General features: G+C 41.8%; 10 protein-coding genes and 1 pseudogene across 10 annotated transcripts; all 11 read right to left on the bottom strand.

The window, feature by feature from the left end:
• Positions 1-24596: 24596 nt before the first annotated feature.
• LOC140280367 (serine/threonine-protein kinase pim-1-like) lies at positions 24597-26230 on the bottom strand. Its single transcript, XM_072375663.1, has 5 exons — positions 26219-26230; positions 25439-25657; positions 25076-25256; positions 24807-24977; positions 24597-24688 (listed from the first exon to the last, which is right to left on the bottom strand). Exons 1-5 carry the CDS (start codon positions 26228-26230, stop codon positions 24597-24599), a joined length of 675 nt encoding a protein of 224 aa, XP_072231764.1.
• Positions 26231-26685: 455 nt separating this feature from the next.
• On the bottom strand, positions 26686-28543 carry LOC140280365 (serine/threonine-protein kinase pim-1-like). Its single transcript, XM_072375662.1, has 8 exons — positions 28504-28543; positions 28171-28323; positions 27880-27974; positions 27751-27798; positions 27423-27641; positions 27059-27239; positions 26790-26960; positions 26686-26690 (listed from the first exon to the last, which is right to left on the bottom strand). Exons 1-8 carry the CDS (start codon positions 28541-28543, stop codon positions 26686-26688), a joined length of 912 nt encoding a protein of 303 aa, XP_072231763.1.
• Positions 28544-37899: 9356 nt separating this feature from the next.
• On the bottom strand, positions 37900-39537 carry LOC140280364 (serine/threonine-protein kinase pim-1-like). The gene is made up of 7 exons (XM_072375661.1): positions 39526-39537; positions 39198-39278; positions 39069-39116; positions 38741-38959; positions 38379-38559; positions 38110-38280; positions 37900-37991 (listed from the first exon to the last, which is right to left on the bottom strand). Exons 1-7 carry the CDS (start codon positions 39535-39537, stop codon positions 37900-37902), a joined length of 804 nt encoding a protein of 267 aa, XP_072231762.1.
• A 354-nt stretch (positions 39538-39891) lies between these two features.
• Positions 39892-47281, bottom strand: LOC140280363 (serine/threonine-protein kinase pim-1-like). The gene is made up of 8 exons (XM_072375660.1): positions 47232-47281; positions 46814-46935; positions 44375-44469; positions 44246-44293; positions 43918-44136; positions 40366-40546; positions 40097-40267; positions 39892-40001 (listed from the first exon to the last, which is right to left on the bottom strand). The coding sequence occupies exons 1-8, from the start codon at positions 47279-47281 to the stop codon at positions 39892-39894; spliced, it is 996 nt and encodes a 331-aa protein (XP_072231761.1).
• An 8352-nt stretch (positions 47282-55633) lies between these two features.
• Positions 55634-58374, bottom strand: LOC140280362 (serine/threonine-protein kinase pim-1-like). Its single transcript, XM_072375659.1, has 9 exons — positions 58323-58374; positions 57572-57847; positions 57239-57391; positions 56933-57027; positions 56804-56851; positions 56476-56694; positions 56113-56293; positions 55844-56014; positions 55634-55725 (listed from the first exon to the last, which is right to left on the bottom strand). The coding sequence occupies exons 1-9, from the start codon at positions 58372-58374 to the stop codon at positions 55634-55636; spliced, it is 1287 nt and encodes a 428-aa protein (XP_072231760.1).
• Positions 58375-60897: 2523 nt separating this feature from the next.
• On the bottom strand, positions 60898-63638 carry LOC140280361 (serine/threonine-protein kinase pim-1-like). Its single transcript, XM_072375658.1, has 9 exons — positions 63587-63638; positions 62836-63111; positions 62503-62655; positions 62197-62291; positions 62068-62115; positions 61740-61958; positions 61377-61557; positions 61108-61278; positions 60898-60989 (listed from the first exon to the last, which is right to left on the bottom strand). The coding sequence occupies exons 1-9, from the start codon at positions 63636-63638 to the stop codon at positions 60898-60900; spliced, it is 1287 nt and encodes a 428-aa protein (XP_072231759.1).
• Positions 63639-66895: 3257 nt separating this feature from the next.
• On the bottom strand, positions 66896-74043 carry LOC140280360 (serine/threonine-protein kinase pim-1-like). Its single transcript, XM_072375657.1, has 9 exons — positions 74000-74043; positions 73741-73862; positions 71711-71863; positions 71423-71517; positions 71294-71341; positions 70966-71184; positions 67375-67555; positions 67106-67276; positions 66896-66987 (listed from the first exon to the last, which is right to left on the bottom strand). Exons 1-9 carry the CDS (start codon positions 74041-74043, stop codon positions 66896-66898), a joined length of 1125 nt encoding a protein of 374 aa, XP_072231758.1.
• Positions 74044-80892: 6849 nt separating this feature from the next.
• Positions 80893-83641, bottom strand: LOC140280358 (serine/threonine-protein kinase pim-1-like). Its single transcript, XM_072375656.1, has 7 exons — positions 83590-83641; positions 82840-83115; positions 82190-82284; positions 81733-81951; positions 81372-81552; positions 81103-81273; positions 80893-80984 (listed from the first exon to the last, which is right to left on the bottom strand). Exons 1-7 carry the CDS (start codon positions 83639-83641, stop codon positions 80893-80895), a joined length of 1086 nt encoding a protein of 361 aa, XP_072231757.1.
• A 7940-nt stretch (positions 83642-91581) lies between these two features.
• On the bottom strand, positions 91582-120688 carry LOC140280357 (uncharacterized; annotated as a pseudogene).
• A 9914-nt stretch (positions 120689-130602) lies between these two features.
• On the bottom strand, positions 130603-131999 carry LOC140280356 (serine/threonine-protein kinase pim-1-like; the record flags this gene model as incomplete). Its single annotated transcript, XM_072375655.1, has 6 exons — positions 130603-130694; positions 130813-130983; positions 131082-131262; positions 131444-131662; positions 131772-131819; positions 131901-131999. Coding segments are annotated over 6 exons (810 nt in total), but the record flags the coding sequence as incomplete, so codon positions are not given.
• Positions 132000-132143: 144 nt separating this feature from the next.
• On the bottom strand, positions 132144-136891 carry LOC140280355 (serine/threonine-protein kinase pim-1-like). Its single transcript, XM_072375654.1, has 8 exons — positions 136848-136891; positions 136368-136489; positions 133884-133978; positions 133755-133806; positions 133431-133648; positions 133067-133247; positions 132798-132968; positions 132144-132154 (listed from the first exon to the last, which is right to left on the bottom strand). The coding sequence occupies exons 1-8, from the start codon at positions 136889-136891 to the stop codon at positions 132144-132146; spliced, it is 894 nt and encodes a 297-aa protein (XP_072231755.1).
• Between the last annotated feature and the right edge of the window lie 5940 nt (positions 136892-142831).

Raw genomic sequence — 142831 nt, 5'->3', positions numbered from 1 at the left:
ATGTGTTTGATGGCTCTAAGAATTTCAATGATAATTTAGACAGGTTACCTCTAACAATTCTCCATATATATATATTTAAAAAAAAACATATATATATATATATATATATCACCTAGGTAATAGGTAATACCTAATATAAATACTTAGATTAAATATAACGCACTTGAAGCTAAATGTTACATTTTTTTATTAATGACTGACCTCGTTGGGCATCTATTTGGTCCTTTATGGTCTCTGTTTTCTTCGTTCTCTTCCTGCTTGGTGTTTCCTCAGCAGGTAAGGCCTTCCTCTTTCTATTACCCCTCCTTATGTCCCCATCAGATGTACAACCATCTACATTGTTGCTACTGGATTCTATAAATGACAATAACACATTGAAACATTAGCATGTTGACACTCACATGTTTGTAATTTGATTGAAAATGTGTGTTTAGATCAGTGTGACAAAGTTAAAGGACATTATAATATTCAACCACTACAGCTAAAATGTAAGTTAATTATGCAGCTGTAATTTCACAAAATGCAACAGCCTACCACTTTCCACTGAGGAGGAGGCTGACTCTTGATTTAATACGACGTCCAGGAGTCCCCTCCTTCTCTTTGCCTTTCTTGAGGGTCACTCTCCATCTTCTGTAACCTTCCTCTTTCTTCTTTTCACTGTCCTGACCTCGTCCTGCCACCTCAGAGACCCTTGTTCTTTTATTGGTCAACTGCTGGTCAGGACGGGCTTTTCTTTTGGTTGCCAAAAGGGCAAGGCCAGTGCTAATTGAATTTCAGATCTTCCAATACGCCTCCTGTCAAAACAGAGCCACAAATACACCAAAGACCAGAGGGAGTTTGCCATCACTCTCCACTTACATGGTCCGAAGGCATACAGCTATCTGAGAGAGACTCTTCATATCAACCTCCCACATCCACATACATTGCAAAGGTATTGTTCGTATTATTTGAAACCTTATTTTCCATGTTAGCTGTGCATATTATTTTATCCTGTTATGAGTGAAAAGGCGGACATACCTACACCTAGCATTATTAACATCTGCCAATACTGCTTTCAGTGATTATTGATCCTGAAAAAATCCTGATCACGGCAGCCATATTAAATGGCTGCTTTTCTTTCTTACCAAAGTGGATGAGCTCCTGGATGCCAAGCCTGGCCTTAACATGATGATGCTGGACATGTTGAAGGAAAGACAAGAGGAAGACCCAGCTAAATATGGTTGAGTGTGTCTCATGATGGATGCCATGGCCATTAAAAAACATATCCAGTACAACTCCCATACCCATGTTAGCCCGATTTTTTCTTTGGAAGCCCAAGAACAAGCTGGAGAAATCGTTTATTAAAAAAGTATTTATTAGTGGTCACAAGTAAAGTATATTGCAGCGCTGGACTCGGAGTGCCAGAGCTCCCGCAGGAAATCCGTCAGGCCGAGCCCCGTTATCCGGAAACATGTCATATTTATATTCAGCTTTATCTCACAGAAGTTGTATTCACACTTGTCAGAGTATAATTGGCCAGTTTTGAGTGGCATGATCAGGCCAGCTGGTATCCTTGTTGTGTTCTTTGGATGTGATAAACAATGTGTGTATGTGTGAGTGCTGTTTTAGGCTCGGATCTAATGTACCAGACCTATCTGCCCTAATAGAGATGTTTTGTCTGACCCAGTTGTTTATGTCATTCTAAGGTCTTGGACCATTTAAGGTCATCTGTTGTGCAGTATGGGCAGAGTGGAAAAGTACCAGCTAGGAACATAGGTTATTTAGGAAAATACAGAATATGAATTCATAATGTCTAAGATCAAAGCCAATTATAACAACTCCCCCTTTTGACATGATTTAATCATGTCAACTAAATGAGGTAGGACTGTTATATTCTGTATTGTGTCACACCTGTTAGCGGCAGCCAACTTAGCAGGTCCCCAAACTGCAAGTGGCCAACTACCTTGAGGTGCAGCACAACCAGACAGGAGATTCTTGTTATCCCCCTTTTGATAAAATTTCATTATGTGAGCTGTTATGTGTAAGCTGTTCTTCTTTGCGATTATCAGCAGCAAGCAAGTTTTCATTGCATATGCATGTGTAAAATAATTGTAATGCGTTAGCTAAACCTTTCTGTATCAGGAGTGTTTATCATGATGCTGGGAACAGAACCTCTTTCCCAGAATAGTTCAACCTTCATTACTCAACTGATCATAACTCTGCAATGAGCACTTAAAAGCTATAAGTATCACGCCTGTACGTGTATGCAAGGAATAAATCAATAAATGTTTCAATATGTCTTAAAATTAGTGTGTGTATGTGGCCCCTAACCCAATCTCTGTGTAGAATCTTAGTTAATTTTGGCCCAAAACTATATGTGGTTTAAGCAGTGGCAAGACCCTGCTCACCCATAAGTACCATTACAACACAACAATAATTAATTAAGCTACAATTCATAAAATATTGAAACTCAAAAAGTGCTTAAGGCAATTAACATTACCATCAGGATCGTCCACTGTTTGCAGCGAGTAGGAGCGAAAAACCTGATGGCTGATATCCGGGAAAATTCTCCTATGGCCCCATGGCGACCGACCACTTAATTACCTTTCAGTGCCTACGGTCCCGCTCCGAACAGCCGATTCACACCAATGGCAATGGACGTATGTATGAATTCCTATGATTAATAATTGGTCTACTTAAAATCATTAAACTAAAGAGGAACATCACAAAACACAAAACAATACAGACATTTAAACATGACGTGAATATGAAGATATGACCCTGTTGAGAACAGATGAGTAATGATAATGTAAAAACTGACAATTTCTTTTGAGTGAAAATTTTATGATAACATTGTGCAGAGTGGTGCAGTGCAGCTCAGTCTCTTCTGGTCCAATCCTGTCACTGCTTGGTGTTTGGTTGTCCTTCTGGCTGAACCTCAGTTCAGCAGTCTGAGCTAACTAGGAAGGAGAGGTTACCAGCACTTCACTTCCACAAAGGGGTCTTTACCACCCGTTTTCCCTAACTAATCTTTTTCTTTGGGACAATTCAGGAGATAATTCAGATTATTTTGTTGACAGTGGTTGAAGGTTGTGTGGTTGTTCAACCATTATCTTGGCATGATGATCGTGCCTCCCAGAATTTCAGACCGACGTCTTGTCAGTCACTTGGCTGTGAGTCCTGTAGAGGTTCTGCTGCCGATGCAGTTAATTTAAGCTGTGGATGAATGTTAGCAGGAGAGAGAACCGAGCAGCACAACATGTCATTTTCACAATGTTCTATATTCAGGAATTCCCTTTTAACAGGTTCAATCCCAGTATTCATTGGTCGACCAATTAAGTTTTCATATGAACCCCAAACAAAAACAAATATATAAACCGAAAAAATAAAAATAAAATAAAAATAAATGAAATAAAAACAAAACAACTGGCCAGTTGATAGACACCATGTTTTAGGACAATACCAAAATACTCACCAACCTGCTGTACAGCATTAATGAGAAATCCAGTACCATCCAGCACCTTTTTCTGTGGAAAAAACTTCAAACCATTTAGAGAACACAGCAACACAAAGACAAAACACAAGACAACATAGAACAAAAGACAAAAGAAAGACAAAGACTCACAGAATTTTGGGAAAAACTTGAGAAGTGTTAGTAAACTATGATCTCCACCCCCCCGATGAGGCTTAGTCTCATCCGTATGTTAGTTCTGCTGAACTCTTCCACTGCAGTTTCTGCTCCTGTGTTGCTGCTGCAGGATAGAAATGTTTGTGGTTAGATTTCATTTTGGGAGCAGCACAGCACCAAGAAAGCAGCCATTTCTTCTCAATGAGTAACTGATTAACCTTTTTGGGATAAATATTGTCTGTCCTCTTAATTCAGCTCAGAGTGTTTTTGATAAAATTTCAGCATGATCTGCTTAATTCTCACTTGTTACTTAATACTAAATTCTATTTAATTCTTACCAGTGGCTGTGTTTCGTGATGCTGAGCCATCCACAGCCATCAGGATCAGCATTAATTTTTAATTTGAATTTTTTTTCCATTTGAATTAGAAACCCTTCATGTGGTACCAACAGTGTGACATCAGAGTTTCTTAAAACATCACATGATACAATAACATATTTCCATACAAATTAAAAAAGACAAAGGTTTATTCTATTTTTCTATTTGTCTTAATTCCTCATTTATTTATTTTTTAGATGAGCCATGTGGCCTTGTGCTGCTAACTTTTTCCTTAGCAGTGCCACAGCATCGCGCTTGTGTTGTCAGACATCAGATCTTTGGTTGGTTATTGATCACTGTTACCTTGCATGCATGCTTTGACCTAAGGGCCCAGATTCTTGATATTATTTTGTAATATTTTTCTTTGCTCGTAGCAGTTTTGGAATGTTAGCTAAATTGTTCAGGATCCTTCTTGTTTTTCCTTGACATGAATTAGACCTTTAATCGTGCAGTTCAAAGCTCTGTGCTTTACCTTACTTAGAGCAGCTCTGCCTCAGTTTATTCTGTTTTACTTAATCTTTACTTCTTTCTTCCAGTATGTGTGGATGTGTGTGTGTGTGTGTGTTTATGTGTGTCTGTATGTGGCCTTGGGTTTCACTGCTTTGTTTTATTTTCTTCTATCTTGTGAAGCACTTTGTGCTACATTTTCTTGTATGTAAAGTGTTATAAAAATAAAGTTTGATTGATTGATTAAGTGCACCAGATTAAACAATTTGGGTCATCTCCCGTGTAATTTCTCGAATGAACCAGAACACATGATTAAAACGTTCTCATAGAACATTTTATTCATCCCATTCATATCTTTTTCGTTCGACCAACATGTCATGACTGAGCACAGATTGGATTGTACCATACCATTTTGTTTCTCAATAAATTGCAATTGAAGTGGGTTGTTACCATTTTCCAGAGATCTTTTAGTCACCTGGTGTGGAGTGGTGGGAAGAGAGGGTGTGTCCAGATTATTGTTGTAGTTCTTTGTCACTTGAGCTTTTAATGTCTGACTTGCACACTGGAGAGGTGTGAAAATTAGTTATTGTAACCATTATTGTTTCTGCTACTGCGGTTCTACAGTCTAGTCTCCACAGTAGTGTTTTCCTTTGGTTTCATAGTCAGTGGTCTGTTCAGTCTCTGATAGAGTTTTAGTCCCCGTGGTCTAGTCTTTGTTAGTAGGTGAGGTTCCTAAGTCAGTCCGGACCTCAGTTAATGTTCTTTCGGCAGGATCTTGAGCCTGAGTACAGTGATCCTTGTGGATCCAGTTACTCAGTCTATTCTCGGTCAACCGTACCTTTACACAATGTGTTGTAGCTTCTGCGTCCTGTCCATATAGGAGAGGACCAGTTAAGTTTGTTCACTTTCCTGGTCCTGTTCCTTGGTGAGTATTTATGTAACCTGTTAAGATATCCTCATCACCGTGTTATTCAGTTGTTTCACATTCACACAAGTTTCCATACTGTAGTACAACAAGGGGTGAGCCTGTTGGTGCAGTTGTAAATGGACAGGGTGTTTCCTCCCTGTCATGACCTCATGTGGGACAACATGACAACATTCATGGTGGCATTTGGAGTAAATCTTAGGCTAACACAATACGTAGAGCTTCAGCCCAGGTTAACTGTGTGTCTGCACAGACTTCTGTTCGGCCTTTTTGATGGTTTTATTTGCTCTTTTCACTAGTCCTTGTAAAGCTGGGTGAGAGACTGCACTGAGCTTATGTGTAATTCCAAACAATTTTTCCACTTCTCCTAGTTCTTCATTGGAGAAGTGAGTGAGTACCATTATCTGATCTTATCACTTCTGGTACCCCAAATCTTGGAATAATTTCTCTTGTAAGCCTTCTTTTCCTTTTTCGGTTTTAGTAGGTGTGGCTTCTACCCATCTAGAAAAGGGAGCTACACACCCTAGAAGATATAGTTTACCTTCAGTCCTGTTCGCTGCTCCCATGTCAGTAAACTCAATTACTATCTGTTTCCCAGGGGCATCGGGTACTGGGAAACTACCTAGTCCTGCTTTGAGATTGAACAGCTTGCAAATTTCACAAGATTGCACAAAATATTTCATTGTGTCTTTTAGGTGGGGGTGCCACCAGTGTTGTGAAATGAGCGCTGTTACTTTTGAGCTAGCACAGTGAGCTCTACTGTGTGCTTCTTGACATAGCAAATTTAGTAGTCCAGTTGGAGCTACTATTTTGCCTTCATGATTCCTCCAGAGTCCTGTGGAATCTTTTTTTTTTTTTTTTCTCATTCCATGCTTGCTTTTCAGATGGTGCCGCTGCTTCATGAAGTTCTTTAATGTTTTCTAAACATAATTCTCATTGTGATTTTTCCTCCAATGTTTTCTGAGACATCTGGTTAAATGCAGTATACCTTGCTTTTGTTTTTGCTGCCTTATCTGCTGCATTGTTGCCTCTCGCTACTCTCCCATCTCCCTTTTGATGTCCTCTGCACTTGACTGTTTTGGTTCAAGTATGGCATAATAATTGATTTAAGTGTTTAACCGGGGTGCCTGCTGAGGTCACAAAGCCTTTCCTTTTCCAGTGACACATGTCTGGTATAGAGGCATGTCTTTAACTGTAAACACTGTTTGTGTTTTAATTTCACTAATTTATTCAATGTTTATTGTTAGATTAATTAATAGTTATCTGCAGGGTTAGAATTTGCTAATAGTATTAATATATTGTTCAGCTGTACAGCTCTCTGGTTGCTGTGGCTGTTTTTAAATGTGCCATGAAAACAAACCTTGACCTGACTTGTTATGAGTCAGACTTACTGCAGCGCAGCTGTCTTTAAATTTCTTTTAGAGTTTTCTTCTTTAAGAAACTCATTGGTGATATCTGACTCTCGTTGTGCCTTTTATTGCCGTGTTTTTGTTAATTTCCTAATAATCTAACTCACTTTAAACCTTTATATAAAACATTTTGCTGCTCTGTTAAGATAACAGATCAATTGATTAATAGATCTGCTGCAGTTAAATAGTTAAATGGTTTAATGAGATCAAATATAAATACTGATGATGAATATTAACTCAGAATTGGTGAAAATAAGCAGAGGAGAAGTATTTAGATCAGCTAAATTTTAAGTCATGTTACTGTGATCTCTAACACAATAAAGGCTAACCTTTAATGCTTTAAGATGGTAAGAAACTGTCTGACACCTATCTGTCTGACCTTGCTGTTAAATCCTGATATTTTCTAATATGTCATATGGTCTGACTGTCCGGTCTCAGACCTGCTTCAGGTGGAAATCATAAAGTCTCAATTTGTAGAACATCTTTTGTTCAGGAAGTTTTTCAATTAAAGGATCAAAGATTTAAATGCTGTGTTTGTTTGTCTGACTTTAACTTTTTAAGAGAGCTGTTAAATCTTAATTCAACAACAAACTGGTTCTAATGTTTAGTTTTAAACAGTCTGTTCTTCCTGGATTCATTTTGGACCTTGTATTGCTTCTTATCTCTTCACTGTGATACTTGCATTGAAAAGCGGTTTTCCGATTGTCCATTCAATGTGGTATTTCTCCCATTCAAATTTATTTAAACATAAATTATTGAATTGATGATAAATGCTCTAGTAAAAACTTCCATTATCATTGTAAATTTTTCGACTAAATAACTATATGTAACTCTGGTACTCTTTAAGTACAGGCCAATGATCAATCAGAATCTGTCCTCACTCTCAGGGCTGAATGGGGGAAGAAGGAAGCAGGGTTGGGATGAGATAATCTTAGGGTGAGAGCATTTATGACAAAGCTAAGGATATCTAACCTTTGTCTTTTTCTTGTCTGTATAACTGGTCAGTTTTTTCTTTTGCTAAATGGCATGCTTCTGTTATTGAGCATGCGTGATGTTGGGAAGAGGTGTCTTATCTTCTGGTGTAGTAGGATGTGTCCCTGGAAAAGATGACGTTGTGTCTGGCACATGCTGTGTTAGTTGTCCAGAGAATTGCGTCTGAATAGAGAATTTAACACAGTTAAAATATATATTTTTCTGCCCTTGCTCTCTGCAATAAACCTGCCTCCTTTAGCTTTGCTGTAGTTTGATTCCTACTGCCTGTTGCTTGTTTTGAAAACATAGAGAAATCACTCAGTTGCGGTGGAGCACTTTCACACCCTCCAAACATTCCTTTCCCTTGCATTTCTCTCGTCCAATTTACAAATCTATCTGTCCCTCTTTTTTCGTCTTCTCTTGGAACTTTTTTCTGCCTTCTAGTCAACGTGTCAAATAATACCGACCCCAATGAGCCGGGTTTATATGTTTTCCACTTATCAACAAAGGTTTGTGACATATTCAGGTATTTCACGTGTTAATCAGAATGGGTAAATGGCACAATACCTGAGTGTTGGACCCCACCAAGAAGCTTCTACACAGAATCTTTTACTCTGTGCGCTTGATCGCTGGGGGTTCACCCAGTCTCTTCACTCGTTTTAATTCACCAATCTCTGTAACACCCTAACTAAATTCCCCTTTAATTTGTAGTCCAATGCCCCCCTTTTACAGAACCACTTGAGATCTGTCAGTGTAGGAATTCTCGATCAGTCTCGACTGCTCGATACACTTCCACCAACACAGTAAAATATCAACCAAGTAGCAAACCACCCCACATTTTCATGAAAAATAACAAAACTTAGCCCTGTGTCCTTATGCAGAGATAAACCCTTAGTGTATCGTCTGTTTACAACAACTACAGAACCACCGCCGATTGCGGAGAGAAAACAAAAACAAAAAACAGACACACCGCCGATCACGGATTTTACAGTCCAACCACCAAACGTGAAGTAATACAGACCCACCGCCGATTGCAGATAAAGGTCCAAGGGCATCTTGCACAGAAATTACTCACTCAGTCTATTGTGACATAATACAGACCCACCGCCGATTGCAGATAAAGGTCCAAGCGCCTCTTGCACAGAAATTACTCACTCAGTCTATTGTGACATAATACAGACCCACCGCCGATTGCAGATACAGGTCCAAGCGCCTCTTGCACAGAAATTACTCACGCCGCCTATAGTGCAGTAATACAGACCCACCACCGATTGCAGATAAAGGTCCAAGCGCCACTTGCACAGAAATTACTCACATTGCCGGTCATGCAGTAATACCGAGATTACTCACACCGCAATAGCGGACTAATAGACCCCGCCCATTGGTATCTAATTCCTATTCAGTTTAGAAGACAGGATGAATTTATGGTATATTAATTTATGTCTTTTATTTGGCCAAATTGTACTAAACTAGGACACATATGACTCTCCCTATATGAGACTATGTGTTTATACTTTACGTGTGACCACCTAGTAAACCTGTAGACACAAATTTTGTGCTTTTGATTTAGTGATCGGAGGACATCCTAATTCAGACAATTTAGTTGAGAATGACCAATGTGCAGAAATTTCACATATCCTGATACAAGAGGTTTTCTGCTCACCTTGTGTTTTAGGCGCCTTGAATTGTCTGAAGAAGAGTCCCCTCCAACCAGCTCCGGAAGTCCTCGATCGGACACGGTCTCAGAGTCAGCCAATCCGGGTCACGGCACCAATTGTTAGCCCGATTTTTTCATTGGAAGCCCAAGAACAAGCTGGAGAAATCGTTTATTAAAAAAGTATTTATTAGTGGTCACAAGTAAAGTATATTGCAGCGCTGGACTCCGAGTGCCAGAGCTCCCGCAGGAAATCCGTCAGGCCGAGCCCCGTTATCCGGAACCATGTCATATTTATATTCAGCTTTATCTCACAGAAGTTGTATTCACACTTGTCAGAGTATAATTGGCCAGTTTTGAGTGGCATGATCAGGCCAGCTGCTGTCCTTGTTGTGTTCTTTGGATGTGATAAACAATGTGTGTATGTGTGAGTGCTGTTTTAGGCTCGGATATAATGTACCAGACCTATCTGCCCTAATAGAGATGTTTTGTCTGACCCAGTTGTTTATGTCATTCTAAGGTCTTGGACCATTTAAGGTCATCTGTTGTGCAGTATGAGCAGAGTGGAAAAGTACCAGCTAGGAACATTTATTTAGGAAAATACAGAATATGAATTTATAATGTCTAAGATCAAAGCCAATTATAACAACTCCCCCTTTTGACATGATTTAATCATGTCAACTAAATGAGGTAGGACTGTTATATTCTGTATTGTGTCACACCTGTTAGCGGCAGCCAACTTAGCAGGTCCCCAAACTGCAAGTGGCCAACTACCTTGAGGTGCAGCACAACCAGACAGGAGATTCTTGTTATCCCCCTTTTGATATAGTACAGCATTGACAAACCCATCTTTTTCATCAACATCCAAATGAAACGGTTCAGAGTAGTTTGGAGCATGCAGGGAACAGGCAGCAGACAACGCAGTTTTTACTTCAACAAAAGCTTTGTCTGCTTCTATCGTCCACTGTAGTGGAGATTTGTAGTTTTTGTATCCTGCTTGCGTTATTAGTGCTCGCAAGGGTGCTACTAAGGCAGAAAAGTTTGGGACAAAATTTTTGCTGTATGTTACTAGTCCTAAAAATTGCATCATTGATTTCACCGTGGTTGGTTTGGAGTAACTCAGGATATCGGTTTTCTGTTCATTAGTCATATGCACGCTGGACGACCAAATGATACGGCCCAAGAAAGTCACCTTAGGCCTCCCAATCTGGAGCTTAGATTTTGTGACTTTATACCAACACTTTGCGAGATGACGTAAAACTATATCAGTGGCTGTCATGATAGAGTCTGAGTCTGGAGCTGCCACAAGAATATCATCAACATACTGTAGAAGGGAGACACCTTTTGGTAGTGTCAACGTTTGTAGTTGTTGTTTTAGAACATGATTAAAAATAGAAGGTGAGTCGATAAAGCCCTGTGGTAGACTAGTGTAAGTGTATTGCGTACCCTCGTATGAAAAGGCAAAAATCTGTTGAGAGTCCTTATGTAGTGGCACACTGAAGAATGCATTAGCCAAATCAATGCATGTGAAGAAGTTTTGTTCGGGTGCAATGCCATTTAACATAGTGTATGGATTTGGCGTGTCATAGTTAGTAGGGATGACGACCTTATTAATGGGTCTGAAATCCTGTATCATGCGATAGTCAGGTTTTCCAAGTTTTGGAACGGGAGTTATGGGAGTATTCCATAAAGAAGTGGTGGGTATAAGAACCCCAGTGTGTACCAGTCCCTTAATTGTGTTTCTAATACCCGTGATTTGATTCAACTTAAGTGGGTATTGTGCCCTATAAATAGGAACAATGTTGTGTTTCAACGGGATTGATACAGTTGTGACATCAAGAAGTCCCACATCCGTGGGTCCCTTAGACCACAACGTGTCAGGCAGATTGTCTAGCAATGCCTTTGTGTGTGGGTGATCAGTGTTTTCTCTGCCATGTGTTCGAGACACATAACGTTTTTCCGGGTGCAATATGGCGTGTGAGACATGACAAATCATATAGGTCTGTGTGGAAGGCGAGTCGCGAAGATTTTTGTTCTGAGTAGGGCGCCAATCGCATGCCAGTAAACACCGTTTTACCATTGGCCCCAAGTTTTTTGCCTCTCTCCCATTAGCTACCTGCAAAGTGATATGAGGCGCAGATGTGTCTGACAAAGCATATAACATTTCCATCGAAGATGGCAAAGAAACTGCAGCAGCAACACCCTCCGGGCCTACATAGATGTCACGTATTTCTACACAAGGTTCTTCTCCAGTCTCATCATATTGTTGTACAAATCCGTCCCACAGGGCATCATAGTTTTCATCACCAAATAGTTCATAATTATATGTACAATGTGGTGGATCAATGGGATCGGTTTGGAGACGCATGATAGAAATCCAGGGGAGCCATAAGGAAAAAGTGGCATGGAGTGGGGTGGAGAGAAAATCAGGGATAAGTCCCCACCAAATCTCAGCTCTTTTTTCACTCCCTGGGTCAGGGGAATCAGCAATTGTTTGTATCATTTGCTGTATTGCTCGCTTTGGCGTGGCACAGCGTTGCGCATTTCCATTAGGGAAAGTGATGTCCACATACTCTGGAGTCATAAGTACAGATATGTTTTGTGAACACAAGATGTCCCTGGCTAAAAGATTCACAGGGCAAGAGGGAGAAAGGAGAAAAGAATGTTCAAAGTTAAGTGAATTCCACACGCATGAGACAGGTGTTGACAGAGGCCAACAGGTACAGTATTCTGTGATAGAGGAAGTGGCATGTTTAATGTTGAATACCTGGCTCCTGTGTCGATCATACACGTATAGTCTTGGCCGTTAATTGTTAATTTAACCAAAGGCTCAAGAAACAAGTCATTAGAACACAGTGAGTCACCTGCTGCTAGTCCTGGGCATCCCTATTGAGGCATTTGATAACCACCAGGGGCCTGATGCCAGGAATTCTGGCGTGAGTCCGAATGTGTAGAGGCTTGACAGGGGCCCGGCTGTGGAGGAGGGTAAGTATTATACTCGTATTGTGGAGATCCCCCTTGTAGTTGTGAGTACTGTTTAGTACGACATTGCTTAGCCCAGTGGCCATGGTTACCACATATATAACACTGATCATTTTATTTTTGGCCATTTTTCCCCATGGTAAAGTTTCTGTGTTTTCCTTTCTTGCTGAATGGACCTCTGCTCGTTATGGCAGCAGGTCGGTGCTGATATGGAGGTTGGTGTGGGTATGGCCCATAATAAGGAGGTGGAGGCAGTGATTGCATAGCAAAAGGAGGAGGAGCCTGCTGCGACATTTGTTTAGCTTGAGCTTTGTTCTGATTTACTTTGTCTCTCATGTCTTTCAGTTGTGTTTTTGCCACTTGTGCCTGAAGGGAAATTAATTCCTTTTTTTCTTGTTCTCTTTCTTCAATTTCATTATCAATGTATTGAGTGACATGGGCAGCCCATACTGTACATGTCAAGTTTGTTAATCCCACTACCTGTTTTAGTGTAGTTTGCACAGAAGGAGACAGTGATGCTTCCACTGCTCCTCTAAACAGCAACTCAATGGTGTCACTCAGAGCTGGATCTTCACCCGTTCTATCCTGCCATAGCTCTCTCACTCTTAGTAAATAGGCTGCCCCTCTCTCATCTGCATTTGGTAGTATTCGACACAATTCAGCTGACCTCATGTGTATGGGGAACTTTTCTCGTATGAGAGGCCATAACAAATAGTCCAGGGCCGTATCAGTTTGGCAACGTTGTTCAATTTCTGCCAGCATGCTCAATGATGTGCATGATGCGAACACTCGTCTGAAATCACCTAGAGCAGGGAGTATTCCAGCACATGCTTCTAAAAATGCTTTAATCCATGGTGCCCCCCCCCCCCCTTATTTATATCTGGTAACTGAGATTTAATCATTACAGTGTCTTGCAAGGAGAATGGATTGTACGTGGTGGTAGTACGACCATCACCGGTAATTGCTGTTACCAATGGCATCTGATGCTGACTCCTATGCGTATCTGTGCAATAGTGAATATTACCACTTTCTGGTGTCTTAATAGAGACCTTTGACATATTTGGATTTTGTGTCTGGTAAGTTCGATTTATCCACTCATGTGGTTTGTGCTGCTCCAATACAGAATTTAGGCCACGTACTAAGGGTCCACCACATGCAGCCCCTGATTTATTCATATAGACAGGTTCAGATGGTGTCGCCCGGGACCGGGTTTCTAGTGACTGTAGGTCAAATGTGTCAGTTGAGCCTTCAGAGGTTGGTGGTTCAACTAAAGTACTAGTGATTAATGGATTAGTACTATGTTGTGTCATGTCATTGAGGTACTCTTCTGCCTGTGTTAGTGCATGATTATCTCCTGGGAATTAAACTGTTTGCAATATGCCATTTTTGACAACCACTAATTTACTCATCGTGGGAGGTGTATTCTGGGTGTTAGTTTTTACTCCTGAAGTAGTAGGTTTAGATTGGGGCATCTGTTTTTGGAGAGCATCCAATAATCTGCGTGCCTCAGCATAAGGAGGAGGCAGCGTTGTCTGTTCCTCCTTATGTGCAGTTATGTTGGGCAGAGGTGTCTGTGTCTTATCTTCCAATGTAGTAGGATGTGTCCTTGGAGAAGATGACGTTGTGTCTGGCACATGCTGTGGTAGTTGTGCAGAGGACTGCGTCTGAATAGAGAATTTAACTTCTCCTAAAAAACACTGACAGTCTGCAAGAAATGTCACTGCTTTGTTCTCATCTTTTCCTGCTCTTGCTCTCTGCAATAAACCTGCCTCCTTTAGCTTTGCTGTTGCTTGATTCTTACTGCCTGTTGCTTGTTTTGAAAACATGGAGAAATCACTCAGTAGCGGTGGAGCACTTTCACACCCCCCAAACATTCCTCTCTCTTGCATTTCTCTCATCCAGTTCACAAATCTCTCAGTCCATCCTTTTTCATCTTCTCTTGGAACCTTTTTTATCCATCTAGTCAAGGTGTTAAACAATACCGACCCCAATGAGCCGGGTTTACCTGTTTTCCACTTCTCAACTATGATTTGTGACATGTTTAAATATTTTACACGTGTTAATCAGAATGGGTGAATGGCGCAATGCCCGAGTGTTGGACCCCACCAAGAAGCTTCTACACAGAATCTTTTACTCTGTGCGCTTGATCGCTGGGGGTTCTCCCAGTCCCTTCACTCGTTTTAATTCACCAATCTCTGTAACACCCTAACTAAATTCCCCTTTATTTTCTAGTCCAATGCCCCCCTTTTACAGAACCACTTGAGATCTGTGTCATTGTAGGAATTCTCGATCAGTCTTGACTGCTCGATACACTTCCACCAACACAGTAAAATATCAACCTCAAATATCAAAATCAAAAATCTTCATGAAAAATAATAAAACTTAGCCCTGTGTCCTTATGCAGAGACAAACCCCTAGTGTATCGTCTATGCACAACAACTGCAGAACCACCGCCGATTGCGGAGAGAGAAAAAAAAAAGAGAGAAGAAAAAAACAGACACACCGCCGATTTTACAGTCCAACCACCAAACGTGAAGTAATACAGACCCACCGCCGATTGCAGATAGAGGTCCAAGCGCCCTTGTGCGCAGAAATCACCCACACAGTCTATTGTGAAGTAATACAGACCCACCGCCGATGGCAGATAAAGGTCCAAGTGTCTCTTGCACAGAAATTACTCAAATCCGGTCGTACAGTAATACCGAGATTACTCACACCGCGATAGCGAACTAATAGACCCCCGCCCATTGGTATCTAATTCCTATTCAGTTTAGAAGTCAGAGATGAATTTATGTTATCTTAATTTATGTCTTTTATTTGGCCAAATTGTACTAAACTAGGACACATATGACTCTCCCTATATGAGACTATGTGTTTATACTTTACATGTGACCACCTAGTAAACCTGTAGACACAAATTTTGTGCTTTTGATTTAGTGATCGGAGGACATCCTAATTCAGACAATTTAGTTTAGAATGACCAATGTGCAGAAATTTCACATATCCTGATACAAGAGGTTTTCTGCTCACCTTGTGTTTTAGGCGCCTTGAATTGTCTGAAGAAGAGTCCCCTCCAACCAGCTCCGGAAGTCCTCGATCGGACACGGTCTCAGAGTCAGCCAATCCGGGTCACGGCACCAATTGTTAGCCCGATTTTTTCATTGGAAGCCCAAGAACAAGCTGGAGAAATCGTTTATTAAAAAAGTATTTATTAGTGGTCACAAGTAAAGTATATTGCAGCGCTGGACTCGGAGTGCCAGAGCTCCCGCAGGAAATCCGTCAGGCCGAGCCCCGTTATCCGGAAACATGTCATATTTATATTCAGCTTTATCTCACAGAAGTTGTTTTCACACTTGTCAGAGTATAATTGGCCAGTTTTGAGTGGCATGATCAGGCCAGCTGCTGTCCTTGTTGTGTTCTTTGGATGTGATAAACAATGTGTGTATGTGTGAGTGCTGTTTTAGGCTCGGATCTAATGTACCAGACCTATCTGCCCTAATAGAGATATTTTGTCTGACCCAGTTGTTTATATCATTCTAAGGTCTTGGACCATTTAAGGTCATCTGTTTTGCAGTATGAGCAGAGTGGAAAAGTACCAGCTAGGAACATAGGTTATTTAGGAAAATACAGAATATGAATTTATAATGTCTAAGATCAAAGCCAATTATAACACCCAGAAAATGTCTGGATTTGTGGATATGGCGGATGGTTTGAATGAGACAAATTTTGTCACTGAAGCTCTTGTTTTTATGGTGGCAGGCCTACAAGGCCATTGATAGGCCATTGGAAGTGCCCAATTACCTACTACCTGACCAAGTTATTATCGCCAGAGACTCAGGAGGTGCTGCTTGTTCATGCGTCGGAGGAACTGCATAAGTGCGGCATAAGAGTGGTATGTGTTAGAGTCCTGCGCGGGACTGTTTTCTTCCGCATGCTCACGCTGAATTTCTGACCATTACCACCCACTCCCGCAATGTGTATGTCCACTCCTGCCCGCACCCGCAAAACTTTGAGACTTTATGCCCGCACAACAATAGAAATGTCTTCTCGAGTCCCGCAGGAGAAAACACGTAATTTCATAGGCTTTTAATAAAGAGATTCATGGACAATTGAGAAACTTCTCCAAATGTCAGACTTGCCTTGCTTTGTCTTTGTGCTGTAAAGATCTTCTTTGAGCTTCCTTTCCACATCATTTATTCTGTTTATCCTGTCGCTAAGATACATCCCGACAGTGTTGCCAGGTGGGAAATGTAGTATCATCGTATTTTGAGGTAAATTATCGTACACCCTTCATAACTAAAATAACAAGTCTATTGTGCGCTATAGTCACTATAGTGTTGAATAGCGTCTAACAGGTTTGCATCATCAACCCCACGTTAGGCTAAATGTCCCCGTAAACAATAGAATAGAAAAGCACGATTAGCTTGAAACTTGTCACATGGAAATGCCTTCAGGGTTCACAAAAAAATCCAACAGACAGTGCGACAGGCTGGTTACAACCGATTACAACCACACATTCACAGAATGGTCAAATGATCGTATTTGTAGCCTTTTTGGGGATTATTGATCGTACATCGTACACAGGGCAAAATTATCATATAAATACGACAATTACCGTACACCTGGCAAGGCTACATCCCTGTCCCGCAGTATTTTTTATTTTTCGCCCGCGACTGCCCGCAGAAAAGTTCATACCGCCCACTCCCGCGAGAGTTGAGTTAGTCCCGCGGGACCCGGCGGGACCCAATCCTAATGCAGCCCTCTCGTATGCGTCAAAATGGATGGGCGTGCCTCCAATGTCCGATTGTGCAACCTGCCTGGGTGCCAGCAAAAGGGTAACCCTATTGAGCCCTTAAAAACATTCTTTCCACATCCAGTAACTAGTGAGAGGGTGATTGTGCGGATGGATGCTTGCCACATGTTGAAGTTGGCACGGAATATGCTGCAGGCTTACAGTCCATTAACCAGCACCAGTGGCCAGATCAACTGGAGATACATCATTCATCTGAATGATGTCCAAGCAAAAGGTGGATTGCATGCAGCTAACAGGGTAACAGACAAGCATGTGAATTTTGATTCACAGAAGATGAAGGTGTCCCTAGCTGCACAGACACTGAGTCGCTCTGTGACAGTGGCTCTGCGTGTGTGGCATACAGAGCCATCAGTGATATACCCACATTGTTATTATTTATATGTTTAATATTACTTGCATTAAGTATGAGTCATGAGTGTGTTGAAAATTGTCTGTGTGTTGTCTGATCGGGAAAGGTTCGTTTATTGTTTGACAAATATGGTGATGCAGTTTCTAAGTCTCACCAGCAGAGTGCGCGTTCGCTACACTATGTACAGGGAAAAGGGATATCTCGCGTGTGAAGATGTGTGTGGCGTAACGTGATAAATAATATATATTTTTGGCTTTTTGCAGAACAAAAATAAAATACTTTTTCAAATTAAATGTGTAGTGGAGGACAACTTCACTTTGTACCACACAACACGTGCACTGAGGGACCTTGGCTATTTACAGTTCCAACACTGTGAAGCAACAGCTGAGTTCATTGAGGTGATGCTAATATAATACTACTACTAACATTCACACAAAGTAGGACGGCAAGAATGTTGCTAAAATGTCTATCACAACTTTTCTCCCTAAGAATGGAGATCAACTCGTGAATCATTTTTATATTTTAGAAATTAGACTAATGACTCATAGGAACATGTTATTGTTTATGGTGATGATTATTGTGCTTTCTGTTAATGCAGACATTTGCTTTTAGATAACTGACAGGCTCTTTGATAAAATGAACAGTCACAATCCCCATGCCAAAGGGTTCAAAGCTCCCCTGGGTTCTTTGTATTGGGCAGAGAGTGTAGAGTTCTTGGTGAGAGGCAGGGACTACTTGATGAGTTGGTGATGAAAGATGGCACACCCCTTCACCTGTCAAAGAGGTTTTAGGAAAGTGGGAAGCTTTTGTTTGCATGAAGAGTTCATAAGTTTAAGACATCAAGTTCATATGATGTTCTGTTCGAGGCTGGACAATAAATTCAAATGTAATTTTGATCAAATATTGATATAGAGAGAATATTGAAGGGATGACTGTTGGAGCTTTATAAAATATTGATATATTATGGATATATTGCCCAGTCCTATTCTATTCTCTTGTTCCGTTTGATGCATCATAAGTTCCTATGATGCTTTGTTCTCTGGTTCCAATGTTTTTGCAGTCTCCTGTTTTGTTTCTGTTGGACTTCTATCTTCAGTGTTTTTCATTCCTTAGAAATGTTACAATGGTATGTATAGCAGTGTCGATGTTATCAAGCTTTCCCATTCCTGTTTCAATATTGCTTCTCTTTGCATTAACATCTATAAATGAAGGAAATCACGTAGTGCTCTCTTGAGGTATTTTGGTTTGCCATGATTATACTGACAAAACATTTCCTTGTGAAGGTACCCATCTGTCATGGGATTCATGATCAACATTGACACCCTGATGTTGATGATTCCAGAACAGCTTCAGCTTCAGCTTCAGCGGTACGTCAGCACCTACCGCTTTAGCCAGGATCACTTGGAGCTCCTCTTTAATTCAATCAGGGCATCAGGTAGGGATTTCAGATTTTTTTTACTATGTGGTTAGTCTCTATGTATGCATATTATTTGGGTAACTGTATATGTAAATGTGTTGTTTGTATGTGTTTTAGGGGGCTGGAATAACAATCCCTCAGCCAGCCAGTTCCAGGCCATCTTCCTGCCATCTGATGGTGCGGTGTGGTGTGTCTCCAAGCACATCAGGAAATGTGGCAGCACAGGATGAGACCGTGTCCCTGTAGACTTTTGAGATGTTCCCTCTTCTCCAGTAGCAGAAGAAACTGAAGAGATTCCACCCCCTTTTTTCAATGTTCCTGCTTTAGTGTCTGACCATAGCTATCTACCAACCCGCTTTGGTGGTCTTGTGGACAATGCACTGGTGTACATCTCAGGGTTTGTTGTTTGCCAGATTCTCAAAAAGCTGTCCTGTGATGTGTGCCTTGGTAGTTTGGTGACTGATGTTGTACCCGCATCATTTGATCAGAGCTACCACTTGCTCACGCTAAAAAACAAGGGAAGGCTGATGATTCCTTCTGACGGTACTGTAAAGGTGGTCAGATCAGCTGAGTGTTTTATTTGCCAGTCAGTGTCAGGGCAAGCGGTCAAAGCGGCCTTGATCTGTCAGTTTGTCCGGGCTGAGATTGGTTCTGAGGATGTGTTTTTTCTGGGGGGGGGGGCACATTCAAGAAACACAGTTTGGAATTGACAACCACCATTTTGTGCTGATGTCACACATTGTGTCTGTCTTCCACAAATTGAGGCTGCACCACATTGCCAGACTGAACACCTTAACTTAAGCTGCAGAGTGACAACACATGGAAAAAGCTGTAATAGACTATTCTTTTCCAAGATTTTTAACTTACACTGACTGCAATTTTATAGCTGTGTAGATATAAGTGTGTATATACGATCCTCAATGCCCCCGTGTTCATTAATGCCCTTATTGTAGATATTTATATGTATATATGTTCATCAATGAACATTCATCAATGAACATATATATATGTTATATATATATACATATATTCAGAAAACCCTCTACATTTCAGGATCTGGTTATAATAAACACAGATTAAATGTCAATTATAAATATTTCAATATTTATCATCACAGTAACAGTGTTGCACACATTAGCAGCTGTAAACACTCATAAAAACATTAGAAAAATACATGTTAGTTTGGTGCTTACCTGTAGCCTAAAAATAAGGAATAAACATTTATAATCATCACTTAGTTACATGTTGTTTCTGGTACGTACTTGTTTCCCAACTATATTAGTGTGTCTGTGTGAATAAGAGGCAATAACTTTTTAGCCCAATTCTTTCATTCAAAGTATTTATTAGAGGTAACATGTGAAGTATGGCAGCGCTGAACTCGGAGTGACAGAGCTCTCGCAGGAAGTCCGTCAGCCTGAGCCCCCATATACAGAAATATTTCATGTATTGGCCAATTATAAGTGACTAAAACAGGTCAACCACAGTCTTCGTAATATTCTTTGGATGAGATAAACAACGTGTGTGAGTGAGTGTTGTTTTAGGCGTGTAACTAATGTACCAGACCTATCTGACACGATAGAGAAGCTTTATCTGACCCAGTTATTTAGTCCCGTTATGGTATTTTAAAGTCTTGGACCATTTAAGGTCATCTATAACGTAGTATGAGCAGAGTGGAAAAGTACAAAATATGAACGTGGCTTAGTTATAAAATGCAGAATATGAATACATAATGTCTAAGAACAAAGCCAATTATAACAAACTTAAAGCACTTTGTAGAAAGGCGCTGTTTGAAGTTCAGTCCATTTCCTTTTAGTAGTTTACGGGCAGATCTGCCACATCCAATATGGCGGACGCGCTGACGTACCGCAGCAATGGACCAACATGCTCAATGAGGCGTCTACGTATATATATGTCTATGCTGTGTGGAAGAGGGCAGAGCTATAGAGTATATAAAGATGACAACAACAACAGAAAACTTTGTGAAGTAAGTAATGGCCACAGAGGTTTTATGATAAAGTTACTAAAATTTCAAAGGGCCTTCGACACCTGAATGTAAAGTAGAACATTACAATTAAAGTTCAACAGAAAATGTGAAGTGTGTAGGGGAAACTGAACTTAGCCTACGACGTATGACATCATTACCTCCTGGCAGTTACACTTTGAGGACAACCAATTCACGAACACAAAAAGAGGCACACAGAGGTCGAGAGCAGATGCTGTCCCAACCATCTTCATCCATCGCCCCAAGCCCAAGAGGAGGAAAACACCTTCGAGGATGATGGCTTCTGCAGAAGTTAAAACATCTGATGACCACACTTACTGCATAAAATCAAACATTGGTATGATATCAGTCTTTCCACAGTTTTTCCCATTTCATGTATTTAAAAAACAAGATATTGTAGTGTAGTGTAGGTGGCATAAATACGTATAACACCAACAATACGTTGTTATTACAGATATTGAGGGACAAACTGAGGTGCAGTTAGAGGCGAGTGAGAGGGATGTGTCAGGTGACAGTGAAGCAGAGGTCAGCAGACCAGCAGGTGCCAGTCAGTCAGGGGCCACTCATCCAGGAACCAGTGTGCCAGGGGCCAGTCATGACAGGGCCAGTGTGGAGGACCTGCTGAGGGAATTAAGAAAGGAAAGATATAGGAGGATAAAAGCAGAGAGCGCTCCAGCACGACAAAAAATAATCAATTTGGCACTTAGGAGGAGAAACAACAACCTTCAACAAAAATTTACTTCAATTTTCAATCGGGACCAGATTCGTGCACTCAGCCAAAAGAATAAAAAGGTGATTCAGTGGGGCAATGAGACCATCAAAAAGGCAATTCAAATTCGATTCACAGCAGGCACAACAGGATACAAAACCCTGCAGAACATGAAGATCTCTCTGCCAGATATCCGCACTGTCCAAAGAAGAACCCTGTGCCAACACCTGTGGAGTTCCACTATGCCCTGCGGGCTGTCACTGTTGGACAGTTCCTGTCCACAGTGCATACAGGCAGTTACCTGGAGGACAACTGTGACCACCTAGCAGACTTTCTGGAGACCAAAAGCAATTCCAGAAGTCCTGAAGGTCTGAGAGTGGAGCAGCTGGTCGACCTGACATCACCACCCACCTTCGCAAAAATAGATTCCTGTGTTCTGTATCATCTGGCCGGATACACCGTGAAGTGTGTTTTCAGCTGCTCACACTGCGAGACATGCAAGCATGCACTTGTGCAAAATGCAGATGATGCACATGAGCATGTTGTTCTGCTGCAGTTGAAGGAATTCAAACCGGCTGCACTTTATCGGCCATCTGACGAGGTCTTCACTGTCGTCCAGCATGTGGAGCAGCTGTTCCGTTCAAGGACAGATGAGTCTCTCATGGAGTGCACCAATGCAGTGGAACAGCTGGAAGAGGAGGCCATGATTCTGGGGAGCAGCCTTCCATCATGCCATGATGTGAAGAGAAAGATCATCTGCAAATATGTCAGGCTGAGGTTAAGGCAAAGTGCATCAGGGCTGAAAGGAGAGAAGATAAGAGTACCTTGTCAGCAAGAGTCAGAACAAGAAGGCCAAGAAGGCTCAACCTCCTGCACCAAAGGCCATATACTTTAGTTATTGCCATGGATGTATTTGGCCTCTCCATTCCTGGTCAACCTCCAGCAACCTTCCTGCAGCCATCAGTGAGCAGTCACCACTAGTAGCTTCCAGCCTCTGCGAGGAGCAGCAGAACAGCGACCGCCAGGTCATCACAGGGCCACACATAGAGACAAACGAGACAAACAACCATGCATACTCACACTCACACTCACTCCTAAGGACAATTTAGAGTCACAGATTAACCTAACACACCATGTTTTTGGACGGTGGGAGGAAGCCGGAGAACCCGGAGAGAACCCACGCATACACGAGGAGAACATGCAAACACAACACAGAAAGGCCCCAGGCGGGGATTGAACCTGGAACCGTCTTGCTGTGAGGTGATGGTGCTACCCACCACAACACCGTGCAGCCCCCTATTAAGTCAATGAATGGCTGTGTCTTGTAAGATGACATTGAGTGCTTTGAAAGGCGCCTCTAAATACAAAGCAATTAATTATAAATTAATTACAAAATCATTTTTTTTATTATTATTGTTGTAGTAGTAGTAGTAGCTATAGCAGCAGCAGAACGTTAGCCTAATAGCATAATTGCCTCAGTCAGTCGTATTTGAATGCCTTAGACTTTGAAGGCCGACAGAGTAGATATTTCTTTTTCTTTTTTTCCCTTGTCCTGTCCAGCATTATGGCAGCAGAATGGTAATCTGAATACCTTTTTTGCCAAACAGATTTGCTTTGCCAAGGGAAGTTTTATAAATGTAAAGCTCCCCTTGATGCCCATCAGTTTTTGTTTACAATATTTCACATGTAATAGAGCTGAACCGGACCGGGGGACAAGGAAAGAAGAAGAGCAAAGAAGAGGAAACAGAACAAAAATAGAAACAAAAACCAGACAACCAGCTGCTACACCTGTAAAAACAAAACAGACGACAATCCACGGCCTCTGTTGGGAATCCAGCCTTAGCGCCACCATAAGCTCCTGAAAGCAGACAAGCAGAGAAAAAACAAACACACAAACAAACAAAAACCAGCAGAAGTAGCGGCAATCGCATACAACACAACTGTGGATATAGATGACCTGAAACCACAGGATAACACAGCAACTGCTTAGCGAGCCTGCTACTGGGCTAATGAATGTGTGTGTGTGTGCGTGTGTGTGTGTGTGTGAACATGCAATACCCATGGCACAGGACCTACATGATAACCCTGCTTAGTTATGAGTGTATAAGTGTACAGAGCAACAATCCACAGCCCCCCCCCAGCAATCAGAAGCAGGCAGAGAGGGCCTCAAGACGAAGGCCACCAGCAGCCCCCACAGAGCACAGAACCCAGGAAGCCCACCGCAGGGACAACCACACATCCACCCAGAAGACCGCAGAAGAAGCCCCCGGAAAGAGCCCCCATAAGCATAGGGCAAAGGCCCCCTGGGAACCAGGGGCAACGGCCCACCGACCACGCCAGGCCCCAGCCGCCCAGACATGGGCCGCGCACCGGACCCGGGCCCCGGGAGCCCGAGCGCCCCAATACCTCCTGGCAGAGGCCCCACCCATGGGGCTAATATAAATGTGAAACTACTTGAACTAATATTCAAATGTCAGAATATTAAATAAACATTTACTTTCTTTGAAAATTGTGTCTAAAAATGGATTTTATTTTTGCAATATTTAGGACAATTCATGTTTGCACATCTGAGATCATTCAGTCATCAGTGAACACTTCCTCTCAGAGAAGTGAACACTGATCATTTAAAAACACATTTTATAATTGTTCTGCTCCTCTTCTACAACACTGTAGATGTACCTGTTGAAGAACTAATACAGAAGGATTCTATTCTAATGTATTATATTGTGTTCTATTGTGTTGTGTTATGTTCTATTCTATTCTATTCTATCCTATCCTTACATCCTCACATCACAGAAAATGTGACATATTTAGAATGTATATTTATTCCTGTTAAATTCAGACATAAAGATTTAGGTTTAAATTTAAACATGAATCAAACTTTCAATAAAATGTAATTTGTTTTGATTAACAGTGTGTGTGTTGTTTCTGTCTCACGTGAACCAAGTGTGATTTAGAAGCTGCTCCAGCGTGGGGCGCTGCTTGGGAATTTTAATCAAACACTGCTCCAAGAAATCCAGGCAATCTGGAGGATGTGAAGAAAAAGAACAAACATTGTTAGGTCTGCAGTGGTCTATCAGAATGTGAACTGAAACAGATTATCTTTTCTTAATGACAGATGTGTTTATGGGTGTTTGTTTTACCTTGAGACAGCGTACTGCTAATCTTGAGTTTCTTCCTGATGAAGTTAGTGGACCTGAACTCTTTGTTGTGGAGCATTTCAAACAGCACCACTCCTACCTGCCACACTGTTGTAGGTCCAGCACTGTATGTGCAGGAGTTCAGCCACTCTGGAGGGACATGAGCACTGGTACCTTGAGGATAAAGATATGAGAATAAATGTTAGAGGAGGAGTGGCTTTGGTTTTTAAATCACTGATTGGAGAAGAGCAAAATCTGAAGTAATAACATACCATAAAAAGTCTGATATATAGATGTCTTTTTGTTGATGCAGCTCATTCCAAAGTCTATGAGACGAAGTCGTGGGACATCTGAGCCGGTCTCAATCAGGATGTTTTCCACTTTGATGTCTCTGTGGAAGATGCTGTTTTGTTTAAGGTGGACTGCTGCATCAACCAACTGTTGTATTATAATCTGAAAGAGGAAAAAAAAACAGGTTAGATATTTAAGAAGAGAGGATGGAGTGACATTTTTTATGGCTTTAAATTATTTTGATAACCATTATGAAAGCATTTAAATAAAAAAAGCAGAAAGTGTGACGATGTCTCTCAAAGAATGACATTCACAAAGACTGCAAATATTTTCCATCAGCTTACTTTGGCCTCATCCTCCTGGAGGGAGCCTCCATGCTCTTCGATGTAGTGAGCGAGGTCCTCGGCAGGCATTGGTCTCTCCAGCACAAGAATCAGCTCCTGCTGTAGATCATACCAGTCCAGCAGGGACACAGGTGCTGAGTGCCCCACTGAACTGGCAGTGCTACTTTCCAGCTTCAGCATGACAGCCACCTCCACTGAAATCTGCCTCCCATTCTTGTCCTGAAACATCACAGCAACAAAGAAAGTGTTAGGCAGGGAAAACCACAGTTTATCTATAATCCAGTGATAGTGCTGATAAAAGCAGAAGTTACTGCCGTTGCTAACTTACTTTATGTTTGCAGAACACTTTGTCCTTAGGAATGTGTTTGATGGCTACCTGCAAGATACAAACAAAACTTTGGTTAGTCACATCATACGGTGAGTGTCTTGAATATGACAATGTGTGTCTAATACATACGGGTAAATTATCTGCTCTCCGACAGCCTGCAAACACAGATCCACAGCCTCCTTTGCCGAGCTGATTTTTCTCTTCGTATTTCTCCTCAAATTCAGCAAAAATAAAACATAAACATCATTTTAGTTTGACAGTACATCAGAAGAATTTCAATGATAATTTACACAGGTTACCTCTAAAAATTATCTCTATATATATTTAAAAAAAAAAACGCATATATATATACATATATATATATATCGCCTAGGTAATACCTAGGCGAAAATACTTAGATTAAATATAACGCACTTGAAGCTAAATGTTAAAATTTTTTATTAATGACTGACCTCGTTGGGCATCTATTTGGTCCTTTATGGTCTCTGTTTTCTTTAATCTCTTCCTACTCTGTGTTTCCTCAGCAGGTAAGGCCTTCCTCTTTCTATTACCCATCCTTATGTCCCCATCAGATGTACAACCATCTAAATTGTTGCTAATGGATTCTATAAATGACAATAACACATTGAAACATTAGCATGATGACACTCACATGTTTGTAATTTGATTGAAAATGTGTGTTTAGATCAGTGTGACAAAGTTAAAGGACATTATAATATTCAACCACTACAGCTAAAATGTAAGTTAATTATGCAGCTGTAATTTCACAAAATGCACCAGCCTACCACTTTCCACTAAGGAGGAGGCTGACTCTTGATTTAAAAGGACGTCCAGGAGTCCCCTCCTTCTCTTTGCCTTTCTTGAGGGTCCCTCTCCATCTTCTGTGACTTTCCTCTTTCCTTTTTTCCCTGTCCTGACCTCATCCTGACTGCATGTGGAAGGTCTGCAGTGGTCTATCAGAATGTGGTCTGAAACAGATTATCTTTTCTTAATGACAGATGTGTGTATGGGTGTTTGTTTTACCTTGAGACAGCGTACTGCTAATCTTTAGTTTCTTCCTGATGAAGTTAGTGGACCTGAACTCTTTGTTGTGGAGCATTTCAAACAGCACCACTCCTACCTGCCACACTGTTGTAGGTCCAGCACTGTATGTATAGGATCTCAGCCACTCTGGAGGGACATGAGCACTGGTACCTTCAGGATAAAGACATAAGAATAAATGTTAGAGGACGAGTGGCTTTGGTTTTTAAATCATTGATTGGAGAAGAGCGAAATCTGAAGTAATAACATACCATAAAAAGTCCGATATATAGATGTCTTTTTGTTGATGCAGCTCAGTCCAAAGTCTATGAGACGAAGTCGTGGGACATCTGAGCCGGTCTCAATCAGGATGTTTTCAACTTTGATGTCTCTGTGGAAGATGTTGTTTTGTTTAAGGTGGACTGCTGCATCAACCAACTGTTGTATTATAATCTGAAAGAGGAAAAAAATAACAGGTTAGATATTTAAGCAGAGAGGACAGTGTGACATTTTTTATGGCTTTAAAATATTTTCATAACCATTATGAAAGCATTTAAATAAAAAAAGCAGAAAGTGTGACGATGTCTCTCAAAGAATGACATTCACAAAGATTGCAAATATTTTCCATCAGCTTACTTTGGCCTCATCTTCCTGGAGGGAGCCTCCATGCTCTTCAATGTAGTTAGCAAGGTCCTCGGCAGGCATTGGTCTCTCCAGCACAAGAATCAGCTCCTGCTGTAGATCATACCAGTCCAGCAGGGACACAGGTGCTGAGTGCCCCACTGAACTGGCAGTGCTACTTTCCACTTTCAGCATGACAGCCACCTCCACTGAAATCTGCCTCCCATTCTTGTCCTGAAACATCACAGCAACAAAGAAAGTGTTAGGCAGGGAAAACCACAGTTTATCTATAATCCAGTGATAGTGCTGATAAAAGCAGAAGTTACTGCCGTTGCTAACTTACTTTATGTTTGCAGAACACGTTGTTCTTAGGAATGTGTTTGATGGCTACCTGCAAGATACAAACAAGACTTTGGTTAGTCACATCATACAGTGAGTGTCTTGAATATGACAATGTGTGTCTAATACATACGGGTAAATTATCTTCTCTCCGACAGCCTGCAAACACAGATCCACAGCCTCCTTCGCCGAGCTGATTTTTCTCTTCGTATTTCTCCTCAAATTCAGCTAAAATAAAACATAAACATCATTTTAGTTTGACAGTACATCAGAAGAATTTCAATGATAATTTACACAGGTTATATAAGCTGTAATAAATATATATATATATCACCTAGGTAATAGGTAATACCTAATATAAATACTTATATTAAATATAACGCACTTGAAGCTAAATGTTACATTTTTTTTATTAATGACTGACCTCGTTGGGCATCTATTTGGTCCTGTATGGTCTCAGTTTTCTTCGTTCTCTTCCTGCTTGATGTTTCCTCAGCAGGTAAGGCCTTCCTCTTCCTATTACTCCTCCTTATGTCCCCATCAGATGTACAACCATCTACATTGTTGCTACTGGATCCTATAAATGACAATAACACATTGAAACATTAGCATGATGACACTCACATGTTTGTAATTTGATTGAAAATGTGTGTTTAGATCAGTGTGACAAAGTTAAAGGACATTATAATATTCAACCACTACAGCTAAAATGTAAGTTAATTATGCAGCTGTAATTTCACAAAATGCACAAGCCTACCACTTTCCACTGAGGAGGAGGCTGACTCTTGATTTAACATGACGTCCAGGAGTCCCCTCCTTCTCTTTGGGTTTCTTGAGGGTCCCTCTCCATCTTCTGTGACTTTCCTCTTTCCTTTTTTCCCTGTCCTGACCTCGTCCTGACTGCTTGTAGAAGGTCCTGCCACCTCAGAGACCCTTGTTCTTTTATTGCTGAACTGCTGGTCGGTACTGGCTTTTCTTTTGGTTGCCAAAAGGGCAAGGCCAGTGCTAATTGAATTTCAGATCTTCCAATACACCTCCTGTCAAAACAGAGCCACAAATACACCAAAGACCAGAGGGAGTTTGCCATCACTCTCCACTTACATGGTCCGAAGGCATACAGCTATCTGAGAGAGACTCTTCATATCAACCTCCCACATCCACATACATTGCAAAGGTATTGTTCGTATTATTTGAAACCTTATTTTCCATGTTAGCTGTGCATATTATTTTATCCTGTTATGAGTGAACAGAGTGAAAGGTGGACATACCTACACCTAGCATTATTAACATCTGCCAATACTGCTTTCAGTGATTATTGATCCTGAAAAAATCCTGATCACAGCAGCCATATTAAATGACTGCTTTTCTTTCTTACAAAGGTGGATGAGCTCATGGATGCAGAGCCTGGCCTTAACATGATGATGCTGGACATGTTGAAGGAAAGACAAGAGGAAGACCCAGCTAAATATGGTTGACTGTGTCTCATGACGGATGCCATGGCCATTAAAAAACATATCCAGTACAACTCCCATACCCAGAAAATGTCTGGATTTGTGGATATGGCGGATGGTTTGAATGAGACAGATTTAGCCACTGAGGCTCTTGTTTTAATGGTGGTAGGCCTACAAGGCCATTGATAGGCCATTGGAAGGCCCCAATTACCTACTACCTGACCAAGTTATTATCGCCAGAGACTCAGGAGGTGCTGCTTGTTCATGCGTCGGAGGAACTGCATAAGTGCGGCATAAGAGTGGTATGTGTTAGAGTCCTGCGCGGGACTGTTTTCTTCCGCATGCTCCCGCTGAATTTCTGACCATTACCACCCGCTCCCGCAATGTGTATGTCCACTCCCGCCCGCTCCCGCAAAACTTTGAGACTTTATGCCAGCACAACAATAGAAATGTCTTCTCGAGTCCCGCAGGAGAAAACACGTAATTTCATAGGCTTTTAATAAAGAGATTCATGGACAATGGAGAAACTTCTCCAAATGTCAGACTTGCCTTGCTTTGTCTTTGTGCTGTAAAGATCTTCTTTGAGCTTCCTTTCCACATCATTTATTCTGTTTATCCTGTCGCTAAGCTACATCCCGACAGTGTTGCCAGGTGGGAAATGTAGTATTATCGTATTTTGAGGTAAATTATCGTACACCCTTCATAACTAAAATAACAAGTCTATTGTGTGCTATAGTCACTCTAGTGTTGAATAGTGTCTAACAGGTTTGCATCATCAACCCCACGTTAGGCTAAATGTCCCCGTAAACAATAGAATAGAAAAGCACGATTAGCTTGAAACTTGTCACATGGAAATGTCTTCAGGGTTCACAAAAAAATCCGACAGACAGTTGCGACAGGCTGATTACAACCGCTTACAACCACACATTCACAGAATGGTCAAATGATCGTATTTGTAGCCTTTTGGGGGATTATTGATAGTACATCGTACACAGGGCAAAATTATCATACAAATACGACAATTACCGTACACCTGGCACCACTACATCCCTGTCCCGCAGTATTTTTTGTATTTTTTTGCCGCCCGCGACTGCCCGCAGAAAAGTTCATACCGCCCACTCCCGCGTGAGTTGAGTTGGTCCCGCGGGACCCGGCGGGACCCAATCCCAATGCAGCCCTCTCGTATGCGTCAAAATGGATGGGCGTGCCTCCAATGTCCGCTTGTGCAACCTGCCTGGGTGCCAGCAAAAGGGTAACCCTATTGAGCCCTTTAAAACATTCTTTCCACATCCAGTAACTAGTGAGAGGGTGATTGTGCGGATGGATGCTTGCCATATGTTGAAGTTGGCACGGAATATGCTGCAGGCTTACAGTCCATTAACCAGCACCAGTGGCCAGATCAACTGGAGATACATCATTCATCTGAATGATGTCCAAGCAAAAGTTGGATTGCATGCAGCTAACAGGGTAACAGACAAGCATGTGAATTTTGATTCACAGAAGATGAAGGTGTCCCTGGCTGCACAGACACTGAGTCGGTCTGTGACAGTGGCTCTGCGTGTGTGGCATACAGAGCCATCAGTGATATACCCACATTGTTATTATTTATATGTTTAATATTACTTGCATTAAGTATAAGTCATGAGTGTGTTGAAAATTGTCTGTGTGTTGTCTGATCGGGAAAGGTTCGTTTATTGTTTGACAAATATGGTGATGCAGTGTCTAAGTCTCGCCAGCAGAGGGCGCGTTCGCTACACTATGTACAGGGAAAAGGGATATCTAGCGAGAATACGCTGTGAGACGAGAACACACTCCTGAGTGTGAAGATGTGTGTGGCGTAACGTGATAAATAATATATATTTTTGGCTTTTTGCAGAACAAAAATAAAAGACTTTTTCAAATTAAACTTGTAGTGGAGGACAACTTCACTTTGTACCACGCTACACGTGCACTGAGGGACCTTGGCTATTTACAGTTCCAACACTGTGAAGCAACAGCTGAGTTCATTGAGGTGATGCTAATATAATACTACTACTAACATTCACACAAAGTAGGACGGCAAGATTGTTGCTAAAATGTCTATCACAACTTTTCTCCCTAAGAATGGAGATCAACTCGTGAATCATTTTTATATTTTAGAAATTAGACTAATGACTCAGAGGAACATGTTATTGTTTATGGTGATGATTATTGTGCTTTCTGTTAATGCAGACATTTGCTTTTAGATAACTGACAGGCTCTTTGATAAAATGAACAGTCACAATCCCCATGCCAAAGGGTTCAAAGCTCCCCTGGGTTCTTTGTATTGGGCAGAGAGTGTAGAGTTCTTGGTGAGAGGCAGGGACTACTTGATGAGTTGGTGATGAAAGATGGCACACCCCTTCACCTGTCAAAGAGGTTTTAGGAAAGTGGGAAGCTTTTGTTTGCATGAAGAGTTCATAAGTTTAAGACATCAAGTTCATATGATGTTCTGTTCGAGGCTGGACAATAAATTCAAATGTAATTTTGATCAAATATTGATATAGAGAGAATATTGAAGGGATGACTGTTGGAGCTTTATAAAATATTGATATATTATGGAGATATTGCCCAGTCCTATTCTATTCTCTTGTTCCGTTTGATGCATCATAAGTTCCTATGATGCTTTGTTCTCTGGTTCCAATGTTTTTGCAGTCTCCTGTTTTGTTTCTGTTGGACTTCTATCTTCAGTGTTTTTCATTCCTTAGAAGTGTTATAATGGTATGTATAGCAGTGTCGATGTTATCAAGCTTTCCCATTTGTTTCAATATTGTTTCTCTTTGCATTAACATCTATAAATGAAGGAAATCACGTAGTGCTCTCTTGAGTTATTTTGGTTTGCCATGATTATACTGACAAAACATTTCCTTGTGAAGGTACCTATCTGTCATGGGATTCATGATCAACATTGACACCCTGATGTTGATGATTCCAGAACAGCTTCAGCGGTACGTCAGCACCTACCGCTTTAGCCAGGATCACTTGGAGCTCCTCTTTAATTCAATCAGGGCATCAGGTAGGGATTTCATATTTTTTACTATGTGGTTAGTTTCTATGTATGCATATTATTCGGGTAACTGTATATGTAAATGTGTTGTTTGTATGTGTTTTAGGGGGCTGGAATAACAATCCCTCAGCCAGCCAGTTCCAGGCCATCTTCCGCCATCTGATGGTGCGGTGTGGTGTGTCTCCAAGCACATCAGGAAATATGGCAGCACAGGATGAGACCGTGTCCTTGTCGACCTTTGAGATGTTCCCTCTTCTCCAGTAGCAGAAGAAACTGAAGAGATTCCACCCCCTTTTTTTCAACGTTCCTGCTTTAGTGTCTGACCATAGCTATCTACCAACCCGCTTTGGTGGTCTTGTGGACAATGCACTGGTGTACATCTCAGGGTTTGTTGTTTGCCAGATTCTCAAAAAGCTTTCCTGTGATGTGTGCCGTGGTAGTTTGGTGACTGATGTTGTACCCGCATCATTTGATCAGAGCTACCACTTGCTCACGCTAAAAAACAAGGGAAGGCTGATGATTCCTTCTGACGGTACTGTAAAGGTGGTCAGATCAGCTGAGTGTTTTATTCGCCAGTCAGTGTCAGGGCAAGCGGTCAAAGCGGCCTTGATCTGTCAGTTTGTCCGGGCTGAGATTGGTTCTGAGGATGTGTTTTTTCTGGGGGGGGCACATTCAAGAAACACAGTTTGGAATTGACAACCACCATTTTGTGCTGATGTCACTCGTTGTGTCTGTCTTCCACAAATTGAGGCTGCACCACATTGCCAAACTGAACACCCTTAAGCTGCAGAATGGCAACACATGGAAAAAGCTGTACAAGACTATTCTTTTCCAAGGTTTTTAACTTACACTGACTGCAATTTTATAGCTGTATAGATAAGTGTGTAGATATAAGTGTGTATATACGATGGTCAATGCCCCCGTGTTCATTAATGCCCTTATTGTAGATATTTATATGTATATATGTTCATCAATGAACATATATACCTTTATATAAATGTGTATCAATGTGAATATAAAAACGATTACTCAAAATCAGTTGAATGTAAATGTTAGTGCTCTTTATTCAGAAAACCCTCCTCTACATTTCAGGATCTGGTTATAATAAACACAGATTAAATGTCAATTATAAATATTTCAATATTTATCATCACAGTAACAGTGTTGCACACATTAGCAGCTGTAAACACTCATAAAAACATTAGAAAAATACATGTTAGTTTGGTGCTTACCTGTAGCCTAAAAATAAGGAATAAACATTTATAATCATCACTTAGTTACATGTTGTTTCTGGTACGTACTTGTTTCCCAACTATATTAGTGTGTCTGTGTGAATAAGAGGCAATAACTTTTTAGCCCAATTCTTTCATTGAAAGTATTTATTAGTGGTGACATGTAAAGTATGGCAGCGCTGAACTCGGAGTGACAGAGCTCTCGCAGGAAGTCCGTCAGCCTGAGCCCCGATATACGGAAATATTTCATATATTGGCCAATTATATTATACTAAAACAGGTCAACCACCATCTTCGTATTGTTCTTTGGATGAGATAAACAACGTGTGTAAGTGAGTGTTGTTTTAGGTGTGTAACTAATGTACCAGACCTATCTGACACGATAGAGAAGCTTTATCTGACCCAGTTATTTAGTCCCGTTATGGTATTTTAAAGTCTTGGACCATTTAAGGTCATCTATAACGTAGTATGAGCAGAGTGGAAAAGTACAAAATATGAACGTGGCTTAGTTATAAAATGCGGAATATGAATACATAATGTCTAAGAACAAAGCCAATTATAACAAACTTAAAGCACTTTGTAGAAAGGCGCTGTTTGAAGTTCAGTCCATTTCCTTTTAGTAGTTTACGGGCAGATCTGCCACATCCAATATGGCGGACGCGCTGACGTACCGCAGCAATGGACCAACGTGCTCAATGAGGCGTCTACGTATATATATGTCTATGCTGTGTGGAAGAGGGCAGAGCTATAGAGTATATAAAGATGACAACAACAACAGAAAACTTTGTGAAGTAAGTAATGGCCACAGAGGTTTTATGATAAAGTTACTAAAATTTCAAAGGGCCTTCGACACCTGAATGTAAAGAAGAACATTACAATTAAAGTTCAACAGAAAATGTGAAGTGTGTAGGGGAAACTGAACTTAGCCTACGACTTATGACATCATTACCTCCTGGCAGTTACACTTTGAGGACAACCAATTCACGAACACAAAAAGAGGCACACGGAAGTCGAGAGCAGATGCTGTCCCAACCATCTTCATCCATCGCCTCAAGCCCAAGAGGAGGAAAACACCTTCGAGGATGATGGCTTCTGCAGAAGTTAAAACATCTGATGACCACACTTACTGCATAAAATCAAACATTGGTATGATATCAGTCTTTCCCATTTCATGTATTTCAAAAACAAGATATTGTAGTGTAGTGTAGGTGGCATAAATACGTATAACACCAACAATACGTTGTTATTACAGATATTGAGGGACAAACTGAGGTGCAGTTAGAGGCGAGTGAGAGGGATGTGTCAGGTGACAGTGAAGCAGAGGTCAGCAGACCAGCAGGTGCCAGTCAGTCAGGGGCCACTCATCCAGGAACCAGTGTGCCAGGGGCCAGTCATGACAGGGCCAGTGTGGAGGACCTGCTGAGGGAATTAAGAAAGGAAAGATATAGGAGGATAAAAGCAGAGAGCGCTCCAGCACGACAAAAAATCAATTTGGCACTTAGGAGGAGAAACAACAACCTTCAACAAAAATTTACTTCAATTTTCAATCAGGACCAGATTCGTGCACTCAGCCAAAATAATAAAAAGGTGATTCAGTGGGGCAATGAGACCATCAAAAAGGCAATTCAAATTCTATTCACAGCAGGCACAACAGGATACAAAACCCTGCAGAACATGAAGATCTCTCTGCCAGATATCCGCACTGTCCAAAGAAGAATGCAGCATGTAAAACACATTTGGATGCATACGTCAGAGGAACCCTGTGCCAACACCTGTGGAGTTCCACTATGCCCTGCGGGCTGTCACTGTTGGACAGTTCCTGTCCACAGTGCATACAGGCAGTTACCTGGAGGACAACTGTGACCACCTAGCAGACTTTCTGGAGACCAAAACCAATTCCAGAAGTCCTGAAGGTCTGAGAGTGGAGCAGCTGGTCGACCTGACATCACCACCCACCTTCACAAAAATAGATTCCTGTGTTCTGTATCATCTGCCCGTATACACCGTGAAGTGTGTCTTTAGCTGCTCACACTGCGAGACATGCAAGCATGCACTTGTGCAAAATGCAGATGATGCACATGAGCATGTTGTTCTGCTGCAGTTGAAGGAATTCAAACCGGCTGGACTTTATCGGCCATCTGACGAGGTCTTCACTGTCGTCCAGCATGTGGAGCAGCTGTTCCGTTCAAGGACAGACGAGTCTCTCATGGAGTGCACCAATGCAGTGGAACAGCTGGAAGAGGAGGCCATGCTTCTGGAGAGCAGCCTTCCATCATGCCATGATGTGAAGAGAAAGATCATCTGCAAATATGTCAGGCTGAGGTTAAGGCAAAGTGCATCAGGGCTGAAAGGAGAGAAGATAAGAGTACCTTGTCAGCAAGAGTCAGAACAAGAAGGCTCAACCTCCTGCACCAAAGGCCATATACTTTAGTTATTGCCATGGATGTATTTGGCCTCTCCATTCCTGGTCAACCTCCAGCAACCATCAGCATCTTCCTGCAGCCATCAGTGAGCAGTCACCACTAGTAGCTTCCAGCCTCTGCGAGGAGCAGCAGAACAGCGACCGCCAGGTCATCACAGGGCCACACATAGAGACAAACGAGACAAACAACCATGCATACTCACACTCACACTCACTCCTAAGGACAATTTAGAGTCACCGATTAACCTAACACACCATGTTTTTGGACGGTGGGAGGAAGCCGGAGAACCCGGAGAGAACCCATGCATACACGAGGAGAACATGCAAACACAACACAGAAAGGCCCCAGGCGGGGATTGAACCTGGAACCGTCTTGCTGTGAGGTGATGGTGCTACCCACCACAACACCGTGCAGCCCCCTATTAAGTCAATGAATGGCTGTGTCTTGTAAGATGACATTGAGTGCTTTGAAAGGCGCCTCTAAATACAAAGCAATTAATTATAAATTAATTACAAAATCATTTTTTTTATTATTATTGTTGTAGTAGTAGTAGTAGCTATAGCAGCAGCAGAACGTTAGCCTAATAGCATAATTGCCTCAGTCAGTCGTATTTGAATGCCTTAGACTTTGAAGGCCGACAGAGTAGATATTTCTTTTTCTTTTTTTCCCTTGTCCTGTTCAGCATTATGGCAGCAGAATGGTAATCTGAATACCTTTTTTGCCAAACAGATTTGCTTTGCCAAGGGAAGCTTTATAAATGTAAAGCTCCCCTTGATGCCCATCAGTTTTTGTTTACAATATTTCACATGTAATAGAGCTGAACCGGACCGGAGGACAAGGAAAGAAGAAGAGCAAAGAAAAGGAAACAGAACAAAAATAGAAACAAAAACCAGACATCCAGCTGCTACACCTGTAAAAACAAAACAGACGACAATCCACGGCCTCTGTTGGGAATCCAGCCTTAGCGCCACCATAAGCTCCTGAAAGCAGACAAGCAGAGAAAAAACAAACACACAAAAACAAGCACAAGTAGCGGCAATCGCATACAACACAACTGTGGATATAGATGACCTGAAACCACAGGATAACACAGCAACTGCTTAGCGAGCCTGCTACTGGGCTAATGAATGTGTGTGTGTGAACATGCAATACCCATGGCACAGGACCTACATGATAACCCTGCTTAGTTATGAGTGTATAAGTGTACAGAGCCACAATCCACAGCCCCCCCCCAGCAATCAGAAGCAGGCAGAGAGGGCCTCAAGACGAAGGCCACCAGCAGCCCCCACAGAGCACAGAACCCAGGAAGCCCACCTTAGGGACAACCACACATCCACCCAGAAGACCGCAGAAGAAGCCCCCGGAAAGAGCCCCCATAAGCATAGGGCAAAGGCCCCCTGGGAACCAGGGGCAACGGCCCACCGACCACGCCAGGCCCCAGCCGCCCAGACATGGGCCGCGCACCGGACCCGGGCCCCAGGAGCCCGAGCACCCCCATACCTCCTGGCAGAGGCCCCACCCATGGGGCTAATATAAATGTGAAACTACTTGAACTAATATTCAAAATGTCAGAATATTAAATAAACATTCACTTTCTTTGAAAATTGTGTCTAAAAATGGATTTTATTTTTGCAATATTTAGGACAATTCATTTTTGCACATCTGAGATCATTCAGTCATCAGTGAACACTTCCTCTCAGAGAAGTGAACACTGATAATTTTTAAAAAAACAAATTTTATAATTGTTCTGTTCCTCTTCTGCAACACTGTAGATGTACCTGTTGAAGAACTAATACAGAAGGATTCTATTCTATTCTATTGTGTTCTATTCTATTGTATTCTAATATATTGTATTCTATCCTATCCTTACATCCTCACATCACAAAAAATGTGACATATTTAGAATGTATATTTATTCCTGTTAAACTCAGACATAACGATTTAGGTTTAAATTTAAACATGAATCAAACTTTCAATAAAATGTCATTTGTTTTGATTAACAGTGTGTGTGTTGTTTCTGTCTCACGTGAACCAAGTGTGATTCAGAAGCTGCTCCAGCGTGGGGCGCTGCTTGGGAACTTTAGTCAAACACTGCTCCAAGAAATCCAGGCAATCTGGAGGATGTGAAGAAAAAGAACAAACATTGTTAGGTCTGCAGTGGTCTATCAGAATGTGAACTGAAACAGATTATCTTTTCTTAATGACAGATGTGTGTATGGGTGTTTGTTTTACCTTGAGACAGCGTACTCCTAATCTTGAGTTTCTTCCTGATGAAGTTAGTGGACCTGAAATCTTTGTTGTGGAGCATTTCGAACAGCACCACTCCTACCTGCCACACTGTTGTAGGTCCAGCACTGTATGTACAGGAGCTCAGCCACTCTGGAGGGACATGAGCACTGGTACCTTGAGGATAAAGACATAAGAATAAATGTTAGAGGAGGAGTGGCTTTGGTTTTTAAATCACTGATTGGAGAAGAGCAAAATCTGAAGTAATAACATACCATAAAAAGTCCGATATATAGATGTCTTTTTGTTGATGCAGCTCATTCCAAAGTCTATGAGACAAAGTCGTGGGACATCTGAGCCGGTCTCAATCAGGATGTTTTCCACTTTGATGTCTCTGTGGAAGATGTTGTTTTGTTTCAGGTGGACTGCTGCATCAACCAACTGTTGTATTATAATCTGAAAGAGGAAAAAAAACAGGTTAGATATTTAAGAAGAGAGGATGGAGTGACATTTTTTATGGCTTTAAATTATTTTGATAACCATTATGAAATCATTTAAATAAAAAAAGCAGAAAGTGTGACGATGTCTCTCAAAGAATGACATTCACAAAGATTGCAAATATTTTCCATCAGCTTACTTTGGCCTCATCCCCCTGGAGGGAGCCTCCATGCTCTTCGATGTAGTGAGCGAGGTCCTCGGCAGGCATTGGTCTCTCCAGCACAAGAATCAGCTCCTGCTGTAGATCATACCAGTCCAGCAGGGACACAGGTGCTGAGTGCCCCACTGAACTGGCAGTGCTACTTTCCAGCTTCAGCATGACAGCCACCTCCACTGAAATCTGCCTCCCATTCTTGTCCTGAAACATCACAGCAACAAAGAAAGTGTTAGGCAGGGAAAACCACAGTTTATCTATAATCCAGTGATAGTGCTGATAAAAGCAGAAGTTACTGCCGTTGCTAACTTACTTTATGTTTGCAGAACACTTTGTCCTTTGGAATGTGTTTGATGGCTACCTGCAAGATACAAACAAGACTTTGGTTAGTCACATCATACGGTGAGTGTCTTGAATATGACAATGTGTGTCTAATACATACGGGTAAATGATCTGCTCTCCGACAGCCTGCAAACACAGATCCACAGCCTCCTTTGCCGAGCTGATTTTTCTCTTCGTATTTCTCCTCAAATTCAGCAAAAATAAAACATAAACATCATTTTAGTTTGACAGTACATCAGAAGAATTTCAATGATAATTTACACAGGTTACCTCTAAAAATTATCTCTATATATATATATTTAAAAAACGCATATATATATACATATATATATATATCGCCTAGGTAATAGGTAATACCTAGGCGAAAATACTTATATTAAATATAACGCACTTGAAGCTAAATGTTACATTTTTTATTAATGACTGACCTCGTTGGGCATCTATTTGGTCCTGTATGGTCTCAGTTTTCTTTGTTCTCTTCCTGCTTGGTGTTTCCTCAGCAGGTAAGGCCTTCCTCTTCCTATTACCCCTCCTTATATCCCCATCAGATGTACAACCATCTAAATTGTTGCTAATGGATTCTATAAATGAAAATAACACATTGAAACATTAGCATGATGACACTCACATGTTTGTAATTTGATTGAAAATGTGTGTTTAGATCAGTGTGACAAAGTTAAAGGACATTATAATATTCAACCACTACAGCTAAAATGTAAGTTAATTATGCAGCTGTAATTTCACAGAATGCACCAGCCTACCACTTTCCACTGAGGAGGAGGCTGACTCTTGATTTAAAACGACGTCCAGGAGTCTCCTCCTTCTCTTTGCATTTCTTGAAGGTCCCTCTCCATCTTCTGTGACTTTCCTCTTTCCTTTTTTCCCTGTCCTGACCTCATCCTGACTGCATGTGGAAGGTCTGCAGTGGTCTATCAGAATGTGGTCTGAAACAGATTATCTTTTCTTAATGACAGATGTGTGTATGGGTGTTTGTTTTACCTTGAGACAGCGTACTGCTAATCTTTAGTTTCTTCCTGATGAAGTTAGTGGACCTGAACTCTTTGTTGTGGAGCATTTCGAACAGCACCACTCCTACCTGCCACACTGTTGTAGGTCCAGCACTGTATGTACAGGAGCTCAGCCACTCTGGAGGGACATGAGCACTGGTACCTTGAGGATAAAGATATGAGAATAAATGTTAGAGGAGGAGTGGCTTTGGTTTTTAAATCACTGATTGGAGAAGAGCGAAATCTGAAGTAATAACATACTATAAAAAGTCTGATACTTAGATGTCTTTTTGTTGATGCAGCTCAGTCCAAAGTCTATGAGACGAAGTCGTGGGACATCTGAGCCGGTCTCAATCAGGATATTTTCCACTTTAATGTCTCTGTGGAAGATGCTGTTTTGTTTCAGGTGGACTGCTGCATCAACCAACTGTTGTATTATAATCTGAAAGAGGAAAAAAAAACAGGTTAGATATTTAAGCAGAGAGGATAGTGTGACATTTTTTATGGCTTTAAAATATTTTCATAACCATTATGAAATCATTTAAATAAAAAAAGCAGAAAGTGTGACGATGTCTCTCAAAGAATGACATTCACAAAGATTGCACATATTTTCCATCAGCTTACTTTGGCCTCATCTTCCTGGAGGGAGCCTCCATGCTCTTCGATGTAGTGAGCGAGGTCCTCGGCAGGCATTGGTCTCTCCAGCACAAGAATCAGTTCCTGCTGTAGATCATACCAGTCCAGCAGGGACACAGGTGCTGAGTGCCCCACTGAACTGGCAGTGCTACTTTCCACTTTCAGCATGACAGCCACCTCCACTGAAATCTGCCTCCCATCCTTGTCCTGAAACATCACAGCAACAAAGAAAGTGTTAGGCAGGGAAAACCACAGTTTATCTATAATCCAGTGATAGTGCTGATAAAAGCAGAAGTTACTGCCGTTGCTAACTTACTTTATGTTTGCAGAACACTTTGTCCTTAGGAATGTGTTTGATGGCTACCTGCAAGATACAAACGAGACTTTGGTTAGTCACATCATACAGTGAGTGCCTTGAATATGACAATGTGTGTCTAATACATACGGGTAAATTATCTGCTCTCCGACAACCTGCAAACACAGATCCACAGCCTCCTTCGTCAAGCTGATTTTGCTCTGAAGTCAATAACCAGCTCCTTTGTTTTGGTGGTGTTGAGGAGCAGATTGTTGTCTTGGCACCACTCTGACAGCCGCTCCACCTCGTACCTAAGCGGGTAGTTTCTGGATCTGTAGCTGGTGATGTGCTGGACACCCTGCCACACCTGCCTGGAGTTGTTACTCCTGAGCTGGTCCTCTATCCTCCTTCTGTATGTTGTCTTGACCTTGCAGATGCCTCTTTTCAGGTTGGCTCTAGCAGCACTGTCGAGTGCCGTATCCCCCGACCTGGAAGCAGTGTTCCTGGCTTTTAACAGGCTCTGGACCTCCTTAGTCATCCAGGGCTTCCTGTTGGGATAAATCCTCAGACGTCTGTTCCTGGTGACATTGTCCGTGCAGAACCTGATGTAATCCAAGACTGCTGTAGTGTGGTTCTCCATGTCCTGGTGTTCAAAACCTCCCAGTGGGTTCTCTGGAAGCAGTCCATTTTAGTCCCTTTGTCAACAACATATTTTAGTTAATGGGAAAAGTATTTGGATATTAATAGAATTATGGCAAACTCTTTATTTCTCTATAAAATCTGCGAGAATTTCACTTTCTTTTCTAAATAAAATCTAACAGCAAAGATATCTGGTCAAACTTTCAAACAATTGTATTTGGTCCTCATTTGTTTGTAAAGGAATCACACAAAAGGTTTCAATAACTTGAAAAAATAATTTGTATATTTTCATAAAACATGAAAATGACAAGATGTACAATGACATAACAGGGTGGACCTTGGGCATGTCAGGTTGGACACGTTGTGAAATGTCATTGAATGGCCTCATAAATGCAATAAATCTAAAGGAAGTTATGTTTAAAAAAATGTCAGAGGTCTTTTTGGCTCAATTCTGCAGTTGCTATTCCACATACCTCCATGCAGATGCTTCAATGTGTACAGAGCGCTTGTTCAGAGCCTGTGGGTCTGGTATTAGGCAAAGTACTTGCCAGTCATGGTACCAACAGATGTCCTCCCGGAGAGTTGGCCAATGGAATTTGTTTATGCCAGTGCGGTGCATACACTTAACATTCACACTGTGCCCTTCTACTTCCACGATGTCACCTGCTTATGCTTCATTGTCGTAATTAACGACTCGCCAATGTGCTTTACCTCAATCATTTCTGGTCTCCAAGGGTTATCTGGTGTCTTTCCACATGCTGAGGGCTCATCAGGTGAAACAGGAACATAGACTACAGTGACCTCTTGAAGGTTAAAGTAGGGGCAGTCCAGAACACCTTCCTCCCTTTTACACAGACATGAAATGTCTCGGTATTTCATCTGGCCGGGTGTCAGACTGATGGCTTGGTGGATTTTCATAGTGCCTTTTATGGCAGCTATTGCAGGTACCTATAGTGAAGGGGTGGAAAATTTAACATTAATACACTTTACTTAACCACACAACACATGAAAAGATCAGATTTGACAAAGCTATTCTGTAATCTGGATGAGAGAGCGGGGAGAGGGACCTAAAACCGAGCCATAGCTTTTTTCTTAGTCTTTGATTCAATATATCCCTCTATGGGACAAAGAAAAGCTCGACAGATTTGTCCACACTTTTCAGCTTGTCATACAAACTTTGGGCATCAGGGATGTCTCCTCCATGGGCTACAATCCAGTCTGCTGACCTTTTGAGGGCCCCACCCACACTACCTGGTACCCCATTCAAAGAAACTCCATGTTATTTCTTTGAACCCATTCTTGAATGGTTCCATTAAGAGGTAGAAGAAATTTCCCTTTTGTCGATAATGTGTTGCAGGCCCGTCACTGAAAAAATTAAGTATGCTGACTTGAGGGTGCCGTTCACTCAGTACCTTCAAAACTGGAACAAGGTGGGCCTAGATGGCCACAGGGTCGTGTCTTGTGGAGGGTGATATGGAGTAAAAGGTGTGCGGGGCTTGTTCACGAGCGTTGTGTGTCCAGACTGGCCTGCTGGTGTGAACTTCCAAAATGCACAGATTGGATTTCTTCACTGTAGTTGCACGAGTAATTGTCACTCAAATCTATGTGCAAGAAGGACTCGTGCTTCAGGCTCCTCCTGAGCTCCCTGCACGCATCAAACTGCCATTTAATGTTAAAGACATGGCGCCCAAAATGGAGGAGCCTCTCCTGGAAATCTGAGTTAAGGTCATGTTCCGTTTATGCTATCTCCCTTTTCACTTTGACTGTTGACACCTTTTCATCCTTCATAATTATATTAAATCAATTCAATGTCCTTCCTGTCATGAACCATGTCCACCCTGTCATGGGAGGCTTTCTGACAGGGTGGACATTTTCAGCTAATTTTATCATTAAATGAGTACATGGTGGACCTTAAGTTAGCGACATGATTCAGTTGCACTTTTTAACTAATATATTTCAGATTTCTGAAAGGTATTTATATTAACTGATATTTCACTATGACAGAGTGGACATGTTAAGCTTGACAACATCCAACTACACACGTGAAACAATGAAAATTACAAAATGTAAGTGCAAATACTTACTTTGTAGCTAGCCACTGTTTTTCCTCAGCAGTTAAGGCCTTCCTCTTCCTATTACCCCTCCTTATATCACCATCAGATGTACACTAAAGAAAGACTAAATGCTGGTATTTCTCAAAGAATGACATTCACAAAGATTGCAAATATTTTCCATCAGCTTACTTTGGCCTCATCTTCCTGGAGGGAGCCTCCATGCTCTTCGATGTAGTGAGCGAGGTCCTCGGCAGGCATTGGTCTCTCCAGCACAAGTATCAGCTCCTGCTGTAGATCATACCAGTCCAGCAGGGACACAGGTGCTGAGTGCCCCACTGAACTGGCAGTGCTACTTTCCAGCTTCAGCATAACAGCCACCTCCACTGAAATCTGCCTCCCATTCTTGTCCTGAAACATCACAGCAACAAAGAAAGTGTTAGGCAGGGAAAACCACAGTTTATCTATAATCCAGTGATAGTGCTGATAAAAGCAGAAGTTACTGCCGTTGCTAACTTACTTTATGTTTGCAGAACACTTTGTCCTTAGGAATGTGTTTGATGGCTACCTGCAAGATACAAACGAGACTTTGGTTAGTCACATCATACGGTGAGTGTCTTGAATATGACAATGTGTGTCTAATACATACGGGTAAAATATCTTCTCTCCGACAGCCTGCAAACACAGAACCACAGCCTCCTTTGCCGAGCTGATTTTTCTCTTCGTATTTCTCCTCAAATTCAGCTAAAATAAAACATAAACATCATTTTAGTTTGACAGTACATCAGAAGAATTTCAATGATAATTTACACAGGTTATATAAGCTGTAATGAATATATATATATATATATATATATATATATATATATCGCCTAGGTAATAGGTAATACTTAATATAAATACTTATATTAAATATAACGCACTTGAAGCTAAATGTTAAATTTTTTTATTAATGACTGACCTCGTTGGGCATCTATTTGGTCCTGTATGGTCTCAGTTTTCTTCGTTCTCTTCCTACTCTGTGTTTCCTCAGCAGGTAAGGCCTTCCTCTTTCTATTACCCCTCCTTATATCCCCATCAGATGTACAACCTTCTAAATTGCTGCTACTGGATTCTATAAATGACAATAACACATTGAAACATTAACATGTTGACACTCACATGTTTGTAGTTTGATTGAAAATGTGTGTTTAGATCAGTGTGACAAAGTTAAAGGACATTATAATATTCAACCACTACAGCTAAAATGTAAGTTAATTATGCAGCTGTAATTTCACAAAATGCACCAGCCTACCACTTTCCACTGAGGAGGAGGCTGACTCTTGATTTAAAAGGACGTCCAGGAGTCCCCTCCTTCTCTTTGGGTTTCTTGAGGGTCCCTCTCCATCTTCTGTGACTTTCCTCTTTCCTTTTTTCCCTGTCCTGACCTGGTCCTGACTGCTTGTAGAAGGTCCTGCCACCTCAGAGACCCTTGTTCTTTTATTGCTGAACTGCTGGTCGGGTCTGGCTTTTCTTTTGGTTGGCTAAAGGGCAAGGCCAGTGCTAATTGAATTTCAGATCTTCCAATACACCTCCTGTCAAAACAGAGCCACAAATACACCAAAGACCAGAGGGAGTTTGCCGTCACTCTCCACTTACATGGTCCGAAGGCATACAGCTATCTGAGAGAGACTCTTCATATCAACCTCCCACATCCACATACATTGCAAAGGTATTATTCGTATTATTTGAAACCTTATTTTCCATGTTAGCTATGCATATTATTTTATCCTGTTATGAGTGAACAGGCGGACATACCTACACCTAGCATTATTAACATCTGCCAATACTGCTTTCAGTGATTATTGATCCTGAAAAAATCCTGATCACGGCAGCCATATTAAATGACTTTTAAATGGCTTTTCTTTCTTACAAAGGTGGATGAGCTCGTGGATGCCAAGCCTGGCCTTAACATGATGATGCTGGACATGTTGAAGGAAAGACAAGAGGAAGACCCAGCTAAATATGGTTGAGTGTGTCTCATGACGGATGCCATGGCCATTAAAAAACATATCCAGTACAACTCCCATACCCAGAAAATGTCTGGATTTGTGGATATGGCGGATGGTTTGAATGAGACAGATTTAGCCACTGAGGCTCTTGTTTTAATGGTGGTAGGCCTACAAGGCCATTGATAGGCCATTGGAAGTGCCCAATTACCTACTACCTGACCAAGTTATTATCGCCAGAGACTCAGGAGGTGCTGCTTGTTCATGCGTCGGAGGAACTGCATAAGTGCGGCATAAGAGTGGTATGTGTTAGAGTCCTGCGCGGGACTGTTTTCTTCCGCATGCTCCCGCTGAATTTCTGACCATTACCACCCGCTCCCGCAATGTGTATGTCCACTCCCGCAAAACTTTGAGACTTTATGCCCGCACAACAATAGAAATCTCTTCTCGAGTCCCACAGGAGAAAACACGTAATTTCATAGGCTTTTAATAAAGAGATTCATGGACAATTGAGAAACTTCTCCAAATGTCAGACTTGCCTTGCTTTGTCTTTGTGCTGTAAAGATCTTCTTTGAGCTTCCTTTCCACATCATTTATTCTGTTTATCCTGTCGCTAAGATACTTCCCGACAGTGTTGCCAGGTGGGAAATGTAGTATCATCGTATTTTGAGGTAAATTATCGTACACCCTTCATAACTAAAATAACAAGTCTATTGTGTGCTTTTGTCACTCTAGTGTTGAATAGCGTCTAACAGGTTTGCATCATCAACCCCACGTTAGGCTAAATGTCCCCGTAAACAATAGAATAGAAAAGCACGATTAGCTTGAAACTTGTCACATGGAAATGCCTCCAGGGTTCACAAAAAAATCCGACAGACAGTTGCGACAGGCTGATTACAACCGCTTACAACCACACATTCACAGAATGGTCAAATGATCGTATTTGTAGCCTTTTTGGGGATTATTGATAGTACATCGTACACAGGGCAAAATTATCATACAAATACGACAATTACCGTACACCTGGCACCACTACATCCCTGTCCCGCAGTATTTTTTATTTTTTTGCCGCCCGCGACTGCCCGCAGAAAAGTTCATACCGCCCACTCCCGCGTGATTTGAGTTGGTCCCGCGGGACCCGGCGGGACCCAATCCCAATGCAGCCCTCTCGTATGCGTCAAAATGGATGGGCGTGCCTCCAATGTCCGCTTGTGCAACCTGCCTGGGTGCCAGCAAAAGGGTAACCCTATTGAGCCCTTTAAAACATTCTTTCCACATCCAGTAACTAGTGAGAGGGTGATTGTGCGGATGGATGCTTGCCATATGTTGAAGTTGGCACAAAATATGCTGCAGGCTTACAGTCCAAATAACCAGCACCAGTGGCCAGATCAACTGGAGATACATCATTCATCTGAATGATGTCCAAGCAAAAGTTGGATTGCATGCAGCTAACAGGGTAACAGACAAGCATGTGAATTTTGATTCACAGAAGATGAAGGTGTCCCTGGCTGCACAGACACTGAGTCGCTCTGTGACAGTGGCTCTGCGTGTGTGGCATACAGAGCCATCAGTGATATACCCACATTGTTATTATTTATATGTTTAATATTACTTGCATTAAGTATAAGTCATGAGTGTGTTGAAAATTGTCTGTGTGTTGTCTGATCGGGAAAGGTTCGTTTATTGTTTGACAAATATGGTGATGCAGTGTCTAAGTCTCACCAGCAGAGGGCGCGTTCGCTACACTATGTACAGGGAAAAGGGATATCTAGCGAGAATACGCTGTGAGACGAGAACACACTCCTGAGTGTTAAGATGTGTGTGGCGTAACGTGATAAATAATATATATTTTTGGCTTTTTGCAGAACAAAAATAAAAGACTTTTTCAAATTAAACTTGTAGTGGAGGACAACTTCACTTTATACCACGCAACACGTGCACTGAGGGACCTTGGCTATTTACAGTTCCAACACTGTGAAGCAACAGCTGAGTTCATTGAGGTGATGCTAATATAATACTACTACTAACATTCACACAAAGTAGGACGGCAAGATTGTTGCTAAAATGTCTATCACAACTTTTCTCCCTAAGAATGGAGATCAACTCGTGAATCATTTTTATATTTTAGAAATTAGACTAATGACTCATAGGAACATGTTATTGTTTATGGTGATGATTATTGTGCTTTCTGTTAATGCAGACATTTGCTTTTAGATAACTGACAGGCTCTTCAATATAATGAAGTCACAATCCCCATGCCAAAGGGTTGTAGAGTGTAGAGTTCTTGGTGAGAGGCAGGGACTACTTGAGGAAGAACAGTCGCCCACCAATCGGAAGGTCGGTGGTTCGACTCTGGCTTCCCCTGGCTACATGTCGAAGAGTCCTTGGGCAAGACACTGAACCCCACGTTGCCTCCCAGTGTATCACTGGGGTATGAATGATTAGGGGAAAAAAAGCATGTAGGTAAGTATCTTAAGACGTGCCGCATGAATGTGTGTGAGTGGGGTGAATGTGGCATGTAGTGAAGAGCTTTGAGTGGTCAGTTAGACTATGGTCTATGGTCAGTTAGACTAGAAAAGCGCTATACATGTCCATTTACCATTTTAGGAAATTGGGAAGCTTTTGTTTGCATGAAGAGTTCATAAGTTTAAGACATCAAGTTCATATGATGTTCTGTTCGAGGCTGGACAATAAATTCAAATGTAATTTTGATCAAATATTGATATAGAGAGAATATATTGATATATTGAGAATATTGATGACTGTTGGAGCTTTATAAAATATTGATATATTATGGATATATTGCCCAGTCCTATTCTATTCTCTTGTTCCGTTTGATGCATCATAAGTTCCTATGATGCTTTGTTCTCTGGTTCCAATGTTTTTGCAGTCTCCTGTTTTGTTTCTGTTGGACTTCTATCTTCAGTTTTTCATTCCTTAGAAGTGTTATAATAGTATGTATAGCAGTGTCTATGTTATCAAGCTTTCCCATTCCTGTTTCAATATTGTTTCTCTTTGCATTAACATCTATAAATGAAGGAAATCACGTAGTGCTCTCTTGAGGTATTTTGGTTTGCCATGATTATACTGACAAAACATTTCCTTGTGAAGGTACCTATCTGTCATGGGATTCATGATCAACATTGACACCCTGATGTTGATGATTCCAGAACAGCTTCAGCGGTACGTCAGCACCTACCGCTTTAGCCAGGATCACTTGGAGCTCCTCTTTAATTCAATCAGGGCATCAGGTAGGGATTTCAGATTTTTTTTACTATGTGGTTAGTCTCTATGTATGCATATTATTTGGGTAACTGTATATGTAAATGTGTTGTTTGTATGTGTTTTAGGGGGCTGGAATAACAATCCCTCAGCCAGCCAGTTCCAGGCCATCTTCCTGCCATCTGATGGTGCGGTGTGGTGTGTCTCCAAGCACATCAGGAAATGTGGCAGCACAGGATGAGACCGTGTCCTTGTCTACTTTTGAGATGTCCTCTTCTCCAGCAGCAGAAGAAACTGAAGAGATTCCACCCCCTTTTTTTCAACGTTCCTGCTTTAGTGTCTGACCATAGCTATCTACCAACCCGCTTTGGTGGTCTTGTGGACAATGCACTGGTGTACATCTCAGGGTTTGTTGTTTGCCAGATTCTCAAAAAGCTGTCCTGTGATGTGTGCTGTGGTAGTTTGGTGACTGATGTTGTACCCGCATCATTTGATCAGAGCTACCACTTGCTCACGCTAAAAAACAAGGGAAGGCTGATGATTCCTTCTGACGGTACTGTAAAGGTGGTCAGATCAGCTGAGTGTTTTATTCGCCAGTCAGTGTCAGGGCAAGCGGTCAAAGCGGCCTTGATCTGTCAGTTTGTCCGGGCTGAGATTGGTTCTGAGGATGTGTTTTTTTCTGGGGGGGGCACATTCAAGAAACACAGTTTGGAATTGACAACCACCATTTTGTGCTGATGTCACACATTGTGTCTGTCTTCCACAAATTGAGGCTGCACCACATTGCCAAACTGAACACCCTTAAGCTGCAGAATGGCAACACATGGAAAAAGCTGTACAAGACTATTCTTTTCCAAGGTTTTTAACTTACACTGACTGCAATTTTATAGCTGTGTAGATAAGTGTGTAGATATAAGTGTGTATATACGATCGTCAATGCCCCCGTGTTCATTAATGCCCTTATTGTAGATATTTATATGTATATATGTTCATCAATGAACATTCATCAATGAACATATATATATGTTATATATATATATACATATATTCAGAAAACCCTCCTCTACATTTCAGGATCTGGTTATAATAAACACAGATTAAATGTCAATTATAAATATTTCAATATTTATCATCACAGTAACAGTGTTGCACACATTAGCAGCTGTAAACACTCATAAAAACATTAGAAAAATACATGTTAGCTTGGTGCTTACCTATAGCCTAAAAATAAGGAATAAACATTTATAATCATCACTTAGTTACATGTTGTTTCTGGTACGTACTTGTTTCCCAACTATATTAGTGTGTCTGTGTGAATAAGAGGCAATAACTTTTTAGCCCAATTCTTTCATTGAAAGTATTTATTAGAGGTAACATGTAAAGTATGGCAGCGCTGAACTCGGAGTGACAGAGCTCTCGCAGGAAGTCCGTCAGCCTGAGCCCCCATATACGGAAATATATATATATATATATATGTCTATGCTGTGTGGAAGAGGGCAGAGCTATAGAGTATATAAAGATGACAACAAAAACAGAAAACTTTGTGAAGTAAATAATGGCCACAGAGGTTTTATGATAAAGTTACTAAAATTTCAAAGGGCCTTCGACACCTGAATGTAAAGAAGAACATTATAATTAAAGTTCAATAGAAAATGTGAAGTGTGTAGGGGAAACTGAACTTAGCCTACGACGTATGACATCATTACCTCCTGGCAGTTACACTTTGAGGACAACCAATTCACGAACACAAAAAGAGGCACACGGAGGTCGAGAGCAGATGCTGTCCCAACCATCTTCATCCATCGCCCCAAGCCCAAGAGGAGGAAAACACCTTCGAGGATGATGGCTTCTGCAGAAGTTAAAACATCTGATGACCACACTTACTGCATAAAATCAAACCTTGGTATGATACCAGTCTTTCCACAGTTTTTCCCATTTCATGTATTTCAAAAACAAGATATTGTAGTGTAGTGTAGGTGGCATAAATATGTATAACACCAACAATACGTTGTTATTACAGATATTGAGGGACAAACTGAGGTGCAGTTAGAGGCGAGTGAGAGGGATGTGTCAGGTGACAGTGAAGCAGAGGTCAGCAGACCAGCAGGTGCCAGTCAGTCAGGGGCCACTCATCCAGGAACCAGTGTGCCAGGGGCCAGTCATGACAGGGCCAATTCAATTCAATTCAATTTCAATTCAATTTTATTTATATAGCGCCAGATTACAACAATTGTCATCTCAAGGCACTTAAGTAATATAGTCCAATTCAAGCCAATTGGAATTCAATTCATTGTAATCATAATCCAATTAATTCATATAGAGCTAATTAAAAAAATTTAATATCCTAGCTAAGGAAACCAACAGATTGCACCGAAATGTGTCTTCAGTCCAATCTCCCGTCCTGAGCGTGCCTGTGGCAACTGTGGAAAGGAACGACTCCCTTTTAACAGGAAGAAACCTCTGGCAGAACCAGACTCAGGAAGGGTGGCCATCCGCCTCGACCAGCTGGGGTTTGAGAAGACAGAAAAGAGGGAAAAGAGGGGGGAAAAAACACCATAACGCCATTCAAAGGATATCTGTTGGAACAGGGAAACATAGGTTAATAATCACAATAATGTCACATGTACATAAAATCAATTTTGAAATTAAACAGGGGGAAAAAGAGAGCAAAGTGAGGAAAGGTGTGACAGATGAGGTCCCCCAGCAGTCTAAGCCTATAGCAGCTTAACTATGGGATGTTTCAGGATTACCTGAGCCATCCCTAACTATAAGCTTTATCGAAAAGAAAAGTTTTAAGCCTAATCTTAAAAGTGGAAAGGGTGTCTGCTTCCCGGACATTTACTGGCAGCTTATTCCACAAGAGAGGGGCCTGATAACTGAAGGCTCTACCTCCCATTCTACTTTTAGAAACTCTGGGAACAACAAGTAAACCTGCAGTTTGGGAGCGAAGTGCTCTGTTAGGAAAATATCTTACAATTAAATCTTTAAGATATGATGGAGCTCGGTCATTAAGAACTTTATATGTGAGAAGAAGAATCTTAAATTCTATTCTGAATTTAACAGGGAGCCAATGAAGAGAAGCTAAAACTGGAGAAACATGATCTCTCCTGTTAGTTCTCATCAGAACTCTGGCTGCAGCATTTTGGATCAGCTGGAGGCTTTTCAGAGAATATGTGGGACAGCCCAATAATAAGGAATTACAGTAGTCCAATCTTGAAGTAACAAATGCATGAACTAGTTTCTCTGCATCACCTTGAGACAGGATGTTCCTGATTTTGGCAATATTACGAAGGTGAAAGAAGGCAGTCCTAGAAACCAGTTTTATATGTGCGTCAAATGATAAATTCTGGTCAAAAATAACTCCAAGGTTCCTCACAGTAGAACTAGAAGCCAAGGAAATACCATCTAGAGTAACTATATAACTAGACAATTTCTCCCTGAAGCGCTCAGGTCCAAAGAGAACAACTTCAGTTTTGTCTGAATTTAAAAGCAGACAGTTCTGAGTCATCCAGGTCTTTATGTGGAGTTTTAAGGCCAGTGTGGAGGACCTGCTGAGGGAATTAAGAAAGGAAAGATATAGGAGGATAAAAGCAGAGAGCGCTCCAGCACGACAAAAAATAATCAATTTGGCACTTAGGAGGAGAAACAACAACCTTCAACAAAAATTTACTTAAATTTTTAATCGGGACCAGATTCGTGCACTCAGCCAAAATAATAAAAAGGCGGAAAAGCTGTTTGGCAATGTTACACTGCCTGGCCACAATGGCAGAGCAACTCACGCTTGTGTCTTCATGCTGGCTGGATTAACAACAAGGTGGAAGCAAGTTGTGGCATACCACTACAGCAGTAATTCCACCAATGGTGCCATCTACCAGCCCATCATCATTGCTATAGTGGAGGCAGCTGCATCTGTAGGACTTCATGTCATTAATGTCACAAGTGACATGGGGAGCCCTAATAGAGCAATGTGGCGAGCTTTTGGGGTAACGTGTGATAAGCCCTGAATTCCACATCCCATAGAGCCACACCGACGGCTCCATTTCATGGCAGATGTTCTACATCTGGTCAAGAACTTGAAGAGCGCCCTTGTCCGTGGTCAGACCATCACCATTCCACAAGATGTGGTGAACAAAGAGCACCTCCCATCCAGTGAGGTGTCTGTTGGTCCCTTACAGGATCTGGTGTCCTACCAAGAGGGCATGGCACTAAAGCTGGCCCCCAACCTCTCCTGGGGCATCTTGGAGCCTAACCACTTTGAAAAGATGAAAGTTAGCTCAGCCATGCATATCTTTAGTAAGTCGACAAGTGCTGCCTTAAAGTACCTGGTAGAGGAGGAGCAGCGTCCTGAATCAAACCTCACCACATCATGGTTCCTGGAGAAGATGGACCACTGGTTTGACCTTATGTCGTCCCGCCATGTTGTGACTGCCCTCTCACGGTTCAAAATGGGGGAGTATGAAAAGGCCATCAGCTTTCTCCAGGAGAGTGTCCATCTTTTTCAAGACCTAAAGATAGGGGAAAAGAGCAGCTGGAAGCCAGTCCAGACAGAACCATACTGCAGGTCCAGGAAGATCTGTTGAGCCAGAGTCACAAATTTGTCCTCACAAGCCGGTTCATGCAGGACTGCCAGGAAAACACATTTGGATGCATATGTCAGAGGAACCCTGTGCCAACACCTGTGGAGTTCCACTATGCCCTGCGGGCTGTCACTGTTGGACAGTTCCTGTCCACAGTGCATACAGGCAGTTACCTGGAGGACAACTGTGACCAGCTAGCAGACTTCCTGGAAACCAAAACCAATTCCAGAAGTCCTGAAGGTCTGAGAGTGGAGCAGCTGGTCGACCTGACATCACCACCCACCTTCACAAAAACAGATTCCTGTGTTCTGTATCATCTGGCCGGATACATCGTGAAGTGTGTCTTTAGCTGCTCACACTGTGAGACATGCAAGCATGCACTTGTGCAAAATGCAGATGATGCACATGAGCATGTTGTTCTGCTGCAGTTGAAGGAATTCAAACCGGCTGCACTTTATCGGCCATCTGACGAGGTCTTCACTGTCGTCCAGCATGTGGAGCAGCTGTTCCGTTCAGGACAGATGGAGTGCACCAATGCAGTGGAACAGCTGGAAGAGGAGGCCATGCTTCTGGAGAGCAGCCTTCCATCATGCCATGATGTGAAGAGAAAGATAGTCTGCAAATATGTCAGGCTGAGGTTAAGGATTGCGGCAAAGTGCATCAGGGCTGAAAGGAGAGAAGACTAGAGTAAAGGTTACCTTGGCAGCAAGAGTCAGAACAAGAAGACCAAGAAGGCTCAACCTCCTGCACCAAAGGCCATAATATCTAGGCCACTACCAAATACTTTAGTTATTGCCATGGATGTATTTGGCCTCTCCATTCCTGCTCAACCTCCAGCAACCACCAGCATCTTCCTGCAGCCATCAGCGAGCAGTCACCACTAGTAGCTTCCAATGGTAGCAGCAGCAGCCTCTGCGAGCAGCAGCAGACACCACCAGCAGCAGAAACCACCAGCAGCAGACACCACCAGCAGCAGACACCACCAGCAGCAGACACCACCAGCAGCAGACACCACCAGCAGCAGATACCACCAGCAGCAGACACCACCAGCAGGAACAGCCACCGCCAGCAGGAGCTTGCAGCCAAATCTGGCTCAATATATGTATTAAGTTTAGTCCCTATTAAATCAATGAATAAAATGAATTCATATTTTTATTGTTAATGTTCTATTGTCATTTTATCTGTGTCTTGTAAGATGACATTGAGTGCTTTGAAAATTGTGTCTAAAAATGGATTTTATTTTTGTAATATTTAGCGCAATTAATTTTTTCACATTTGAGATCATTCAGTCATCAGTGATACATACCTCCTGGCAGAGGCCCCACCCAATACCTGAGAGGGCCAAGCGCCCCAGACAGCCACACAGTGGGCCAGCACCTGCCCCAGGAGTGCCCCGGGAGTCGTGACGTGCCCACAGGTGGGTGAAGTCGCGAGCAGCGGGGAGAGGAAACACCCCCCCCCCCCCCCGGGAGTAGCACAAGCAGGCCAGATGACAGAGTAGATATTTCTGAACTCAGTTATATAGGGCTAATATAAATGTGAAACTACTTGAACTAATATTCAAATGTCAGAATATTAAATAAACATTCACTTTCTTTGAAAATTGTGTCTAAAAATGGATTTTATTTTTGCAATATTTAGGACAATTCATTTTTGCACATCTGAGATCATTCAGTCATCAGTGAACACTTCCTCTCAGAGAAGTGAACACTGATAATTTAAAAAAAACAAATTTTATAATTGTTCTGTTCCTCTTCTGGTTGTCTTCTGCAACACTGTAGATGTACCTGTTGAAGAACTAATACAGAAGGATTCTATTCTATTCTATCGTGTTCTATTGTATTGTATTGTGTTGCGTTATGTTCTATTCTATTGAATTGTATTATATCATCTTGTATTCTGTTGTATTGTATTGTGTTATGTTCTATTCTATTGTATTCTAATATATTGTATTCTATCCTATCCTTACATCCTCACATCACAGAGAATGTGACATATTTATAATGTATATTTATTCCTGTTAAATTCAGACATAAAGATTTAGGTTTAAATTTAAACATGAATCAAACTTTCAATAAAATGTCATTTGTTTTGATTAACAGTGTGTGTGTTGTTTCTGTCTCACGTGAACCAAGTGTGATTCAGAAGCTGCTCCAGCGTGGGCCGCTGCTTGGGAACTTTAATCAAACACTGCTCCAAGAAATCCAGGCAATCTGGAGGATGTGAAGAAAAAGAACAAACATTGTTAGGTCTGCAGTGGTCTATCAGAATGTGAACTGAAACAGATTATCTTTTCTTAATGACAGATGTGTTTATGGGTGTTTGTTTTACCTTGAGACAGCGTACTGCTAATCTTTAGTCTCTTCCTGATGAAGTTAGTGGACCTGAAATCTTTGTTGTGGAGCATTTCAAACAGCACCACTCCTACCTGCCACACTGTTGTAGGTCCAGCACTGTATGTACAGGAGCTCAGCCACTCTGGAGGGACATGAGCACTGGTACCTTGAGGATAAAGACATAAGAATAAATGTTAAAGGAGGAGTGGCTTTGGTTTTTAAATCACTGATTGGAGAAGAGCAAAATCTGAAGTAATAACATACCATAAAAAGTCCGATATATAGATGTCTTCTTGTTGATGCAGCTCATTCCAAAGTCTATGAGACGAAGTCGTGGGACATCTGAGCCGGTCTCAATCAGGATGTTTTCAATTTTGATGTCTCTGTGGAAGATGCTGTTTTGTTTCAGGTGGACTGCTGCATCAACCAACTGTTGTATTATAATCTGAAAGAGGAAAAAAAAACAGGTTAGATATTTAAGAAGAGAGGATGGTGTGACATTTTTTATGGCTTTAAATTATTTTGATAACCATTATGAAATCATTTAAATAAAAAAAGCAGAAAGTGTGACGATGTCTCTCAAAGAATGACATTCACAAAGACTGTAAATATTTTCCATCAGCTTACTTTGGCCTCATCTTCCTGGAGGGAGCCTCCATGCTCTTCGATGTAGTGAGCGAGGTCCTCGGCAGGCATTGGTCTCTCCAGCACAAGAATCAGCTCCTGCTGTAGATCATACCAGTCCAGCAGGGACACAGGTGCTGAGTGCCCCACTGAACTGGCAGTGCTACCTTCCAGCTTCAGCATGACAGCCACCTCCACTGAAATCTGCCTCCCATTCTTGTCCTGAAACATCACAGCAACAAAGAAAGTGTTAGGCAGGGAAAACCACAGTTTATCTATAACCCAGTGATAGTGCTGATAAAAGCAGAAGTTACTGCCGTTGCTAACTTACTTTATGTTTGCAGAACACTTTGTCCTTTGGAATGTGTTTGATGGCTACCTGCAAGATACAAACGAGACTTTGGTTAGTCACATCATACAGTGAGTGTCTTGAATATGACAATGTGTGTCTAATACATACGGGTAAATTATCTTCTCTCCGACAGCCTGCAAACACAGATCCACAGCCTCCTTCGCCGAGCTGATTTTTCTCCTCATATTTCTCCTCAAATTCAGCTAAAATAAAACATAAACATCATTTTAGTTTGACAGTACATCAGAAGAATTTCAATGATAATTTACACAGGTTACCTCTATAAATTCTCTCTATATATATTTAAAAAAACAAACATATATATATATCGCCTAGGTAATACCTAATATAAATACTTAGATTAAACATAACGCACTTGAAGCTAAATGTTACATTTTTTTATTAATGACTGACCTCGTTGGGCATCTATTTGGTCCTGTATGGTCTCAGTTTTCTTCGTTCTCTTCCTACTCTGTGTTTCCTCAGCAGGTAAGGCCTTCCTCTTCCTATTACCCCTCTTTATATCCCCATCAGATGTACAACCATCTAAATTGTTGCTACTGGATCCTATAAATGACAATAACACATTGAAACATTAGCATGATGACACTCACATGTTTGTAATTTGATTGAAAATGTGTGTTTAGATCAGTGTGACAAAGTTAAAGGACATTATAATATTCAACCACTACAGCTAAAATGTAAGTTAATTATGCAGCTGTAATTTCACAGAATGCACCAGCCTACCACTTTCCACTGAGGAGGAGGCTGACTCTTGATTTAACACGACATCCAGGAGTCCCCTCCTTCTCTTTGGGTTTCTTGAGGGTGCCTCTCCATCTTCTGTAACCTTCCTCTTTCCTCTTTTCACTGTCCTGACCTCGTCCTGACAGCTTGTAGAAGGTCCTGCCACCTCAGAGACCCTTGTTCTTTTATTGGTCAACTGCTGGTCAGGACTGGCTTTTCTTTTGGTTGCCTTTGTCCGGCCATCCTTCACTGAACGTGTCATGCTACTGTCAACTTCTACAAATAACAATAAAAAAAAGTTGTCATTTTGTTATTAATTTATCAAATAATTCTTTATCACTCCCCAAAAAAGATTCAGATTACAGACACATAACCAGTGATGATGATCTGAGGAAAACAGGGAGTGTAATACAGAAACTTCTTAATTTGCAAAAACAGTTGTAACTGTTTGGTAACCACAGTATTTTAATTAGTATTAAAACCAAATTTAGGAAAAATAAAAGTCATTACAGATCTATTGTTTGAAAATCACTTTTAGTATAACCCAAGAATACCAACTAGCCTGAATTTTAAACAAATTGTTAAAATTTCCAAGTTATACTTTTAAAAAGAAAAATATGTTTATCCTAAAAATAAGTTTGGAAGTTTCTGCATTACAAACCCAGAAGTGTAGCTTAAGGCACAAACTGAATGATTCATATATATAACCAAAATGAGTAATTTCAAGTTGTTGCATGAATTTCTCCCTTACTTCGATCTTTCTTGAGGGCTTTCTTTGTCTTCTGCACAAAATCTTTTTTCATTGTGATTTTTATGAAGTTCCAGGTATAGATTCAACACACGTAGAGTTAGTCTTCACAAACGTTCTGAGATATTAGTGAACTGAACTATAGAATGTTCTGATGTATGTTCTGATGTATGTTCTGATGTATATTGTGATGCATGTTGTGATGCATGTTGTGATGCATGTTGTGATGCATGTTGTGATGTATGTTCTGATGTATGTTGTGATGCATGTTGTGATGTATGTATTACATTTGAGTGACATCATAAAGTTCCTTCATGATGTCGCCTAGCAACACAGGGCTTGGCTCCGCCCTAGGCAATATTATGAAAGAAACCAAGTATTGCCTAGTAAAAAAAATAAAAAATAAAAAAAAATGAGAAAGGGATGTGGAAGTTTCAACCATTTCTTTTCAACCACCATCCTGATCACGGCAGCCATATTAAATGACTGCTTTTCTTTCTTAACAAAGTGGATGAGGTCGTGGATGCCAAGCCTGGCCTTAACATGATGATGCTGGACATGTTGAAGGAAAGACAAGAGGAAGACCCAGCTAAATATGGTTGAGTGTGTCTCATGTCCACAGTGCATACAGGCAGTTACCTGGAGGACAACTGTGACCAGCTAGCAGACTTCCTGGAAACCAAAACCAATTCCAGAAGTCCTGAAGGTCTGAGAGTGGAGCAGCTGGTCGACCTGACATCACCACCCACCTTCACAAAAACAGATTCCTGTGTTCTGTATCATCTGGCCGGATACATCGTGAAGTGTGTCTTTAGCTGCTAACACTGCGAGACATGCAAGCATGCACTTGTGCAAAATGCAGATGATGCACATGAGCATGTTGTTCTGCTGCAGTTGAAGGAATTCAAACCGGCTGCACTTTATCGGCCATCTGACGAGGTCTTCACTGTCGTCCAGCATGTGGAGCAGCTGTTCCGTTCAGGACAGATGGAGTGCACCAATGCAGTGGAACAGCTGGAAGAGGAGGCCATGCTTCTGGAGAGCAGCCTTCCATCATGCCATGATGTGAAGAGAAAGATAGTCTGCAAATATGTCAGGCTGAGGTTAAGGATTGCGGCAAAGTGCATCAGGGCTGAAAGGAGAGAAGACTAGAGTAAAGGTTACCTTGGCAGCAAGAGTCAGAACAAGAAGACCAAGAAGGCTCAACCTCCTGCACCAAAGGCCATAATATCTAGGCCACTACCAAATACTTTAGTTATTGCCATGGATGTATTTGGCCTCTCCATTCCTGCTCAACCTCCAGCAACCACCAGCATCTTCCTGCAGCCATCAGCGAGCAGTCACCACTAGTAGCTTCCAATGGTAGCAGCAGCAGCCTCTGCGAGCAGCAGCAGACACCACCAGCAGCAGAAACCACCAGCAGCAGACACCACCAGCAGCAGACACCACCAGCAGCAGACACCACCAGCAGCAGATACCACCAGCAGCAGACACCACCAGCAGGAACAGCCACCGCCAGCAGGAGCTTGCAGCCAAATCTGGCTCAATATATGTATTAAGTTTAGTCCCTATTAAATCAATGAATAAAATGAATTCATATTTTTATTGTTAATGTTCTATTGTCATTTTATCTGTGTCTTGTAAGATGACATTGAGTGCTTTGAAAATTGTGTCTAAAAATGGATTTTATTTTTGTAATATTTAGCGCAATTAATTTTTTCACATTTGAGATCATTCAGTCATCAGTGATACATACCTCCTGGCAGAGGCCCCACCCAATACCTGAGAGGGCCAAGCGCCCCAGACAGCCACACAGTGGGCCAGCACCTGCCCCAGGAGTGTCCCGGGAGTCGTGACGTGCCCACAGGTGGGTGAAGTCGCGAGCAGCGGGGAGAGGAAACACCCCCCCCCCCCCCCCCCCCCCGGGAGTAGCACAAGCAGGCCAGATGACAGAGTAGATATTTCTGAACTCAGTTATATAGGGCTAATATAAATGTGAAACTACTTGAACTAATATTCAAATGTCAGAATATTAAATAAACATTCACTTTCTTTGAAAATTGTGTCTAAAAATGGATTTTATTTTTGCAATATTTAGGACAATTCATTTTTGCACATCTGAGATCATTCAGTCATCAGTGAACACTTCCTCTCAGAGAAGTGAACACTGATAATTTAAAAAAAACAAATTTTATAATTGTTCTGTTCCTCTTCTGGTTGTCTTCTGCAACACTGTAGATGTACCTGTTGAAGAACTAATACAGAAGGATTCTATTCTATTCTATCGTGTTCTATTGTATTGTATTGTGTTGCGTTATGTTCTATTCTATTGAATTGTATTATATCATCTTGTATTCTGTTGTATTGTATTGTCTTATGTTCTATTCTATTGTATTCTAATATATTGTATTCTATCCTATCCTTACATCCTCACATCACAGAGAATGTGACATATTTATAATGTATATTTATTCCTGTTAAATTCAGACATAAAGATTTAGGTTTAAATTTAAACATGAATCAAACTTTCAATAAAATGTCATTTGTTTTGATTAACAGTGTGTGTGTTGTTTCTGTCTCACGTGAACCAAGTGTGATTCAGAAGCTGCTCCAGCGTGGGCCGCTGCTTGGGAACTTTAATCAAACACTGCTCCAAGAAATCCAGGCAATCTGGAGGATGTGAAGAAAAAGAACAAACATTGTTAGGTCTGCAGTGGTCTATCAGAATGTGAACTGAAACAGATTATCTTTTCTTAATGACAGATGTGTTTATGGGTGTTTGTTTTACCTTGAGACAGCGTACTGCTAATCTTTAGTCTCTTCCTGATGAAGTTAGTGGACCTGAAATCTTTGTTGTGGAGCATTTCAAACAGCACCACTCCTACCTGCCACACTGTTGTAGGTCCAGCACTGTATGTACAGGAGCTCAGCCACTCTGGAGGGACATGAGCACTGGTACCTTGAGGATAAAGACATAAGAATAAATGTTAAAGGAGGAGTGGCTTTGGTTTTTAAATCACTGATTGGAGAAGAGCAAAATCTGAAGTAATAACATACCATAAAAAGTCCGATATATAGATGTCTTCTTGTTGATGCAGCTCATTCCAAAGTCTATGAGACGAAGTCGTGGGACATCTGAGCCGGTCTCAATCAGGATGTTTTCAATTTTGATGTCTCTGTGGAAGATGCTGTTTTGTTTCAGGTGGACTGCTGCATCAACCAACTGTTGTATTATAATCTGAAAGAGGAAAAAAAAACAGGTTAGATATTTAAGAAGAGAGGATGGTGTGACATTTTTTATGGCTTTAAATTATTTTGATAACCATTATGAAATCATTTAAATAAAAAAAGCAGAAAGTGTGACGATGTCTCTCAAAGAATGACATTCACAAAGACTGTAAATATTTTCCATCAGCTTACTTTGGCCTCATCTTCCTGGAGGGAGCCTCCATGCTCTTCGATGTAGTGAGCGAGGTCCTCGGCAGGCATTGGTCTCTCCAGCACAAGAATCAGCTCCTGCTGTAGATCATACCAGTCCAGCAGGGACACAGGTGCTGAGTGCCCCACTGAACTGGCAGTGCTACCTTCCAGCTTCAGCATGACAGCCACCTCCACTGAAATCTGCCTCCCATTCTTGTCCTGAAACATCACAGCAACAAAGAAAGTGTTAGGCAGGGAAAACCACAGTTTATCTATAACCCAGTGATAGTGCTGATAAAAGCAGAAGTTACTGCCGTTGCTAACTTACTTTATGTTTGCAGAACACTTTGTCCTTTGGAATGTGTTTGATGGCTACCTGCAAGATACAAACGAGACTTTGGTTAGTCACATCATACAGTGAGTGTCTTGAATATGACAATGTGTGTCTAATACATACGGGTAAATTATCTTCTCTCCGACAGCCTGCAAACACAGATCCACAGCCTCCTTCGCCGAGCTGATTTTTCTCCTCATATTTCTCCTCAAATTCAGCTAAAATAAAACATAAACATCATTTTAGTTTGACAGTACATCAGAAGAATTTCAATGATAATTTACACAGGTTACCTCTATAAATTCTCTCTATATATATTTAAAAAAACAAACATATATATATATCGCCTAGGTAATACCTAATATAAATACTTAGATTAAACATAATGCACTTGAAGCTAAATGTTACATTTTTTTATTAATGACTGACCTCGTTGGGCATCTATTTGGTCCTGTATGGTCTCAGTTTTCTTCGTTCTCTTCCTACTCTGTGTTTCCTCAGCAGGTAAGGCCTTCCTCTTCCTATTACCCCTCTTTATATCCCCATCAGATGTACAACCATCTAAATTGTTGCTACTGGATCCTATAAATGACAATAACACATTGAAACATTAGCATGATGACACTCACATGTTTGTAATTTGATTGAAAATGTGTGTTTAGATCAGTGTGACAAAGTTAAAGGACATTATAATATTCAACCACTACAGCTAAAATGTAAGTTAATTATGCAGCTGTAATTTCACAGAATGCACCAGCCTACCACTTTCCACTGAGGAGGAGGCTGACTCTTGATTTAACACGACATCCAGGAGTCCCCTCCTTCTCTTTGGGTTTCTTGAGGGTGCCTCTCCATCTTCTGTAACCTTCCTCTTTCCTCTTTTCACTGTCCTGACCTCGTCCTGACAGCTTGTAGAAGGTCCTGCCACCTCAGAGACCCTTGTTCTTTTATTGGTCAACTGCTGGTCAGGACTGGCTTTTCTTTTGGTTGCCTTTGTCCGGCCATCCTTCACTGAACGTGTCATGCTACTGTCAACTTCTACAAATAACAATAAAAAAAAGTTGTCATTTTGTTATTAATTTATCAAATAATTCTTTATCACTCCCCAAAAAAGATTCAGATTACAGACACATAACCAGTGATGATGATCTGAGGAAAACAGGGAGTGTAATACAGAAACTTCTTAATTTGCAAAAACAGTTGTAACTGTTTGGTAACCACAGTATTTTAATTAGTATTAAAACCAAATTTAGGAAAAATAAAAGTCATTACAGATCTATTGTTTGAAAATCACTTTTAGTATAACCCAAGAATACCAACTAGCCTGAATTTTAAACAAATTGTTAAAATTTCCAAGTTATACTTTTAAAAAGAAAAATATGTTTATCCTAAAAATAAGTTTGGAAGTTTCTGCATTACAAACCCAGAAGTGTAGCTTAAGGCACAAACTGAATGATTCATATATATAACCAAAATGAGTAATTTCAAGTTGTTGCATGAATTTCTCCCTTACTTCGATCTTTCTTGAGGGCTTTCTTTGTCTTCTGCACAAAATCTTTTTTCATTGTGATTTTTATGAAGTTCCAGGTATAGATTCAACACACGTAGAGTTAGTCTTCACAAACGTTCTGAGATATTAGTGAACTGAACTATAGAATGTTCTGATGTATGTTCTGATGTATGTTCTGATGTATATTGTGATGCATGTTGTGATGCATGTTGTGATGCATGTTGTGATGTATGTTCTGATGTATGTTGTGATGCATGTTGTGATGTATGTATTACATTTGAGTGACATCATAAAGTTCCTTCATGATGTCGCCTAGCAACACAGGGCTTGGCTCCGCCCTAGGCAATATTATGAAAGAAACCAAGTATTGCCTAGTAAAAAAAATAAAAAATAAAAAAAAATGAGAAAGGGATGTGGAAGTTTCAACCATTTCTTTTCAACCACCATCCTGATCACGGCAGCCATATTAAATGACTGCTTTTCTTTCTTAACAAAGTGGATGAGGTCGTGGATGCCAAGCCTGGCCTTAACATGATGATGCTGGACATGTTGAAGGAAAGACAAGAGGAAGACCCAGCTAAATATGGTTGAGTGTGTCTCATGTCCACAGTGCATACAGGCAGTTACCTGGAGGACAACTGTGACCACCTAGCAGACTTCCTGGAAACCAAAACCAATTCCAGAAGTCCTGAAGGTCTGAGAGTGGAGCAGCTGGTCGACCTGACATCACCACCCACCTTCACAAAAACAGATTCCTGTGTTCTGTATCATCTGGCCGTATACACCGTGAAGTGTGTCTTTAGCTGCTCACACTGCGAGACATGCAAGCATGCACTTGTGCAAAATGCAGATGATGCACATGAGCATGTTGTTCTGCTGCAGTTGAAGGAATTCAAACCGGCTGCACTTTATCGGCCATCTGACGAGGTCTTCACTGTCGTCCAGCATGTGGAGCAGCTGTTCCGTTCAGGACAGATGGAGTGCACCAATGCAGTGGAACAGCTGGAAGAGGAGGCCATGCTTCTGGAGAGCAGCCTTCCATCATGCCATGATGTGAAGAGAAAGATAGTCTGCAAATATGTCAGGCTGAGGTTAAGGTAAAGTGCATCAGGGCTGAAAGGAGAGAAGATAAGAGTACCTTGTCAGCAAGAGTCAGAACAAGAAGGCTCAACCTCCTGCACCAAAGGCCATATACTTTAGTTATTGCCATGGATGTATTTGGCCTCTCCATTCCTGGTCAACCTCCAGCAACCATCAGCATCTTCCTGCAGCCATCAGCGAGCAGTCACCACTAGTAGCTTCCAGCCTCTGCGAGGAGCAGCAGAACAGCGACCGCCAGGTCATCACAGGGCCACACATAGAGACAAACGAGACAAACAACCATGCATACTCACACTCACACTCACTCCTAAGGACAATTTAGAGTCACCGATTAACCTAACACACCATGTTTTTGGACGGTGGGAGGAAGCCGGAGAACCCGGAGAGAACCCACGCATACACGAGGAGAACATGCAAACACAACACAGAAAGGCCCCAGGTGGGGATTGAACCTGGAACCGTCTTGCTGTGAGGTGATGGTGCTACCCACCACAACACCGTGCAGCCCCCTATTAAGTCAATGAATGGCTGTGTCTTGTAAGATGACATTGAGTGCTTTGAAAGGCGCCTCTAAATACAAAGCAATTAATTATAAATTAATTACAAAATCATTTTTTTTATTATTATTGTTGTAGTAGTAGTAGTAGCTATAGCAGCAGCAGAACGTTAGCCTAATAGCATAATTGCCTCAGTCAGTCGTATTTGAATGCCTTAGACTTTGAAGGCCGACAGAGTAGATATTTCTTTTTCTTTTTTTCCCTTGTCCTGTCCAGCATTATGGCAGCAGAATGGTAATCTGAATACCTTTTTTGCCAAACAGATTTGCTTTGCCAAGGGAAGTTTTATAAATGTAAAGCTCCCCTTGATGCCCATCAGTTTTTGTTTACAATATTTCACATGTAATAGAGCTGAACCGGACCGGAGGACAAGGAAAGAAGAAGAGCAAAGAAAAGGAAACAGAACAAAAATAGAAACAAAAACCAGACATCCAGCTGCTACACCTGTAAAAAACAAAACAGACGACAATCCACGGCCTCTGTTGGGAATCCAGCCTTAGCGCCACCATAAGCTCCTGAAAGCAGACAAGCAGAGAAAAAACAAACACAAAAACAAGCACAAGTAGCGGCAATCGCATACAACACAACTGTGGATATAGATGACCTGAAACCACAGGATAACACAGCAACTGCTTAGCGAGCCTGCTACTGGGCTAATGAATGTGTGTGTGTGTGTGTGTGTGTGAACATGCAATACCCATGGCACAGGACCTGCATGATAACCCTGCTTAGTTATGAGTGTATAAGTGTACAGAGCAACAATCCACAGCCCCCCCAGCAATCAAAAGCAGGCAGAGAGGGCCTCAAGACCCAGGCCACCAGCAGCCCCCACAGAGCACAGAACCCAGGAAGCCCACCTTAGGGACAACCACACATCCACCCAGAAGACCGCAGAAGAAGCCCCCGGAAAGAGCCCCCATAAGCATAGGGCAAAGGCCCCCTGGGAACCAGGGGCAACGGCCCACCGACCACGCCAGGCCCCAGCCGCCCAGACATGGGCCGCGCACCGGACCCGGGCCCCAGGAGCCCGAGCACCCCAATACCTCCTGGCAGAGGCCCCACCCATGGGGCTAATATAAATGTGAAACTACTTGAACTAATATTCAAATGTCAGAATATTAAATAAACATTTACTTTCTTTGAAAATTGTGTTTAAAAATGGATTTTATTTTTGCAATATTTAGGACAATTCATTTTTGCACATCTGAGATCATTCAGTCATCAGTGAACACTTCCTCTCAGAGAAGTGAACACTGATAATTTAAAAAAAAACAAATTTTATAATTGTTCTGTTCCTCTTCTGCAACACTGTATATGTACCTGTTGAAGAACTAATACAGAAGGATTCTATTCTATTCTATTGTGTTCTATTGTATTGTATTGTGTTGCGTTATGTTCTATTCTATTGAATTGTATTATATCATCTTGTATTCTGTTGTATTGTATTGTGTTATGTTCTATTCTATTGTATTCTAATATATTGTATTCTATCCTATCCTTACATCCTCACATCACAAAAAATGTGACATATTTAGAATGTATATTTATTCTTGTTGAACTCAGACATAAAGATTTAGGTTTAAATTTAAACATGAATCAAACTTTCAATAAAATGTCATTTGTTTTGATTAACAGTGTGTGTGTTGTTTCTGTCTCACGTGAACCAAGTGTGATTCAGAAGCTGCTCCAGCGTGGGCCGCTGCTTGGGAACTTTAGTCAAACACTGCTCCAAGAAATCCAGGCAATCTGGAGGATGTGAAGAAAAAGAACAAACATTGTTAGGTCTGCAGTGGTCTATCAGAATGTGAACTGAAACAGATTATCTTTTCTTAATGACAGATGTGTGTATGGGTGTTTGTTTTACCTTGAGACAGCGTACTGCTAATCTTTAGTTTCTTCCTGATGAAGTTAGTGGACCTGAACTCTTTGTTGTGGAGCATTTCAAACAGCACCACTCCTACCTGCCACACTGTTGTAGGTCCAGCACTGTATGTACAGGAGCTCAGCCACTCTGGAGGGACATGAGCACTGGTACCTTGAGGATAAAGACATAAGAATAAATGTTAGAGGAGGAGTGGCTTTGGTTTTTAAATCACTGATTGGAGAAGAGCAAAATCTGAAGTAATAACATACCATAAAAAGTCCGATACTTAGATGTCTTTTTGTTGATAAAGCTCAGTCCAAAGTCTATGAGACAAAGTCGTGGGACATCTGAGCCGGTCTCAATCAGGATATTTTCCACTTTGATGTCTCTGTGGAAGATGTTGTTTTGTTTCAGGTGGACTGCTGCATTAACCAACTGTTGTATTATAATCTGAAAGAGGAAAAAAAACAGGTTAGATATTTAAGAAGAGAGGATGGAGTGACATTTTTTATGGCTTTAAATTATTTTGATAACCATTATGAAATCATTTAAATAAAAAAAGCAGAAAGTGTGACGATGTCTCTCAAAGAATGACATTCACAAAGATTGCAAATATTTTCCATCAGCTTACTTTGGCCTCATCTTCCTGGAGGGAGCCTCCATGCTCTTCGATGTAGTGAGCGAGGTCCTCGGCAGGCATTGGTCTCTCCAGCACAAGAATCAGCTCCTGCTGTAGATCATACCAGTCCAGCAGGGACACAGGTGCTGAGTGCCCCACTGAACTGGCAGTGCTACTTTCCAGCTTCAGCATGACAGCCACCTCCACTGAAATCTGCCTCCCATTCTTGTCCTGAAACATCACAGCAACAAAGAAAGTGTAGGCAGGGAAAACCACAGTTTATCTATAATCCAGTGATAGTGCTGATAAAAGCAGAAGTTACTGCCGTTGCTAACTTACTTTATGTTTGCAGAACACTTTGTCCTTAGGAATGTGTTTGATGGCTACCTGCAAGATACAAACAAAACTTTGGTTAGTCACATCATACAGTGAGTGTCTTGAATATGACAATGTGTGTCTAATACATACGGGTAAATGATCTGCTCTCCGACAGCCTGCAAACACAGATCCACAGCCTCCTTCGTCAAGCTGATTTTGCTCTGAAGTCTGAAGTCAATAACCAGCTCCTTTGTTTTGGTGGTGTTGAGGAGCAGATTGTTGTCTTGGCACCACTCTGACAGCCGCTCCACCTCGTACCTAAGCGGGTAGTTTCTGGATCTGTAGCTGGTGATGTGCTGGACACCCTGCCACACCTGCCTGGAGTTGTTACTCCTGAGCTGGTCCTCTATCCTCCTTCTGTATGTTGCCTTGACCTTGCAGATGCCTCTTTTCAGGTTGGCTCTAGCAGCACTGTCGAGTGCTGTATCCCCCGACCTGGAAGCAGTGTTCCTGGCTTTAAACAGGCTCTGGACCTCCTTAGTCATCCAGGGCTTCCTGTTGGGATAAATCCTCAGACGTCTGTTCCTGGTGACATTGTCCGTGCAGAACCTGATGTAATCCAAGACTGCTGTAGTGTGGTTCTCCATGTCCTGGTGTTCAAAACCTCCCAGTCGGTTCTCTGGAAGCAGTCCTGTAGCTGGTGGGAACATTTTAGTCCCTTTGTCAACAACATATTTTAGTTAATGGGAAAAGTATTTGGATATTAATAGAATTATGGCAAACTCTTTATTTCTCTATAAAATCTGCGAGAATTTGACTTTCTTTTCTAAATAAAATCTAACAGCAAAGATATCTGGTCAAACTTTCAAACAATTGTATTTGGTCCTCATTTGTTTGTATAGGAATCACACAAAAGGTTTCAATAACTTGAAAAAATAATTTGTATATTTTCATAAAACATGAAAATGACAAGATGTACAATGACATAACAGGGTGGACCTTGGGCATGTCAGGTTGGACACGTTGTGAAATGTCATTGAATGGCCTCATAAATGCAATAAATCTAAAGGAAATTATGTTTAAAAAAATGTCAGAGGTCTTTTTGGCTCAATTCTGCAGTTGCTATTCCACATACCTCCATGCAGATGCTTCAATGTGTACAGAGCGCTTGTTCAGAGCCTGTGGGTCAGGTATTAGGCAAAGTACTTGCCAGTCATGGTACCAACAGATGTCCTCCCGGAGAGTTGGCCAATGGAATCTGTTTATGCCAGTGCGGTGCATACACTTAACATTCACACTGTGCCCTTCTACTTCCACGATGTCACCTGCTTATGCTTCATTGTCGTAATTAACGACTCGCCAATGTGCTTTTCCTCAATCATTTCTGGTCTCCAAGGGTTATCTGGTGTCTTTCCACATGCTGAGGGCTCATCAGGTGAAACAGGAACATAGACTACAGTGACCTCTTGAAGGTTAAAGCAGGGGCAGTCCAGAACACCTTCCTCCCTTTTACACAGACATGAAATGTCTCGGTATTTCATCTGGCCGGGTGTCAGACTGATGGCTTGGTGGATTTTCATAGTGCCTTTTATGGCAGCTATTGCAGGTACCTATAGTGAAGGAGTGGAAATTTAACATTAATACACTTTACTTAACCACACAACACATGAAAGGATCAGATTTGACAAAGCTATTCTGTAATCTGGATGAGAGAGCGGGGAGAGGGACCTAAAACCGAGCCATAGCTTTTTTCTTAGTCTTTGATTCAATATATCCATCTGTGGGACGAAGAAAAGCTCGACAGATTTGTCCACACTTTTCAGCTTGTCATACAAACTTTGGGCATCAGGGATGTCTCCTCCATGGGCTACAATCCAGTCTGCTGACCTTTTGAGGGCCCCACCCACACTACCTGGTACCCCATTCAAAGAAACTCCATGTTATTTCTTTGAACCCATTCTTGAATGGTTCCATTAAGAGGTAGAAGAAATTTCCCTTTTGTCGATAATGTGTTGCAGGCCCGTCACTGAAAAAATTAAGTATGCTGACTTGAGGGTGCCGTTCACTCAGTACCTTCAAAACTGGAACAAGGTGGGCCTAGATGGCCACAGGGTCGTGTCTTGTGGAGGGTGATATGGAGTAAAAGGTGTGCGGGGCTTGTTCACGAGCGTTGTGTGTCCAGACTGGCCTGCTGGTGTGAACTTCCAAAATGCACAGATTGGATTTCTTCACTGTAGTTGCACGAGTAATTTTCACTCAAATCTATGTGCAAGAGGGACTCGTGCTTCAGGCTCCTCCTGAGCTCCCTGCACGCATCAAACTGCCATTTAATGTTAAAGACATGGCGCCCAAAATGGAGGAGCCTCTCCTGGAAATCTGAGTTAAGGTCATGTTCCGTTTTTGCTATCTCCCTTTTCACTTTGAGTGTTGACACCTTTCCATCCTTCATAATTATATTAAATCAATTTAAATATATTAAATCATGCACATGTCCTTCCTGTCATGAACCATGTCCACCCTGTCATGGGAGGCTTTCTGACAGGGTGGACATTTTCAGCTAATTTTATCATTAAATGAGTACATGGTGGACCTTCAGTTAGCGACATGATTCAGTTGCACTTTTTAACTAATATATTTCAGATTTCTGAAAGGTATTTATATTAACTGATATTTCACTATGACAGAGTGGACATGTTAAGCTTGACAACATCCAACTACACACATGAAACAATGAAAATTACAAAATGTAAGTGCAAATACTTACTTTGTAGCTAGCCACTGTTTTTCCTCAGCAGTTAAGGCCTTCCTCTTCCTATTACCCCTCCTTATATCACCATCAGATGTACACTAAAGAAAGACTAAATGCTGGTATTTCTCAAAGAATGACATTCACAAAGATTGCAAATATTTTCCATCAGCTTACTTTGGCCTCATCCTCCTGGAGGGAGCCTCCATGCTCTTCGATGTAGTTAGCGAGGTCCTCGGCAGGCATTGGTCTCTCCAGCACAAGAATCAGCTCCTGCTGTAGATCATACCAGTCCAGCAGGGACACAGGTGCTGAGTGCCCCACTGAACTGGCAGTGCTACTTTCCAGCTTCAGCATAACAGCCACCTCCACTGAAATCTGCCTCCCATTCTTGTCCTGAAACATCACAGCAACAAAGAAAGTGTTAGGCAGGGAAAACCACAGTTTATCTATAATCCAGTGATAGTGCTGATAAAAGCAGAAGTTACTGCCGTTGCTAACTTACTTTATGTTTGCAGAACACTTTGTCCTTAGGAATGTGTTTGATGGCTACCTGCAAGATACAAACAAAACTTTGGTTAGTAACATCATACAGTGAGTGTCTTGAATATGACAATGTGTGTCTAATACATACGGGTAAATTATCTGCTCTGCGACAGCCTGCAAACACAGATCCACAGCCTCCTTTGCCGAGCTGATTTTTCTCTTCGTATTTCTCCTCAAATTCAGCTAAAATAAAACATAAACATCATTTTAGTTTGACAGTACATCAGAAGAATTTCAATGATAATTTACACAGGTTATATAAGCTGTAATAAATATATATATATCGCCTAGGTAATAGGTAATACTTAATATAAATACTTATATTAAATATAACGCACTTGAAGCTAAATGTTACATTATTTTATTAATGACTGACCTCGTTGGGCATCTATTTGGTCCTGTATGGTCTCAGTTTTCTTCGTTCTCTTCCTGCTTGATGTTTCTTCAGCAGGTAAGGCCTTCCTCTTCCTATTACCCCTCCTTATGTCCCCATCAGATGTACAACCATCTACATTGTTGCTACTGGATCCTATAAATGACAATAACACATTGAAACATTAGCATGATGACACTCACATGTTTGTAATTTGATTGAAAATGTGTGTTTAGATCAGTGTGACAAAGTTAAAGGACATTATAAATTATAATAAAAGGACGTCCAGGAGTCCCCTCCTTCTCTTTGGGTTTCTTGAGGGTCCCTCTACATCTTCTGTGACTTTCCTCTTTCCTTTTTTCCCTGTCCTGACCTCGTCCTGACAGCTTGTAGAAGGTCCTGCCACCTCAGAGACCCTTGTTCTTTTATTGCTGAACTGCTGGTCGGGACTGGCTTTTCTTTTGGTTGCCAAAAGGGCAAGGCCAGTGCTAATTGAATTTCAGATCTTCCAATACACCTCCTGTCAAAACAGAGCCACAAATACACCAAAGACCAGAGGGAGTTTGCCATCACTCTCCACTTACATGGTCTGAAGGCATACAGCTATCTGAGAGAGACTCTTCATATCAACCTCCCACATCCACATACATTGCAAAGGTATTGTTCGTATTATTTGAAACCTTATTTTCCATATTATTTTATCCTGTTATGAGTGAACAGGCGGACATACCTACACCTAGCATTATTAACATCTGCCAATACTGCTTTCAGTGATTATTGATCCTGAAAAAATCCTGATCACAGCAGCCATATTAAATGACTGCTTTTCTTTCTTACAAAGGTGGATGAGCTCGTGGATGCAGAGCCTGGCCTTAACATGATGATGCTGGACATGTTGAAGGAAAGACAAGAGGAAGACGCAGCTAAATATGGTTGAGTGTGTCTCATGACGGATGCCATGGCCATTAAAAAACATATCCAGTACAACTCCCATACCCAGAAAATGTCTGGATTTGTGGATATGGCGGATGGTTTGAATGAGACAGATTTAGCCACTGAGGCTCTTGTTTTAATGGTGGTAGGCCTACAAGGCCATTGATAGGCCATTGGAAGGCCCCAATTACCTACTACCTGACCAAGTTATGATCGCCAGAGACTCAGGAGGTGCTGCTTGTTCATGCGTCGGAGGAACTGCATAAGTGCGGCATAAGAGTGGTATGTGTTAGAGTCCTGCGCGGGACTGTTTTCTTCCGCCCGCTCCCGCTGAATTTCTGACCATTACCACCCGCTCTCGCAATGTGTATGTCCACTCCCGCCCGCTCCCGCAAAACTTTGAGACTTTATGCCCGCACAACAATAGAAATGTCTTCTCGAGTCCCGCAGGAGAAAACACGTAATTTCATAGGCTTTTAATAAAGAGATTCATGGACAATTGAGAAACTTCTCCAAATGTCAGACTTGCCTTGCTTTGTCTTTGTGCTGTAAAGATCTTCTTTGAGCTTCCTTTCCTCATCATTTATTCTGTTTATCCTGTCGCTAAGATACTTCCCGACAGTGTTGCCAGGTGGGAAATGTAGTATTATCGTATTTTGAGGTAAATTATCGTACACCCTTCATAACTAAAATAACAAGTCTATTGTGCGCTATAGTCACTCTAGTGTTGAATAGCGTCTAATAGGTCGGCACGGCTTTGCATCATCAACCCCACGTTAGGCTAAATGTCCCCGTAAAAAATAGAATAGAAAAGCACGATTAGCTTGAAACTTGTCACATGGAAATGCCTTCAGGGTTCACAAAAAAATCCGACAGACAGTTGCGACAGGCTGGTTACAACCGCTTACAACCACACATTCACAGAATGGTCAAATGATCGTATTTGTAGCCTTTTTGGGGATTATTGATCGAACATCGTACACAGGGCAAAATTATCATACAAATACGACAATTACCGTACACCTGGCACCACTACATCCCTGTCCCGCAGTATTTTTTATTTTTTTGCCGCCCGCGACTGCCCGCAGAAAAGTTCATACCGCCCACTCCCGCGTGATTTGAGTTGGTCCCGCGGGACCCGGCGGGACCCAATCCCAATGCAGCCCTCTCGTATGCGTCAAAATGGATGGGCGTGCCTCCAATGTCCGCTTGTGCAACCTGCCTGGGTGCCAGCAAAAGGGTAACTCTATTGAGCCCTTTAAAACATTCTTTCCACATCCAGTAACTAGTGAGAAGGTGATTGTGCGGATGGATGCTTGCCATATGTTGAAGTTGGCACGGAATATGCTGCAGGCTTACAGTCCATTAACCAGCACCAGTGGCCAGATCAACTGGAGATACATCATTCATCTGAATGATGTCCAAGCAAAAGTTGGATTGCATGCAGCTAACAGGGTAACAGACAAGCATGTGAATTTTGATTCACAGAAGATGAAGGTGTCCCTGGCTGCACAGACACTGAGTCGCTCTGTGACAGTGGCTCTGCGTGTGTGGCATACAGAGCCATCAGTGATATACCCACATTGTTATTATTTATATGTTTAATATTACTTGCATTAAGTATAAGTCATGAGTGTGTTGAAAATTGTCTGTGTGTTGTCTGATCGGGCAAGGTTCGTTTATTGTTTGACAAATATGGTTATGCAGTGTCTAAGTCTCACCAGCAGAGGGCGCGTTCGCTACACTATGTACAGGGAAAAGGGATATCTAGCGAGAATACGCTGTGAGACGAGAACACACTCCTGAGTGTGAAGATGTGTGTGGCGTAACGTGATAAATAATATATATTTTTGGCTTTTTGCAGAACAAAAATAAAATACTTTTTCAAATTAAACTTGTAGTGGAGGACAACTTCACTTTGTACCACGCTACACGTGCACTGAGGGACCTTGGCTATTTACAGTTCCAACACTGTGAAGCAACAGCTGAGTTCATTGAGGTGATGCTAATATAATACTACTACTAACATTCACACAAAGTAGGACGGCAAGATTGTTGCTAAAATGTCTATCACAACTTTTCTCCCTAAGAATGGAGATCAACTCGTGAATCATTTTTATATTTTAGAAATTAGACTAATGACTCATAGGAACATGTTATTGTTTATGGTGATGATTATTGTGCTTTCTGTTAATGCAGACATTTGCTTTTAGATAACTGACAGGCTCTTTGATAAAATGAACAGTCACAATCCCCATGCCAAAGGGTTCAAAGCTCCCCTGGGTTCTTTGTATTGGGCAGAGAGTGTAGAGTTCTTGGTGAGAGGCAGGGACTACTTGATGAGTTGGTGATGAAAGATGGCACACCCCTTCACCTGTCAAAGAGGTTTTAGGAAAGTGGGAAGCTTTTGTTTGCATGAAGAGTTCATAAGTTTAAGACATCAAGTTCATATGATGTTCTGTTCGAGGCTGGACAATAAATTCAAATGTAATTTTGATCAAATATTGATATAGAGAGAATATTGAAGGGGTGACTGTTGGAGCTTTATAAAATATTGATATATTATGGATATATTGCCCAGTCCTATTCTATTCTCTTGTTCCGTTTGATGCATCATAAGTTCCTATGATGCTTTGTTCTCTGGTTCCAATGTTTTTGCTGTCTCCTGTTTTGTTTCTGTTGGACTTCTATCTTCAGTGTTTTTCATTCCTTAGAAGTGTTATAATGGTATGTATAGCAGTGTCGATGTTATCAAGCTTTCCCATTCCTGTTTCAATATTGTTTCTCTTTGCATTAACATCTATAAATGAAGGAAATCACGTAGTGCTCTCTTGAGGTATTTTGGTTTGCCATGATTATACTGACAAAACATTTCCTCGTGAAGGTACCTATCTGTCATGGGATTCATGATCAACATTGACACCCTGATGTTGATGATTCCAGAACAGCTTCAGCGGTACGTCAGCACCTACCGCTTTAGCCAGGATCACTTGGAGCTCCTCTTTAATTCAATCAGGGTATCAGGTAGGGATTTCAGATTTTTTTACTATGTGGTTAGTCTCTATGTATGCATATTATTCGGGTAACTGTATATGTAAATGTGTTGTTTGTATGTGTTTTAGGGGGCTGGAATAACAATCCCTCAGCCAGCCAGTTCCAGGCCATCTTCCGCCATCTGATGGTGCGGTGTGGTGTGTCTCCAAGCACATCAGGAAATGTGGCAGCACAGGATGAGACCGTGTCCTTGTCTACTTTTGAGATGTCCTCTTCTCCAGCAGCAGAAGAAACTGAAGAGATTCCACCCCCTTTTTTCAACGTTCCTGCTTTAGTGTCTGACCATAGCTATCTACCAACCCGCTTTGGTGGTCTTGTGGACAATGCACTGGTGTACATCTCAGGGTTTGTTGTTTGCCAGATTCTCAAAAAGCTTTCCTGTGATGTGTGCCGTGGTAGTTTGGTGACTGATGTTGTACCCGCATCATTTGATCAGAGCTACCACTTGCTCACGCTAAAAAACAAGGGAAGGCTGATGATTCCTTCTGACGGTACTGTAAAGGTGGTCAGATCAGCTGAGTGTTTTATTCACCAGTCAGTGTCAGGGCAAGCGGTCAAAGCGGCCTTGATCTGTCAGTTTGTCCGGGCTGAGATTGGTTCTGAGGATGTGTTTTTTCTGAGGGGGGGCACATTCAAGAAACACAGTTTGGAATTGACAACCACCATTTTGTGCTGATGTCACACATTGTGTCTGTCTTCCACAAATTGAGGCTGCACCACATTGCCAAACTGAACACCTTAACTTAAGCTGCAGAATGGCAACACATGGAAAAAGCTGTAATAGACTATTCTTTTCCAAGGTTTTTAACTTACACTGACTGCAATTGTATAGCTGTGTAGATATAAGTGTGTATATACGATCGTCAATGCCCCCGTGTTCATTAATGCCCTTATTGTAGATATTTATATGTATATATGTTCATCAATGAACATTCATCAATGAACATATATATATGTTATATATATATACATATATTCAGAAAACCCTCTACATTTCAGGATCTGGTTATAATAAACACAGATTAAATGTCAATTATAAATATTTCAATATTTATCATCACAGTAACAGTGTTGCACACATTAGCAGCTGTAAACACTCATAAAAACATTAGAAAAATACATGTTAGTTTGGTGCTTACCTATAGCCTAAAAATAAGGAATAAACATTTATAATAATCACTTAGTTACATGTTGTTTCTGGTACGTACTTGTTTCCCAACTATATTAGTGTGTCTGTGTGAATAAGAGGCAATAACTTTTTAGCCCAATTCTTTCATTGAAAGTATTTATTAGTGGTGACATGTGAAGTATGGCAGCGCTGAACTCGGAGTGACAGAGCTCTCGCAGGAAGTCCGTCAGCCTGAGCCCCAATATACGGAAATATATATATATATATATGTCTATGCTGTGTGGAAGAGGGCAGAGCTATAGAGTATATAAAGATGACAACAAAAACTTTGTGAAGTAAATAATGGCCACAGAGGTTTTATGATAAAGTTACTAAAATTTCAAAGGGCCTTCGACACCTGAATGTAAAGAAGAACATTACAACTAAAGTTCAACAGAAAATGTGAAGTGTGTAGGGGAAACTGAACTTAGTCTACGACTTATCACATCATTACCTCCTGGCAGTTACACTTTGAGGACAACCAATTCACGAACACAAAAAGAGGCACACGGAGGTCGAGAGCAGATGCTGTCCCAACCATCTTCATCCATCGCCCCAAGCCCAAGAGGAGGAAAACACCTTCGAGGATGATGGCTTCTGCAGAAGTTAAAACATCTGATGACCGCACTTACTGCATAAAATCAAACCTTGGTATGATACCAGTCTTTCCACAGTTTTTCCCATTTCATGTATTTCAAAAACAAGATATTGTAGTGTAGTGTAGGTGGCATAAATACGTATAACACCAACAATACGTTGTTATTACAGATATTGAGGGACAAACTGAGGTGCAGTTAGAGGCGAGTGAGAGGGATGTGTCAGGTGACAGTGAAGCAGATGTCAGAAGACCAGCAGGTGCCAGTCAGTCAGGGGCCACTCATCCAGGAACCAGTGTGCCAGGGGCCAGTCATGACAGGGCCAGTGTGGAGGACCTGCTGAGGGAATTAAGAAAGGAAAGATATAGGAGGATAAAAGCAGAGAGCGCTCCAGCATGACAAAAAATAATCAATTTGGCACTTAGGAGGAGAAACAACAACCTTCAACAAAAATTTACTTCAATTTTTAATCAGGACCAGATTCGTGCACTCAGCCAAAATAATAAAAAGGCGGAAAAGCTGTTTGGCAATGTTACACTGCCTGGCCACAATGGCAGAGCAACTCACGCTTGTGTCTTCATGCTGGCTGGAGTAACAACAAGGTGGAAGCAAGTTGTGGCATACCACTACAGCAGTAATTCCACCAATGGTGCCGTCTATCAGCCCATCATCATTGCTATAGTGGAGGCAGCTGCATCTGTAGGACTTCATGTCATTAATGTCACAAGTGACATGGGGAGCCCTAATAGAGCAATGTGGCGAGCTTTTGGGGTAACGTGTGATAAGCCCTGAATTCCACATCCCATAGAGCCACACCGACGGCTCCATTTCATGGCAGATGTTCCACATCTGGTCAAGAACTTGAAGAGCGCCCTTGTCCGTGGTCAGACCATCACCATTCCACAAGATGTGGTGAACAAAGAGCACCTCCCATCCAGTGAGGTGTCTGTTGGTCCCTTACAGGATCTGGTGTCCTACCAAGAGGGCATGGCACTAAAGCTGGCCCCCAACCTCTCCTGGGGCATCTTGGAGCCTAACCACTTTGAAAAGATGAAAGTTAGCTCAGCCATGCATATCTTTAGTAAGTCGACAAGTGCTGCCTTAAAGTACCTGGTAGAGGAGGAGCAGCGTCCTGAATCAAACCTCACCACATCATGGTTCCTGGAGAAGATGGACCACTGGTTTGACCTTATGTCGTCCCACCATGTTGTGACTGCCCTCTCACGGTTCAAAATGGAGGAGTATGAAAAGGCCATCAGCTTTCTCCAGGAGAGTGGCCATCTTTTTCAAGACCTAAAGATAGGGGAAAAGAGCAGCTGGAAGCCAGTCCAGACAGAACCATACTGCAGGTCCAGGAAGATCTGTTGAGCCAGAGTCACAAATTTGTCCTCACAAGCCGGTTCATGCAGGACTGCCTGGAAAACACATTTGGATGCATATGTCAGAGGAACCCTGTGCCAACACCTGTGGAGTTCCACTATGCCCTGCGGGCTGTCACTGTTGGACAGTTCCTGTCCACAGTGCATACAGGCAGTTACCTGGAGGACAACTGTGACCACCTAGCAGACTTCCTGGAAACCAAAACCAATTCCAGAAGTCCTGAAGGTCTGAGAGTGGAGCAGCTGGTCGACCTGACATCACCACCCACCTTCACAAAAACAGATTCCTGTGTTCTGTATCATCTGGCCGGATACATCGTGAAGTGTGTCTTTAGCTGCTCACACTGCGAGACATGCAAGCATGCACTTGTGCAAAATGCAGATGATGCACATGAGCATGTTGTTCTGCTGCAGTTGAAGGAATTCAAACCGGCTGCACTTTATCGGCCATCTGACGAGGTCTTCACTGTCGTCCAGCATGTGGAGCAGCTGTTACGTTCAGGACAGATGGAGTGCACCAATGCAGTGGAAGAGCTGGAAGAGGAGGCCATGCTTCTGGAGAGCAGCCTTCCATCATGCCATGATGTGAAGAGAAAGATAGTCTGCAAATATGTCAGGCTGAGGTTAAGGATTGCGGCAAAGTGCATCAGGGCTGAAAGGAGAGAAGACTAGAGTAAAGGTTACCTTGGCAGCAAGAGTCAGAACAAGAAGGCCAAGAAGGCTCAACCTCCTGCACCAAAGGCCATAATATCTAGGCCACTACCAAATACTTTAGTTATTGCCATGGATGTATTTGGCCTCTCCATTCCTGCTCAACCTCCAGCAACCACCAGCATCTTCCTGCAGCCATCAGTGAGACACCAGTGAGCAGTCACTACTAGTCGCTTCCAATGGTAGCAGCAGCAGACACCATCAGCAGCAGACACCACCAGCAGCAGACACCACCAGCAGCAGACACCACCAGCAGCAGACACCACCAGCAGAAACAGCCACCGCCAGCAGCAGCTTGCGCCAAATCTGGCTCAATATATGTATTAAGTTTAGTCCCTATTAAATCAATGAATAAAATGAATTCATATTTTTATTGTTAATGTTCTATTGTCATTTTATCTGTGTCTTGTAAGATGACATTGAGTGCTTTGAAAATTGTGTCTAAAAATGGATTTTATTTTTGTAATACTTAGCGCAATTAATTTTTTCACATTTGAGATCATTCAGTCATCAGTGATACATACCTCCTGGCAGAGGCCCCACCCAATACCTGAGAGGGCCAAGCGCCCCAGACAGCCACACAGTGGGCCAGCACCTGCCCCAGCGCCCCTGGCCAAGTGCCCCGGGAGTCGTGACGTGCCCACAGGTGGGTGAAGTCGCGAGCAGTGGGGAGAGGAAACACCCCCCCCCGGGAGTAGCACAAGCAGGCCAGATGACAGAGTAGATATTTCTGAACTCAGTTATATAGGGCTAATATAAATGTGAAACTACTTGAACTAATATTCAAATGTCAGAATATTAAATAAACATTCACTTTCTTTGAAAATTGTGTCTAAAAATGGATTTTATTTTTGCAATATTTAGGACAATTCATTTTTGCACATCTGAGATCATTCAGTCATCAGTGAACACTTCCTCTCAGAGAAGTGAACACTGATAATTTAAAAAAAACAAATTTTATAATTGTTCTGTTCCTCTTCTGGTTGTCTTCTGCAACACTGTAGATGTACCTGTTGAAGAACTAATACAGAAGGATTCTATTCTATTCTATTGTGTTCTATTGTATTGTATTGTGTTGCGTTATGTTCTATTCTATTGAATTGTATTATATCATCTTGTATTCTGTTGTATTGTATTGTGTTATGTTCTATTCTATTGTATTCTAATATATTGTATTCTATCCTATCCTTACATCCTCACATCACAGAGAATGTGACATATTTATAATGTATATTTATTCCTGTTAAATTCAGACATAAAGATTTAGGTTTAAATTTAAACATGAATCAAACTTTCAATAAAATGTCATTTGTTTTGATTAACAGTGTGTGTGTTGTTTCTGTCTCACGTGAACCAAGTGTGATTCAGAAGCTGCTCCAGCGTGGGGCGCTGCTTGGGAACTTTAATCAAACACTGCTCCAAGAAATCCAGGCAATCTGGAGGATGTGAAGAAAAAGAACAAACATTGTTAGGTCTGCAGTGGTCTATCAGAATGTGAACTGAAACAGATTATCTTTTCTTAATGACAGATGTGTTTATGGGTGTTTGTTTTACCTTGAGACAGCGTACTGCTAATCTTTAGTCTCTTCCTGATGAAGTTAGTGGACCTGAAATCTTTGTTGTGGAGCATTTCAAACAGCACCACTCCTACCTGCCACACTGTTGTAGGTCCAGCACTGTATGTACAGGAGTTCAGCCACTCTGGAGGGACATGAGCACTGGTACCTTGAGGATAAAGACATAAGAATAAATGTTAGAGGAGGAGTGGCTTTGGTTTTTAAATCACTGATTGGAGAAGAGCAAAATCTGAAGTAATAACATACCATAAAAAGTCCGATATATAGATGTCTTTTTGTTGATGCAGCTCATTCCAAAGTCTATGAGACGAAGTCGTGGGACATCTGAGCCGGTCTCAATCAGGATATTTTCAATTTTGATGTCTCTGTGGAAGATGCTGTTTTGTTTAAGGTGGACTGCTGCATCAACCAACTGTTGTATTATAATCTGAAAGAGGAAAAAAACAGGTTAGATATTTAAGCAGAGAGGATGGTGTGACATTTTTTATGGCTTTAAATTATTTTGATAACCATTATGAAATCATTTAAATAAAAAAAGCAGAAAGTGTGACGATGTCTCTCAAAGAATGACATTCACAAAGATTGCAAATATTTTCCATCAGCTTACTTTGGCCTCATCCTCCTGGAGGGAGCCTCCATGCTCTTCGATGTAGTGAGCGAGGTCCTCGGCAGGCATTGGTCTCTCCAGCACAAGAATCAGCTCCTGCTGTAGATCATACCAGTCCAGCAGGGACACAGGTGCTGAGTGCCCCACTGAACTGGCAGTGCTACTTTCCAGCTTCAGCATGACAGCCACCTCCACTGAAATCTGCCTCCCATTCTTGTCCTGAAACATCACAGCAACAAAGAAAGTGTTAGGCAGGGAAAACCACAGTTTATCTATAATCCAGTGATAGTGCTGATAAAAGCAGAAGTTACTGCCGTTGCTAACTTACTTTATGTTTGCAGAACACTTTGTCTTTAGGAATGTGTTTGATGGCTACCTGCAAGATACAAACAAAACTTTGGTTAGTCACATCATACAGTGAGTGTCTTGAATATGACAATGTGTGTCTAATACATACGGGTAAATTATCTTCTCTCCGACAGCCTGCAAACACAGATCCACAGCCTCCTTCGCCGAGCTGATTTTTCTCCTCATATTTCTCCTCAAATTCAGCTAAAATAAAACATAAACATCATTTTAGTTTGACAGTACATCAGAAGAATTTCAATGATAATTTACACAGGTTACCTCTAAAAATTCTCTCTATATATATTTAAAAAAACAAACATATATATATATATATATATATCGCCTAGGTAATACCTAATATAAATACTTAGATTAAATATAACACACTTGAAGCTAAATGTTACATTTTTTTTATTAATGACTGACCTCGTTGGGCATCTATTTGGTCCTGTATGGTCTCAGTTTTCTTCGTTCTCTTCCTACTCTGTGTTTCCTCAGCAGGTAAGGCCTTCCTCTTTCTATTACCCCTCCTTATATCCCCATCAGATGTACAACCATCTAAATTGTTGCTACTGGATCCTATAAATGAAAATAACACATTGAAACATTAGCATGATGACACTCACATGTTTGTAATTTGATTGAAAATGTGTGTTTAGATCAGTGTGACAAAGTTAAAGGACATTATAATATTCAACCACTACAGCTAAAATGTAAGTTAATTATGCAGCTGTAATTTCACAGAATGCACCAGCCTACCACTTTCCACTGAGGAGGAGGCTGACTCTTGATTTAACACGACATCCAGGAGTCCCCTCCTTCTCTTTGGGTTTCTTGAGGGTGCCTCTCCATCTTCTGTAACCTTCCTCTTTCCTCTTTTCACTGTCCTGACCTCGTCCTGACAGCTTGTAGAAGGTCCTGCCACCTCAGAGACCCTTGTTCTTTTATTGGTCAACTGCTGGTCAGGACTGGCTTTTCTTTTGGTTGCCTTTGTCCGGCCATCCTTCACTGAACGTGTCATGCTACTGTCAACTTCTACAAATAACAATAAAAAAAGTTGTAATTTTGTTATTAATTTATCAAATAATTCTTTATCACTCCCCAAAAAAGATTCAGATTACAGACACATAACCAGTGATGATGATCTGAGGAAAACAGGGAGTGTAATACAGAAACTTCTTAATTTGCAAAAACAGTTGTAACTGTTTGGTAACCACAGTATTTTAATTAGTATTAAAACCAAATTTAGGAAAAATAAAAGTCATTACAGATCTATTGTTTGAAAATCACTTTTAGTATAACCCAAGAATACCAACTAGCCTGAATTTTAAACAAATTGTTAAAATTTCCAAGTTATACTTTTAAAAAGAAAAAAATGTTTATCCTAAAAATAAGTTTGGAAGTTTCTGCATTACAAACCCAGAAGTGTAGCTTAAGGCACAAACTGAATGATTCATATATATAACCAAAATGAGTAATTTCAAGTTGTTGCATGAATTTCTCCCTTACTTCGATCTTTCTTGAGGGCTTTCTTTGTCTTCTGCACAAAATCTTTGTTCATTGTGATTTTTATGAAGTTCCAGGTATAGATTCAACACGCGTAGAGTTAGTCTTCACAAACGTTCTGAGATATTAGTGAACTGAACTATAGAATGTTCTGATGTATGTTCTGATGTATGTTCTGATGCATGTTCTGATGTATATTGTGATGCATGTTGTGATGCATGTTGTGATGCATGTTGTGATGTATGTATTACATTTGAGTGACATCATAAAGTTCCTTCATGATGTCGCCTGGCAACACAGAAGGGTTTGGCTCCGCCCTAGGCAATATTATGAAAGAAACCAAGTATTGCCTAGTAAAAAATAAAAAATAAAAAAAAACAGAGAAAGGGATGTGGAAGTTTCAACCATTTCTTGCCTTGATCATCAAGGGAAGTGTGAGATCACTGATGGAAAAAATGGAATGAATGAATATTTCTATTTATCTGTAAGACTAAATGAGCAGACAGAAACTGTAAATAACAGTGAAGGATGAGGATTACAGTGGTTGATAACATCTGATTATACAACAGATGGTATAATCCTGGACATGTCAATGGGAAGAAGCATCTCTGCCCCCAGTTGTTGAACTAATGGCTGTGAGTTCCTTTTCATGTTGTCCACTGAGAGATTTCACCTACTGACACTGTTTGTATATTCATCAGCTAAGTTGTGGCTAAATTGCAAAAATAACACCCCAATCTATTCGTGGTGATTTTCGAGGACAAGGATGCGCCCCCTTGGGCCTCCTTGGCCGGGGGCGAGGACAAGGCTGCGCCCACCTGAGTTTGTGCAGGTGAAGGCGAGGACACAGCTGCAACCACCCGACCCACCCTTAGCGCCGCCCGTAGCCCCCTCCTCAAGGAATGGCTTCCAGATATTCCCCAGATGGGGTGGGCAGGTGGGACTCTGACCACCAGAGCAGGCTGGATCCTAGGTGGGTCAGGAGTGGACTTGGCATCAGGCGTGGACGTGGAGTCAGCGGAGTGCTGGTACAGGACCTCGTCAGCGGAGTGCTGCGGGGCGGCAGGATGCTGCGGCAGGATGCTGCGGCAGGATGCTGCGGCTGTAGCCTTGGCGGAGTCAGCGGGCTGTGGGAACGGCAACACAGGAACAGACACTGGGGAGGCAAAATGAGAAATGAAAGTCTGGTGGAGCGTGGCCGATACCTCGGCTAAGTCAACGCCAAATGGCTACTGCCGCCGCGTAGTGAATGTTTCTCACGATCTCCCAGGCTTCCTTGAGTGCGGGGACCTCCGGAAGTAGCCCCCACTGGAACAACTCCAGTTAGTGACCGGACACCTTCCACCGGCCAAAACTGTCGCCTCCCTCGGCAAAGCACTGGTTCAGGTCAGCGAACCGGCTCTGGAGAGCCTGAAAAACTACTGGGTCCAGAAATCCCTGCTGCGGGTGAGGCTCGGTCCAGCTGCTTCCTTACTGACGAGTGTGTACTGTCAGGAACCTCCAGTACATAGGAGGCAGATGCAGGATCACGTTCAAAGCAAAGATGTTTATTTATAAAATAAACACACAGCAGGCAGAAAGGGCAAGGCCAGTGCTAATTGAATTTGAGATCTTCCAATACACCTCCTGTCAAAACAGAGCCACGAATACCCCAAAGACCAGAGGGAGTTTGCCATCACTCTCCACTTACATGGTCTGAAGGCGTACAGCTATCTGAGAGAGACTCTTCATATCAACCTCCCACATCCACATACATTGCAAAGGTATTGTTCGTATTATTTGAAACCTTATTTTCCATGTTAGCTGTGCATATTATTTTATCCTGTTATGAGTGAAAAGGCGGACATACCTACACCTAGCATTATTAACATCTGCCAATACTGCTTTCAGTGATTATTGATCCTGAAAAACTCCTGATTACGGCAGCCATATTAAATGGCTGCTTTTCTTTCTTACAAAGGTGGATGAGCTCGTGGATGCCAAGCCTGGCCTTAACATGATGATGCTGGACATGTTGAAGGAAAGACAAGAGGAAGACCCAGCTAAATATGGTTGAGTGTGTCTCATGATGGATGCCATGGCCATTAAAAACATATCCAGTACAACTCCCATACCCAGAAAATGTCTGGATTTGTGGATATGGCGGATGGTTTGAATGAGACAGATTTAGCCACTGAGGCTCTTGTTTTAATGGTGGTAGGCCTACAAGGCCATTGATAGGCCATTGGAAGGCCCCAATTACCTACTACCTGACCAAGTTATTATCGCCAGAGACTCAGGAGGTGCTGCTTGTTCATGCGTCGGAGGAACTGCATAAGTGCGGCATAAGAGTGGTATGTGTTAGAGTCCTGCGCGGGACTGTTTTCTTCCGCCCGCTCCCGCTGAATTTCTGACCATTACTGCCCGCTCCCGCAATGTGTATGTCCACTCCCGCCCGCACCCGCAAAACTTTGAGACTTTATGCCCGCACAACAATAGAAATGCATTGATTTTGTGTCTTCTCAAGTCCAGCAAGAGAAATTTTACACGTAATTTTATAGGCTATTAATAAAGAGATTCGTGGACAATTGAGAAACTTCTCCAAATGTCAGACTTGCCTTTCTTTGTCTTTGTGCTGTAAAGATCTTCTTTGAGCTTCCTTTCCTCATCATTTATTCTGTTTATCATGTCGCTAAGATACATCCCGACAGTGTTGCCAGGTGGGAAATGTAGTATTATCGTATTTTGAGGTAAATTATCGTACACACGTCATAACTAAAATAACAAGTCTATTGCGCGCTATAGTCACTCTAGTGTTGAATAGCGTCTAACAGGTCGGCACGGCTTTGCATCATCAACCCCACGTTAGGCTAAATGTCCCCGTAAACAATAGAATAGAAAAGCACGATTAGCTTGAAACTTGTCACATGGAAATGCCTTCAGGGTTCACAAAAAAATCCAGACCGCTTACAACCACACATTCACAGAATGGTCAAATGATCGTATATGTTGCCATTTTGGGGATTATTGATCGTAAATCGTACACAGGGCAAAATTATCATACAAATACGACAATTATCGTACACCTGGCAACGCTAAAAAAATAAAAAAAAGCGCTCCCGCCCGCAGAAAAGTTCATACCGCCCACTCCCGCGAGATTTGAGTTGGTCCCGCGGGACCCGGCGGGACCCAATCCCAATGCAGCCCTCTCGTATGCGTCAAAATGGATGGGCGTGCCTCCAATGTCCGCTTGTGCAACCTGCCTGGGTGCCAGCAAAAGGGTAACCCTATTGAGCCCTTAAAAACATTATTTCCACATCCAGTAACTAGTGAGAGGGTGATTGTGCGGATGGATGCTTGCCATATGTTGAAGTTGGCACGGAATATGCTGCAGGCTTACAGTCCAAATAACCAGCACCAGTGGTCAGATCAACTGGAGATACATCATTCAGATGAATGATGTCCAAGCAAAAGTTGGATTGCATGCAGCTAACAGGGTAACAGACAAGCATGTGAATTTTGATTCACAGAAGATGAAGGTGTCCCTGGCTGCACAGACACTGAGTCGCTCTGTGACAGTGGCTCTGCGTGTGTGGCATACAGAGCCATCAGTGATATACCCACATTGTTATTATTTATATGTTTAATATTACTTGCATTAAGTATAAGTCATGAGTGTGTTGAAAATTGTCCGTGTGTTGTCTGATCGGGAAAGGTTCGTTTATTGTTTGACAAATGTGGTGATGCAGTGTCTAAGTCTCACCAGCAGAGGGCACATTCGCTACACTTTGTACAGGGAAAAGAGATATCTCGCGAGAATACGCTGTGAGACGAGAACACACTCCTGAGTGTGAAGATGTGTGTGGCGTAACGTGATAAATAATATATATTTTTGGCTTTTTGCAGGTAAGAGGGGAGAGTTGTAATTTGGATTCTATGTCATTTTGTTCAAAAACTTTACTGGTTTATTAAACCTAACGCTCCGGAAATAGGCTATCAGTTGATAGTACTTGTTGCCTAGCAACTGCGAGCAAGCATAAGGCTGGAGAAAGCTATGAGCCGGTGTAAATAGCCCGAACGGTTCGGGTATTGTCAATAGATAAATAAGTTAAGATGGATACATAATTGATTTCGTTAATGTGATCATTTTGGTAAATATGAATGGCTGATTGTGTATTGGAGAAACAAATTGATATTGAATGTACAAAATAAGACAACTGGTCTGGAATAGCAATGTAACGGTCATGATTATTGTTTGGATGTTTTGTGCAGATGTTATAATAAATGTTATAATAAACACAGATTAAATGTCAATTATAAATATTTCAATATTTATCATCACAATAATAGTGTTGCACACATTAGCAGCTGTAAACACTCATAAAAACATTAGAAAAATACATGTTAGTTTGGTGCTTACCTGTAGCCTAAAAATAAGGAATAAACATTTATAATCATCACTTAGTTACATGTTGTTTCTGGTACGTACTTGTTTCCCAGCTATATTAGTGTGTCTGTGTGAATAAGAGGCAATAACTTTTTAGCCCGATTCTGTCATTGAAAGTATTTATTAGAGGTAACATGTGAAGTATGGCAGCGCTGAACTCGGAGTGACAGAGCTCTCGCAGGAAGTCCGTCAGCCTGAGCCCCGATATACGGAAATATATATATATATATATATATATGTCTATGCTGTGTGGAAGAGGGCAGAGCTATAGAGTATATAAAGATGACAACAACAACAGAAAACTTTGTGAAGTAAGTAATGGCCACAGAGGTTTTATGATAAAGTTACTAAAATTTCAAAGGGCCTTCGACACCTGAATGTAAAGAAGAACATTACAATTAAAGTTCAACAGAAAATGTGAAGTGTGTAGGGGAAACTGAACTTAGCCTACGACTTATGACATCATTACCTCCTGGCAGTTACACTTTGAGGACAACCAATTCACGAACACAAAAAGAGGCACACGGAGGTCGAGAGCAGATGCTGTCCCAACCATCTTCATCCATCACCTCAAGCCCAAGAGGAGGAAAACACCTTCGAGGATGATGGCTTCTGCAGAAGTTAAAACATCTGATGACCACACTTACTGCATAAAATCAAACATTGGTATGATACCAGTCTTTCCACAGTTTTTCCCATTTCATGTATTTCAAAAACAAGATATTGTAGTGTAGTGTAGGTGGCATAAATACGTATAACACCAACAATACGTTGTTATTACAGATATTGAGGGACAAACTGAGGTGCAGTTAGAGGCGAGTGAGAGGGATGTGTCAGGTGACAGTGAAGCAGAGGTCAGCAGACCAGCAGGTGCCAGTCAGTCAGGGGCCACTCATCCAGGAACCAGTGTGCCAGGGGCCAGTCATGACAGGGCCAGTGTGGAGGACCTGCTGAGGGAATTAAGAAAGGAAAGATATAGGAGGATAAAAGCAGAGAGCGCTCCAGCACAACAAAAAATAATCAATTTGGCACTTAGGAGGAGAAACAACAACCTTCAACAAAAATTTACTTCAATTTTTAATCGGGACCAGATTCGTGCACTCAGCCAAAATAATAAAAAGGCGGAAAAGCTGTTTGGCAATGTTACAATGCCTGGCCACAATGGCAGAGCAACTCACGCTTGTGTCTTCATGCTGGCTGGAGTAACAACAAGGTGGAAGCAAGTTGTGGCATACCACTACAGCAGTAATTCCACCAATGGTGCCATCTACCAGCCCATCATCATTGCTATAGTGGAGGCAGCTGCATCTGTAGGACTTCATGTCATTAATGTCACAAGTGACATGGGGAGCCCTAATAGAGCAATGTGGCGAGCTTTTGGGGTAACGTGTGATAAGCCCTGAATTCCACATCCCATAGAGCCACACCGACGGCTCCATTTCATGGCAGATGTTCCACATCTGGTCAAGAACTTGAAGAGCGCCCTTGTCCGTGGTCAGACCATCACCATTCCACAAGATGTGGTGAACAAAGAGCACCTCCCATCCAGTGAGGTGTCTGTTGGTCCCTTACAGGATCTGGTGTCCTACCAAGAGGGCATGGCACTAAAGCTGGCCCCCAACCTCTCCTGGGGCATCTTGGAGCCTAACCACTTTGAAAAGATGAAAGTTAGCTCAGCCATGCATATCTTTAGTAAGTCGACAAGTGCTGCCTTAAAGTACCTGGTAGAGGAGGAGCAGCGTCCTGAATCAAACCTCACCACATCATGGTTCCTGGAGAAGATGGACCACTGGTTTGACCTTATGTCGTCCCACCATGTTGTGACTGCCCTCTCACGGTTCAAAATGGGGGAGTATGAAAAGGCCATCAGCTTTCTCCAGGAGAGTGTCCATCTTTTTCAAGACCTAAAGATAGGGGAAAAGAGCAGCTGGAAGCCAGTCCAGACAGAACCATACTGCAGGTCCAGGAAGATCTGTTGAGCCAGAGTCACAAATTTGTCCTCACAAGCCGGTTCATGCAGGACTGCCTGGAAAAAAACATTTGGATGCATATGTCAGAGGAACCCTGTGCCAACACCTGTGGAGTTCCACTATGCCCTGCGGGCTGTCACTGTTGGACAGTTCCTGTCCACAGTGCATACAGGCAGTTAACCTGGATGACAAATGTGACCAGCTAGCAGACTTCCTGGAGACCAAAACCAATTCCAGAAGTCCTGAAGGTCTGAGAGTGGAGCAGCTGGTCGACCTGACATCACCACCCACCTTCGCAAAAACAGATTCCTGTGTTCTGTATCATCTGGCCGGATACATCGTGAAGTGTCTTTAGCTGCTCACACTGCGAGACATGCAAGCATGCACTTGTGCAAAATGCAGATGATGCACATGAGCATGTTGTTCTGCTGCAGTTGAAGGAATTCAAACCGGGTGCACTTTATCGGCCATCTGATGAGGTCTTCACTGTCGTCCAGCATGTGGAGCAGCTGTTCCGTTCAAGGACAGATGAGTCTCTCATGGAGTGCACCAATGCAGTGGAACAGCTGGAAGAGGAGGCCATGCTTCTGGAGAGCAGCCTTCCATCATGCCATGATGTGAAGAGAAAGATAGTCTGGAAATATGTCAGGCTGAGGTTAAGGATTGCGGCAAAGTGCATCAGGGCTGAAAGGAGAGAAGACTAGAGTAAAGGTTACCTTGGCAGCAAGAGTCAGAACAAGAAGGCCAAGAAGGCGCAACCTCCTGCACCAAAGGCCATAATATCTAGGCCACTACCAAATACTTTAGTTATTGCCATGGATGTATTTGGCCTCTCCATTCCTGCTCAACCTCCAGCATCTTCCTGCAGCCATCAGTGAGACACCAGTGAGCAGTCACCACTAGTCGCTTCCAATGGTAGCAGCAGCAGCAGCCAACGCCAGCAGGAGCTTGCAGCCAAATCTGGCTCAATGTATGTATTAAGTTTAGTCCCTATTAAATCAATGAATAAAATGAATTCATATTTTTATTGTTAATGTTCTATTGTCGTTTTATCTGTGTCTTGTAAGATGACATTGAGTGCTTTGAAAGGCGCCTCTAAATACAATGCAATTAATTATAAATTAATTACAAAATCATTTTTTTTATTATTTTTGTTGTAGTAGTAGTAGTAGCTATAGCAGTAGCAGAACGTTAGCCTAATTGCCTCAGTCAGTCGTATTTGAATGCCTTAGACTTAGGCAATTATCCTATTAGGCTAAGGAGAAGTAAAACAGCATTTAAGTAATGGTAACAGTAAAAGCAGTAGCATCGTAGTAGTAGCAGTAGTATTTTGGTAATGTTTTAAAACCTAACAATCAAAACAACTTTACATAATGTCTCCTGACAACAAACAGTTTACGGACTTCAGTGAAATTAACAAGTTTTTCAGTTAGGTCCCTAAATCCATTACATTTTTAACATTAACATCGACATTTCATGCAAACCAAATGTAAAAATAACGATGCCTAAGAGTATACTTCTGATAGCTAATGCTTAAAAGTGTAAAAAAAAAAAAACAACAACAACAACAAACGTTTAAAATGCTGTTATTTCATTAATTTACCAGTAATTGTTCTTGACGAGCAATTGAGTTAAACGGAGCTCCGTGCCTAGTGTGGAACTATTGGCGTCTTCGTAGCCCGGAAGTGTCGTCCGCCATTTTTTACGACGGTAGTCAATGGGAGTGTCATAACTCTGTATAAACTCTGTGGCTCTGGAAGAGGGCTGCACTGGGATTGGGTCCTGCAGGGTCCCAACTCAAATCTCGCGGATGCGGGCGGGAGTGAACATACAATTTGCAGGTGCGGGCGGTAATGGTCAGAAATTTAGCGGGAGCGGGATGAAGAAAACAGTCCCGCGCAGGGCTCAACTGTGTGGCTAACTTATCAGTTATAAATGTATGACCTTTCTTGAATTTTATGTCAAAAGATGACCTAGTGAGTATTAACAAGGTCCTGAGGCTTAAAAAGTTTTAACGCATCACTGGAGAAGTTTTGAATATTTTTATTATGTGCTTCTGACTTTTTTTGAAGCATACAAACCTTTGTTATGCTCATTCTCAGGCCTGAAACTGCCATAGCTATGAAGAATGCCGGAGACTGATGTCACACTTTAGAACTTTGTTTTCCCGCCTGGCACATCTGTTTACTTTACATTATGTTGAGGTTAACCTGTACCTCTTTCCGAGTCCGTTGATGCAGTGAAGGAGGAAGACAGAGGAGACGATATAAGAATCAACACAGTTTTATTTGCGCAGTTTGCAAAGTGCGGAGAGCAGTTCAGTACAATGCATGCGAACAGCACAAAGTACGGAAAAGCTCTGTCTTTGTCTAGGGGTGTGATGTTATATAGACTTGAGTTCAGTCTCCGCCTTATGAGATGTGTGTGCGTCAATATCTTATCTCTTCCTCTATGTGTGTGGGTGTGTGTACTGGTATAAGGCGTTACTTTCAGAAGACCGTTGTAGGTGCGGTCCTAGTTTTACAACATGTTGTTCTCAGAGATATTTCCTTATCAGGCTGCTGTGCAAGCACAGAAATGAGCAAGCCAGTTATACAGGATATCACCTTATACAGCTATCCTCACTCACAATACCCCCTTTTGATCTCTATTAAGAGATCACACAAATAGTTGAGTAACAATACATGACTAAAAAGAAATTGAAAAACCTCACGCCCCCTGTTGATCACTACAAGATGATCACACAATTTCTGACATTCTGATGATATCGTCTTCATCTATATCAGGATCGGGAGGGTTCAGCAGTGGCATTACCAAAGGGGAGGGAGCCTTCCCCTCTATAGTGGTAGTTATAAGTCTAATGGCAAGTGAACGAATACATGGGATACAGCAGCAACCACAAGTCACCAAAATAGCGACGAATATAGCAAGAGATACAAAAAGTGACATTATCAGAGTCTTCCATTTCCCAAACACCTTGGTCAGCCATTCATCCAGCGGATTGTCAATCCCAGAGTGTTCATGCATTGTTTTAGAGACTGGGTTCACATAACCAGAAGATCAGGGGTACAATCACGCACGTGATGGCTGCACAACATGTGAGAATTTTCCAACTCCCAAACAATAACATTCTAATATGTTTCACTGTGTCTCAAGTATGATAAAAAATAGCAAGCAAAACTTTCTTGGTAAGTCAGACCTTATCTATCAGGGTGCTCTAGGCGGGGTTACCCCTAGAGGAGCTTTAAACCTTATAGTTTGTCAACATTACCCAACTCCTTAGCAAATAGCACACATTATTAAAAAGATAACATAAGGGTGATACTGCAATGATTATAACTTGGTATGACCTGTAAGAGCAAGTTTAAGCAAAGCCCCAGCAAACACGATTATGATTAAAACAAATCCAAAAATAAAAGAATTCAACTGCGATGACGTCATCTGGTGCCGTTCTTCGGAGGAGATTTCACTTTCTCCCGATGAGGGTTGAGTTGGAGCCCGGGTCTAACACCCTTCCGGCTCGTAAATGATGTCGTTGCAAGGAGGCAGAAGTGTACTACTTCTGCCTGCAAAATGCCACCAGGGGATTATTCTGCCCCTTGTTGGTTGGTGGTCTTTTCCTCTGTACCAGCCGGTACAGTGTGCAAATCTTTCAGCGCCTGGTGAGTCGCTGCTAGGGAGCGTTGAGGTTCCTCGGCTGCCGCACACTGGCTCCAATGGAACCACGTATCACCTTTCCCTTTGACTCGGACTGCGTGGGAGGTCCTCTCGGTCACCTGATAGGGCCCTGTCCACCTTGGCTCCGACCACTTTTGTTTGATGACCCTCAGCAATACCCACTCAGCCTCTGGAGCCGGCGCTGGTTGGCCCTCTCCTCTGCTACTCGCCACCTGCTTTGAAAATTCTGCAACGAGACTTTGGAGTTCATGGAAATACATTTTGTGGGTTAGGTGTTGTTCAATATGTCCTGTTCCTGGCAACTTAGATTGAGGTCCAGGAAAAGCTCTCCCTGTCTGGAGCTCATGTGGTGTAAACCTTGTGGACTGATTAACCGAGCTCCTGATGGACATTAAGGCTAAGGGCAACGCATCTAGCCAATTCATTTTGGTCTGTGCACAGATTTTAGCCAATTTGCTCTTCACTGTCTGATTCATTCTCTCAACCTTACCCTGTGATTGTGGATGGTAGACAGTACCAAACTTGTGTTTTAGCCCTAGCATGGCCTCAACCTGTTGCAACTCTTGGTTTTTGAAGTGAGTGCCGTTGTCTGACCTGATCCTTTCTGGAAATCCATACCTGGGGATATAATGGTTGATCAGAAATTTTATTACCGACTTACCATCCTCTTTCTTGGTAGGCCATGCTTCAGGCCATCCTGAATATGCGTCCACACACATCAGAATATACCTATACCCTTTCACCGGTGTGATCATGTCTGTGTAATCAATGATGATTTCTTTCCCTGGCTTTACCTCCAATGGATAACGTCCAGGGTGTGGTTTCACTGTTGGTCTGACATTGTACTTTAGACACTCCTCGCATGACCCCACAAAATGTTTGGCCATGTCCTTTAGGTATGGATGCCACCAGTGCTCTAGATTTCTCATCATTTGAGCTACCCCCACATGTCCCACTCCATGTGCCTCCGCCAACGCTGTCTGTCTGATCCCTGGAGGTAGTATTGGTCGTCCATCTGGGCCCCTCCAGAGGCCGTGTACTTCTGTCGCCCCTCTCGCTTTCCATAATGTCTTTTCTTGTGGAGAGGCCGCAGCTTGCTCAGCTATCAGTGCGGTCATGTCTGTGTCTTTCTCTGTCTCAGCGTACATGAGGATCGCCTTCACCACATATCCTGCCGCGGTTTTAGCTGCCATATCTGCTGCGTCGTTTCCCTTTTTTGTAGGTGAGTCATTTTTCTCATGGCCCTTACATTTGATAACAGCTACTTTGCTCGGGAGTAGTAGGGCCTCCGCTAGCTCTTTCATTTCTGCCTCATGTCTGATGGGTTTATTTGTTGCGGTTAGAAATCCAGCCCTCAACCACTGTTTCAGTTCCACATGTACTGCTCCTGCTGCATAGGCTGAATCTGTGTAAATGTTTACTTCCTGCCCTTCCCCTAGCCTCAGTGCTGCTATTACTGCCAGTACTTCTGCTCTTTGTGCTGACTGCTGTCCTTCCAGTCTCTCTGTTTGTCGTGTGATCAGTTCCCCTTGCACGTCCTCTACAACTGCATATGCTGCTTTCAGTCCTTCTCGTTCATCCCTGAAGCAACAGCCGTCTGTGTACAGTTCTCTGGCCCCTGGTATCGGTTCTGTTTGTAGGTCCAGTCGTACTTTCTCCTCTTTCTGCACTCTGTCCGTACACTCATGTGGCTCACCTGTTCCTAGCTGATCTGCCATGTTTATGCCTTCATGAGTGAAAGTCAGGTTTGGTGCCTCGAGAATTTTGCTCAGTCGTCTTTGTCTCAGAGCAGTCAGCGTAAAAGTCTGTGAGTTCACATAGGCCACAACGCTATGTGTGGTCAGAATGTGCAGTTGATGTCCCATGACAATGTGTGCAGTTTTTTGAATGAGCTTTGCTATCCCTGCTGCCTGTTGTGTACACATAGGATGGCGCTTTTCCATATTGTCTAGCATCACACTGATATACATTAGTACTACTCTCTCACCCCCTTTTCTCTGGAACAGGACGCCATTAGTGCAAAGTTCTGTTCCAGAGACATCCAAGTAGAATGGTAAGCTATAATCGGGTATAGCTAGGTCTGCTGCTGTGGAGAGGGCCTGTTTTAGTGCAATAAAGGCTTCCTCCGCCTCCTGAGTCCAATTCAGGGTCGCTGACAGGTTGCGCATGCCTTGTTCTTTCACTAGGGCCCGCAGAGGTCTAGTTAAGCCGGTGTAATTGGCTATGTAAGTCCTACTATAGCCCGTCAACCCTAAGAAAGACAACATGTCCTTTACCTTCACTGGCTTAGAGTGATGGAGAATAGTAGACCTGTGCTGAGGGGAGAGCCCTGCTCCTTTTTGGGAAATTTGCCTGCCCAAAAACGCTACCTGCCGCCGTGCAACCTGAAGTTTGGCTTTGCTGACCTTGAACCCTGTTCTTGCAAGATGTAAAAGGACATTTTTAGTTGCTTCCAAACACAGAGCCGCAGTGGGCGCTGCCAACAACAAATCATCTACATACTGAACGAGAGTCACCTGCTCTGGTAGTGGGCAATCACTCAGGATATCTTTTAAAACCTGGTTAAAAATCCCTGGGGACAAAGCGAACCCTTGTGGCAGCCTGGTGTACTGTAGCTGCTTGTGCTGATACGAAAACGAGAAAATGTGCCTGCAGTCTTCCGCCAAGGGAAGACAAAAGAATGCATTAGCCAAGTCAATGCAGGTAAACCACTCATGTTTAGGATCCAAATTGGTTAGAGCCACATATGGATTCGGAACAGGAACTGTAGGAGTGAGGAGAATATCGTTGATTGCCCGTAGGTCATGTGCCATGCGATATTTACCTGTCCCTTTCTTTTCAATAGGTAAAATGGGTGTGTTCCACTCTGAGGACGAGGGTTCTAACACCCCCTTTTGTAACAGGCCATCAATAGTGTCCCTAAGTCCTTCTTCCGCCTGAGGTTTATGAGGATACTGCCTTATCCAAATAGGGGGACCCTCACGCACCTGGAATGTAATGGGCTTGTACTTAACTTGTCCAACATCTGTCGGACCCTGTGCCCATAGGTGTTCAGGGAGGCTGGCGAGTAGAGCTGCCGCCTCCACGTGATCTGTACGTTCACGGCCATGATGTCTAGAGATCTGTGCATGCTCTAATGTGACTGTATCTTCCCCTGAAACCTGAATGCGATATGTGCGAGCTTGCGCAGAATACTGAACTTGTGGAAGTTGTGTATTTACCCAATCGGATTGTAGGAGTGCCCGTTTAACAATACTCCCTAGCTCTTTTGCCTGATGCTGTGGGTGTAATGCCAATGATACATGTGGGGCCGCTTCTTCTGCCATCATATACCAGGGAAGTTGTGCAGAGGTCAGGGCAACACCTGCCGCCACGCCTTCAGGCGCCACATAAATATTATGTGTCTTAATTTGCCAATCTCGACCTTCAAGTTGGTCCTGAAAATTTTCCTGATACCAATCTGTCTGTAACCCATCATAGAATAGAGTAACATGGGGGGAATCTGGAGGTGAGACATAGGGTTCGAGTTGGGAAATCCAGGGTTTCCACTGGAGGTAAGCCGAGAGGATACCACGCCGCTCAGATGTTTCCGGCTGTAATAGACCCCAGTATATGTCCGCGTATTGTTCATTCACTGGCTGCACAAGATATTGACCAGTGATGTTCTCCATCGGTCCAGAGCACGGCAAATGAGATCCATCAGGCATGACAACAACCAGGCCATCGGCGCTGCAGAGTATCGTGGCCCCCAGTTTTATCAGGAGATCTCTTCCCAGCAAGTTCATCGGTACAGAAGGTGAATGTACAAATGGATGTGTCACAGTCTGTTTTCCCACCTGGGTGAGTAGCGGCTTAGTGAACGGCAGTGTCTTTTTCTCCCCAGAGAAGCCCATAAGCGTGATGGTATGCGATGACAGGGAACCAGCTGGTACAACTTTCAATGTGGAACATGTGGCTCCAGTGTCAACCAAGAAAGGCAGATCTTTTTTCTCAATCTGAACTGACAGCATCGGTTCTGCCGTAGTGATGCTGTCTGAGAGTCTCTGTGGGGTGTGTCAATACTGACCGGACTGGTCAGGGTTCTCCCCATTGTCCCACAATGGGAACTGACCAGCAGCAGCTGCTCCCCAAGGCTGTTGAGGATACATAGGTGCAGTAACAGGAGGTCCGGAGCCGCGACCCCTGCCTCTCCCAGGAGGACCACTATCCACACCTTTCTGTGCTCTTGGATTATGTGGGCAGCTTCTTATCCAATGATTAGGGTCTCCACAGAGATAACAACAACGAGTCTCCCCTGACTGTCCTCTTCCTGTACCGCCCCTTAGTCCCCGACCTCTTCCCCCAAAGCCTCCACCCCGCATTGGTCCTCCCCCATGTCTTCTCCCGCCTGATGGGGGCTGCGGTACCCATGGTGGGACCGGAAATAAATCAGGAACCTGTGGTGGCTCGGCAGCCAACATGACCTTCGCAGCTTCCCCTTTTTGTTTTTTATTTTTATCATTACATTTCTGTCTAGCTTCCGTTAACTGTAATTTTAACAGCTGAACCTGCAATTCTTTTAAGTCATCCTGTTCCTTCTGCGTATTATCTTGAGCACGGGTGAGGTGGTGTATTAAGTGTTTCTCCCAGACATGTGATTCAGCACCGAGCATGTCCGGGTTATTAACCATGGCTGTTTTGACATTCTCCGGCACTCCTTCCAGTATAGCCTGTCTAAACCACTCCCTCTGAGCTCCAGCTTTCCCTGGGTGGCATCCTGTGTGTTTCAACCATAAATCCTTGCTCTGATCCACATACTCCCTGGGATTCTGTTTGGGGTCCCATCTCATCTTTGGCATTACGGTGGCGTTAGGTAGTGGATATTTGTCTCTCATTGCTTTCCCTATTTCAGTGCTATGATGCGTGAAGGGGGTGTCATCTGTCATTCTGTTTGTGTGGGCGATAGTCTCAATTTCTCTCATGTCCCCACCCGTCATGCATCATCCTGCAATAGCTCTAAAGTCCCCCAATGCCAATTTCTGTCCTGCCGTCAGAGAATCCAATTTGCTGAGCCACAAATTTCCACCCTCGGCTACAGGTGGTAATTTCTCCACTATGGCCTGTATGTCCCCTATAGTAAATGGTCGGTACCGGTCACCTTGTCCTGGTACTGCTGTTAGTGGGTACATTGTGACCGGAAGGATTGTCCCACCACGTCGGCGCTGGCTAACTCTTCTGCCTATCGTATCTGTCAGTTCCTCTGCCATCTTCATTTCTTTCTCTACACTTCTCATCAGTCCGTCCCTTTTTTGACAGAGCTCTTCTATCTCTCTCCGACATAACTCATCTAGCTCTCTCTCTTTCCTGACGGCTGAATCTTCCTCCTCTTCCCTCCATGATCCTGCCAAGCTAAAACTTACTGGTACTTCTTGTCTTTCACCTTCCCACTGTCCCTTTCCTTGAAAAGAAGCTGTCCCTGCTGCTTCTGCTTCCTCCTCACAATCTGAAATCTCACTTCCCCTCATGACCTGCCTCCGTGGCTGTGGTGTGACTTTTCGTTTTACCGTGTGCTGTGGAGCCTGTTCTCTTGCCTGTCTCTGCGAGAATGGGTCTGGGGGCACCGAAAGGTTATCACCTGTGAAGGGGTTATAAGAGGATTTGGACGTCGTCCCTGTCCTTACTGAAGTCTCAGGGCTTGATGCTGTAGGAGTGGCTGCACCTGCTTCAGTCACCCTGTCACTTACAAGTGTCTCTTCTGAGGATCCAACCTGAAGTGTACCACTAGTCACATATAGTGTGGGATATAACCCTGGTGTCGGTGCAGCAGGCGGTGCATATGGAGGTGGCCATGTAGGAGTGTCAGGTGCAGTTACCATTTGTTTGCCTCCTGGTTTTCCTGCGTTCTCATGGAGATGTCTCACACTTTGCCAGAAGACCGCCAGCTCAGACCAGCCCCGTCGTCGCTCCTCCTGCTCTTTCGCCTCCTTTTTTAATTTCGAACGTTGCAGCACACCTGCCTTTTGTCCCTGCTCTGCCAGCTCTTCTTTCCTCACCTTACATTCTTTCTCCTTTTCCCACAACCAGGCCCCTAACGGACCGGGGTCTGACATTTTCTTGCCCTTATATCTCACCAATTGTTCCACTTGTCCCTTTATGTCGGCTAATTTCCTGTCCCTACCCTTTTTAGGTAACACTGCCCCTGCTGCTTTTAACGTATTCTCTAACTGCAGCTCGAGGGGCCTCCAGGCACCCGTACCTGGGCCCCATCCCCCATCATCTATTTCCCTGTCAAACTCTCCCTCCATTTTACTTCTCTTATTCTAAATTCTGAGGCCAGCCGGTTTGTATGACGTACGTCCGAGCAACAGGCCTTGTAAGGTGATGATTTATTAACGGCCAGTCAGTTTGTATGGCATAACACCCGAGCAACTGACCCTTTTGACAAACCAAGCCACTTATGTTAGCACCGCTAGGTTTCGATGGCTCAGACAGATTACGTTATCACCGTTAGGTTTCCTCTGTCTGATTGTCGAGTTTGTCAAGACACCGTTTTATGTACCCATTCACCTTTAGACACCTCAGAATTTTATTTTTCCCACAGCCCGCTTCTCCTTATTTCTCTCAAACAAATACAAAAACACACAAAGCACGTTAAAATCTTCACAAACTTTTTCAAAATGCACTTATAGAAAAATACCTCAGGAACCCTGTTCCTGTACTCTAGTATAGGGGACTCTAGCCCCAAACAGACTTCAAGAATTTATGAGGAGTATAACCTCAAGGGACTCTAACCCAACTCCGTAGAGTATACTACTTTAGGGGACTCTAACCCCAAACAGACTTCAAGAATTTATGAGGAGTATAACCTCAAGGGACTCTAACCCAACTCCGTAGAGTATACTACTTTAGGGGACTCTAACCCCAGGGACTCAAACCCAGTAGAATTCGGGGTGTCTTCACCTCCCCGGGACTCTAACCCAGCAGCCTCTCAGGCTTCCGGTTCCTCGTCAGGCAACCGGTGGGGTCCGCCACGACCAAAGACAGTCTGTTTTATCCTCTTTTTATATTCACTTTTCTTTTATAGTTTTTTTTTTTTTTTTTTTTTTTTTACGCAGTTCTCGACATTAATTCTTATCGTCTTTTGCTGATTCAACCACCAGTTTCAGGACAGGACACGTTGTTTTAAGATATTCAATGTGCAGAGTTTGATAAAACAGGTTCTGCTTACCTCTGTGTTAACGTGCCGGCTCGTGTCCCGTCTCTGTCACCGTGAAGGAATCTTTTATCCGAATGAACTCCGTCCTCTCCTCACCACATCCCGAACGAGCCCCCAAAATTGTTGAGGTTAACCTGTACCTCTTTCCGAGTCCGTTGATGCAGTGAAGGAGGAAGACAGAGGAGACGATATAAGAATCAACACAGTTTTATTTGCGCAGTTTGCAAAGTGCGGAGAGCAGTTCAGTACAATGCATGCGAACAGCACAAAGTACGGAAAAGCTCTGTCTTTGTCTAGGGGTGTGATGTTATATAGACTTGAGTTCAGTCTCCGCCTTATGAGATGTGTGTGCGTCAATATCTTATCTCTTCCTCTATGTGTGTGGGTGTGTGTACTGGTATAAGGCGTTACTTTCAGAAGACCGTTGTAGGTGCGGTCCTAGTTTTACAACATGTTGTTCTCAGAGATATTTCCTTATCAGGCTGCTGTGCAAGCACAGAAATGAGCAAGCCAGTTATACAGGATATCACCTTATACAGCTATCCTCACTCACAATTACCACATTTCACACACATAAAAACAGGACTGTCAATATTAAATTAAATTTAAAAAAGGGTGCAGTTGTCATCTCCAATAAAATTGGAGAAAAGAAAGGACACTTGCCATCTCAAATGAAGTTATAAAAAAAAATCCGTAGAATTTCGTAGTAGATGCAGCAACTAGACCCAAGACAATGCAATGAGAAGAAGCGAGGAAGAAGTCAGAAAGTCTGTTCATCCTAAAGAATAAACTTATTATTGTCCCTGCCTCAGCGATGAAGCCTCATTTAGCGACCTCAGCTCCATCTGAGGTAAACGTGGAAATAGTTTCTTCTCGTGTGAAAATGTTTGGTCCGTTTTTGCAAATTTCACTTTAAATTCTTGGAAGTTTGGAGACCTTTAAAATGTCCTTAGCTTTCTTGTAATTCATGCCACTGTTTTACATACTATGTATATTGAACAGCACGTTTTGATTTCACTCTATGCCACATTCAAATCCTTCAAAGTGTAAATCACAAAAATTAAACTGTATTACAGATAAACTACAACTTTTTCATAGTTTTTTGTCAGCATGTTTGGTGGTGTACACAAATAGCCAGTCTTATTCTTGTTATGTCCTGTAACATTACCCTATCTTGTCACGAGATATTGTTTGGATCTTCATTTGTTGTGTTATAAGGCGTAAGTTAGAAATCTTAAAAATTTTATATATTCCAGTCCTGCATTAAACCCCAGGAAATTATAGTATGACACGTTTGTTAAAAAAGTAGGCTACATTTAATTTTATTTCAAATAAGCAGCATTTGCTCACACGATGTGGAACCATAGACTGTTTCTATCTGGAATTTTGTGAACAGTAACCTAGGGAAAAAGGAAGCGCAAGCACCCACTGATTAATATCAGATATATTATCATGTACACGAAGTACACGAAATTTCTCCTCTGCATTTATCCCATTCAGGTTGGCACCTGTTTAACACACACATGAAAACGCACACGATCACACACTAATGGATGATAAATTTATGAAAATGAATCTTACATAGTAGGTTTGAAAAATAGGTCTTATCTTAAACTGAGGAATTGTTACATTGCGTAGTCATGTGGGTACGTGTGTCGTCAGACAATGAGATATAGTGGAAAAACCACAAAACTCCTTCAACATTTGAAATGCCATCACACAACAGAGCATGAGGAAGTCATGCTGTGGCGAAGTGAAGGAGTGGACAAAATATACAGACCTGCTGCTAGTTCTGCTAGGGCAAGACAGGCATCACTAACCCTTCTTTTAATGCATTAAGCTTTTGTAAAAAGTATTGGTATCGTTATCAGTATCAACAAAATCACTTTGGTTTTACTTGGTAATGGATCACTAATGAAATTAGTGGCACTATAATCAATCAATCATGAAATACAGTGAACACAATTAGTAATCAACAGGCTTTTCTGTACCTTATAGCCATTCCTGCTGGACTTCAAGGCACATCTCATCACATACCCTCCATGGCAAAGCCAGGTCCTAAATATCAACATAATTTAGAATAGTAGCAATGAGCCAAATGAATAGAAAAATGCTTAATCAATAGTGGGTGTAAATATCCACTAACACATCCAATGTCTTGATGAAACCTGTCTGTTAATCTAATCCACACCATAATGGTACATCAGACAACACGACAGTACACACAACAAAGCTCCCTAAACAACATAAGGGATATTCATTTATCAGCCTTTGCCATTTTTTGTTGATTTAAAATGCTAAAAACACACTGGACCTAAATACATAAAAACAAGAGTACTAACCACATTTAAATTATACGAGTCTGACTTTCTTACTCTGAACATTTGTTTCAGGAATGCTTATAGTTCTCCTCTATGCTACATACAATGTAAAAATGTACTTTTTTTGAATAGCATGCACACTACTGAGATGATCTTTTCAGACTTCTGTACTTTTTTGGAACCTAATGGTTTTCACATAGTTTCAGCTACTTAACTCTTCTAATGCCAAAATATTTAAGTCCTTCAGATGTGTTTTTACATTAAACTTTTCATAGGTATGACCAATACCTGGATATTAAATATTTAATTATATGAAATCTGAATATTTTCAAAACTGGAATATGGAATCCAAGTGTGTGAGTAGTGAAATCACCTTATTCTAAAACATTGCTTCAAGATGCCGCCATGCCAGAGGCAGTCTATTGCAGCAGCAATTTTCCTAGTACAGTACACAAGTTTCTTCCCTCCCCCGTCTCTCTCCTGTAGTGGAGCCACTCACCCCACCCTTTACCCAAACCCCCATGGACACAAAAGACTTTCCTTTCTTGACTGACTGCTACCTCAACTTTCCAGTATGTATCCAACAGATTCTGAGGCTTAAGAGGGTGCTGGTGCTGTGGAAAACATGCTGCCTTGGTCCTGTCCCAACATTTCAGATCTATTGCTGCTTCAACCAATTGTTGTAGTATAATCTGAAAGGCAGGGACAAAAAAGGTTAGATATTTAAGAAGAGAAGATGATTAGAGGTTTATTCTTGTTGAACTCGGATATAAATATTTAGGTTTAAATTTAAACATTAATAAAACTTTCAATAAAATTTCAGTTGTCTTGATTAAAAGAGCGTGTGTTGTTCCTGTCTCACATCAATTAAGGGTGACCTAGAAGCTGCTCCAGTGTGGGGCGCTGCTTGGGAACTTTAGTCAAACACTGCTGCAAGAAATCCAGGCAATCTGGAGGATGTGAAGAAAAAGAACAAAGATTGTTAGGTCTGCAGTGGTCTATCAGAATGTGAACTGAATGTGAAATGAATCTTTTCTTAATGACAGATGTGTGTATGGGTGTTTGTTTTACCTTGAGACAGCGTACTGCTAATCTTGAGTTTTTTCTTGATGAAGTTAGTGGACCTGAACTCTTTGTTGTGGAGCATTTCAAACAGCACCACTCCTACCTGCCACACTGTTGTAGGTCCAGCACTGTATGTACAGGAGCTCAGCCACTCTGGAGGGACATGAGCACTGGTACCTTGAGGATAAAGACATGAGAATAAATGTTAGAGATAGAGGATATTTTCCACTTTGATGTCTCTGTGGAAGAAGCTTTTATACTTAAGGTGTACCGCTGCATCAACCGTCGCATTATTGTCAGAAACCGACAGGACACAGGCGCAGGATCAATTTCAAAGTAAGATAGTTTATATAATAAACTCCGGACAGAGAAATAAACACTTATGAAAATTACTAAGGCTCTGATCACTATTACTATAGAAGTGTAAGAGGCCGGTATAAAACTTAATCAAAAGAAACAGTCTCTTCACTCTAGGAGGAAAACAAAAGGTCTATGAAAAGATTAATATTTAAATTTAACCACACGAAACTCCACCTTCTAATGGAGGAACTATAGAATATATCAAAGAACATAAATCAAGCAGCCACTCCTATAACGGAGGAGCTATGAAACATTACAACAAAAATCTCTCAAAAGGAGGAAACCAAAAACGACTATAAAAATGAGTCAAAGCTGAACTGTGAAACTACACAAACATTAACCAAAAGAAAAACTCTGAAGGAGAAACACTCGACTTCAGCGAATAAACAAGGCATCAAAATATTGAATACCACAATGGTCAGGAATCTGGAACACAAGGAATCAAGCGATAGGTTTCGGAGGCTAGGATGAGGACTGTTAGGTACAACACACTGGCCGCGAGACAAGGGAAGACAAAGACTATATGAGGATCCAAGGGGAACAGGTGGAAACACCTTGGTAATCAGGGGAGACACGCAGACGCAGGACACGGGAGGAAGGGCAAATTAGCTGAAACGAGAGGAGAAGTTAACATTCAAAATAAAACAGGAAGTGACGAGACATGAAACAAAACCTGAATCCTGACAAATATGAAAAAAAGAGGAAAAAAAAACAGGTTAGATATTTAAGAAGAGAGGATGGTGTGACATTTTTTATGGCTCTAAATTATTTTGATAACCATTATGAAATCACTTAAATCAAACAAAGCAGAAAGTGTGACGATGTCTCTCAAAGAATGACATTCACAAAGATTGCAAATATTTTCCATCAGCTTACTTTGGCCTCATCTTCCAGGAGGGAGCCTCCATGCTCTTCGATGTAGTGTGCGAGGTCCTCAAAGAATGAAATACACAAGAAAGTGTAGGCAGGGAAAACCACAGTTTATCTATAATCCAGTGATAGTGCTGATAAAAGCAGAAGTTACTGCCGTTGCTAACTTACTTTATGTTTGCAGAACACTTTGTCCTTAGGAATGTGTTTGATGGCTACCTGCAAGATACAAACAAGACTTTGGTTAGTCACATCATACAGTGAGTGCCTTGAATATGACAATGTGTGTCTAATACATACGGGTAAATGATCTGCTCTCCGACAGCCTGCAAACACAGATCCACAGCTTCCTTCGTCAAGCTGATTTTGCTCTGAAGTCTGAAGTCAATAACCAGCTCCTTTGTTTTGGTGGTGTTGAGGAGCAGATTGTTGCCTTGGCACCACTCTGACAGCCGCTCCACCTCGTACCTAAGCGGGTAGTTTCTGGATCTGTAGCTGGTGATGTGCTGGACACCCTGCCACACCTGCCTGGAGTTGTTACTCCTGAGCTGGTCCTCTATCCTCCTTCTGTATGTTGCCTTGACCTTGCAGATGCCTCTTTTCAGGTTGGCTCTAGCAGCACTGTCGAGTGCCGTATCCCCCGACCTGGAAGCAGTGTTCCTGGCTTTTAACAGGCTCTGGACCTCCTTAGTCATCCAGGGCTTCCTGTTGGGATAAATCCTCAGACGTCTGTTCCTGGTGACATTGTCCGTGCAGAACCTGATGTAATCCAAGACTGCTGTAGTGTGGTTCTCCATGTCCTGGTGTTCAAAACCTCCCAGTCGGTTCTCTGGAAGCAGTCCTGTAGCTGGTGGGAACATTTTAGTCCCTTTGTCAACAACATATTTTAGTTAATGGGAAAAGTATTTGGATATTAATAGAATTATGGCAAACTCTTTATTTCTCTATAAAATCTGCGAGAATTTCACTTTCTTTTCTAAATAAAATCTAACAGCAAAGATATCTGGTCAAACTTTCAAACAATTGTATTTGGTCCTCATTTGTTTGTAAAGGAATCACACAAAAGGTTTCAATAACTTGAAAAAATAATTTGTATATTTTCATAAAACATGAAAATGACTAGATGTACAATGACATAACAGGGTGGACCTTGGGCATGTCAGGTTGGACACGTTGTGAAATGTCATTGAATGGCCTCATAAATGCAATAAATTAAACGTTAATACACTTTACTTAACCACACAACACATGAAAGGATCAGATTTGACAAAGCTATTCTGTAATCTGGTTGAGAGAGCGGGGAGAGGGACCTAAAACCGAGCCATAGTTTTTTTCTTAGTCTTTGATTCAATATATCCCTCTATGGGACGAAGAAAAGCTTGACAGATTTGTCCACACTTTTCAGCTTGTCATACAAACTTTGGGCATCAGGGATGTCTCCTCCATGGGCTACAATCCAGTCTGCTGACCTTTTGAGGGCCCCACCCACACTACCTGGTACCCCATTCAAAGAAACTCCATGTTATTTCTTTGAACCCATTCTTGAATGGTTCCATTTAGAGGTAGAAGAAATTTCCCTTTTGTTGATAATGTGTTGCAGGCCCGTCACTGAAAAAATTAAGTATGCTGACTTGAGGGTGCCGTTCACTCAGTACCTTCAAAACTGGAACAAGGTGGGCCTAGATGGCCACAGGGTCGTGTCTTGTGGAGGGTGATATGGAGTAAAAGGTGTGCGGGGCTTGTTCACGAGCGTTGTGTGTCCAGACTGGCCTGCTGGTGTGAACTTCCAAAATGCCCAGATTGGATTTCTTCACTGTAGTTGCACGAGTAATTTTCCCTCAAATCTATGTGCAAGAGGGACTTGTGCTTCAGGCTCCTCCTGAGCTCCCTGCACGCATCAAACTGCCATTTAATGTTAAAGACATGGCACCCAAAATGGAGGAGTCTCTCCTGGAAATCTGAGTTAAGATCATGTTCCCTTTTTCTATCTCCCTTTTCACTTTGACTGTTGACACCTTTTCATCCTTCATAATTATATTAAATCAATTTAAATATATTAAATCATCGACATGTCCTTCCTGTCATGAACCATGTCCACCCTGTCATGGGAGGCTTTCTGACAGGGTGGACATTTTCAGCTAATTTTATCATTAAATGAGTACATGGTGGACCTTCAGTTAGCGACATGATTCAGTTACACTTTTTAACTAATATATTTCAGATTTCTGAAAGGTATTTATATTAACTGATATTTCACTATGACAGAGTGGACATGTTAAGCTTGACAACATCCAACTACACACATGAAACAATGAAAATTACAAAATGTAAGTGCAAATACTTACTTTGTAGCTAGCCACTGTTTTTCCTCAGCAGTTAAGGCCTTCCTCTTCCTATTACCCCTCCTTATATCACCATCAGATGTACACTAAAGAAAGACTAAATGCTGGTATTTCTCAAAGAATGACATTCACAAAGATTGCAAATATTTTCCATCAGCTTACTTTGGCCTCATCTTCCTGGAGGGAGCCTCCATGCTCTTCGATGTAGTGAGCGAGGTCCTCGGCAGGCATTGGTCTCTCCAGCACAAGAATCAGCTCCTGCTGTAGATCATACCAGTCCAGCAGGGACACAGGTGCTGAGTGCCCCACTGAACTGGCAGTGCTACTTTCCACTTTCAGCATAACAGCCACCTCCACTGAAATCTGCCTCCCATTCTTGTCCTGAAACATCACAGCAACAAAGAAAGTGTTAGGCAGGGAAAACCACAGTTTATCTATAATCCAGTGATAGTGCTGATAAAAGCAGAAGTTACTGCCGTTGCTAACTTACTTTATGTTTGCAGAACACTTTGTCCTTAGGAATGTGTTTGATGGCTACCTGCAAGATACAAACAAAACTTTGGTTAGTCACATCATACGGTGAGTGTCTTGAATATGACAATGTGTGTCTAATACATACGGGTAAATTATCTTCTCTCCGACAGCCTGCAAACACAGATCCACAGCCTCCTTTGCCGAGCTGACTTTTCTCTTCGTATTTCTCCTCAAATTCAGCTAAAATAAAACATAAACATCATTTTAGTTTGACAGTACATCAGAAGAATTTCAATGATAATTTACACAGGTTATATAAGCTGTAATATATATATATTGCCTAGGTAATAGGTAATACCTAATATAAATACTTATATTAAATATAATGCACTTGAAGCTAAATGTTACATTATTTATTAATGACTGACCTCGCTGGGCATCTATTTGGTCCTTTATGGTCTCTGTTTTCTTCGTTCTCTTCCTACTCTGTGTTTCCTCAGCAGTTAAGGCCTTCCTCTTCCAATTACCCCTCCTTATATCCCCATCAGATGTACAACCATCTAAATTGCTGCTACTGGATTCTATAAATGACAATAACACATTGAAACATTAGCATGATGACACTCACATGTTTGTAGTTTGATTGAAAATGTGTGTTTAGATCAGTGTGACAAAGTTAAAGGACATTATAATATTCAACCACTACATCTAAAATGTAAGTTAATTATGCAGCTGTAATTTCACAAAATGCACAAGCCTACCACTTTCCACTGAGGAGGAGGCTGACTCTTGATTTAAAAGGACGTCTAGGAGTCTCCTCCTTCTCTTTGTGTTTCTTGAGGGTCCCTCTCCATCTTCTGTGACTTTCCTCTTTCCTTTTTTCCCTGTCCTGACCTCATCCTGACTGCATGTGGAAGGTCTGCAGTGGTCTATCAGAATGTGGTCTGAAACAGATTATCTTTTCTTAATGACAGATGTGTTTATGGGTGTTTGTTTTACCTTGAGACAGCGTACTGCTAATCTTGAGTTTCTTCCTGATGAAGTTAGTGGACCTGAACTCTTTGTTGTGGAGCATTTCAAACAGCACCACTCCTACCTGCCACACTGTTGTAGGTCCAGCACTTTATGTACAGGAGTTCAGCCACTCTGGAGGGACATGAGCACTGGTACCTTGAGGATAAAGAAATAAGAATAAATGCTAGAGGAGGAGTGGCTTTGGTTTTTAAATCACTGATTGGAGAAGAGCGAAATCTGAAGTAATAACATACGATAAAAAGTCCGATATATAGATGTCTTTTTGTTGATGCAGCTCAGTCCAAAGTCTATGAGACGAAGTCGAGGAAAATCTGAGCCGGTCTCAATCAGGATATTTTCCACTTTGATGTCTCTGTGGAAGATGCTGTTTTGTTTCAGGTGGACTGCTGCATCAACCAACTGTTGTATTATAATCTGAAAGAGGAAAAAAAAACAGGTTAGATATTTATGAAAAGAGAGGATGGTGTGACATTTTTTATGGCTTTAAATTATTTTGATAACCATTATGAAATCATTTACATCAAACAAAGCAGAAAGTGTGACGATGTCTCTCAAAGAATGACATTCACAAAGATTGCAAATATTTTCCATCAGCTTACTTTGGCCTAATCTTCCTGGAGGAAGCCTCCATGCTCTTCGATGTAGTGAGCGAGGTCCTCGGCAGGCATTGGTCTCTCCAGCACAAGAATCAGCTCCTGCTGTAGATCATACCAGTCCAGCAGGGACACAGGTGCTGAGTGCCCCACTGAACTGGCAGTGCTACTTTCCAGCTTCAGCATGACAGCCACCTCCACTGAAATCTGCCTCCCATTCTTGTCCTGAAACATCACAGCAACAAAGAAAGTGTTAGGCAAGGAAAACCACAGTTTATATATAATCCAGTGATAGTGCTGATAAAAGCAGAAGTTACTGCCGTTGCTAACTTACTTTATGTTTGCAGAACACTTTGTCCTTAGGAATGTGTTTGATGGCTACCTGCAAGATACAAACAAAACTTTGGTTAGTCACAGTCAGTGAGTGTCTTGAATATGACAATGTGTGTCTAATACATACGGGTAAATTATCTGCTCTCCGACAGCCTGCAAACACAGATCCACAGCCTCCTTCGCCGAGCTGATTTTTCTCTTCGTATTTCTCCTCAAATTCAGCTAAAATAAAACATAAACATCATTTTAGTTTGACAGTACATCAGAAGAATTTCAATGATAATTTACACAGGTTACCTCTAAAAATTCTCTATATATATATTTAAAAAAACAAACATATATATATATATATATATATATATGTTTATATTTATATATATCGTCTAGGTAATACCTAATATAAATACTTATATTAAATATAACGCACTTGAAGCTAAATATTACATTTTTTTATTAATGACTGACCTCGTTGGGCATCTATTTGGTCCTGTATGGTCTCAGTTTTCTTCGTTCTCTTCCTACTCTGTGTTTCCTCAGCAGGTAAGGCCTTCCTCTTTCTATTACCCCTCCTTATGTCCCCATCAGATGTACAACCATCTACATTGTTGCTACTGGATTCTATAAATGACAATAACACATTGAAACATTAGCATGTTGACACTCACATGTTTGTAATTTGATTGAAAATGTGTGTTTAGATCAGTGTGACAAAGTTAAAGGACATTATAATATTCAACCACTACATCTAAAATGTAAGTTAATTATGCAGCTGTAATTTCACAAAATGCACAAGCCTACCACTTTCCACTGAGGAGGAGGCTGACTCTTGATTTAAAACGACGTCCAGGAGTCTCCTCCTTCTCTTTGCCTTTCTTGAGGGTCCCTCTCCATCTTCTGTGACTTTCCTCTTTCCTTTTTTCCCTGTCCTGACCTCATCCTGACTGCATGTGGAAGATCTGCAGTGGTCTATCAGAATGTGAACTGAAACAGATTATCTTTTCTTAATGACAGATGTGTGTATGGGTGTTTGTTTTACCTTGAGACAGCGTACTGCTAATCTTTAGTTTCTTCCTGATGAAGTTAGTGGACCTGAACTCTTTGTTGTGGAGCATTTCGAACAGCACCACTCCTACCTGCCACACTGTTGTAGGTCCAGCACTGTATGTATAGGAGCTCAGCCACTCTGGAGGGACATGAGCACTGGTACCTTGAGGATAAAGACATAAGAATAAATGTTAGAGGAGGAGTGGCTTTGGTTTTTAAATCACTGATTGGAGAAGAGCAAAATCTGAAGTAATAACATACCATAAAAAGTCCGATATATAGATGTCTTTTTGTTGATGCAGCTCATTCCAAAGTCTATGAGACGAAGTCGAGGGAAATCTGAGCCGGTCTCAATCAGGATATTTTCAACTTTGATGTCTCTGTGGAAGATGCTGTTTTGTTTCAGGTGGACTGCTGCATCAACCAACTGTTGTATTATAATCTGAAAGAGGAAAAAAAACAGGTTGGATATTTAAGAAGAGAGGATGGTGTGACATTTTTTATGGCTTTAAATTATTTTGATAACCATTATGAAAGCATTTACATCAAACAAAGCAGAAAGTGTGACGATGTCTCTCAAAGAATGACATTCACAAACACTGCAAATATTTTCCATCAGTTTACTTTGGCCTCATCTTCCTGGAGGGAGCCTCCATGCTCTTCGATGTAGTGAGCGAGGTCCTCGGCAGGCATTGGTCTCTCCAGCACAAGAATCAGCTCCTGCTGTAGATCATACCAGTCCAGCAGGGACACAGGTGCTGAGTGCCCCACTGAACTGGCAGTGCTACTTTCCAGCTTCAGCATAACAGCCACCTCCACTGAAATCTGCCTCCCATTCTTGTCCTGAAACATCACAGCAACAAAGAAAGTGTTAGGCAGGGAAAACCACAGTTTATCTATAATCCAGTGATAGTGCTGATAAAAGCAGAAGTTACTGCCGTTGCTAACTTACTTTATGTTTGCAGAACACTTTGTCCTTAGGAATGTGTTTGATGGCTCTAAGAATTTCAATGATAATTTAGACAGGTTACCTCTAACAATTCTCCATATATATATATTTTAAAAAAAACATATATATATATATATATATATATCACCTAGGTAATAGGTAATACCTAATATAAATACTTAGATTAAATATAACGCACTTGAAGCTAAATGTTACATTTTTTTATTAATGACTGACCTCGCTGGGCATCTATTTGGTCCTTTATGGTCTCAGTTTTCTTTGTTCTCTTCCTGCTTGGTGTTTCCTCAGCAGGTAAGGCCTTCCTCTTTCTATTACCCCTCCTTATGTCCCCATCAGATGTACAACCATCTACATTGTTGCTACTGGATTCTATAAATGACAATAACACATTGAAACATTAGCATGTTGACACTCACATGTTTGTAATTTGATTGAAAATGTGTGTTTAGATCAGTGTGACAAAGTTAAAGGACATTATAATATTCAACCACTACAGCTAAAATGTAAGTTAATTATGCAGCTGTAATTTCACAAAATGCACAAGCCTACCACTTTCCACTGAGGAGGAGGCTGACTCTTGATTTAAAACGACGTCCAGGAGTCTCCTCCTTCTCTTTGCCTTTCTTGAGGGTCACTCTCCATCTTCTGTAACCTTCCTCTTTCTTCTTTTCACTGTCCTGACCTCGTCCTGCCACCTCAGAGACCCTTGTTCTTTTATTGGTCAACTGCTGGTCAGGACTGGCTTTTCTTTTGGTTGCCAAAAGGGCAAGGCCAGTGCTAATTGAATTTCAGATCTTCCAATACGCCTCCTGTCAAAACAGAGCCACAAATACACCAAAGACCAGAGGGAGTTTGCCATCACTCTCCACTTACATGGTCCGAAGGCATACAGCTATCTGAGAGAGACTCTTCATATCAACCTCCCACATCCACATACATTGCAAAGGTATTGTTCGTATTATTTGAAACCTTATTTTCCATGTTAGCTGTGCATATTATTTTATCCTGTTATGACTGAACAGGCGGACATACCTACACCTAGCATTATTAACATCTGCCAATACTGCTTTCAGTGATTATTGATCCTGAAAAAATCCTGATCACGGCAGCCATATTAAATGGCTGCTTTTCTTTCTTACAAAGGTGGATGAGCTCGTGGATGCAGAGCCTGGCCTTAACATGATGATGCTGGACATGTTGAAGGAAAGACAAGAGGAAGACCCAGCTAAATATGGTTGAGTGTGTCTCATGATGGATGCCATGGCCATTAAAAAACATATCCAGTACAACTCCCATACCCATGTTAGCCCGATTTTTTCTTTGGAAGCCCAAGAACAAGCTGGAGAAATCGTTTATTAAAAAAGTATTTATTAGTGGTCACAAGTAAAGTATATTGCAGCGCTGGACTCGGAGTGCCAGAGCTCCCGCAGGAAATCCGTCAGGCCGAGCCCCGTTATCCGGAAACATGTCATATTTATATTCAGCTTTATCTCACAGAAGTTGTATTCACACTTGTCAGAGTATAATTGGCCAGTTTTGAGTGGCATGATCAGGCCAGCTGCTGTCCTTGTTGTGTTCTTTGGATGTGATAAACAATGTGTGTATGTGTGAGTGCTGTTTTAGGCTCGGATCTAATGTACCAGACCTATCTGCCCTAATAGAGATGTTTTGTCTGACCCAGTTGTTTATGTCATTCTAAGGTCTTGGACCATTTAAGGTCATCTGTTGTGCAGTATGAGCAGAGTGGAAAAGTACCAGCTAGGAACATAGGTTATTTAGGAAAATACAGAATATGAATTCATAATGTCTAAGATCAAAGCCAATTATAACAACTCCCCCTTTTGACATGATTTAATCATGTCAACTAAATGAGGTAGGACTGTTATATTCTGTATTGTGTCACACCTGTTAGCGGCAGCCAACTTAGCAGGTCCCCAAACTGCAAGTGGCCAACTACCTTGAGGTGCAGCACAACCAGACAGGAGATTCTTGTTATCCCCCTTTTGATAAAATTTCATTATGTGAGCTGTTATGTGTAAGCTGTTCTTCTTTGCGATTATCAGCAGCAAGCAAGTTTTCATTGCATATGCATGTGTAAAATAATTGTAATGCGTTAGCTAAACCTTTCTGTATCAGGAGTGTTTATCATGATGCTGGGAACAGAACCTCTTTCCCAGATTAGTTCAACCTTCATTACTCAACTGATCATAACTCTGCAATGAGCACTTAAAAGCTATAAGTATCACGCCTGTACGTGTATGCAAGGAATAAATCAATAAATGTTTCAATATGTCTTAAAATTAGTGTGTGTATGTGGCCCCTAACCCAATCTCTGTGTAGAATCTTAGTTCATTTTGGCCCAAAACTATATGTGGTTTAAGCAGTGGCAAGACCCTGCTCACCCATAAGTACCATTACAACACAACAATAATTAATTAAGCTACAATTCATAAAATATTGAAACTCAAAAAGTGCTTAAGGCAATTAACATTACCATCAGGATCGTCCACTGTTTGCAGCGAGTAGGAGCGAAAAACCTGATGGCTGATATCCGGGAAAATTCTCCTATGGCCCCATGGCGACCGACCACTTAATTACCTTTCAGTGCCTACGGTCCCGCTCCGAACAGCCGATTCACACCAATGGCAATGGACGTATGTATGAATTCCTATGATTAATAATTGGTCTACTTAAAATCATTAAACTAAAGAGGAACATCACAAAACACAAAACAATACAGACATTTAAACATGACGTGAATATGAAGATATGACCCTGTTGAGAACAGATGAGTAATGATAGTGTAAAAACTGACAATTTCTTTTGAGTGAAAATTTTATGATAACATTGTGCAGAGTGGTGCAGTGCAGCTCAGTCTCTTCTGGTCCAATCCTGTCACTGCTTGGTGTTTGGTTGTCCTTCTGGCTGAACCTCAGTTCAGCAGTCTGAGCTAACTAGGAAGGAGAGGTTACCAGCACTTCACTTCCACAAAGGGGTCTTTACCACCCGTTTTCCCTAACTAATCTTTTTCTTTGGGACAATTCAGGAGATAATTCAGATTATTTTGTTGACAGTGGTTGAAGATTGTGTGGTTGTTCAACCATTATCTTGGCATGATGATCGTGCCTCCCAGAATTTCAGACCGACGTCTTGTCAGTCACTTGGCTGTGAGTCCTGTAGAGGTTCTGCTGCCGATGCAGTTAATTTAAGCTGTGGATGAATGTTAGCAGGAGAGAGAACCGAGCAGCACAACATGTCATTTTCACAATGTTCTATATTCAGGAATTCCCTTTTAACAGGTTCAATCCCAGTATTCATTGGTCGACCAATTAAGTTTTCATATGAACCCCAAACAAAAACAAATATATAAACCGAAAGAATAAAAATAAAATAAAAATAAATGAAATAAAAACAAAACAACTGGCCAGTTGATAGAGACACCATGTTTTAGGACAATACCAAAATACTCACCAACCTGCTGTACAGCATTAATGAGAAATCCAGTACCATCAACTTTTTCTGTGGAAATACTTCAAACCATTTAGAGAACACAGCAAGACAAAGACAAAACACAAGACAACATAGAACAAAAGACAAAAGAAAGACAAAGACTCACAGAATTTTGGGAAAAACTTGAGAAGTGTTAGTAAACTATGATCTCCACCCCCCCCCGATGAGGCTTAGTCTCATCCGTATGTTAGTTCTGCTGAACTCTTCCACTGCAGTTTCTGCTCCTGTGTTGCTGCTGCAGGACAGAAATGTTTGTGGTTAGATTTCATTTTGGGAGCAGCACAGCATCAAGAAAGCAGCCATTTCTTCTCGATGAGTAACTGATTAACCTTTTTGGGATAAATATTGTCTGTCCTCTTAATTCAGCTCAGAGTGTTTTTGATAAAATTTCAGCATGATCTGCTTAATTCTCACTTGTTACTTAATACTAAATTCTATTTAATTCTTACCAGTGGCTGTGTTTCGTGATGCTGAGCCATCCACAGACAGTTCAGGATCAGCATTAATTTTTAATTTGAATTTTTTTTCCATTTGAATTAGAAACCCTTCATGTGGTACCAACAGTGTGGCATCAGAGTTTCTTATAACATCACATGATACAATAACATATTTCCATACAAATTAAAAAAGACAAAGGTTTATTCTATTTTTCTATTTGTCTTAATTCCTCATTTATTTATTTTTTAGATGAGCCATGTGGCCTTGTGCTGCTAACTTTTTCCTTAGCAGTGCCACAGCATCGCGCTTGTGTTGTCAGACATCAGATCTTTGGTTGGTTATTGATCACTGTTACCTTGCATGCATGCTTTGACCTAAGGGCCCAGATTCTTGATATTATTTTGTAATATTTTTCTTTGCTCGTAGCAGTTTTGGAATGTTAGCTAAATTGTTCAGGATCCTTCTTGTTTTTCCTTGACATGAATTAGACCTTTAATCGTGCAGTTCAAAGCTCTGTGCTTTACCTTACTTAGAGCAGCTCTGCCTCAGTTTATTCTGTTTTACTTAATCTTTACTTCTTTCTTCCAGTATGTGTGGATGTGTGTGTGTGTGTGTGTTTATGTGTGTCTGTATGTGGCCTTGGGTTTCACTGTTGTTTTATTTTCTTCTATCTTGTGAAGCACTTTGTGCTACATTTTCTTGTATGTAAAGTGTTATAAAAATAAAGTTTGATTGATTGATTGATTGATTAAGTGCACCAGATTAAACAACTTGGGTCATCTCCCGTGTAATTTCTCGAATGGACCAGAACACATGATTAAAACTGTTCTCACAGAACATTTTATTCATCCCATTCATATCTTTTTCGTTCGACCAACATGTCATGACTGAGCACAGATCGGATTGTACCATACCATTTTGTTTCTCAATAAATTGCAATTGAAGTGGGTTGCTGCCATTTTTCAGAGATCTTTTAGTCACCTGGTGTGGAGTGGTGGGAAGAGAGGGTGTGTCCAGATTATTGTTGTAGCTCTTTGTCACTTGAGCTTTTAATGTCTGACTTGCACACTGGAGAGGTGTGAAGATTAGTTATTGTAACCTTTATTGTTTCTGCTACTGCGGTTCTACAGTCTAGTCTCCACAGTAGTGTTTTCCTTTGGTTTCATAGTCAGTGGTCTGTTCAGTCTCTGATAGAGTTTTAGTCCCCGTGGTCTAGTCTTTGTTAGTAGGTGAGGTTCCTAAGTCAGTCCGGACCTCAGTTAATGTTCTTTCGGCAGGATCTTGAGCCTGAGTACAGTGATCCTTGTGGATCCAGTTACTCAGTCTATTCTCGGTCAACCGTACCTTTACACAATGTGTTGTAGCTTCTGCGTCCTGTCCATATAGGAGAGGACCAGTTAAGTTTGTTCACTTTCCTGGTCCTGTTCCTTGGTGAGTATTTATGTAACCTGTTGAGATATCCTCATCACCGTGTTATTCAGTTGTTTCACATTCACACAAGTTTCCATACTGTAGTACAACAAGGGGTGAGCCTGTTGAGCCTGTTTGCTTCTTGACATGGCAAATTTAGTAGTCCAGTTGGAGCTACTATTTTGCCTTCATGATTCCTCCAGAGTCCTGTGGAATCTTTTTTTTTTTTTTTTCTCATTCCATGCTTGCTTTTCAGATGGTGCCGCTGCTTCGTGAAGTTCTTTAATGTTTTCTAAACATAATTCTCGTTGTGATTTTTCCTCCAATGTTTTCTGAGACATCTGGTTAAATGCAGTATACCTTGCTTTTGTTTTTGCTGCCTTATCTGCTGCATTGTTGCCTCTCGCTACTCTCCCATCTCCCTTTTGATGTCCTCTGCACTTGACTATAGCAACTTGTTTTGGTTCAATTATGGCATAATATAGTTCGAGTAATTGATTTAAGTGTTTAACCGGGGTGCCTGCTGAGGTCACAAAGCCTTTCCTTTTCCAGTGACACATGTCTGGTATAGAGGCATGTCTTTAACTGTAAACACTGTTTGTGTTTTAATTGCACTCATTTATTCAATGTTTATTGTTAGATTAATTAATAGTTATCTGCAGGGTTAGAATTTGCTAATAGTATTAATATATTGTTCAGCTGTACAGCTCTCTGGTTGCTGTGGCTGTTTTTAAATGTGCCATGAAAACAAACCTTGAACTGACTTGTTATGAGTCAGACTTACTGCAGCGCAGCTGTCTTTAAATTTCTTTTAGAGTTTTCTTCTTTAAGAAACTCATTGGTGATATCGGACTCTCGTTGTGCCTTTTATTGCCGTGTTTTTGTTAATTTCCTAATAATCTAACTCACTTTAAACCTTTATATAAAGCATTTTGCTGCTCTGTTAAGATAACAGATCCATTGATTCATAGATCTGCTGCAGTTAAATAGTTAAATGGTTTAATGAGATCAAATATAAATACTGATGATGAATATTAACTCAGAATTGGTGAAAATAAGCAGAGGAGAAGTATTTAGATCAGCTAAATTTTAAGTCATGCTACTGTGATCTCTAACACAATAAAGGCTAACCTTTAATGCTTTAAGATGGTAAGAAACTGTCTGACACCTATCTGTCTGACCTTGCTGTTAAATCCTGATATTTTCTAATATGTCATATGGTCTGACTGTCCGGTCTCAGACCTGCTTCAGGTGGAAAAGTCTCAATTTGTAGAACATCTTTTGTTCAGGAAGTTTTTCAATTAAAGGATCAAAGATTTAAATGCTGTGTTTGTTTGTTTGACTTTAACTTTTTAAGAGAGCTGTTAAATCTTAATTCAACAACAAACTGGTTCTAATGTTTAGTTTTAAACAGTCTGTTCTTCCTGGATTCATTTTGGACCTTGTATTGCTTCTTATCTCTTCACTGTGATACTTGCATTGAAAAGCGGTTTTCAGATTGTCCATTCAATGTGGTATTTCTCCCATTCAAATTTATTTAAACATAAATTATTGAATTGATGATAAATGCTCTAGTAAAAACTTCCATTATCATTGTAAATTTTTCGACTAAATAACTATATGTAACTCTGGTACTCTTTAAGTACAGGCCAATGATCAATCAGAATCTGTCCTCACTCTCAGGGTTGAATGGGGGAAGAAGGAAGCAGGGTTGGGATGAGATAATCTTAGGGTGAGAGCATTTATGACAAAGCTAAGGATATCTAACCTTGTCTTTTCCAATTACACATGTCCACATGTACAGCCTGAGCTGTTTATGCTGAATCTGTATAACTGGTCAGTTTTTTCTTTTGCTAAATGGCATGCTTCTGTTATTGAGCATGCGTGATGTTGGGAAGAGGTGTCTTATCTTCTAGTGTAGTAGGATGTGTCCCTGGAAAAGATGACGTTGTGTCTGGCACATGCTGTGTTAGTTGTCCAGAGAATTGCGTCTGAATAGAGAATTTAACTTCTCCTAAAAATGCTGACAGTCTGCAAGAAATGTTCCTTTTTTTTTCGTCTTTATCTGCCCTTGCTTTCTGGAATAAACCTGCCTCCTTTAGTTTTGCTGTTGCTTGATTCTTACTGCCTGTAGCTTGTTTTGAAAACATGGAGAAATCCCGTAGTAGCGGTGGAGCACTTTCACACCCCCCAAACATTCCTCTCTCTTGCATTTCTCTCATCCAGTTCACAAATCTCTCAGTCCCTCCTTTTTCATCTTCTCTTCGAACCTTTTTTATCCATCTAGTCAAGGTGTTAAACAATACCGACCCCAATGAGCCGGGTTTACCTGTTTTCCACTTATCAACAAAGGTTTGTGACATATTCAGGTATTTCACGTGTTAATCAGAATGGGTGAATGGCGCAATACCTGAGTGTTGGACCCCACCAAGAAGCTTCTACACAGAATCTTTTACTCTGTGCGCTTGATCGCTGGGGGTTCACCCAGTCTCTTCACTCGTTTTAATTCACCAATCTCTGTAACACCCTAACTAAATTCCCCTTTATTTTCTATTCCAATGCCCCCCTTTTACAGAACCACTTGAGATCTGTGTCAGTGTAGGAATTCTCGATCAGTCTCGACTGCTCGATACACTTCCACCAACACAGTAAAATATCAACCAAGTAGCAAACCACCCCACATTTTCATGAAAAATAACAAAACTTAGCCCTGTGTCCTTATGCAGAGATAAACCCTTAGTGTATCGTCTGTTCACAACAACTACAGAACCACCGCCGATTGCGGAGAGAAAACAAAAACAAAAAACAGACACACCGCCGATCACGGATTTTACAGTCCAACCACCAAACGTGAAGTAATACAGACCCACCGCCGATTGCAGATACAGGTCCAAGCACCTCTTGCACAGAAATTACTCACTCAGTCTATTGTGACATAATACAGACCCACCGCCGATTGCAGATAAAGGTCCAAGCGCCATTTGCACAGAAATTACTCACATCGCCGGTCGTGCAGTAATACCGAGATTACTCACACCGCGATAGCGGACTAATAGACCCCCGCCCATTGGTATCTAATTCCTATTCAGTTTAGAAGACAGGATGAATTTATGGTATATTAATTTATGTCTTTTATTTGGCCAAATTGTACTAAACTAGGACACATATGACTCTCCCTATGTGAGACTATGTGTTTATACTTTACATGTGACCACCTAGTAAACCTGTAGACACAAATTTTGTGCTTTTGATTTAGTGATCGGAGGACATCCTAATTCAGACAATTTAGTTGAGAATGACCAATGTGCAGAAATTTCACATATCCTGATACAAGAGGTTTTCTGCTCACCTTGTGTTTTAGGCGCCTTGAATTGTCTGAAGAAGAGTCCCCTCCAACCAGCTCCGGAAGTCCTCGATCAGACACGGTCTCAGAGTCAGCCAATCCGGGTCACGGCACCAATTGTTAGCCCGATTTTTTCATTGGAAGCCCAAGAACAAGCTGGAGAAATCGTTTATTAAAAAAGTATTTATTAGTGGTCACAAGTAAAGTATATTGCAGCGCTGGACTCAGAGTGCCAGAGCTCCCGCAGGAAATCCGTCAGGCCGAGCCCCGTTATCCGGAAACATGTTATATTTATATTCAGCTTTATCTCACAGAAGTTGTATTCACACTTGTCAGAGTATAATTGGCCAGTTTTGGGTGGCATGATCAGGCCAGCTGCTGTCCTTGTTGTGTTCTTTGGATGTGATAAACAATGTGTGTATGTGTGAGTGCTGTTTTAGGCTCGGATCTAATGTACCAGACCTATCTGCCCTAATAGAGATGTTTTGTCTGACCCAGTTGTTTATGTCATTCTAAGGTCTTGGACCATTTAAGGTCATCTGTTGTGCAGTATGGGCAGAGTGGAAAAGTACCAGCTAGGAACATAGGTTATTTAGGAAAATACAGAATATGAATTTATAATGTCTAAGATCAAAGCCAATTATAACACCCAGAAAATGTCTGGATTTGTGGATATGGCGGATGGTTTGAATGAGACAAATTTTGTCACTGAGGCTCTTGTTTTTCTGGTGGTAGGCCTAAAAGGCCATTGGAAGTGCCCAATTACCTACTACCTGACCAAGTTATTATCGCCAGAGACTCAGGAGGTGTTGCTTGTTCATGCGTCGGAGGAACTGCATAAGTGCGGAATAAGAGTGGTATGTGTTAGAGTCCTGCGCGGGACTGTTTTCTTCCGCATGCTCCCGCTGAATTTCTGACCATTACCACCCGCTCCCGCAATGTGTATGTCCACTCCCGCCCGCACCCGCAAAACTTTGAGACTTTATGCCCGCACAACAATAGAAATGTCTTCTCGAGTCCCGCAGGAGAAAACACGTAATTTCATAGGCTTTTAATAAAGAGATTCATGGACAATTGAGAAACTTCTCCAAATGTCAGACTTGCCTTGCTTTGTCTTTGTGCTGTAAAGATCTTCTTTGAGCTTCCTTTCCACATAATTTATTCTGTTTATCCTGTCGCTAAGATACATCCCGACAGTGTTGCCAGGTGGGAAATGTAGTATCATCGTATTTTGAGGTAAATTATCGTACACCCTTCATAACTAAAATAACAAGTCTATTGTGCGCTATAGTCACTCTAGTGTTGAATAGCGTCTAACAGGTCGGCACGGCTTTGCATCATCAACCCCAAGTTAGGCTAAATGTCCCCGTAAACAATAGAATAGAAAAGCACGATTAGCTTGAAACTTGTCACATGGAAATGCCTTCAGGGTTCACAAAAAATCCGACAGACAGTTGCGACAGGCTGATTACAACCGCTTACAACCACACATTCACAGAATGATCAAATGATCGTATTTGTAGCCTTTTTGGGGATTATTGATCGTACATCGTACACAGGGCAAAATTATCATATAAATACGACAATTACCGTACACCTGGCAACACTACATCCCTGTCCCGCAGTATTTTTTATTTTTTTGCCGCCCGCGACTGCCCGCAGAAAAGTTCATACCGCCCACTCCCGCGAGATTTGAGTTGGTCCCGCGGGACCCGGCGGGACCCAATCCCAATGCAGCCCTCTCGCATGCGTCAAAATGGATGGGCGTGCCTCCAATGTCCGCTTGTGCAACCTGCCTGGGTGCCAGCAAAAGGGTAACCCTATTGAGCCCTTTAAAACATTCATTCCACATTCAGTAACTAGTGAAAGGGTGATTGTGCGGATGGATGCTTGCCATATGTTGAAGTTGGCACGGAATATGCTGCAGGCTTACAGTCCATTAACCAGCACCAGTGGCCAGATCAACTGGAGATACATCATTCATCTGAATGATGTCCAAGCAAAAGTTGGATTGCATGCAGATAACAGGGTAACAGACAAGCATGTGAATTTTGATTCACAGAAGATGAAGGTGTCCCTGGCTGCACAGACACTGAGTCGCTCTGTGACAGTGGCTCTGCGTGTGTGGCATAATGAGCCATCAGTGATATACCCACATTGTTATTATTTATATGTTTATTACTTGCATTAAGTATAAGTCATGAGTGTGTTGAAAATTGTCTGTGTGTTGTCTGATCGGGAAAGGTTCGTTTATTGTTTGACAAATATGGTGATGCAGTTTCTAAGTCTCACCAGCAGAGGGCGCGTTCGCTACACTATGTACAGGGAAAAGGGATATCTCGCGAGAATACGCTGTGAGACGAGAACACACTCCTGAGTGTGAAGATGTGTGTGGCGTAACGTGATAAATAATATATATTTTTGGCTTTTTGCAGGTAAGAGGGGAGAGTTGTAATTGTGTGCTTGATGGGTGAATGTGTTAATTGTGAGTTTATGGTCTCTTTTGGATTTTATATTTATTTTGTTCAAAAACTTTACTGGTTTATAAAACCTAACGGTCCGGAAATAGGCTGACAGTACTCGTTGCCTAGCAACCGCAAGCAAGCATAAGGCTGGAGAAAGCTATGAGCCAGTGTAAATAGCCCGAACGGTTCGGGTATTGTCAATAGATAAATAAATAAGTTAAGATGGATACATAATTGATTTCGTTAATGTGATCATTTTGGTAGATATGAATGGCTGATTGTGTATTGGAGAAACAAATTGATATTGAATGTACAAAATAAGACAACTGGTCTGGAATAGCAATGTAACGGTCATGATTATTGTTTGGATGTTTTGTGCAGATGTTCATAATTTTTCTGTGTTATGTGAATACGCTGTGAGAACGACAACACACTCCTGAGTGTGAAGATGTGTGTGGCGTAACGTGATAAATAATATATATTTTTGGCTTTTTGCAGAACAAAAATAAAATACTTTTTCAAATTAAACTTGTAGTGGAGGACAACTTCACTTTGTACCACGCTACACGTGCACTGAGGGACCTTGGCTATTTACAGTTCCAACACTGTGAAGCAACAGCTGAGTTCATTGAGGTGATGCTAATATAATACTACTACTAACATTCACACAAAGTAGGACGTCAAGATTGTTGCTAAAATGTCTATCACAACTTTTCTCCCTAAGAATGGAGATCAACTCGTGAATCATTTTTATATTTTAGAAATTAGACTAATGACTCATAGGAACATGTTATTGTTTATGGTGATGATTATTGTGCTTTCTGTTAATGCAGACATTTGCTTTTAGATAACTGACAGGCTCTTTGATAAAATGAACAGTCACAATCCCCATGCCAAAGGGTTCAAAGCTCCGCTGGGTTCTTTGTATTGGGCAGAGAGTGTAGAGTTCTTGGTGAGAGGCAGGGACTACTTGATGAGTTGGTGATGAAAGATGGCACACCCCTTCACCTGTCAAAGAGGTTTTAGGAAAGTGGGAAGCTTTTGTTTGCATGAAGAGTTCATAAGTTTAAGACATCAAGTTCATATGATGTTCTGTTCGAGGCTGGACAATAAATTCAAATGTAATTTTGATCAAATATTGATATAGAGAGAATATTGAAGGGATGACTGTTGGAGCTTTATAAAATATTGATATATTATGGATATATTGCCCAGTCCTATTCTATTCTCTTGTTCCGTTTGATGCATCATAGGTTCCTATGATGCTTTGTTCTCTGGTTCCAATGTTTTTGCAGTCTCCTGTTTTGTTTCTGTTGAACTTCTATCTTCAGTGTTTTTCATTCCTTAGAAATGTTATAATGGTATGTATAGCAGTGTCGATGTTATCAAGCTTTCCCATTCCTGTTTCAATATTGTTTCTCTTTGCATTAACATCTATAAATGAAGGAAATCACGTAGTGCTCTCTTGTGAAGGTACCTATCTGTCATGAGATTCATGTTCAACATTGACACCCTGATGTTGATGATTCCAGAACAGCTTCAGCCGTACGTCAGCACCTACCGCTTTAGCCAGGATCACTTGGAGCTCCTCTTTAATTCAATCAGGGTATCAGGTAGGGATTTCAGATTTTTTTACTATGTGGTTAGTCTCTATGTATGCATATTATTTGGGTAACTGTATATGTAAATGTGTTGTTTGTATGTGTTTTAGGGGGCTGCAATAACAATCCCTCAGCCAGCCAGTTCCAGGCCATCTTCCTGCCATCTGATGGTGCGGTGTGGTGTGTCTCCAAGCACATCAGGAAATGTGGCAGCACAGGATGAGACCGTGTCCTTGTCTACTTTTGAGATGTTCTCTTCTCCAGCAGCAGAAGAAACTGAAGAGATTCCACCCCCTTTTTTTAACGTTCCTGCTTTAGTGTCTGACCATAGCTATCTACCAACCCGCTTTGGTGGTCTTGTGGACAATGCACTGGTGTACATCTCAGGGTTTGTTGTTTGCCAGATTCTCAAAAAGCTTTCCTGTGATGTGTGCTGTGGTAGTTTGGTGACTGATGTTGTACCCGCATCATTTGATCAGAGCTACCACTTGCTCACGCTAAAAAACAAGGGAAGGCTGATGATTCCTTCTGACGGTACTGTAAAGGTGGTCAGATCAGCTGAGTGTTTTATTCGCCAGTCAGTGTCAGGGCAAGCGGTCAAAGCGGCCTTGATCTGTCAGTTTGTCCGGGCTGAGATTGGTTCTGAGGATGTGTTTTTTCTGGGGGGGCATCATTGTGTCTGTCTTCCACAAATTGAGGCTGCACCACATTGCCAAACTGAGCACCCTTAAGCTGCAGAATGGCAACACATGGAAAAAGCTGTAATAGACTATTCTTTTCCAAGGTTTTTAACTTACACTGACTGCAATTTTATAGCTGTGTAGATAAGTGTGTAGATATAAGTGTGTATATACGATCGTCAATGTCCCCGTGTTCATTAATGCCCTTATTGTAGATATTCATATGTATATACCTTTATATAAATGTGTATCAATGTGAATATATAAACGATTACTCAAAATCAGTTGAATGTAAATGTTAGTGCTCTTTATTCAGAAAACCCTCTACATTTCAGGATCTGGTTATAATAAACACAGATTAAATGTCAATTATAAATATTTCAATATTTATCATCACAGTAACAGTGTTGCACACATTAGCAGCTGTAAACACTCATAAAAACATTAGAAAAATACATGTTAGTTTGGTGCTTACCTATAGCCTAAAAATAAGGAATAAACATTTATAATCATCACTTAGTTACATGTTGTTTCTGGTACGTACTTGTTTCCCAGCTATATTAGTGTGTCTGTGTGAATAAGAGGCAATAACTTTTTAGCCCGATTCTTTCATTGAAAGTATTTATTAGTGGTGACATGTAAAGTATGGCAGCGCTGAACTCGGAGTGACAGAGCTCTCGCAGGAAGTCCGTCAGCCTGAGCCCCAATATACGGAAATATTTCATATATTGGCCAATTATAAGTGACTAAAACAGGTCAACCACAGTCTTCGTAATGTTCTTTGGATGAGATAAACAACGTGTGTAAGTGAGTGTTGTTTTAGGTGTGTAATTAATGTACCAGACCTATCTGACACGATAGAGAAGCTTTATCTGACCCAGTTATTTAGTCCCGTTATGGTATTTTAAAGTCTTGGACCATTTAAGGTCATCTATAACGTAGTATGAGCAGAGTGGAAAAGTACAAAATATGAACGTGGCTTAGTTATAAAATGCAGAATATGAATACATAATGTCTAAGAACAAAGCCAATTATAACAAACTTAAAGCACTTTGTAGAAAGGCGCTGTTTGAAGTTCAGTCCATTTCCTTTTAGTAGTTTACGGGCAGATCTGCCACATCCAATATGGCGGACGCGCTGACGTACCGCAGCAATGGACCAACGTGCTCAATGAGGCGTCTACGTATATATATGTCTATGCTGTGTGGAAGAGGGCAGAGCTATAGAGTATATAAAGATGACAACAACAACAGAAAACTTTGTGAAGTAAGTAATGGCCACAGAGGTTTTATGATAAAGTTACTAAAATTTCAAAGGGCCTTCGACACCTGAATGTAAAGAAGAACATTACAATTAAAGTTCAACAGAAAATGTGAAGTGTGTAGGGGAAACTGAACTTAGCCTACGACGTATGACATCATTACCTCCTGGCAGTTACACTTTGAGGACAACCAATTCACGAACACAAAAAGAGGCACACGGAGGTCGAGAGCAGATGCTGTCCCAACCATCTTCATCCATCGCCCCAAGCCCAAGAGGAGGAAAACACCTTCGAGGATGATGGCTTCTGCAGAAGTTAAAACATCTGATGACCACACTTACTGCATAAAATCAAACATTGGTATGATATCGGTCTTTCCACAGTTTTTCCCATTTCATGTATTTCAAAAACAAGATATTGTAGTGTAGTGTAGGTGGCATAAATACGTATAACACCAACAAAACGTTGTTATTACAGATATTGAGGGACAAACTGAGGTGCAGTTAGAGGCGAGTGAGAGGGATGTGTCAGGTGACAGTGAAGCAGAGGTCAGCAGACCAGCAGGTGCCAGTCAGTCAGGGGCCACTCATCCAGGAACCAGTGTGCCAGGGGCCAGTCATGACAGGGCCAGTGTGGAGGACCTGCTGAGGGAATTAAGAAAGGAAAGATATAGGAGGATAAAAGCAGAGAGCGCTCCAGCACGACAAAAAATAATCAATTTGGCACTTAGGAGGAGAAACAACAACCTTCAACAAAAATTTCCAATTTTCAATCGGGACCAGATTCGTGCACTCAGCCAAAAGAATAAAAAGGTGATTCAGTGGGGCAATGAGACCATCAAAAAGGCAATTCAAATTCGATTCACAGCAGGCACAACAGGATACAAAACCCTGCAGAACATGAAGATCTCTCTGCCAGATATCCGCACTGTCCAAAGAAGAATGCAGCATGTAAAACACACTTGGATGCATATGTCAGAGGAACCCTGTGCCAACACCTGTGGAGTTCCACTATGCCCTGCGGGCTGTCACTGTTGGACAGTTCCTGTCCACAGTGCATACAGGCAGTTACCTGGAGGACAACTGTGACCACCTAGCAGACTTCCTGGAGACCAAAACCAATTCCAGAAGTCCTGAAGGTCTGAGAGTGGAGCAGCTGGTCGACCTGACATCACCACCCACCTTCACAAAAACAGATTCCTGTGTTCTGTATCATCTGGCCGGATACACCGTGAAGTGTGTCTTTAGCTGCTCACACTGCGAGACATGCAAGCATGCACTTGTACAAAATGCAGATGATGCACATGAGCATGTTGTTCTGCTGCAGTTGAAGGAATTCAAACCGGGTGCACTTTATCGGCCATCTGACGAGGTCTTCACTGTCGTCCAGCATGTGGAGCAGCTGTTCCGTTCAAGGACAGATGAGTCTCTCATGGAGTGCACCAATGCAGTGGAACAGCTGGAAGAGGAGGCCATGCTTCTGGAGAGCAGCCTTCCATCATGCCATGATGTGAAGAGAAAGATAGTCTGCAAATATGTCAGGCTGAGGTTAAGGCAAAGTGCATCAGGGATAAGAGTACCTTGTCAGCAAGAGTCAGAACAAGAAGGCTCAACCTCCTGCACCAAAGGCCATATACTTTAGTTATTGCCATGGATGTATTTGGCCTCTCCATTCCTGGTCAACCTCCAGCAACCATCAGCATCTTCCTGCAGCCATCAGTGAGCAGTCACCACTAGTAGCTTCCAGCGACCGCCAGGTCATCACAGGGCCACACATAGACACTCACTCCTAAGGACAATTTAGAGTCACCGATTAACATAATCGGTTTTTGGACGGTGGGAGGAAGCCGGAGAACCCGGAGAGAACCCACGCATACACGAGGAGAACATGCAAACACAACACAGAAAGGCCCCAGGTGGGGATTGAACCTGGAACCGTCTTGCTGTGAGGTGATGGTGCTACCCACCACAACACCGTGCAGCCCCCTATTAAGTCAATGGCTGTGTCTTGTAAGATGACATTGAGTGCTTTGAAAGGCGCCTCTAAATACAATGCAATTAATTATAAATTAATTACAAAATAATTTTTTTATTATTATTATTGTTGTAGTAGTAGTAGTAGCTATAGCAGCAGCAGAACGTTAGCCTAATAGCATAATTGCCTCAGTCAGTCGTATTTGAATGCCTTAGACTTTGAAGGCCGACAGAGTAGATATTTCTTTTTCTTTTTTTCCCTTGTCCTGTCCAGCATTATGGCAGCAGAATGGTAATCTGAATACCTTTTTTGCCAAACAGATTTGCTTTGCCAAGGGAAGTTTTATAAATGTAAAGCTCCCCTTGATGCCCATCAATTTTAGTTTACAATATTTCACATGTAATAGAGCTGAACCGGACCGGAGGACAAGGAAAGAAGAAGAGCAAAGAAAAGGAAACAGAACAAAAATAGAAACAAAAACCAGACATCCAGCTGCTACACCTGTAAAAAACAAAACAGACGACAATCCACGGCCTCTGTTGGGAATCCAGCCTTAGCGCCACCATAAGCTCCTGAAAGCAGACAAGCAGAGAAAAAACAAACACACAAAAACAAGCACAAGTAGCGGCAATCGCATACAACACAACTGTGGATATAGATGACCTGAAACCACAGGATAACACAGCAACTGCTTAGCGAGCCTGCTACTGGGCTAATGAATGTGTGTGTGTGTGTGTGTGTGTGTGTGTGAACATGCAATACCCATGGCACAGGACCTACATGATAACCCTGCTTAGTTATGAGTGTATAAGTGTACAGAGCCACAATCCACAGCCCCCCCCCAGCAATCAGAAGCAGGCAGAGAGGGCCTCAAGACCCAGGCCACCAGCAGCCCCCACAGAGCACAGAACCCAGGAAGCCCACCTTAGGGACAACCACACATCCACCCAGAAGACCGCAGAAGAAGCCCCCGGAAAGAGCCCCCATAAGCATAGGGCAAAGGCCCCCTGGGAACCAGGGGCAACGGCCCACCGACCACGCCAGGCCCCAGCTGCCCAGACATGGGCCGCGCACCGGACCCGGGCCCCAGGAGCCCGAGCGCCCCCATACCTCCTGGCAGAGGCCCCACCCATGGGGCTAATATAAATGTGAAACTACTTGAACTAATATTCAAATGTCAGAATATTAAATAAACATTTACTTTCTTTGAAAATTGTGTCTAAAAATGGATTTTATTTTTGCAATATTTAGGACAATTCATTTTTGCACATCTGAGATCATTCAGTCATCAGTGAACACTTCCTCTCAGAGAAGTGAACACTGATCATTTTTAAAAAAACAAATTTTATAATTGTTCTGTTCCTCTTCTGTTTGTCTTCTGCAACACTGTAGATGTACCTGTTGAAGAACTAATACAGAAGGATTCTATTCTATTGTATTATATTGTGTTCTATTGTGTTGTGTTATGTTCTATTCTATTCTATTCTATCCTATCCTTACTCTTACATCCTCACATCACAGAAAATGTGACATATTTAGAATGTATATTTATTCCTGTTAAATTCAGACATAAAGATTTAGGTTTAAATTTAAACATGAATCAAACTTTCAATAAAATGTAATTTGTTTTGATTAACAGTGTGTGTGTTGTTTCTGTCTCACGTGAACCAAGTGTGATTCAGAAGCTGCTCCAGCGTGGGGCGCTGCTTGGGAACTTTAATCAAACACTGCTCCAAGAAATCCAGGCAATCTGGAGGATGTGAAGAAAAAGAACAAACATTGTTAGGTCTGCAGTGGTCTATCAGAATGTGAACTGAAACAGATTATCTTTTCTTAATGACAGATGTGTTTATGGGTGTTTGTTTTACCTTGAGACAGCGTACTGCTAATCTTGAGTTTCTTCCTGATGAAGTTAGTGGACCTGAACTCTTTGTTGTGGAGCATTTCAAACAGCACCACTCCTACCTGCCACACTGTTGTAGGTCCAGCACTGTATGTGCAGGAGTTCAGCCACTCTGGAGGGACATGAGCACTGGTACCTTGAGGATAAAGACATAAGAATAAATGTTAGAGGAGGAGTGGCTTTGGTTTTTAAATCACTGATTGGAGAAGAGCAAAATCTGAAGTAATAACATACCATAAAAAGTCTGATATATAGATGTCTTTTTGTTGATGCAGCTCAGTCCAAAGTCTATGAGACGAAGTCGTGGGACATCTGAGCCGGTCTCAATCAGGATGTTTTCCACTTTGATGTCTCTGTGGAAGATGCTGTTTTGTTTCAGGTGGACTGCTGCATCAACCAACTGTTGTATTATAATCTGAAAGAGGAAAAAAAACAGGTTAGATATTTAAGAAGAGAGGATGGAGTGACATTTTTTATGGCTTTAAATTATTTTGATAACCATTATGAAATCATTTAAATAAAAAAAGCAGAAAGTGTGACGATGTCTCTCAAAGAATGACATTCACAAAGATTGCAAATATTTTCCATCAGCTTACTTTGGCCTCATCCCCCTGGAGGGAGCCTCCATGCTCTTCGATGTAGTGAGCGAGGTCCTCGGCAGGCATTGGTCTCTCCAGCACAAGAATCAGCTCCTGCTGTAGATCATACCAGTCCAGCAGGGACACAGGTGCTGAGTGCCCCACTGAACTGGCAGTGCTACTTTCCAGCTTCAGCATGACAGCCACCTCCACTGAAATCTGCCTCCCATTCTTGTCCTGAAACATCACAGCAACAAAGAAAGTGTTAGGCAGGGAAAACCACAGTTTATCTATAATCCAGTGATAGTGCTGATAAAAGCAGAAGTTACTGCCGTTGCTAACTTACTTTATGTTTGCAGAACACTTTGTCCTTAGGAATGTGTTTGATGGCTACCTGCAAGATACAAACAAAACTTTGGTTAGTCACATCATACGGTGAGTGTCTTGAATATGACAATGTGTGTCTAATACATACGGGTAAATTATCTGCTCTCCGACAGCCTGCAAACACAGATCCACAGCCTCCTTTGCCGAGCTGATTTTTCTCTTCGTATTTCTCCTCAAATTCAGCAAAAATAAAACATAAACATCATTTTAGTTTGACAGTACATCAGAAGAATTTCAATGATAATTTACACAGGTTACCTCTAAAAATTATCTCTATATATATTTAAAAAAAAAAAACGCATATATATATACATATATATATATATATCGCCTAGGTAATACCTAGGCGAAAATACTTAGATTAAATATAACGCACTTGAAGCTAAATGTTAAAATTTTTTATTAATGACTGACCTCGTTGGGCATCTATTTGGTCCTGTATGGTCTCAGTTTTCTTTAATCTCTTCCTACTCTGTGTTTCCTCAGCAGGTAAGGCCTTCCTCTTTCTATTACCCCTCCTTATGTCCCCATCAGATGTACAACCATCTAAATTGTTGCTAATGGATTCTATAAATGACGATAACACATTGAAACATTAGCATGATGACACTCACATGTTTGTAATTTGATTGAAAATGTGTGTTTAGATCAGTGTGACAAAGTTAAAGGACATTATAATATTCAACCACTACAGCTAAAATGTAAGTTAATTATGCAGCTGTAATTTCACAAAATGCACCAGCCTACCACTTTCCACTAAGGAGGAGGCTGACTCTTGATTTAAAAGGACGTCCAGGAGTCCCCTCCTTCTCTTTGCCTTTCTTGAGGGTCCCTCTCCATCTTCTGTGACTTTCCTCTTTCCTTTTTTCCCTGTCCTGACCTCATCCTGACTGCATGTGGAAGGTCTGCAGTGGTCTATCAGAATGTGGTCTGAAACAGATTATCTTTTCTTAATGACAGATGTGTGTATGGGTGTTTGTTTTACCTTGAGACAGCGTACTGCTAATCTTTAGTTTCTTCCTGATGAAGTTAGTGGACCTGAACTCTTTGTTGTGGAGCATTTCGAACAGCACCACTCCTACCTGCCACACTGTTGTAGGTCCAGCACTGTATGTACAGGAGTTCAGCCACTCTGGAGGGACATGAGCACTGGTACCTTCAGGATAAAGACATAAGAATAAATGTTAGAGGACGAGTGGCTTTGGTTTTTAAATCATTGATTGGAGAAGAGCGAAATCTGAAGTAATAACATACCATAAAAAGTTCGATATATAGATGTCTTTTTGTTGATGCAGCTCAGTCCAAAGTCTATGAGACGAAGTCGTGGGACATCTGAGCCGGTCTCAATCAGGATGTTTTCAACTTTGATGTCTCTGTGGAAGATGTTGTTTTGTTTAAGGTGGACTGCTGCATCAACCAACTGTTGTATTATAATCTGAAAGAGGAAAAAAAAAACAGGTTAGATATTTAAGCAGAGAGGATGGTGTGACATTTTTTATGGCTTTAAAATATTTTCATAACCATTATGAAAGCATTTAAATAAAAAAAGCAGAAAGTGTGACGATGTCTCTCAAAGAATGACATTCACAAAGATTGCAAATATTTTCCATCAGCTTACTTTGGCCTCATCTTCCTGGAGGGAGCCTCCATGCTCTTCGATGTAGTGAGCGAGGTCCTCGGCAGGCATTGGTCTCTCCAGCACAAGAATCAGCTCCTGCTGTAGATCATACCAGTCCAGCAGGGACACAGGTGCTGAGTGCCCCACTGAACTGGCAGTGCTACTTTCCACTTTCAGCATAACAGCCACCTCCACTGAAATCTGCCTCCCATTCTTGTCTTGAAACATCACAGCAACAAAGAAAGTGTTAGGCAGGGAAAACCACAGTTTATCTATAATCCAGTGATAGTGCTGATAAAAGCAGAAGTTACTGCCGTTGCTAACTTACTTTCTGTTTGCAGAACACTTTGTCCTTAGGAATGTGTTTGATGGCTACCTGCAAGATACAAACAAGACTTTGGTTAGTCACATCATACAGCTTCTTGAATATGACAATGTGTGTCTAATACATACGGGTAAATTATCTTCTCTCCGACAGCCTGCAAACACAGATCCACAGCCTCCTTCGCCGAGCTGATTTTTCTCTTCGTATTTCTCCTCAAATTCAGCTAAAATAAAACATAAACATCATTTTAGTTTGACAGTACATCAGAAGAATTTCAATGATAATTTACACAGGTTACCTCTAAAAATTCTCTATATATATATTTAAAAAAACAAACATATATATATATATATATCGCCTAGGTAATACCTAATATAAATACTTAGATTAAATATAACGCACTTGAAGCTAAATGTTACATTATTTTATTAATGACTGACCTCGTTGGGCATCTATTTGGTCCTGTATGGTCTCAGTTTTCTTCGTTCTCTTCCTACTCTGTGTTTCCTCAGCAGGTAAGGCCTTCCTCTTTCTATTACCCCTCCTTATATCCCCATCAGATGTACAACCATCTAAATTGTTGCTACTGGATCCTATAAATGAAAATAACACATTGAAACATTAGCATGATGACACTCACATGTTTGTAATTTGATTGAAAATGTGTGTTTAGATCAGTGTGACAAAGTTAAAGGACATAATATTCAACCACTACAGCTAAAATGTAAGTTAATTATGCAGCTGTAATTTCACAAAATGCACAAGCCTACCACTTTCCACTGAGGAGGAGGCTGACTCTTGATTTAATACGACGTCCAGGAGTCCCCTCCTTCTCTTTGGGTTTCTTGAGGGTCCCTCTCCATCTTCTGTGACTTTCCTCTTTCCTTTTTTCCCTGTCCTGACCTCGTCCAGACTGCTTGTAGAAGGTCCTGCCACCTCAGAGACCCTTGTTCTTTTATTGCTGAACTGCTGGTCAGGACTGGCTTTTCTTTTGGTTGCCAAAAGGGCAAGGCCAGTGCTAATTGAATTTCAGATCTTCCAATACACCTCCTGTCAAAACAGAGCCACAAATACACCAAAGACCAGAGGGAGTTTGCCATCACTCTCCACTTACATGGTCCGAAGGCATACAGCTATCTGAGAGAGACTCTTCATATCAACCTCCCACATCCACATACATTGCAAAGGTATTGTTCGTATTATTTGAAACCTTATTTTCCATGTTAGCTGTGCATATTATTTTATCCTGTTATGAGTGAACAGGCGGACATACCTACACCTAGCATTATTAACATCTGCCAATACTGCTTTCAGTGATTATTGATCCTGAAAAAATCCTGATCACAGCAGCCATATTAAATGACTGCTTTTCTTTCTTACAAAGGTGGATGAGCTCCTGGATGCCAAGCCTGGCCTTAACATGATGATGCTGGACATGTTGAAGGAAAGACAAGAGGAAGACCCAGCTAAATATGGTTGAGTGTGTCTCATGATGGATGCCATGGCCATTAAAAAACATATCCAGTACAACTCCCATACCCAGAAAATGTCTGGATTTGTGGATATGGCGGATGGTTTGAATGAGACAGATTTAGCCACTGAGGCTCTTGTTTTAATGGTGGTAGGCCTACAAGGCCATTGATAGGCCATTGGAAGGCCACAATTACCTACTACCTGACCAAGTTATTATCGCCAGAGACTCAGGAGGTGCTGCTTGTTCATGCGTCGGAGGAACTGCATAAGTGCGGCATAAGAGTGGTATGTGTTAGAGTCCTGCGCGGGACTGTTTTCTTCCGCATGCTCCCGCTGAATTTCTGACCATTACCACCCGCTCCCGCAATGTGTATGTCCACTCCCGCCCGCTCCCGCAAAACTTTGAGACTTTATGCCAGCACAACAATAGAAATGTCTTCTCGAGTCCCGCAGGAGAAAACACGTAATTTCATAGGCTTTTAATAAAGAGATTCATGGACAATTAAGAAACTTCTCCAAATGTCAGACTTGCCTTGCTTTGTCTTTGTGCTGTAAAGATCTTCTTTGAGCTTCCTTTCCACATCATTTATTCTGTTTATCCTGTCGCTAAAATACTTCCCGACAGTGTTGCCAGGTGGGAAATGTAGTATTATCGTATTTTGAGGTAAATTATCGTACACCCTTCATAACTAAAATAACAAGTCTATTGTGCGCTATAGTCACTCTAGTGTTGAATAGCGTCTAACAGGTCGGCACGGCTTTGCATCATCAACCCCACGTTAGGCTAAATGTCCCCGTAAACAATAGAAGCACGAATAAAATAAAAATGGAGATCAACTCGTGAATAAAAAGCACGATTAGCTTGAAACTTGTCACATGGAAATGCCTTCAGGGTTCACAAAAAAATCCGACAGACAGTTGCGACAGGCTGATTACAACCGCTTACAACCACACATTCACAGAATGGTCAAATGATCGTATTTGTAGCCTTTTTGGGGATTATTGATCGTACATCGTACACAGGGCAAAATTATCATACAAATACGACAATTACCGTACACCTGGCACCACTACATCCCTGTCCCGCAGTATTTTTTATTTTTTTTGCCGCCCGCGACTGCCCGCAGAAAAGTTCATACCGCCCACTCCCGCGTGATTTGAGTTGGTCCCGCGGGACCCGGCGGGACCCAATCCCAATGCAGCCCTCTCGCATGCGTCAAAATGGATGGGCGTGCCTCCAATGTCCGCTTGTGCAACCTGCCTGGGTGCCAGCAAAAGGGTAACCCTATTGAGCCCTTTAAAACATTCTTTCCACATCCAGTAACTCAGTGTTTCTCAATTCCGGTCCTCATGACCCACTGCCCGGCACGTTTTCGATGTTTCCCTCCTCCACCACACCTGATTCAAATGAATGGCTCCTTATCAGGCCACTGCAGAGCTTGATGATGAGCTGATCATTTGAATCAGGTGTGGTGGAGGAGGGAAACATCGAAAACGTGCAGGGCAGTGGGTCATGAGGACCGGAATTGAGAAACACTGCAGTAACTAGTGAGAGGGTGATTGTGCGGATGGATGCTTGCCATATGTTGAAGTTGGCACGGAATATGCTGCAGGCTTACAGTCCATTAACCAGCACCAGTGGCCAGATCAACTGGAGATACATCATTCATCTAAATGATGTCCAAGCAAAAGTTGGATTGCATGCAGCTAACAGGGTAACAGACAAGCATGTGAATTTTGATTCACAGAAGATGAAGGTGTCCCTGGCTGCACAGACACTGAGTCGGTCTGTGACAGTGGCTCTGCGTGTGTGGCATACAGAGCCATCAGTGATATACCCACATTGTTATTATTTATATGTTTAATATTACTTGCATTAAGTATAAGTCATGAGTGTGTTGAAAATTGTCTGTGTGTTGTCTGATCGGGAAAGGTTCGTTTATTGTTTGACAAATATGGTGATGCAGTGTCTAAGTCTCACCAGCAGAGGGCACGTTCGCTACACTATGTACAGGGAAAAGGGATATCTAGCGAGAATACGCTGTGAGACGAGAACACACTCCTGAGTGTTAAGATGTGTGTGGCGTAACGTGATAAATAATAAATATTTTTGGCTTTTTGTAGAACAAAAATAAAAGACTTTTTCAAATTAAACTTGTAGTGGAGGACAACTTCACTTTGTACCACGCTACACGTGCACTGAGGGACCTTGGCTATTTACAGTTCCAACACTGTGAAGCAACAGCTGAGTTCATTGAGGTGATGCTAATATAATACTACTACTAACATTCACACAAAATAGGACGGCAAGATTGTTGCTAAAATGTCTATCACAACTTTTCTCCCTAAGAATGGAGATCAACTCGTGAATCATTTTTATATTTTAGAAATTAGACTAATGACTCATAGGAACATGTTATTGTTTATGGTGATGATTATTGTGCTTTCTGTTAATGCAGACATTTGCTTTTAGATAACTGACAGGCTCTTTGATAAAATGAACAGTCACAATCCCCATGCCAAAGGGTTCAAAGCTCCCCTGGGTTCTTTGTATTGGGCAGAGAGTGTAGAGTTCTTGGTGAGAGGCAGGGACTACTTGATGAGTTGGTGATGAAAGATGACACACCCCTTCACCTGTCAAAGAGGTTTTAGGAAAGTGGGAAGCTTTTGTTTGGATGAAGAGTTCATAAGTTTAAGACATCAAGTTCATATGATGTTCTGTTCGAGGCTGGACAATAAATTCAAATGTAATTTTGATCAAATATTGATATAGAGAGAAAATTGAAGGGATGACTGTTGGAGCTTTATAAAATATTGATATATTATGGATATATTGCCCAGTCCTATTCTATTCTCTTGTTCCGTTTGATGCATCATAAGTTCCTATGATGCTTTGTTCTCTGGTTCCAATGTTTTTGCAGTCTCCTGTTTTGTTTCTGTTGGACTTCTATCTTCAGTGTTTTTCATTCCTTAGAAGTGTTATAATGGTATGTATAGCAGTGTCGATGTTATCAAGCTTTCCCATTCCTGTTTCAATATTGTTTCTCTTTGCATTAACATCTATAAATGAAGGAAATCACGTAGTGCTCTCTTGAGGTATTTTGGTTTGCCATGATTATACTGACAAAACATTTCCTTGTGAAGGTACCTATCTGTCATGGGATTCATGATCAACATTGACACCCTGATGTTGATGATTCCAGAACAGCTTCAGCTTCAGCTTCAGCGGTACGTCAGCACCTACCGCTTTAGCCAGGATCACTTGGAGCTCCTCTTTAATACAATCAGGGTATCAGGTAGGGATTTCAGATTTTTTTACTATGTGGTTAGTCTCTATGTATGCATATTATTCGGGTAACTGTATATGTAAATGTGTTGTTTGTATGTGTTTAAGGGGGCTGGAATAACAATCCCTCAGCCAGCCAGTTCCAGGCCATCTTCCGCCATCTGATGGTGCGGTGTGGTGTGTCTCCAAGCACATCAGGAAATGTGGCAGCACAGGATGAGACCGTGTCCTTGTCTACTTTTGAGATGTTCCCTCTTCTCCAGCAGCAGAAGAAACTGAAGAGATTCCACCCCCTTTTTTCAACGTTCCTGCTTTAGTGTCTGACCATAGCTATCTACCAACCCGCTTTGGTGGTCTTGTGGACAATGCACTGGTGTACATCTCAGGGTTTGTTGTTTGCCAGATTCTCAAAAAGCTTTCCTGTGATGTGTGCCGTGGTAGTTTGGTGACTGATGTTGTACCCGCATCATTTGATCAGAGCTACCACTTGCTCACGCTAAAAAACAAGGGAAGGCTGATGATTCCTTCTGACGGTACTGTAAAGGTGGTCAGATCAGCTGAGTGTTTTATTCGCCAGTCAGTGTCAGGGCAAGCGGTCAAAGCGGCCTTGATCTGTCAGTTTGTCCGGGCTGAGATTGGTTCTGAGGATGTGTTTTTTCTGGGGGGGGCACATTCAAGAAACACAGTTTGGAATTGACAACCACCATTTTGTGCTGATGTCACTCGTTGTGTCTGTCTTCCACAAATTGAGGCTGCACCACATTGCCAAACTGAACACCCTTAAGCTGCAGAATGGCAACACATGGAAAAAGCTGTAATAGACTATTCTTTTCCAAGGTTTTTAACTTACACTGACTGCAATTGTATAGCTGTGTAGATATAAGTGTGTATATACGATCGTCAATGCCCCCGTGTTCATTAATGCCCTTATTGTAGATATTTATATGTATATATGTTCATCAATGAACATTCATCAATGAACATATATATATGTTATATATATATATACATATATTCAGAAAACCCTCTACATTTCAGGATCTGGTTATAATAAACACAGATTAAATGTCAATTATAAATATTTCAATATTTATCATCACAGTAACAGTGTTGCACACATTAGCAGCTGTAAACACTCATAAAAACATTAGAAAAATACATGTTAGTTTGGTGCTTACCTATAGCCTAAAAATAAGGAATAAACATTTATAATCATCACTTAGTTACATGTTGTTTCTGGTACGTACTTGTTTCCCAACTATATTAGTGTGTCTGTGTGAATAAGAGGCAATAACTTTTTAGCCCAATTCTTTCATTGAAAGTATTTATTAGTGGTGACATGTAAAGTATGGCAGCGCTGAACTCGGAGTGACAGAGCTCTCGCAGGAAGTCCGTCAGCCTGAGCCCCGATATACGGAAATATATATATAAATATGTCTATGCTGTGTGGAAGAGGGCAGAGCTATAGAGTATATAAAGATGACAACAACAACAGAAAACTTTGTGAAGTAAGTAATGGCCACAGAGGTTTTATGATAAAGTTACTAAAATTTCAAAGGGCCTTCGACACCTGAATGTAAAGAAGAACATTACAATTAAAGTTCAACAGAAAATGTGAAGTGTGTAGGGGAAACTGAACTTAGCCTACGACGTATGACATCATTACCTCCTGGCAGTTACACTTTGAGGACAACCAATTCACGAACACAAAAAGAGGCACACGGAGGTCGAGAGCAGATGCTGTCCCAACCATCTTCATCCATCGCCCCAAGCCCAAGAGGAGGAAAACACCTTCGAGGATGATGGCTTCTGCAGAAGTTAAAACATCTGATGACCACACTTACTGCATAAAATCAAACCTTGGTATGATACCAGTCTTTCCACAGTTTTTCCCATTTCATGTATTTCAAAAACAAGATATTGTAGTGTAGTGTAGGTGGCATAAATACGTATAACACCAACAATACGTTGTTATTACAGATATTGAGGGACAAACTGAGGTGCAGTTAGAGGCGAGTGAGAGGGATGTGTCAGGTGACAGTGAAGCAGAGGTCAGCAGACCAGCAGGTGCCAGTCAGTCAGGGGCCACTCATCCAGGAACCAGTGTGCCAGGGGCCAGTCATGACAGGGCCAGTGTGGAGGACCTGCTGAGGGAATTAAGAAAGGAAAGATATAGGACGATAAAAGCAGAGAGCGCTCCAGCACGACAAAAAATAATCAATTTGGCACTTAGGAGGAGAAACAACAACCTTCAACAAAAATTTACTTCAATTTTCAATCGGGACCAGATTCGTGCACTCAGCCAAAAGAATAAAAAGGTGATTCAGTGGGGCAATGAGACCATCAAAAAGGCAATTCAAATTCGATTCACAGCAGGCACAACAGGATACAAAACCCTGCAGAACATGAAGATCTCTCTGCCAGATATCCGCACTGTCCAAAGAAGAATGCAGCATGTAAAACACACTTGGATGCATACGTCAGAGGAACCCTGTGCCAACACCTGTGGAGTTCCACTATGCCCTGCGGGCTGTCACTGTTGGACAGTTCCTGTCCACAGTGCATACAGGCAGTTACCTGGAGGACAACTGTGACCAGCTAGTAGACTTTCTGGAGACCAAAACCAATTCCAGAAGTCCTGAAGGTCTGAGAGTGGAGCAGCTGGTCGACCTGACATCACCACCCACCTTCGCAAAAATAGATTCCTGTGTTCTGTATCATCTGGCCGGATACACCGTGAAGTGTGTTTTCAGCTACTCACACTGCGAGACATGCAAGCATGCACTTGTGCAAAATGCAGATGATGCACATGAGCATGTTGTTCTGCTGCAGTTGAAGGAATTCAAACCGGCTGCACTTTATCGGCCATCTGATGAGGTCTTCACTGTCGTCCAGCATGTGGAGCAGCTGTTCCGTTCAAGGACAGATGAGTCTCTCATGGAGTGCACCAATGCAGTGGAACAGCTGGAAGAGGAGGCCATGATTCTGGGGAGCAGCCTTCCATCATGCCATGATGTGAAGAGAAAGATCATCTGCAAATATGTCAGGCTGAGGTTAAGGCAAAGTGCATCAGGGCTGAAAGGAGAGAAGATAAGAGTACCTTGTCAGCAAGAGTCAGAACAAGAAGGCTCAACCTCCTGCACCAAAGGCCATATACTTTAGTTATTGCCATGGATGTATTTGGCCTCTCCATTCCTGGTCAACCTCCAGCAACCATCAGCATCTTCCTGCAGCCATCAGTGAGCAGTCACCACTAGTAGCTTCCAGCCTCTGCGAGGAGCAGCAGAACAGCGACCGCCAGGTCATCACAGGGCCACACATAGAGACAAACGAGAAAAACAACCATGCATACTCACACTCACTCCTAAGGACAATTTAGAGTCACCGATTAACCTAACACAACATGTTTTTGGACGGTGGGAGGAAGCCGGAGAACCCGGAGAGAACCCACGCATACACGAGGAGAACATGCAAACACAACACAGAAAGGCCCCAGGCGGGGATTGAACCTGGAACCGTCTTGCTGTGAGGTGATGGTGCTACCCACCACAACACCGTGCAGCCCCCTATTAAGTCAATGAATGGCTGTGTCTTGTAAGATGACATTGAGTGCTTTGAAAGGCGCCTCTAAATACAAAGCAATTAATTATAAATTAATTACAAAATCATTTTTTTTATTATTATTGTTGTTGTAGTAGTAGTAGCTATAGCAGCAGCAGAACGTTAGCCTAATAGCATAATTGCCTCAGTCAGTCGTATTTGAATGCCTTAGACTTTGAAGGCCGACAGAGTAGATATTTCTTTTTCTTTTTTTCCCTTGTCCTGTCCAGCATTATGGCAGCAGAATGGTAATCTGAATACCTTTTTTGCCAAACAGATTTGCTTTGCCAAGGGAAGTTTTATAAATGTAAAGCTCCCTTTGATGCCCATCAGTTTTTGTTTACAATATTTCACATGTAATAGAGCTGAACCGGACCGGGGGACAAGGAAAGAAGAAGAGCAAAGAAAAGGAAACAGAACAAAAATAGAAACAAAAACCAGACAACCAGCTGCTACACCTGTAAAAACAAAACAGACGACAATCCACGGCCTCTGTTGGGAATCCAGCCTTAGCGCCACCATAAGCTCCTGAAAGCAGACAAGCAGAGAAAAAACAAACACACAAAAACAAGCACAAGTAGCGGCAATCGCATACAACACAACTGTGGATATAGATGACCTGAAACCACAGGATAACACAGCAACTGCTTAGCGAGCCTGCTACTGGGCTAATGAATGTGTGTGTGTGTGTGTGTGAACATGCAATACCCATGGCAC

Source organism: Leuresthes tenuis, unplaced genomic scaffold (genome assembly GCF_036924035.1).
Source record: "Leuresthes tenuis unplaced genomic scaffold, fLeuTen1.0.hap1 SCAF_21, whole genome shotgun sequence".
NCBI lineage: Eukaryota > Metazoa > Chordata > Actinopteri > Atheriniformes > Atherinopsidae > Leuresthes > Leuresthes tenuis.
The sequence above is the reverse complement of the archived record's forward strand: the minus strand, read 5'-3'. Positions and strand labels throughout refer to the sequence as shown.

What these genes read in the sequence shown, in the direction of transcription:
- LOC140280367 (XM_072375663.1), bottom strand. An exon ending in TATATATCAGACTTTTTATG is followed by an intron (nt 24,978 to 25,075) that starts GTATGTTATTAC and finishes TTTATCCTCAAG; the next exon opens with GTACCAGTGCTCATGTCCCT. An exon ending in TAGCAGTACGCTGTCTCAAG is followed by an intron (nt 24,689 to 24,806) that starts GTAAAACAAACA and finishes CACATCCTCCAG; the next exon opens with ATTGCCTGGATTTCTTGGAG.
- LOC140280365 (XM_072375662.1), bottom strand. Translation starts at nt 28,543, where the DNA reads ATGTTAAATCAAGAGTCAGCCTCCTCCTCAGTGGAAAGTG. An exon ending in CTCCTCCTCAGTGGAAAGTG is followed by an intron (nt 28,324 to 28,503) that starts GTAGGCTTGTGC and finishes TGTCATTTATAG; the next exon opens with GATCCAGTAGCAACAATGTA. An exon ending in TATATATCGGACTTTTTATG is followed by an intron (nt 26,961 to 27,058) that starts GTATGTTATTAC and finishes TTTATCCTGAAG; the next exon opens with GTACCAGTGCTCATGTCCCT.
- LOC140280364 (XM_072375661.1), bottom strand. An exon ending in TCCAGGGGGATGAGGCCAAA is followed by an intron (nt 38,560 to 38,740) that starts GTAAGCTGATGG and finishes TTCCTCTTTCAG; the next exon opens with ATTATAATACAACAGTTGGT. An exon ending in TATATATCGGACTTTTTATG is followed by an intron (nt 38,281 to 38,378) that starts GTATGTTATTAC and finishes TTTATCCTCAAG; the next exon opens with GTACCAGTGCTCATGTCCCT.
- LOC140280363 (XM_072375660.1), bottom strand. Translation starts at nt 47,281, where the DNA reads ATGGCTCTGTATGCCACACACGCAGAGCCACTGTCACAGAGCGACTCA. An exon ending in AAATCACGCGGGAGTGGGCG is followed by an intron (nt 44,470 to 46,813) that starts GTATGAACTTTT and finishes GTTTTATTTTAG; the next exon opens with CTGAATTTGAGGAGAAATAC. An exon ending in TAGCAGTACGCTGTCTCAAG is followed by an intron (nt 40,002 to 40,096) that starts GTAAAACAAACA and finishes TTCCACATGCAG; the next exon opens with TCAGGATGAGGTCAGGACAG.
- LOC140280362 (XM_072375659.1), bottom strand. Translation starts at nt 58,374, where the DNA reads ATGAAAAAAGATTTTGTGCAGAAGACAAAGAAAGCCCTCAAGAAAGAT. An exon ending in CTCCTCCTCAGTGGAAAGTG is followed by an intron (nt 57,392 to 57,571) that starts GTAGGCTGGTGC and finishes TGTCATTTATAG; the next exon opens with GATCCAGTAGCAACAATTTA. An exon ending in GGAGAGAAGATAATTTACCC is followed by an intron (nt 56,852 to 56,932) that starts GTATGTATTAGA and finishes TGTATCTTGCAG; the next exon opens with GTAGCCATCAAACACATTCC.
- LOC140280361 (XM_072375658.1), bottom strand. Translation starts at nt 63,638, where the DNA reads ATGAAAAAAGATTTTGTGCAGAAGACAAAGAAAGCCCTCAAGAAAGAT. An exon ending in CCAAATAGATGCCCAACGAG is followed by an intron (nt 62,292 to 62,502) that starts GTCAGTCATTAA and finishes GTTTTATTTTAG; the next exon opens with CTGAATTTGAGGAGAAATAT. An exon ending in AAGTGTTCTGCAAACATAAA is followed by an intron (nt 61,959 to 62,067) that starts GTAAGTTAGCAA and finishes GTGATGTTTCAG; the next exon opens with GACAAGAATGGGAGGCAGAT.
- LOC140280360 (XM_072375657.1), bottom strand. Translation starts at nt 74,043, where the DNA reads ATGTATCTCCAGTTGATCTGGCCACTGGTGCTGGTTAATGGACT. An exon ending in TCCAGGAGGATGAGGCCAAA is followed by an intron (nt 67,556 to 70,965) that starts GTAAGCTGATGG and finishes TTCCTCTTTCAG; the next exon opens with ATTATAATACAACAGTTGGT. An exon ending in TAGCAGTACGCTGTCTCAAG is followed by an intron (nt 66,988 to 67,105) that starts GTAAAACAAACA and finishes CACATCCTCCAG; the next exon opens with ATTGCCTGGATTTCTTGGAG.
- LOC140280358 (XM_072375656.1), bottom strand. Translation starts at nt 83,641, where the DNA reads ATGAACAAAGATTTTGTGCAGAAGACAAAGAAAGCCCTCAAGAAAGAT. An exon ending in GGAGAGAAGATAATTTACCC is followed by an intron (nt 81,952 to 82,189) that starts GTATGTATTAGA and finishes GTGATGTTTCAG; the next exon opens with GACAAGAATGGGAGGCAGAT. An exon ending in TCCAGGAGGATGAGGCCAAA is followed by an intron (nt 81,553 to 81,732) that starts GTAAGCTGATGG and finishes TTCCTCTTTCAG; the next exon opens with ATTATAATACAACAGTTGGT.
- LOC140280355 (XM_072375654.1), bottom strand. Translation starts at nt 136,891, where the DNA reads ATGTATCTCCAGTTGATCTGGCCACTGGTGCTGGTTAATGGACT. An exon ending in CTGGTGCTGGTTAATGGACT is followed by an intron (nt 136,490 to 136,847) that starts GTAAGCCTGCAG and finishes GCTGGCACCCAG; the next exon opens with GCAGGTTGCACAAGCGGACA. An exon ending in AAATCACGCGGGAGTGGGCG is followed by an intron (nt 133,979 to 136,367) that starts GTATGAACTTTT and finishes GTTTTATTTTAG; the next exon opens with CTGAATTTGAGGAGAAATAC.